General features: G+C 39.3%; 2 protein-coding genes and 1 long non-coding RNA gene across 3 annotated transcripts; 2 read left to right on the forward strand and 1 right to left on the reverse strand.

Annotated features, from left to right (window-relative positions):
* Positions 1 to 413: 413 nt before the first annotated feature.
* Positions 414 to 72,078, reverse strand: xylt1 (xylosyltransferase I). The gene is made up of 11 exons (XM_084114526.1): positions 71,592 to 72,078; positions 34,813 to 35,335; positions 30,254 to 30,426; positions 26,987 to 27,189; positions 20,037 to 20,117; positions 19,702 to 19,918; positions 18,664 to 18,840; positions 16,201 to 16,466; positions 13,481 to 13,676; positions 9,144 to 9,477; positions 414 to 5,779 (listed from the first exon to the last, which is right to left on the reverse strand). Exons 1-11 carry the CDS (start codon positions 72,051 to 72,053, stop codon positions 5,457 to 5,459), a joined length of 2,955 nt encoding a protein of 984 aa, XP_083970652.1. The 5' UTR covers positions 72,054 to 72,078; the 3' UTR covers positions 414 to 5,456.
* On the forward strand, positions 24,092 to 26,682 carry LOC311083193. The gene is made up of 3 exons (XR_014606229.1): positions 24,092 to 24,901; positions 25,701 to 25,737; positions 26,196 to 26,682. It is a non-coding gene; the product is annotated as an uncharacterized lncRNA (long non-coding RNA).
* Positions 60,853 to 63,283, forward strand: LOC311083188 (E3 SUMO-protein ligase ZBED1-like). Its single transcript, XM_084114533.1, has 2 exons — positions 60,853 to 62,343; positions 62,416 to 63,283. The coding sequence occupies exons 1-2, from the start codon at positions 61,081 to 61,083 to the stop codon at positions 62,938 to 62,940; spliced, it is 1,788 nt and encodes a 595-aa protein (XP_083970659.1). The 5' UTR covers positions 60,853 to 61,080; the 3' UTR covers positions 62,941 to 63,283.
* Positions 72,079 to 143,459: the final 71,381 nt, after the last annotated feature.

Here is a 143,459-nt window from a genome sequence, read left to right on the forward strand (position 1 = left end):
ATCAGCGACCGACAGACTAAAAAGGGGCAGCTGTGTTTCCACGCTGCAGGTGAGACAGGTGTGTGCCGTATGTAGTGGCTAATTAGCCCTCCTTTTCCTATTCAGTAAGTCGGTGGAAGTAGCACAAGATCGATGCGCTAAAAGTGGCTCTTTGATCCTGGATAGAGGGATGCAGGGAGTCCTGAAATCAGCCCCAGGGGACCACACACATCTTTAGGGACAGAGAGAGAGAGCACCAGATTCTCATCTCCACCCTCGTGTCTTGTAACGGCGTAAAAGAGCAGCGCTCCGCATGTCAGCTGCTTTATCTACTGCTAATGTGACTGTCTTTAGAAGTAGGAGCCTCACACAGATGGTTCTCCTGCTGTGTGTTATTGATGTGATATTCAAGCATCATATCTGATGAGGAGAAATAAGATGACAGAGGAGGTTTTTTTTTTATTCAAAAATTCAGAATGAAGAAAAGAACAGCAAAACCGAAAGAACATTGATACAGAAGGCATTTACAACAGCAGTTTTTTGGTTTTGTGGAGAAATGAAAGACACAGAGACGACATGTTCAATGCTTACAGAAACAAAGGTTGGGAACAACAGCTAAGGCACAGAGGTCCCCTCCGACTGAAGAGTTTAAATAAATTGTGCAACAGTTGCTCAACAAAACATTCCAGCACAGAGAACGGCAAATCTGGCATGAGATTCTCTGAAAGGCAAAAATGTTCATTAAGAGCCGAACCACACACTCAGACTAGTACAGCCCTTCACAAACCCTTTCACATGAACGTTTTGATGGTCTACAGCGCCACTCAACACACCAACACCTGACCCACTTTGACGCTTCTTTTTAAAAACAACGTTATTTACAATACTTTATGAACATCGTTCCAATATAAAATACTTTACATTGTCATTCCTACCAAAATAGTTATAGTACAGAAGAGATGTCTGAGTGATGTAGTAATAAATATCATTTTAATGTGAATGTTAGAATATACATTTCAAATTGTAAGTAATGTGAAAGAAAGAGGTATGTTGCTGTATTTGTGAGGTTAGATCCATCCATTACAGTGATATTAACGGGATAAAAATGAAACTTCTGTCATTATTTACAGATATTTTGTCTTTTTTTTGTCCGTACAATGGAAGTCAATGGGGTCCAATGTTGTTTCTAACCCCATTGACTTTCGTTGCATGGAGAAAAACAATATTTTTCAAAATATCTTCTTTTCTGCTCCATAGTATGACATGAGGGTGAGAAAATCATGACAGGATTAAATTTTGGCCTTTAAAGGTGAAGTGTCTAATTTATGTAGCAACAAACAAATGCAAATATTATTTTGCGTGTTTGCTGACCGATCAGTGTAAGAGCGATTCGAGAGCGACCGGCTGGCTTAATCTGCGCAGCTTCTCCGATGACGTGTTTCATGTTTATTCTGACACCTTCAGTTACCCTTATGCTCACAAATCCATGTTTTTATAACAGCAAAAAAAAAAAAAAATGTAATCTGACGGCATGCCTCCGTTTTTAACTCCTCTACTGCAAGCGACAACTCTCGTTTGTCGGTTAAAGTCGAACACAACCTATTGTCTAAGGCCATGTCCCATCTCGCAATGTTCTGAAACAAGTAGCCCAGCCCCAAATGGTCCCAAACAGCCCCTTGTTTCCCATCAATGGTCTCTACGATCAACTTAGGCTTACGGTGCTTTTGGGAAACGCAGCCCAGAGCAGTTCTAGAAAAGCCAGTGTTTGCACTCATTGGGAAGCGTTTGCACACTAAACTGGAATAGTTGAAAGTATTTTAAAATTGGAATAAAACAAAACACTTCACCTTTAAAAGTAAAATGGTTCTTAACATTAATATTCAACTATCCAGTGGCTGAATCCTCACATGTCAACAAGCCAAGATTCTAAGTCAGAAGTCAGTGAGATGTATGTGAATAGATAATTTCATTTAATTTCTCTTTTAAGAATATCAAATTATTTGCACTTTCACACGTACAGTACGGATGTAACACCACTTAGACAAGCATTAGACGCTCTATTAAAAAATTTAAATAACAATGCATTCCAATTTCGCACCCCGCTGGGAACATATGAATGACAAGAGTGCTTTATTGAAAATTTAAGGTCGCATCCACCTTTGGATCACATGACAGCAATGACATTTCACTGTTTGCGCAGCCTTGGTGGGACGCCACCTCTCTCAGGACCAGATAACAATCAGATTGCATACAAAGTGATGGCTAGGCCAGGGTCCCAGAGTCCCAGAGGAGACGCGTTCCTCAAATGAGAGAGCGCAACAAGCCACAATAGCCCAGTTTAAATATGGAGTCGTACATTTGCAATGTAGAAACATAAAAGGTTTGTAAAAACTGAGAAAATGTTGGTCCAATGCAAACTGTAGAGTCCAGCAAGCTTGCAATCTTCCTCACTAAAAATACATCTCAGTCAGATCTGAGAGGCCACCCTATCATTATTATGGATGCGAGTAATCCGGACGGCCCGATCTGGAAAATGTGACATCCAAATGGCGCACGTGCAGAAGAAAGCGGTTGAGGCATCCTCCAAGCTACTGAGCCCAGGAACTTTGTTGAAACTGCTCTGATGCTATACCAGCCAGTCCAACCGACGTCCGTTTTTGTTCGTTTGAGCAATATATGGCAAAATACCAAACACTGGCTCATATAAAAAGACTAGAATAAAGAAAATGAGAAGCAGAATGACTGGAATCTCAGTTCTTGAGGTCAATCCAGTTAGTTTCCTGCTCAAAGTTTATGACACAGATGAACAGATGGACCTCAGGTGGAGGGGCGGAAAGGTCTTTACCAACGACCGTACTGGTACCGCATCTTGTGTTTATAGTTGTAATGTGGTTGGGATGATAGCCTTTGTAAATAAAGGCAGCTTGTTTACAAAAGGTATTGAATGAGCTGCAAAAACAGCATATAGACATTAGTCATTGACTAAAAAAATATCTATTTCATTTATATAAACATGAATAAATAGCCAACTTACAACCCTCAGCTAACCAGTACCTTTGTTCAGGGGAAAGGAAAAAAAAACAATTATAAAACAATAAAAAGATGAAGAAATTACATATTTTGTCGTGGTGTGCCAGCACAGCTGGCACCTTCCATTTCAAGTTTCAAGAGCCTGAAGGGGAAACAGCATACAGACAGAACGACGCTTCAGACACTTCGCAAGCTACTCTAGACTCTCTCACTTCAAAAATTGTGGCCTGGTATCATGCAAGTTTCTGTCGCTCCGCAGAATCCTATCCCAAAGTGATTCTCCCAACTGAAAGAACCTTCAGTGAGTACTCTATTTGATGCCCGATTAGAAATATTAGTATACAGACAGAAACACAATTGCTTTATGATGTATGTTCTGTTTGCTAGACGGCAACTAATGTCTTTTAATTTACACTACCGTTGATAAGTTTGGGGTAATTATTTTGTTTTTGAAATAAATCAATACTTTTATTCAGCAAAGACACATTAAATTGATTAAAAGTGAGAGTAAAGACATCTCTAATGCTTGTAAAGATTTCTATTACAAATAAATGCTGTTCTTTTGATCTTTCGATTCATTAAAATAACCCTGAATTTTGTTTTTCAAGTTTTCCACAAAAATATCAGAAATGTTTCTTGAACAGAAAATCATCATATTAGAATGATTTCTGAAGGATCATGTGACACTGAACACTGGAGTGAAAACTCAACTTTGACATCACAGGAATAAATTTCATTTAAAATATATTCAAAAAGTATACATTTAAATGGTTACTTTCAATGATTCAATAGTTATTTTTAATCTGTAATAATATTTCACAATATTTCCTTTTTTGTTGTTGTTGTTGCAAAAGAGACTTCTTTCAACAAAGTAACACTAAATCAACCCCAAACTTTTGAATGGTAGTGTATATTGCGTAACACATTATATATCCAAAGCTGCAAATGCTCAAATTAAACATTTCCTGTTCTGTTTTCAGTTAGCTTGCAAACTCTCAAGCATGCTAGCTCTGCATATCTCTGGCCTAGAGGCCTTCTAACATACTTCTGACTGATTAGCCTGCCAGCTTAACATAATGCTAACTGACCACCCTGCTAGCCTAGCAAACATGCAACCACCAATTATTTGTACTAATTTGTAGCTACCACTATGGGCTACTAGTATCATAGATATTCATATAAGGCTAGATGTCTTACGGCGGAGTCTCGAACGGCATCACCGGCGGCCATCTTGTCACAGGCAGGCTTTCTGGCGCGCTCTGTGGTACCTGATGTAAGGTGAGTGATCAGCACGAACACAAATACTCTTATCTCGCTGAAATCTTGACGGATTTACAAATCGGCTATAATTCCGATAAATATCTTATAATTATTCATATGTATGCAGTGTCATAACTACATCTCTGACATTTATAACAAACCAAACCGTATGAAAATCGGTAGAAAATTGAGCAAGTTATGGTTATTTAAAAAGTACATGCAGCATTAAAACACAATGTTACGAGTGAGCGAGCTGCCTGTGGCAAGATGGCCGCCACGTGCGGACGTCGACCTCCATTGGCCAGCAGCGCGCACGAGACATCTAGCCTTTATTATATGATATCTATGACTAGTATAACCAAAAAAAAAGACCATTTTGATTATACAGAAGAGGAAAACGCGGTACACTTTTGAACAGGCATTACAATCTGCTACCTCTCCGCCTCCAAAGGCAATAGGATTCTGTGGAGTTTGGCATCTAGCACGGCACTGGATCACCTCTTCTTGTCAAAAGCTCAATTTTTGTTCTCAACAGATGTTTTTCAACCGATAACTTATTAAAACCTAATAGGAGACTTTATTAAGGGAGTTTGAAGGCTTTAAATGCCTGTTTCACTGCATTTGATCCAGTGAAAAGCTTATAAAAAGGGACATATTTTTCTGAAAACGAAAAGAAACCAGCAATGTTGTGCTAAACAATTATATATGACCTGAAAAACTGGTTTTAATAAGGTATAGGTTGAAAAACACGTTCCATCATTCACGGTAGGTGCAAGTTTGTTTGATTTGAAATATAGAGGCTTACTATACAAACATCCCTTTTGGTCTTAGGTCCTTTCTGTGCTTAATATCCCAATCCCAGCATTCAGCCGTAACGCCTACACATAGGCATCACCTGCTGTGTCCAGTTGACAAAGATTCAATCACAGTAATTAAAATAAATAAAATATAGAGAAGCCTGACAGCACTCACATCACTAGAGCACTCAGAGTTTGAGATAGCCAGAGGGTGCACATTTTTAAAATAATCTTTAAAAACTTCCCAGCGTACACTTTCTTGGGCCGTGTCTTGCGTTTGAGAGAGGTCCGTTCTGCTCATATTCACACAAGCGATGCTGGAAAATAAATAATAGAAACAAAATGGCCTAAGAAAGGAAAGAAGGCGAGTCTTCAGGGCAGTGAATGCTGCTACCTGATTCGTCCATTGGTTTTAGGTGGGCCCAGCTGGGACTTTGGGTCCGGGCTGAGAGAGCTCCACACCGTTTCCCTGCAAGTCTGCATGACTGGACAGCCACTGGGGCCTGTTGAACACACGTCCACAGCTGACCACACGTCGCCCAGCAGACTGTCCACCCAGTGCTCCAGCTCAGACCCCGTAAGCTCTGCGTTGTGCTCGGCTGCCTCTACCTGACCCAAGTGGACCGGGATGTTGAGGATGGGGTTCAGGCCGTGGAAACTCTGCTCCATATAGCTGTTCTTGGCCGGCCCGTTGTGCGTTCTTAAAGCATCCTCTGTGAGAGAGAAGAAAAAGTTTTTTTCCATGAGTCACACAAGCACTTAATGCAAGCGAAGCAAAACTGGGATTATGACTGAATTTGCTGGAACGTTTTACATTTTTAGACATTAAAAATAAAGTACAGTCTTCCTGATTTCATTTTTTTGGGGGGAAAAAGGTGATGACTCGAGAACATTTTCTTTAGCTATGAGAGTTGTCGGGAATAAACAATGCTGTTTATCATGGGAGCAGTGAACTTTAAAGCTGATGTTTGTTAAGTTGGATAGGAGAAAGTATTTTAACATCCACATTAGCTTTGTTTTGTTTGTGCTTAGAATTATCTGTCATGTGTGGACGAGGTTGTTTTTGTGAGGGTAAAAATCTACTAAATACTAATAAAACCTAGCCTGGCTAACGTCAGACCTCGTCTCATTGAGACGTAGTCTGGGAACCACATGTTCATTTTCTCGTGTTTGAGGCGTGGTTTACGAATGCCCAGAGACGTTTATTGGGCGCTACGAATGTCTATCAAATGCGCCTGTACGTAGCTCATAGCCAATCGTTTCAGTTATACCAGATGACGTATGTAACAAAAGAGAATGCGCTGTTTGTTAGTTTTGTCGAGTATCCTCATAAGAGCCGTCTTAAATTAGTTAAATAAATAAACGTAAAGAGTTGTGAGAAAATGGGACGCATGTCAAATCTGCGACTTGTGCCGCAGCGCCAGGTCTTAAAGTGACAGCAGCCACTAATTCTCTCTATTATTAAAGTTAATCGAAGAACAAAGGTAACAGAGAAAATCACTCACTGCTCTTGACTAAAGAACTTTTGTAAATCCATATTTAATTTATAATGTATGCAGTGCAGACTGTTTGATAACTTTATTCAATTTATGAATATGTCACAGGGCACAGGTAAATATGACATGTATTATGGGTTTATGTCAGGACTGTTTTAAGTTCACTTAAATTAAAAGTTGTTAAATTTTTTGAAGCCTAATAAATTACACTGTAATGTTGAATGGCTATAATTAATGTTTAAAATTGGGGGAAAAAATTCATTCAGCTGTATTAGTTTCAGTGATACTGGCCTTCATTCATAAAAAGAACATTTTATTTTAAATGTTCAGAGAAGATCTAAATTGATCAAAAGTGAATTTTGAATTTTGCAGACTATTTCTAAGAAATATGAAAAAGATGATAACTCAAGGACATGATGCCTTGTGTTGTAACTTAACATCTATGGCTTAAAAGAGCAGTTTCAGTTTTAACATATTCAGTCTCTTTTTGAGGGATGAAATAACACTGTACAGCTGGGATTTTACAAAATCTCTATCAAAATTGCATACAAAAATCTATCATTTTTATTTAAATATTAAATACGGTACATCTTCACATATAAACTAGACCACAAGCTTGCGGTATATCAGCTACGGCTCATTTAGCTGTGAGGAAGGACACATTGGCCCTGGAGGTAAAGCTGCAAATTCCTCAGGCTCCTCACACTTCTCTCTCCAGCCGCCCTTCACAGATCGCCCTCTGTGTCTCTTCCTGACCCCTCTCTCCAGGTTCGCCCACCTCTCCCTTCCCAGTCCCTCTCCTCCCTTCTATAACATTCCATTTCACGCTCGCCAGGAAGTGTGTGGACAGGCAAGCGTCGTTGCTTACAACGTGCCGACCAAACTTGGCCGCATAAACACACTCCATAAACTTTTATTAGCTGAGGGTGCAGAAGCACGGCGAACGAAAAGACTCTGTGCCTGCCGTAGACATTAATCATAGGACAGTCTGGTAAATCATGTGCGTTTATAACCCGCCCATTCCCACGACACGCGCACGTCGAACCGCAATCACAACCTCTCCCTCATTAGGAGCGTTTTGAGGACAGATCTGCTGATGACCGCACACCATGCTTAGTATTTCTAAATGTCCCCTAATGGGCTAGAGATACCAATCGTGGCCCCTGCACAGTAATCTTTTTGAGTTTATTCCAATGAAAGGTGACCCGGTGTGGTGTATTACTCATTCGTGACTGTGAGCTGGGACTATTTATAGGCTACCAAGCGGCCCAGGCACATAGCTAGATGTGAAGGATAGAAAGTGCCTTTGAAAGCAGGGGGTGGGATGACCTGAAAGGTTGAGGCAGTTTAATATACAGTGTACCATAGTGTCAGACTATGGTCTTCAAAAAGAGCATGCAAAACGCTAGAGGATTAGTCATTACGTCTGGAGAAAGGAGCGTTTTTTTCATTCCGTTTTAAATATATACCAGCTTGCGAGAAAGCATAAATCAAAGCTTATCAAAGAGTATTTTGAACTGCATTTTCTCAAGTGATATGGTTTGCATATTGGAAAATGCAAAGGATTTCACATTTTTTCAGCTAGGAGTTGTCAGAAAAAAGAAAAAAGAGAAAGTATTTTAACATCCACATTAGCTTAGGGGCTGATTACACCTGGTCACTTTATGCATTTTCTCTGATCGGATTGCTATCGGATCATGAAAAGACCAAGTGTAAATGCCCTCTGAAATGCTTTCGAGACTTATTTAAATCCGATCACTCAAACCACTTCAGGAGGAGGTATGAGACGCATTCCGAACGAAACTGAACAATTATAGATGCATCTGATTCTTGAAGCCACATATGTAAATTTTACTTCTCCTAAAATGTAAAAAGGAAAAAAAAGGTGTGAGAGCGTGGTATACCGGCTCCCAGTAGCCAGATATGACAACACTACTACAACACGCATTGCCACAGATATGGCCCGCCGCAGAGGAGTAGCTGAGTATCTCTTCACAAGCCGACGTGCAAACTGCTGCAAATTAAACTGAAAGTGACACCAAATTATCTTACCAGTGTTGATGCTGCTTTTTTTCTCTTACTGAAATCTTTGAAATTAGCTGATGCATATCTGTTGCCTTCACTGAAGTGAACTCCATTGAATTTGCATATAGCACAGGAATTGAAGATCGGGTGTATAATTGTTTTGGGGAGACATTTATGTGGTCAAGTGTAAATGGAGTTTCAGTTTAAGTTTCAGTATTTTTGTTATGTGCTTTTGCTATTTTTATTAGTTCATTTTAAAAATATATGTTATTTAGCTTCATTTTAGTTCAAATAAAATGTTTAGTTCAAATAAAGTTTCCAAGATAATATTTTCAATTGTTGTTTTAGTTTTTGAAGTGGTTAAAATGGTTTCAAATGGTTAAAAAAAGGTTGTCTTCTTTTTTTGTAAAATGGTAAATGTTGTTTATCACCATGCTTTCAATTAAGCTATATAAATTCCATCAAATGCTGTACGGTTTATAATTCCGAAATATCTTCTACCTAACAAAAGAAAAGCTCTTACTTTGTGAATCAACGTATACAGTGTAACTCTCACCTTGGCGTATAGGCAGGTGTTTGTGGTGGGTAAGGGGAGTGATGAGAAAGCGTGTCTCTGCCACAGGACTCCAGTGATGCAGCACGCGTACGGTCCACATGCCGGGCCGCAGGGGCAGGTTCAGCGGAGGCCTGTAGTGTGTGAATTCAGCACTGGCGTCGATCAGGATATCGTAGGTGGCAGCGATGACATTGGTGGGGTCAATCCACACCACAGTCACAGTCACATTTGACCCTTTCCCCCATTTCTGCATTCCCACAGGCTCGTCCATGGGTCCCATCAATTTCCCAAAGTTCCGAAATATCCTTTCCTTAGCATCCCAGTCTGTTCCAATCTGATGTATGAGAGAAAAGACAAAGAACAGATATATGACATCTAGACTGATAAGAAAGTCAAGAGAAGTAGCCTAATGTACCCCAACAGTCCCATCAGTTAGACTCAAGTACCCCTTTATTGACACAAGCCAGATATGTGTTCCCATTCTCTCAAAAAATCTCATCAAAATGAATGCTAATAAAGTCACTTTTAAATAATTAATCAAACAATTTATATGGTGGGTGAACAACAGATCAAGTATATATAATCCCATACACTACTAATGTTTGGGGTCAGTAAGATTTTTTTTTTCCAATATTTTTGGAAGAAGTCTCTTATGCTCACCAAGGCTGCATTATTTTGATCAAAAATACAGTAAAAATAGTGTGAAATATTATTGATTTAAAATAACTGTTGTTTATATATATTTAAAGTGTAATTTATTCCTGTGATGCAAAGCTGAATTTTCAGCATCATTACTCCAGTCTTCTGCTGTCCTTCAGAAATCAATATGCTGATTTGCTGCTCAAGAAACATTTCTTATTCTCAATGTCGAAAAGAGTTTATCAAAGAAAAGTTCAAAAGAACAGCATTTATTTAAAAGAGAAATCTTTTGTAACATAAAACATGTCTTTAAATGTCACCATTTTATGCGTTTGCTAAAAAAAAGTATAAATTTTATTTAAGGCGAGACACTACAGGTGAATAGGGTAAAAATGTTAAATAATAGATATCACCATGAAACTTCCTCAGTTGATTACTTACACAAGTATATAAAAAAAATGTATTACAAGTTTTAGAAATGTGTGTTTAATTATGCAAATTAGGCATTATCTCATTAAATATGCACGATTTTGCATATATTTTCGGTAGATAGATCTGAACATATGATAAAGCCAGGTGCAAAATTCTTTTTTCATTTTGTTTACAAGTCAAGTCAAGTCGAGTCAAGTTTATTTACATAGCGCTTTTCACAATACAGATTGTATCAAAGCAGCTTCACAGTATTAAATTAAAACAATACATCAATGTTTGTTTCTAGTGGAAAACGTCCATGTTTGGTAATGCTGATCAATAGTATTGTTGATTGATTAATTAAATTAAATATCCCCAAATATCCCCAACTGAGCAAGCCAAAGGCAACAGTGGCAAGGAACCGAAAAACTCCATCAGGTGACCTAATGGAGAAAAAAACAAAAACAAAAAAAAAAACACACAAGATGAAAAAAAAAAAAAAACTCAAGGGATTTCAGGATATATGCTTTCATTACCTAGAAAATCAAAATATACTGTCCATAGCCTTAAAAAATTGATTTTAGCCATATTTTTTTTATTAAAATGTCACATAAATCAGGCCAGGAATGATTTATTAACAAATCCCTCTGAAAATATCTTCAGAATACTGCTAAGTGTATAACTGGAAAGTTTGGTGTACATAGGTGCTACATAGTTTGAGATGTTTCTACTGGAGAATGACAAAAAACTCATTTTGAGAAAACGGCAGTTAAAGATTTAAATAGCTCTAAATGAGAAATCGTCTTTAGCTTTAAATCCCCCTTTGGACATTCACGATTGGTTACTGATAGAAAGGAAATGCCCATATTTGGGTTACATAGCGTTGTGCAGGAGACTCAGAGCTTCACAATGATACCGGTCATGACAGACTTCAGTAAACAGACGGAGCTCGGCGTGTCGCGTTGTAATGCTAACTTCCTGGTAAATTCGGGAGAAACTTACTGCCGCAAGTAAACAAAATGTAATAAAATAAACATCTTAATGTATATTTTCAGCGTTTTCTTTACAGCAGCTTGAAAGAACACATATTAAAGGAGTAAACTAGCCCAAAATCTCAAAACTGACCACTGCATGAAAAATCGATGTTTTTGCCTGCCGTGTCTCGCCTTAAAAAGTTCTGTTTTCTTTAATAAGGAACTGAAAAATCATCTTTAATTGAAAAAAATATTTGATATTCTTATATAAATATATTACAATTGATTTGATATTATTATATATTATTTATTATATTGTTTTATTATATTTATCATAAAATGTTATGGTTTAAAACTGTTTTCAACATGTTTTCATAGGTTTAAGCTAAATCTTTCCAAGGACCCCCTGGAACCTGCCAGCATACTACCCCTTGGGGTCCATATACCCCTGGTTGGGAATCACTGATCTAGAGCAAAGTTGGAGAAGCAGACACACTAAAAGAGAAGACGAACGAGTAAGAGAATGAGAAAGAAGGCAAGTGAGAGAGGGTGAGAACAGAGTCCCAGGGGTCTGAGACAGTGTGTGTCGCTCTTGATGCAGAGATGTGTCAGTTCACCCCCTCCAGACACTGCACAGGCCTTCATTGGTATGGAAGCTGAACAAACTTTCTGTTTCCTTGAAATTCAGTCCCCTAAGAAACCAGAGTAACGGGATGCCTGAGCATGGTACCAGTGGCTCCCTAAGAGAGGCGCGCAGACGGATATACAGCCAAATGAATTGCACAAGATCCCATCGTAAGTAAACAGATGGCACCAATTGGGACCGCCAGTACCAGCTGAGATGAGCATAATTGCATCAAACGATCAGCAGTGCCCAGTTTAATGTTTCTCCCACTGTGTGGTAATTTGACTTGTGGGATGGGGGGGAGGTGGTGGCTTAAAGCCATTAAACGCTAGCTGCCTCCAGCCACTCTCAGAAACTACATCACTACAGAGGACGTGACCGACAGCAGGAGTCTCTTTACGGTTGACCAGCCCCACATCCCTCCCCGGCCGTGCCCGTACCTCAGTAAAACACGGCAAATCAATTTGATCATTCTGTTTGGAAGACGCCTGAGACCCAGCTGGACTTGGTTTAAGCACTTTACAGCTCTGCTGTCTTGTCTATGGGTGTCCCCCCAAAGGATGGATGATGGGTACTATAATGCTTTTAGGAAGTGATGTCAATGTCCAACTTTATGCTACACAGATGAATTTAGAAAGTTTCTTGCCATAAATGTGTATATATAATACATATGATATATATTTTGGGGTTGATAAGATTTTTTTATTGTTTTTGAAAGAAGTCTCTTATGCTCATCAAGGCTGCATTTATTTGATCAAACGTACTGTAAAAACAGTAATATTGTGAAATAATATTCCAACTTAAAATAAGAAGTTGTCTAATCCAATATATTTTAAAAAGTCATTCATTACTGCAATGGCAAAGCTGAGGTTTCAGCAGCCATAACTCAAAAATAAATAAAAACATATCTGAGAAATTGCATGCATCACAAAACAAATAATATTTCTTATATTGATTATTATTCACAATATTATAATTTAAATATATTTTAATTTAACATATAGTAAATTGAATGTACACCTTTGATTTAAATCATTTATGCCAGTTTCATCAGCGAAAGGAAGAGTATAATTTTTTCATTTCAACCGTACATTTAAAAAAAACATGTCAGCTAGTAATAGATCTTCATATCCTGTTTTAAGTCATCTATATGCATCTAACTCTAGTGTCTGGAACTGAACATGTACCCTTGGCTTCCAACAGATAAACTGAGGGCAGTTCAGCGTGAAGTCATTATTTTATCCCCATACTCGTGGCAGACAAATCACTGATTACGCCAAAGGGCAAGATGACAGGTATGGCGCTGCCTGACAGCTAAATCAATGAAAAACGTCTGAATTATTGGTTGTTTAACGGAGTATGTCAAGCGCAATGTGCAGCAGTGTAAGATTGCCAATAATATTCGGAGGTCAATATTCTTAGCAATGCATATATTCTGAGGGTAGTGTGGGGGCGATTCTGCACCTATAGACTGCCAGGACATTTTTACTGCAGTGAGCCAGAACGAAATAAGCATTGTCTTAAAACTTTTATTCATGAACAACAGCATGACGACAGTTAGTTCATAAATAAAAATGACCAACAGAGGACACATAAACGTGCTACCCAACAGCCGTTAGCTATTATAGTATACAAAAATGCTTCATCTCCACTGTGTGTGTATTGTGTAAGGCTGTGAGTTTACTAACCTCTGCAAACTGCAGTCGGTTAAAGGTATTGGGTGGATTGGTGAACTTGAAGAACTGTTTGGGCATGAGCCAGGTCTCCAGGGTTTCCAGTTTGCTTGTTGCCAGGTTGGTGGCGTGATGCCTGACCAGGTATCCCTGGAACTCATCAGACAGGAAGTAGATGTGGACAGACACAGGATGTCCCATGGCATAATACCTACAGGCAGAAAAGATGTCATTCTGAAATAATAATAATAATAATAATAATAATTCACAATCCTTACATGTAGGGTTCAAAATTGACTTTTTGCCACACCTGCAAAGTCATCTGCATTGAGTATTTTTTCAATAATATTTATTACTGGTCATGATATAAATGCAACTATTTTGCATCATAATTATTTGAAAATATATATTTTTGTCCCTAATGTATTTGTTTTGGTGGCTTAACATGACGAATGTTCCACATTATATATTCCCACATAAATTAATGTAACATAAAAAAATATTTTCCATTAAATTGATCAAAAGTAACAGCAAAGAGATTTATAATGTTAGCTGAGAAGGAAATAGCCACTCCAAACCAACAGAAAGCAAATTCTAGCCATATGCTGATGTTTTTTTAATGAAAGAAATTAATAATTTTATTCAGCAAGGACACATTACGCTGAACAAAAGTGACAGTAAAGACTTTTACAATGTTACGAAAGATTTCTATTTCAAATAAATGCCGTTCTTTTTTGCAATACAGGACTTTATTAAGACCAATTATTTGACTAGTAATTGTCTTTGATTTAAATTCAAGTTTCTTAGGGCTTCGTTAACGCCTAAAGCCTTTTAAAACCCTGAGAAAACTTCTGAGCAACAGAACCAATAATGTTGTATTCTGAGCAAAGCTTATTTGGGTTGTAGAGAGGCGAGTGAAGTGCTGGGCTGAGAGACACTGAGGCAGACAGACAGAAGGAGGAGCAGCAGGAGCTGATAGAGACGCAGGCGTTCACGCGGAGCGGATGGCTGCTCTCGCAGTGATCTCCACCCTGAGCTCCGTCGCCGTGCTCTCATCAGTATTCCAGCACAGGCTGGAGGTGCTCCATCCCAGCATCGCTTGCCTGACAAGCAGAACAGCAAATATTTACACCGGTGCGGCCGCCCTCCCCCCTCCCCCTCCGTCCGCTGTCACCGCAGGAGGAGGGCAGCACGCAGGGACTAACAGAGCAGCTATTCAAGCGGCCCACCTCAGCCTCTCACCGCTGATGTCACAGAGGCCTGCAAAAAAACAGAGCTCTCCCTCACTCAAGGATCCTAAACGCCACCACCCAACCCCCACGGCCAGCAACAACCTCCTCCTTGTGCCTGATGAGTCCCTCTGCAGGGTCCAAATACTGTGGCTCTCTTGTCAGAATGCACCAGCAGCGACGCCAGGCATTACTGCACTGATAAACACATAAACACAGCAGCCAGACTGACAAACACGGCCCCTTATCCTCTCTCGACTCTCTCTCTTCTCTATCTCAGTAATGACAGATGTTTGGACAGCTGAGGAACTTCAGATCTGCTGCAAGTGAGATCAAACATTCTGCGCTTCCCTCGGCAGACAGCACAAATGAGTGTGCACTTATTCAGCTTTCAGAATATCCAAAATGCCAATATACATTCGGTTTCAAACAAAACATAATTACAATGAAAAACATACACCAACAGAAACACAGACACACAAATGTTCAGAACAATTCACTTGAAAATGATGTCATCATTAGCAACATATACCATGTTATTATATATAACCAAGTTATAAGTCTAAGTTATTTAGAGCAGATTGGTGGGACGCCACCTAGAAAGGTTAATCTACGGTCGCAGTCAAAAAAGGAAAAAAAAATCATTAAACCAAAAATCTAAATGAATCTCTGAAATATTTCACAATCCATAAACTGGGGAAATATGAATGGAAATTTTAGTGGCTTTTAATGCAGTAAAACAGTAATAAATAAAATACATTTTCTGTTAAAATAAAATGAACACTAAATTCATAGTCAAAATGTATCAAAACAGTACATTTATTGAAAATTTTATATACTTATTTAAATATAAATCAAATGTAGGCTGTGCACATGGTATTTGGAATCCTCCACTGGTATTTTGCAGTATTAATATTATCGATATAATTTTAAATGATTACAATTAAAAAAAAAATCTTGAATTGATTTTTTTTCTCTTTTTTTTTTTTACATCAAAGGTTGTGCATCTAATGAAACTCTAATTTTGGTGTAAATTTGGTGCTGTCAGGCCAGCCAAATGAGCCTCTTGAAATCTTTGAAAACCATGAATAAACTACTGAAGGTAAAATAAATTACAACCCAAACCACATTAAAAACAGGTTCACTTGAAATGAGGATAAACGGTTTATGTCGACTATAATTTGTGCAATGAATTATTGGTTGCCAAGCCCAAAATCATCAACATTCATTATGGTTTGATAACCAATTTTGGATGTGTTTGGTCATCTCATGATCTCCAAAGTAAAATGTGGGTTCAGAAGTAAACCCACTGATTTACGAAAATTTCAAGCTTAAAAAAAAAAAAAAGGTTAAAACAACTTTAATGTGGTTAAATCTTCTAAAAACAATACATTCAGATTATAGCTCTGTTGTTATTTTTTACAGAGAATCCAGACATTTTAGTTAACTAATTTTGTGCTACAGTTAAAAAACAAACAAGCAAAAAACAATGTACTGAGTACTGACCTGCAGCTGTTGTCATTGGTGTCGCCCTGTAATGAGTTGCCAGTTCGTGCCAGACCCAATCGGGCGAAGGCATGATAGTAAGTGAGATGTGCGTCGGACAGGCTGTGAATACCATCCTCTTCATCAAAAACATTCTCCCAGTAGGCCTTGAGACCCGGCATGCCCTGCGGCACACTTCCGAACAGGAAGACATCCAGCTGGTTTACTATCTCTTGATTTACACTGGCTTCAAACTTTCTTGCAAAGAATGTGGGCCTGGTGGTTTGCTGATGGAGACAAAGACAGAGAGAGAAAGAAAGAGAGCGTGAGTGTGAAGACAAAGGGACGCTGATAGACAAGACAGCCTGCTGAGACTTTAGAAACAGAACAGAGCGAAGAGACTGAAAAACGAAAAGCATGGCACACCATCCAGTATGATGTGCTAGAAGGGGGAAAAAGCTGAAAGAATCAGAGACAAATTCTCCAGAGATAATTGACACCAAAAATAAAAATCAAAGTGGCATATGTCTGGTATGAAACGGTGGTGTTGCTTATTATTCACACCCAACTTGGCTCCCCGCAGACTAACATGTGTAACTTAGACAGATAAGAAGAGGGACAACATCTGAAAAGAACCAAAGAGATCAAAAATCTTCATGCTTGAAATAGCTTTCAGGTGACAGCAGACCCCTGTCAGACATCTTTCAAACACAAACCTCGAAAGGAATGAAAATTCCCCAAAATGTAAGATTCTGTCATCATTTACTCATTTCCATGTTGTTTCAAACCTGTATGACTTTCTTTAATCCATGCAACACTAAAGGAAAAATTCAGAAGTATCGGATCAGTAGACTGGTAATTGTATACCAACTGATGTATTGGAAAGAGCCGATTCAAAAGAATGATGCATAAACAATTCATTCATGCAACTTGTGAACCATTTTTTTTTTTTAAATTGCATTGTAGTGATCGATACTTCCGTGTTCCACAAAAGAAAGACTTTTTTTTTGACGAATTTTCATTTTTTGGGGTGAACTATCCCTTTAAATAGTATTCAGTAATTTTGTTCTTTTTAAACAGTTAAAGAAGGCAAAAATGTGAGGAAATTTAATAAAAGTGATTTGAAGAGGCAAGTCCGGGAAGCTCTTTCATATGGTTTGGGCCTTTATAGGGTGAGGGGTGAGAAATTGCTCGGATAAAAAACTGAACTGTCATGACACATTTCAAGCCTCCCTTCTTCTCCCATTGTCCTTTTTCTTCAGAGCTGTCTGTGAGAAAGGAGGTATTGTCACAGGATAATTACTCAACACTCACTATGGGTATGCCTTCAGTAATAATGACCCGCTAAACGCTCACAGGCCCTTCCCCCAGCACAGGCCTGAATGAGTTAACCGCACACTCTGTGAAAGACTCCATTATATAGAGGAGTTGTGGCTGCAAACATTTAGCAATGCTCGAAATACTGCGCTGATGGTCCTGGGTTTTCAGCCCTCATTCACAACAACGAAACACTATTTATAAATAAAACCAAAATAATGTGTTAAAATAAAATGGTACTTAAACACATGAACATCAAGATTCACCATTATGGATGTTGACGTTCCAAAAAAATGTGGAAAAAAAAGTGAGCAAAAGCTGCCTGGTGTGGCACATGGTGATGATGTCATGGTTTGGCACACGAGTGCACAGTAGGAAGTTTATGAGGAAACGGCCTGCCGAATAGACCGCTGTATCGTTTAATGTGAAACCATACCATGCAAGAGAGAGAAAACTAAAAAGGGGAGAAAATGCAAAGTTGCAGTTCTATTGCGGCAGAATGGAAAAAATAAAGCACAGCCAGCTATGGGAAAATCACCAGGCTGGGAATGACACGTTTAAAACTCATTTCAACTGGGCCTGTAGCTCCAGTTACAGTAGGGAGAGCGAGTCATCGAGGTCGGGCATGACTATGTTAGGATTGACTCTGTACTGGAGGCTAATGAGAGACTTCCAGACCAAAGGTAGGGGGGAGAGAAGGGAATTGGCTGCTGCGGTCAAGCTCCACGGCCTCATTCCACATACTAGACTCACTACCAGAATCCTTTTGATGAGAGACTGCCTTGCAATTGATCCCTCCTCGTCCTTTTCTGCCGGGCAGAGTTAATTACAGATCCCCTGTGTAGGCACGAGTTAGCAAGGCTTTCCTTTAGTTGAGTCTCATTGGATTTCTAATCACAATTGAAATCGCTACTGACTGGAGAGCTTGTCTCACACTATTAGGTGTTTGTTTAAGGTAAATTAAAGGCCTATTGTGCTTATTCAGACTAAATAGGACGCGGCGTAGGTCTCCTTCAGGCGTGAGGTCAGCGCTGTCACTGAAAAGGCTTTAAAAGAGTTTAACTAATGATCAGGTTCATTGAACTGTTCCTGTTAGCGCCAGCTGCACTGATACCGTTGGACAACGAGAGGACTGAGAGTATCGTGGGAAGGATACAAGGTGCTCACCTGGAAACGGGGCAGGTCGGAGGGCTTGAAGTCGTTCGGCGAGCAGCCGCACCAGTCAACGATGTGCTTGTATTGACACTTGCAGCCCAGCTTTCGATTCCAGTTAGTGATGCGAAGGTTGTTGTCCACCATGCTCTCGCAGTGCGGACTGTTCTCCAGAACTGTGTGGAAGAACGACTGCGAAGACAGAATGGGAATAGGGGAGGAGGATGATAAATAGGAAGGGATGGTAAGAGGTGAAGAGAAAGAGAAGAAAACAGATGACTAAGAGGTTGAAACAGAATAATGACATCTGATAAAATGAAGATGGATGTCTAACAGAATAGCCCTGTCAGGAGGTCTAGTGTGTTAAATGTCTACATCAGTAAAAAAGGGCCAATTGCCTTCTCAAGCCACAATATCCAATATCTCAGTGGTGAATAACTAGACCTAGACAGAGTGAAGAATCCAATTTCACCATGGCACAGCAAAAAGCCCTTCATTAAAACTAACACACTGACAGTCATTTTAAATGAGCAAATACACAATGCAAATGAGCAAATAAAACTATGCAAATTCATTCTCGCTTTATGGAAATTTACACAATTTATCATCGTAAACTTCAACTTTGGCGAATAAGTGAGAAAAATTAATGGAATTTATGTAGAAAAAATTAATGTAGAAGAATCTTTGTAATATAATGTGCAATGCAAAAGTCATTTTCTTGATCATTATTAGTCTGTTTTTTTATCAAAAATATCTAAACAGCCTTAAAACAAACACATTTAATTTACAAGCAGTTTTGTCTAAGATAAGACTTGTTTTCAGAGAATATATAATATTATATCATGAATATATAGCAATATTAAACCTAACCCGTACATTTATTTAGAATTACGTTTAAAACAAGAAACAACAAGAATAAACAATCCAATATATTATCGAAATAGATCTATGTTATTCAAGTAAATTGACGCTGTTTAAAGAAATTTTTTTTTTTTGAAAAACAATAGTTTTTACTTCTTTAACATGATTTTGGAGCGTAATTTGGTATCTCACCTCCGCAGGTAGTAGCGTGTATGCGTAGAAACGCTTCATGTTGGTCACAAGGTCGTCTTGAGAGTTGATGACGTACTCCACGAACATTCGGTTGAGCAGAAACCAGTCAGAGCCTCCATCCACGGATATGCCTTCTGGAATTTTCCTGTCTCCAAGCCGCCACATATGGGTGTCACACTCGAAGAAAAGCCGGTCCAAACCTTGTTTTCTGATGAATCTGTTGGCGATGATTATCAACAATGCAAATTACAAATTTATTTTTATCGGTTATAAAGGGCACCCTTCTGAGCCTCGGGCACCGTAAGCCATCAGCAGTATCACACATCAGCACTCACCGAGCGTTATCTCTCCCGTGAGACTTGATGAAATTCATATCTCTGTATTTGGACAGGAAGGCCACCAGCTGATCATTGGTCCTGAGGAGAGATCGAAATAGTGTTGGAAGGGAAAACCGAAAACTAGTGAAAGAGAGAAAAAGTAACAGAGAGTCTGCTAATCAGGCTAATGAGCCACAGTGTAAATGAGCGTGGAGCATGAGGGATTCTGGGCGAGTCCAAGCTCACATACAGAGCCAGTTTCAGCCCCAAATGCCAGCTGCCCCGTTTCACTGCCTGTCACAATGCATTGCCTGAACGTTTGTAGTCATTTTTCCCCATACACATCGCTCTCTCTTGTTTGTTTTTTCACTGCAGGCTTCTGGTAGAGGGGAAATGACTTCACACTGAAGATAAAAAGAATAATGAAAACTTTATTTATTGCTACAATACTAGGGACGGTGGAATTTGTAAAATGCCTTGCTCGAAGGAACAGCGGCTCTTGGCTCTCATTTTTGGGGATCAAACCAGCAACTTTTTGGTTACTATCCTTGGCTGTGATGTGAACAAGAATCAACAATCCTATATCAACATGCAAATATGAAAATGTTAAAGGTGCCAAACCATTACATCTTGTTTTTAAATTCTTATAAATCTTATGATTCACTTCTTAAAAAGCTTAGAAATACTAAAAACAGACAGCAGACCTCAGGTTGAAATGATCCTCGAAAAGTTACTTTAAGTGGATGGATCTGAATTAATTGCGAAAATAGGTGAAGAGCATTGTTCAAAAAAAGGTAACAAACATTTCTTCACAACCAAACAGTAATAAATAGCTGAGGTGAATTTGTTGATGTTTGCATGTGAATTTTAGCTCAGTAAACACTCTGTCACTCTATCATCACTTGCATGATGTCGTCAACATGCCTACAGCTGCACACGTCAATCATATACGACTTCATCTCGCAAGTTTCATTTCAATAGCTTAAGGCGATATATCATCCACCGTTCGTTATAAGACCACATTAAATGTTTAACTGGTAAAAAGATGAACATGCACAAATGCACCCTGACCTGCATTGTCTTTCCTATGGCTTGACTGTTTGAAAAATGTCAGCATGAGAAACCCAGTGTGGCATTTGAAATGAAACCATGCTCCAGTGTTTATTGCATGTACAGCTGACAGTCACTCAGGTTATTAGAGTGCTGTATTCTGTAACCGATCTGAAATCTGACTGCAGTGCCTTCAAAACGGTGCAATAATAATGAGCATCAGTTCAAGTGGGAGAGAGGAGGAGAAAGAGAGAGACGGAGAGGATGTTTACGCTTTATTTTTGAGGTCTCTTCACGGTATGCAAATTTTCTGTAGGCATGGAATACTCCGATGACCTTCTACAATTGCGCAGTATGCAACCAGATCAAACCATGAAGAATATTGTATCCTGTAATGCAATGAGCCCAACTAAATCTTAATAGTGATGAATGAACTGGAAATGAATGATATCTTTTTTGAATCCTTTTTCAAATCAGACTACCAAAAATAAGGATATTTTTGCACAAAGCAGATGTCATGTGGCAACAATGTACTAGCAATTTGAATTTGCATGCTGCATATCATGCATAATAATATAATATGACCAATCACATAAGAGTATACAAATAAATGCAAGAAAGACCAATCACAATACAGCACGCAAATTAGTTAGACAGGAATCGTGAACATTCTGAAAATGAAAGTCAAATTGAAGACTTTAATGTTAAAATTGTCGTACCATTCAATTTCACTTTTAAAAAATTTGTATAAACCTTGTAATTCATGTTAAAGGGGTCACCGGATGCCCATTTCCCACAAGTTAGTTTGATTCTTTAGGGTCTTCGTGTAAAGTTTGTAACATACTTTGGTTAAAATTCCTCAATGGTTGTGTAAAACAACACCCTTTTTACCTCCTCAAAAACAGCTCTGTTCACAGCGACCCGTTTCGGTGCATGTTTCTTTAAATGATAATGAGCAACTGCTCACCCCACCCCTCTCTTTCATGGAGACATGTAAAGTGCTACCATGGCAAAGGCTGAGGGAGGAAATATGCTAATAAGAGACAGTCCGTCAGTGGTCGTGGGCGGAGCAGGAGCAATATGACATCATATTAAAACACCATATAAAAGTGAATTTTGCATCTGATGACCCCTTTAACATTTGTATTTACATGTTCAGTTGTGGCCTAATGGTTAAAGAGTTCAGTACCGGCAGGAAATGTAGGTGGAGGGGGTGAATGAATACTGTCTCTTCCACTCATTCCCACAACTGAGGTGCCCTTGAGCAAGGCATCTAACCCCCAATCGCTCCCCGGGCGCCACAGCATAAAATGGCTGCCCACTGCTCCGGGTGTGTGTGTGTTCACTACTCACTTGCTGTGTGTGTGCACTTGGATGGGTGAAATGCAGAGCATAAATTCCGAGTATGGGACACCATACTTTGCTACACATCATTTCACTTCATTCATTTTCAACAACTGAATTCTGAATTAAACATGCAACTTAATGAGTTCATGTGGCAACAAGGTTGCACTGTACAGTTTGATAGTTTATTGCATAAAGTATACTATTTTTTTATATAGTAGCCTGTACACGGTATATATGGTGCAGTATGGAGTAAGCAGTAGTATTCCATTCTGAACATTGTCAGAGACATGCAGGCTGGGATTGAATTCAAAAAAGCATACTAGGGCTGGGAAGTATATTGAATTTGTACCATATATCGATATATTTTTATAAATGATATAGAATGAGGAAATACCGTTTATACGGATATACAGTAGTTTGATATTACGGCGCATTTGAAAAATAGAGGACACTGAGTGAGCTTCTGCAGAGAAAGTGCATAAAAACAATTAATCCTAAACATGAGACATGCTTTATATTTAGAGCTTCGAAATAACAGATATGGTTAACGCGGCTTACCCTGTCAGGTGCTCTGACAAATACTTGTTCTGTTTAATGCGTTTGAGATGTGTTTTCCACAGTGCAGAACTTCCATTTCACAGGTATATTCTCCATTTGTTAATGTTAGAAAGACAAGCAAAAATGTTAATTTTGCTGTCAGTGAGTCTCTGCTAAACTTCACAGACTTCAGTGAACAAGCCCCGCTGTGCACATGCGCGCCAAACAGACAGAGCGCAATAGAATAGGAACGCAAGAATTCTGACTAAAATGTACATTTTGCTAAAATATTTGTTGTTGGACATTAAATGTGAAGTCTATTTTTATGACAGCAGTACCTGTAAAGTGACTATAATATAGACCTAATATAATCAGTCTATGCTTTTGTTTTTATTCATTTTCATTTTTTAGCTAATTTAACTTCTGCTTTAAAAAGCATTATTTTTGTTTTTAGACTGTAATGTTGTTGTTACAATGTTAGAATGTAATGTGATAAACATTGTTTGTATTGGGCAAGATGTGAAATATTTTTTTTTTTTAAATAAATACTGAATTTATTTTCATCTAAATAGAAAAAGTCAAATAAATAAATAAATAAATAAATAAATAAATAAATAAATATATATAAATATATATATATATATATATATATATATATATATATATATATATATATATATATATATTTACACACATGTACACCGAGACATGATTTTTTGGCCATATCACCCAGCCCTATAGCATACTAATCTTATAATATCATACTAATCTTACTATTGCTGCAGTATATATGCATGGGATACCACAATGTGATGCTCAGCATTTCATTTCTAGTGTGATGAATGAACCAGAGGTAATATCAATATCAATATTTTTAGTTTAGCTTTTTCTTGTCTAATTATTTGATTGAACTGAAAAATGTTAATCATTTTTAAATAAAACTGGATAAAAAAAATCATTTTTTTTTTCAAGATGAAGAATCGTACATTTTGATTTATAATTGAATAATACCAAATGTTGAACTTTTTATTTAAATCCAGTACATACTGCATAGTATTTAGTAAGCTAGTTATCCATTCCGAACAGTCTGCAGAGCTGCTCCGTTCCAGAAGAGGGCATCATGGAGCCCATGTGACCACATGGGAAGAGGAGAACAACACAATCCAGACTCATTGTTTTCTCCTTTTCTCTCTTCATGAAAAGGCTATAAATACAGCTGCGCTGACTTAAAAACAGGGCCGGAGGAAAAGAGCAAGATGGTGCGGATAAATGTAAGAAAAGAGCCTAGCGCTCCCAACAAAGGCTCTGTGTAACAGAGCCCACCGCCTCTGGCGTCCAGCCTCGCCTATAGAGGAGAAAGCTTTTTGTCAGCCCCTTTCACAGGCATCCATGCAGAAGGATGGACATCAGGAGGGAATTAGAGGGGAAAATAAGTTGCTAAGTCACCAGACACAGGTACCACATGTCCCTCGGCACAGCAGTCACGACATGTGGACAAAACGTTCTGCGAAAGGGCTGTGCACAGGTCTTTAGGAAGGCCAGCACTGAAGATGTCCCCCCAGGACCTCTAACACGCGTTGTCATACGCAATTAGTCGGTAATGGGAGCAGCCGCTATGAAGCCGAGCGAAGTCTGCAGTGTCAGCAAACACACTGTGGCTCTAGACTGGAAGTCAAGCGTGTATTCGAACATTGTCTGTGGCTTTGTCTCTGTCTCTCACCTTACTTCCTGTCTCACACTCGCTTTCTCTGTTAAAGCCATTGTGGCAAGAATGAGAAAAAAAAAACATTGAATGTCTGGATGATAACCCCTTCATGTCTCTCTGGCCAAACTGAGATGAGGTCTAATGGACTCCAAACAGGCTTCGTCCTCTTGATCTGTCAGTCTGTACTCAGTCCTGTCCACTCCGAGGTGATCTTTAACCAACAGCAATAGGATGAAACAGTTGGGTAAATCCCATTTATTTTCACAGTAGGGGAACTGATTTTTAACAATAACTTGTAAACCTTTAAAGACAGACCTACTGTAAGCTTCGAGGTTGTTAATCGATGGTATATGCTTTTGTTGGAGCCATCAGCTTGCATGATTTCAACTTCTTTTTTAAATAATCATGTTCAACAGCAGAATTCCTGGTGAAAACCTACAGAGAAATCTTCACCAATCATAGAATCGCGACATGTAAATCACACACGTACATTTAGCGCCCGTCTTCTCCCATAAAACGCTGCAAGTGATGTAGAGTTAGTTTCCCTATGCTCTTAAACTACTCAAATATTTGTATGCATAATATTCATATTTTGCAATAAACAAAATATAGTTGGATATAAATATCTAAACATCCTTAAAATAAGAACAATGAAGCCAACTTGGGAGGAAAAATTGCGTAAGAAAATAGGACTTGTTTTCAAATAATTAAATTTAATTAAAATGTACTTTAAAAGTTAAGCTTAAAAAGTTAAGCAGAAATCTAAGAATTCAGCAGGAATGCTAAAATTCTGTTAATCTTTTCTAATATACTAAAAAGTAAAACACTAAAAACTCAAATCAATGTAATTACCAAAAACTAAAATGAATTATTTTAGGTATCATAAGATTCTAAAGTCCAATAATGTAAAAAAATAAATAAAAAAAGGTTTTCATATTTTGGAATAAACATAAAATATATTGATCCTCTCTTTATAATAAACATCTTTAAATCAATAGTTTTATATTTACCATAATTTTTATTTCTATTATGTCATTTGCCAGGCATGATGGGATTGCAGTTCCTTCTCTCATTAAAGCAGTTAAGTACACAGTCTTGTACCTTTGCCATTTTGTTCGATTTTCAAATACTTTCTTGCTTCAAATTAAAGTTTTGTAATGTTGTATATATATACATTGTATATACATTACGACTCTTCTTAGTGCACTTCTTATCTTTTGTTGAAGTTATTTTCCTCACAGCTTCCTCTCTGCTGACCCCTGTTTCTGTTATGTTATGTTATTGGACTGAGAAATAACTCTCCATCACCACAATCGGAGGAGCCGGATCGGACTCCTTAATGGACCGATTTGTCCTCATGTTTTAGAGAAATGGTGTTTGTGCACAGTATAATACAAATGATAGCAACTACATCACTGCACGCAACACACACACACACACACACACTGACAGGCTACTTATAGCATGCACCTGATCCCGACTCAGCGTTGGAGATGAAAAGAATCATTTTATTTTTCTTTGATGTTCCGCTTTTAAAGGGGCTTTGGCTCACAGCTAACTTCCCTCTCCGGACTGGAGGTGTGGCATGCGACGGAGTGATAGAGAGGCAGGATTAACCTTGAACGGCTATGCGGGACAGGCCAGAATTCATCACACGGCCGTATCGATCTCTAACACCCTGATTTCTGAGGGCTGCAGAAAATGACATGGCTGTAGTATTGATTGTAGCCGGGGGAGTAGCTGGGTTACTCAACCTCTCATCTTGCTCTCATTATGGACTGAAGAGTTATGCACACTAATGGCATTTATCATGGTGATAATTCAAATCTTCAGACACAGTTCGGCTTACAGATAGAAATGCCACATTGAGTTACAGGTAATGTGATGAGATCCTGAAATACTGGAGTCTTTTATTTTACCCTTCCTCAAATATTTGGGTTAGACTTCAAGTTCCTTGGTTTGCTTTGGTGTTGTGGCTCCGTCATTAAATTGAGCTAATTCTGAATAAAAAAGTACAATCTCCACAATATGCTGCAATGTAATCCCTGAACAGTTCTATGAACCATCAAGCTTGTTGACACCAGATCAAACAGCTAATGGTGATCTCAATTACCCATAATCCCCTGCTAAACTAAATTGTGACATTGCTTGGAACTAATCTCCCAACAGCACACAGCTAGATGCTAGTCAGGTGTTAATTCAATTGTTCTGTGGCAACCAATAAACTCGACTCGTTCCTGAGAGAAAACAATGACAAACCAAGCAATGCAAGTGATATCAACAGAATAATCAGTAAAAAGTAGAGTAATGAGAGAGAATGATTACTCACCTGATTGGGTAATCAGCAGCGCTCAGGTTGATGAAGAAATCCCAGGACCAATCTCGCATGGCCAGCAGGTCCTTCATGCTCTTCAGATACATGGTGAGCAGGCTGGCACCGCCCCATATCGTAGACATGCGCCACGATGTGACCCGGACGTTGGGATACTGGTGAGTCAGAGCCACCATCTGCCTGTGCAGGTAGTTAGATCGCTGCAGGGTGAAAAAAGACAGGCTCTGGGTAATTTGGAGCCTGAGAACTTTATCTGGGATCAGTCAGTCAAACGTGACCAGAGTTATCATGAGATAAACAAAGTCTGACCTTGTGGGGGAAAACTGATTAAATAAAGTGAATGAAGGCTTTTCAAACAGTCAGGTGGCACAGAGTTTCATGTACCTTGTGTACACCTACACATTTTCTTAATATATTTGTCCTGTTCATGTTAAAGGGGACCTATTATGCCCCTCTTCACAAGAATTAAAATAAGTCTCTGATGTCCCCAGAGTGTGTATGTGAAGTTTTAGCTCAAAATACCAAACAGATCATTTTTTACAGCATGTTTAAATTGTCACTTTTTTTGGCTCCGAAAAATGCACCGTTTTAATGTGTGCCCTTTAAATGCAAATGAGCTGCTGCTGCACGGCACAGGGGGCGGAGCCTCACGAGCTCACGCTCGGTGTCAGAACAATATCACCTCACGGAATGATGATATTATCGAAACAGAAACTCTCAGTAACGGTGTTCATTTCGACCCGGAGTCGGACAATAATGCCTACAGAGTCAGAGAATATATGCTGTATGGAGACGGAACAGGTATAGTTTAGTTTAATTACGGTTATAACGTATTTGTCATTGCTTGTATCCACTATTAATACAAGCCTGCTGTAGCGGGCAGACCCCGTCCGAATGATGGCCAAAAATATACTGATGAGTTTAATAAAGTTTATTGTACATCACACAAAAGATGAAGCGTCAGTTTTACTCCAGAAAATCAAGTAAGAGCTGAGTAAACACAGTATAAGAAGTGCGTAAGTACATAAACGAATTTCGGTAGAGTTGAGGGAGCATTTTCTTCGAAAACAAAATGAATCCACCTCGTCTTCAGCGGCTGGCTCAGATTTCGGGAGTAAACAGAGAGAGTTATGTGAATTAATACATCCAGCCTAGGGCTGGGCGATATATCGCATGACATTGTTATGCGCATCTCGTCAGTAAAGCCGGTTCCTTGATTAGTAGTAAATCGCCATCACCTGCTTTCAGACGGAGCGGCATTTACTACACAGAGCCGTAGTTCACTGACAAGCTGAGCCATATCACATTAATTATCGCAGTGATACGTCCGCAATAATTAATGCGATATGGCTCAGCTTGTCAGTGAACTACGGCTCTGTGTAGTAAATGCCGCTCCGTCCGGCACAACACCTTCAACGCTTGGGAGACATGTCAGTGCAGAAATGGCGGATGTGTACAACTCGCTGTGAACTCGATAAGGGCGGGTCTATGTTAAAACCGCAGTGTCTGTCAACATTCGTGGGCGGGGTCTGTGGCTGTTGTGACGTCACACCAGCCCCATGGCTGAAAACAGGTCGTTGGGAGACACTGTAGGGTGTCTTTTATCACTATAGGGTGGTTGTGTACACACACTGCCAACACACATTTATGTCCAAACACCATGCAAAAGTAAAATTTGCATAATAGGTCCCCCTTTAATATCTAAACATCCTAAAAAAAAGATACATTTTCTTGAGAAACAAAAATTGCACAATATATTAGATATTGTTTTCAAAGAATTAAATTTAATTAAATGTACTTTTCTTACCTTATTGACAAAAAGTCAAGCATAAATTAAGAAAAATTAGCAGGGATGCACCGATATTAAAATTTTGTCCAATAGCCAAGGATTATTTTCATGTTATGGCCAATAACCGATGCAATACTACTTTGTCTAAGCTTTCCTGTAGCTCAAACAGTAGAGCGTTGGCACTTGCAATGCCGAGGTCATGGGTTTGTTTCCCAGGGAAAGCAAGAACTGATAAGAATGTAAAATGCGTGCCCTGCAATGTAAGTCGCTTTGGATAAAAGCGTCTGCCAAATGCATAAATGTAAATGTCTAAGTAAATTAAAAATAAAACACTAAAAACTTAAATCAGCCATTTTAAATGCTACAAGTGAATTTAGGCATCACAGGAATATAATGTACAATATGAAAAATGAATAATCATTTTGAGATTTGCTAAAGATTACACAGTGTTATAAAATTATTAGTGTTTTTAAATATTAATCTTAAGTAAGAGTTAGATGACAGCAAAGGAAACCTAAACAATTAATGTACAATTAAATATCGACCGATATACATCCAATATTGAATAATACATTTTCTAATATATACCCAATATTGTGTATCCCTAAACTTTTAGTGAAGATTATGCTGAAAATATATATTTATCTAATCTAACACAATTTTACTTCTCAAGTACACATATCTTGTTTTAAGGATGTTTAGATATTTTACTAGAAAACAAGACAAAAATCCTAAACAAGTGATTTTTTGTAGTATAGTGCTTGTGGCAAACTTGTGAGTGTGAAGCACTACGTTGGTCTTGAGATATACACATCACAGTCTTTGATTCCCTGTGTTTTCCGTGTTACATCACCCCACCTTTAACTCCTCTTTTCCTCTGCTCGTTTTATGGAGCCATAAAGCTTGTCTCCACGATGATGGACTGATTGAAAAGCAGCTCTTTATCCTGCTCTTTCGAAATTACAAGACAGCGTTCTCACCCTACGCAGTCCTGCCATAAATTCAAGTGGCTTATTAAGTGTATTTTTGTATGTGTAATTAAGGGAGGGAGTTGCAGCATTATGTGTGAGTGTGAACAAACAGCCTTTCATGTTCACACTCTATCACTTGCCAAGCTGAAAGAGTAAATGGTGTGAAAGACACTGAAGTATGGCTCTTTAATAATCCTCCATCACACTTTTGAAACAGCGTACTGAATGAATGGAGTGGTTTAGAGACCACTGTTTACCCAGCATCCTCCTCTCTTCCATCCCCCACTATTGCTCTCAGAGACGATTGCCCAACAACCAACTAGTTAATTAGGGAGTTTGAATAGTTTATTTATATATTATATATACATTTATATATTTATATATAAATAAATATATATATATTTGTTAACACCTTTACAACTCCTCTGAACATGCTGTTCAATCTTTTTAGAATATTCTCACCATTATACAAATATAAAAATTGGATGCGTGTTGAAGACATACCTGGTCCACATGAATGTAGTAGAAATGAGATGTGTGGTATATGGCCTTGAAGAGACGCTGCACCTGGCGAGAGGCACGTCCATGGACCACCAACATGAAGGCTATCCGCACCGGTACCACAGGCACAGTCTCCATCGAGTCCTCCTCCCATTGCACATTCACATTCACTTTGCCTGCGCAAGCACACACACACACATTAGCCAAAATGGACTCTAGACTAAATTAGCCGTGTCTAGACATAACGCATATTTAGGCTGTCAGTTGTCAGAAATTAATTTAAGGGCAATAACTGCACCCGGTATTTGATTTTCAGGGGCGTTTTCACTTTTATGAGGGCATGATGTTTTCTAACTATTCACAAATACAAATAAAAATCTGATTAGTTTGGCAAAAACTGTACTTTATTAATTTTATTGATGTACACTAATGTTTTTTATAAAAATTAATACTTTTATTTGTCAAGGATACATTAAATTAATCAAAAGTGACAGTAAAGATATTCATAATGTTACAAAAGACTTATCTTTCAAATAATTGCTTTTCTTTTAAATTTGCATACTGTACATACGTCACTTGCCCGTGCGTGTCGTGTCATATCCGTAAATAGAGAAAAGTTGCTCTTTCTACTTTGACGCATGTGTGAGTGGCATAGGTTAGTTGTCACAATGAGCAATAAAGGTTGACATGGAGCAGCTAAATCTCGAACCTCCGGGGAATCACTCGTAAAAAAAAAAAAAAAAAAAACTGAACAGAGGAGAGTCTGTTCCTTTCCATCTAAACTGGTTATTTCTCTTAAGCCTAGTAGTGAATGTTTTATGAGCAGTAGGATAACCATATTCATCCACGCAGAGCCAAAGCACAACCAAAACAATGTTCTTCTGCAGAATGCATGCAGTTTTGTTTTTTAACTGCAAGAGTGCCAAAGTGTTACATAGTGAACCTTTAAAAAAAATCTTACCGACCCAAATGTTTGGATGGTAGTGTACATTTTTCATTTGAACAATTATGGCTGTCATAAAAAGTAGTTTTCACTGGTTTTTGTCAATATTGTCACTTGATTTCAATGTGATCACAAATTTTAGAGGTTAAAGGGAGCAAAAATAAAGCTAAAAAAAACATTTTAGCTGACAACTCATTCTGGAAGTCACCATCTTTGATATTTACTTTCACCAATATGGTTACAGTTATTACTCATGAATATTGTGGGAATAGAAAAGGGGCTTTGTTTAATATAAGATCAGGACAATTAAGGAGACAATCCTGTTAGTATACAGATGTCACTCTCAAAAACTGACTGTGTGATGCAGTCAATGAGAGTTTCACCTCAATGGTCCCAGATGAAACAGATGAGCCTCTGTAACACTTAAACCGAATTGAGGGCACCTCAATCCATCCGAGAACACTGCTATAGCGCCGGAATCCAGAACCGCAGCAATCCACCACATGATCACCTATTGGCCTATAAGTGTTTCACTGATACAATCTCCACAATAGCAGATATAAGACACCATCCCCGCCTTCCTTCAGACATATATTCAGTGCTCACAAATAGCTTGGCACAGACCACAAGGGCTGAGCCTCGGTCATTTGTGGCTTTCTAAAAATGCACACAGAATAAATACATGGCGGACTTCTCTCTCCATGTCATGGTATAGCCTGCCACTTCTAAAGAAGGGCAAGCTGAATTACTCATTACAGGCCACAAGGTTAATTTTAAAAGCTCATATGAAATTACACTGAAGGCACTATGTTTTGGCATAAGGCCATTCTGACAGAAGACATCGGCCATGAGGGGGTAATGACTATAATCTGAGATCTGAGGATGTCGTTACTGTCCCAAACGGCACCGGTCTCCCAGACCCAGTGAGGGAGCAGGAGAAGGCACCGCTCCTGGGCCTCAGGGAGGACCTGGCTGACCCTGGATGGGTGGAGGCTGGGACAGGCATGAATGTCCTTTATTAAAGGCAATTACACCATCTTAAGTGTCCAGTGTCCTCTGTCTTTATGGGGTGTGGACTGGCCTGTTCATCATCTGTCCCTGTGCTTCATTTTGTTTCCTACTTGTTCTCAGTGAAACACTGGCCCTTCTATCAGAGTATGTGAACGTCTAGGAATAGAAGTGGAGTTGTGTGATTTCGCCTGAAGCGGTGAGCATTTTTAAAATCGGAGCATCTGTGTTGCTTCTCGCGCCAAGATCTTTCCGATAACGCTCCATCACGAGCATGACATGATAACGGCCCAGAATGCAAGAATTTGCTGCAAGTTAAAAACAGTGTTAATAGATTTAACAGAGACAAACACTTACCAATACCAAAAGTTTGGGTTTGGTCAGAGTTTTTACTTTTTTGAAAGAAGTCTCTCAAGCTTGCATTTATTTGATCAAAATACAGTAAAAACAGTAGGCTAATATTGTAAAATTACTACAATTTAAAATAAATGTTTTCTAATTTACTATACTGAAAAATTAAATTTGATTTGTCTTCAGTGTCACATGATCCTTCATAAATAATTCTAATATGCTGATTTGCTGCTCAAGAAACATTTCTTATTATTATCAATGTTAAAAACAGTGCTGCCTAATGTATTTGTGGAAACAGTGAATTTTAAAAGAACAGCATTTATTTGAAATAGAAATCTTTTGTAATGTTATAAATGTCTTTAATGTAATTTGATCAGTCCAATGCATCCTTGCTGAATAAATGAATTCATTTAAATAAAAAAAGTTTTACTGACCCTAAACTTTTGAACAGTAGTGCTTTTTTTAGAGGATTTTTTTTATTTATTTTTACATAAGCTAAGCATATAAATCTCAGAGTACAGTGGAGCAGAACAAATATACAGTACAAAGAGTATAAAGAGTAGATGGGACCCTAAAGAAAAAAGAATAGAATGGATGTGCTACTTCAGTTTTGTACAATCATATAGTTTTCTACAGAGACTAATTTCATAATACCACTGTCAGATTTTAGAAAAGTAATCTTAACAAAGAGCTTTGGAAATTTCTATATTTCTCCATTCAAGTAAAAAGCAGCCAAAAAGGGCCACTGAGTTTAGAAACTTTGGTAGTATTCTCAGTTCAGTAAATCTATTCTTCAGATTTCTCTCAACAGTTAACAAGAGAAAATGTTAAAAATGCACAGATTCCTTGTGGGCCTTCATGACCGACAGCCTGGACCACATTTGAAACTCGTTCATCTGACGATATCTATTAAAAACCTGATGTTAGCTTCAAACTTGCGTTGCTTCTGTGCTAATTGCCAACACTGATGCAAACCACTCACTTGTTCGCTCACTCATTCGTCTGTTACCGCATAATGCAATTACTGTTTATAAATACATTAAAACACCATCCGTGTGGCTTGGTCGGTCTACTGTACTTGCTGGAAATAGAAGCGCTCCTGCCCTGCCCCACCCCCTAAAAACCTCTGCATGTCCCAGACTCCCATGTCTCTGTGGTGATGTCCCTGTCATATCTGTCAAAACCCATTCTGGTTTCCGGAAGTTTCTTTAGGCAGAGGCTCTGAGCCCTGAGAAGATCTGTCACTGTTCTATTTGAACACATCCATAGCCCTGATTTGTGTGCAGAAGACTGAGCACTGCATAATTGCATGAATATGTTTTCTGTAGTCAGCTATGGGAGATGGAGAGGGAAAAAAGACACCGTGCAGCAATTACATCCGTCTAACCTCGTGCGGAAATCCAGAATCTCATTTCCAGCCTGTCTCTGATTGTAATTACAAGTGCCGTGAATGTCTGTTACCAGCCCTGTGACTCTTAATACACTACTTCCATAAACCTCCAAAGACAGGATGGCAATTCATTCAGGAAAACCATCATTATTTTGAGCATTATTTATCTTAAATTCCCATAAACTCCAGCTAATGTTTCACTTCATGCGAGTGCAGGTTGATGATTTTAATTAGTACTCATCCCAAAAGAAAACGTCATGACAATGAGTTAAAGAGTATATACGCACAGTTTTCTGTCCTGTGGTGATGTAATTCCTTTTTAAACAGGAAGTTTGGACAGTAAATATCAAATGGCTCATCCCCTTGAAAAAAGGCTTTCGTAACATCACAGCAATGAACCATTTGCTATTGCTGGTCAGTTGCAGAGGGGAGGGGTGGGACATTCTTTTTCTAGAGAGCATCTGAAACTACAGTATGTAGTGTAGGATGTTGTGTAGAATGAGTAATCAATATTTTGGTCCATTTTCCTGGAAAAGAAAGACTTTTAAATGCATATATCCGAAAGTCGCGATGAAATGGAAGTAGCGACAGACCTACAGAGTGTAACGGATTTTAAAAAGTAGGGTGGGAACTTGCATCTCTCTGTTGTTGATTGGATTTTGAGATGTGGGCGGAAAGGACTAAAGGACTGGATAAGTCCGGCATTCGTCACCAGAGAGAAGTCTGTTATTTTGATCGTAAGAATTATGACATTTTGATTAAACGTTACATAAAAAACCCTAATAAACATGGACTAAAAGCCTCAAAATTCCTATTTTGATTTTTTTTAGGTCTTTAACATGGAGTATGAAGTGTAAAGTGTCAACTCACCCTCTAAGGGGCAATAACGGGTGACCTTCTCGGGCATGAGCTGGCGTTCTTTGTGGCGGCAGTAAACCTCCACTATCTGCTGCCGGCACTCCTTGGTCTTGGCGCGAGAAAGGGCGGAGATTGCCTCTTTGCCGCTGATCTCGCATTTGGGCGGCTGGTCGTATTTGAGGTCTGCAGTGGGCGTGGCCGATCGCTTGGCCTGCTGGAGGTGGTGCCGGTGCTGCTGGGTTTGCTGAGGACGAAGGGTGGGATTGGCCCTCCGGTGAAGCTCGGTGCGCGTCTGATTGTAGCCCCCTTTGTTCTGTGCATACTGAATGACCTCATTAGAGTTCTTGCTCAGGCTTTGCTGCGCATGCGCCTTCTCCAGAAGGCCTTGTTTGTGCTTGCTGGGCGCATGTCTCTGTGTCTGCGACCGTGCCCCGAAATTACTGTTGTCTATGTTCTCAAAGTCTTTGGGAACGGAGTTCTCGTTGTTGCTGTCCACGCGGACTTTCTCCTTGGGCCGGTGCGAGTAGTAGCCTTCCTGAAAGATGAAGACAAAACAGCTGAAATCAGTTACTGCTACCAACAGAACATCATTGTCATGCCAGATTAAACCAACAGGTTTTATACTTTATTTACTTTCATAAGTCATCAAGTATATGATTTGTTTTTTTTGGTTAAACACTGTAACGGGCAAATAAAAATACAATTGTTACATTAAAACAGGCACACAAAATATCATGGAGACCTAGAGGAGGCATCACTACCACATATCAACTACATAGTACACCTTAGCAACTCCTTATCAACATGCTAACAGCCTCTCGAACACCTTAGCAACAGCATACCAATGACCTGGCAACCGCCCACAGCACTACTCAGTTTACATTTCAGAAAGCATTTACTTCTTGTGTGCTGTAAAAGCCTGTGTATTTACATGTGTAAGGTATATGAGGAGTTACAGTGAGGAAAATAAGTATTTGAACACCCTGCTATTTTGCAAGTTCTCCCACTTAGAAATCATGGAGGGGTCTGAAATTGTCATCGTAGGTGCATGTCCACTGTGAGAGACATAATCTAAAAAAAAAATCCAGAAATCACAATGTATGATTTTTTAACTATTTATTTGTATGATACAGCTGCAAATAAGTATTTGAACACCTGAGAAAATCAATGTTAATATTTGGTACAGTAGCCTTTGTTTGCAATTACAGAGGTCAAACGTTTCCTGTAGTTTTTCACCAGGTTTGCACACACTGCAGGAGGGATTCTGGCCCACTCCTCCACACAGATCTTCTCTAGATCAGTCAGGTTTCTGGGCTGTCGCTGAGAAACACGGAGTTTGAGCTCCCTCCAAAGATTCTCTATTGGGTTTAGGTCTGGAGACTGGCTAGGCCACGCCAGAACCTTGATATGCTTCTTACAGAGCCACTCCTTGGTTATCCTGGCTGTGTGCTTCGGGTCATTGTCATGTTGGAAGACCCAGCCTCGACCCATCTTCAATGCTCTAACTGAGGGAAGGAGGTTGTTCCCCAAAATCTCGCAATACATGGCCCCGGTCATCCTCTCCTTAATACAGTGCAGTCGCCCTGTCCCATGTGCAGAAAAACACCCCCAAAGCATGATGCTACCACCCCCATGCTTCACAGTAGGGATGGTGTTCTTGGGATGGTACTCATCATTCTTCTTCCTCCAAACACGTTTAGTGGAATTATGACCAAAAAGTTCTATTTTGGTCTCATCTGACCACATGACTTTCTCCCATGACTCCTCTGGATCATCCAAATGGTCATTGGCAAACTTAAGACGGGCCTTGACATGTGCTGGTTTAAGCAGGGGAACCTTCCGTGCCATGCATGATTTCAAACCATGACGTCTTAGTGTATTACCAACAGTAACCTTGGAAACGGTGGTCCCAGCTCTTTTCAGGTCATTGGCCAGCTCCTCCCGTGTAGTTCTGGGCTGATTTCTCACCTTTCTTAGGATCATTGAGACCCCACGAGGTGAGATCTTGCATGGAGCCCCAGTCCGAGGGAGACTGACAGTCATGTTTAGCTTCTTCCATTTTCTAATGATTGCTCCAACAGTGGACCTTTTTTCACCAAGCTGCTTGGCAATTTCCCCGTAGCCCTTTCCAGCCTTGTGGAGGTGTACAATTTTGTCTCTAGTGTCTTTGGACAGCTCTTTGGTCTTGGCCATGTTAGTAGTTGGATTATTACTGATTGTATGGGGTGGACAGGTGTCTTTATGCAGCTAACAACCTCAAACAGGTGCATCTAATTTACGATAATAAATGGAGTGGAGGTGGACATTGTAAAGGCAGACTAACAGGTCTTTGAGGGTCAGAATTCTAGCTGATAGACAGGTGTTCAAATACTTATTTGCAGCTGTATCATACAAATAAATAGTTAAAAAATCATATATTGTGATTTCTGGATTTTTTTTTTTAGATTATGTCTCTCACAGTGGACATGCACCTACGATGACAATTTCAGACCCCTCCATGATTTCCAAGTGGGAGAACTTGCAAAATAGCAGGGTGTTCAAATACTAATTTTCCTCACTGTATTTGGCAACAGTAAAAATAAGAGCATGTAACCTTATCTGCCTTTAACCACACAGTAATTCACAGGGAGCATGACTTCGAATGGGTAATATTTGATATTTTGCCGTTTCCTGCAAATGTCACTGTTGATGAAATATTTCACAGGCAACGGTGTGTGCAACAGGAAGGAGGTTAAAGCCATGCCGAGTGCTGATCTGATTGCAGGAGACGTCTCAGTAGCTGTGAAAGCTTTAGGAGAGGATATGATCTCTGACATGACAGGATGACTATCTATCTACATGGTGTTTTGCAAATAAATGCACTATTTTCTTTATCACTTTATCTCTTTATATATTTTGGTGATCATATTAGCAATCCATTTGCCCATTTCAGCTCGAACATACAAGTTACCCAACTCAGTCTTATACTGAAAATAAAGATGTTGATTATTAATTCATATTAAAGTTCACACAACAACGGCTATACATAAACACAATACACTACCATTGAAAAGTTTCTGGTCAGAATTATGATTTTTACTCTGCAAGCATGCATTAAACTGATCAAACATGCGATTAGTTCTTTTAACTCCAAGGTGGAACTACATAACGGTCAATACATCATATTGAGTGTTTGGATATCTCAGCCTTATATAATTTGTGGCAACAACCATTTCGACATTACAATCACTTGTAACATTCTCACTAACTTCCCCACGCATTGCGTCTCCCGACTTCTCAAACCGTTCCTATGTCCCTGTCAACTGCTCTTACTTTTCCTCCTTGACTCATTTTGTTCACTGATTACATCGCCGGTCTTAAAGAATACAGGAAACAGTAGACAGCAAAAAACATTAATAGGAGGAAATGGAGACAAACAAACAGAGAAAATCAAAGAGAAGGAGATGTGGACAGGAAGTAAGACTAGGCACTGCTGCAACTCTCATTTCCTTACTGTTATGGTGCAATTTGTCTACAGAACATTTATTAATGCTTGTTGGTGAGCTCTGAGAGTGTATTATTTGCGAGGGAAAACTTTCGAAGACAAATCCCTGTCGCGTCACCCGCACTTTGGCCCTCTAAAGGCAGCCGTTTAGAGCCGACTCCACTCCTGTCTGCTACTCCTCCTCCTCTTTCAGGAGCTTTCAGGAGGAAATTACAGTGCCCCGGATTAATAGCCTGAGCAACCACAGGAGGTAAGTTAGGCTGCTGGAGAGAAGACTATCGATCGCTTGCAAAAATCTGTCATTTCCCAAGGTGCTCTGGGAGCCCTGCTCTGCACCGCTGAGCACCTTGGCAGTCGCAGACCTTCTGTATTCTCTCTCAAGGGGAGGAGGCTCCCCTCTCTCTTGCATCATCCATCAGAGGAAAGGTGGGAGTCTCACACTCGTTTATCAAGCACACTTTTATCTGGCTCTTTTTCTGCCTCTCTGATGGCGAAGAACATCACGGGCCACACACACACAAACACTAGAACTGGGCGGTACGTCGGTGTATACCGTAGATATGTGTCAACCGGCAGAGATTCTGCTATATCGTCAAAACTAACGCACGATTAAAAAAATCTAAGAAGAAAACTGAAAAGCACAGTCTACTGTACAGATGAGCACTTCTTGTGTACACAGCTGGATTGATGACAATAAGAGCAATTTTGTTTTAGTTTCTGGTGTAACTGTGGATATGTATGATTGCTGATATAAATTACATAAAATATAAGAGAGAAGACATCCCTGCAGTCATTGGCATAGCAGTGAGGAACGCTGCAAGAATGGAATGCTGCTTTGCCTGTTCTCTCAATGCCTCACATCAGAGACTGTTTGACAACTATAGCTATAATGTAACTGTACACCTTAATGGTTTAAATGAATGAATAAGGTTTGAGGGAGAGTGCACACATGAAAGTTTAAACCAAACAACACTCCCTTAATCTGTCCTGATTGTCTTCTGACTTCACAGGCCAGCAGCTAATACGTGGATATGGTGGGAATAATAAATTATTATTTATGAAAAACGCTCTGATCCAGGCTGACTCCATCTCTTGGGGTGGGGTGAAACACATGAATCCTGTCAGGAACTTAATTTCTTAAAGAATATTAATGAATTAATGATATAAAGAAAAAATAATAGGAAAAAGTAACCTCTTTACAATATTTTCATGACAATCATGACAATTTCAATGACATTTATACAATTGCTGGCTAGATATTTGACCTGGACATGTTTGTGTGAGATACATCTCAAGTCACCTTTACATAGTGCTTTATACAATACAGATGGTTTCAAAGCAGCTTCACACTAATAAACAGAAAAAATAATATGACTCAAGGGTCATTAAACCTGTCACTTTTTATTTAAGATACAGTAGAATTTAAGCAATAAATGCATTCATTTTTTAACAATAAATTGGAAAAGCCACAGGGCCTTTGAATATTGTTGTGGACAATGAGGCATCCTGGAGTCAAAAAGATTGAGAACCACAGCTCTAACCTCAAGTATGAACAATAATATTGATGCTCTTCTTTTAGCATGCACCACCACTCAACACTGAACTGAACAACACTGAACAACAGCTGAAATGCATCATTTTCCTGTTATCACTGTAAAGCTGCTTTGAACAAATCTGTATGGCCTGACTAATAATCAAAGATCAATTATAAAAAAAATGTCGTCCATAACTCCTACAAGTCATGTGGTAGTAGCACTAGCACCCGAGTGCAGGAGATGAGTCGCCTGGATATATACGAGTGAATCGCATCTCAGCAGGAGCTTGTTGGACTAACAGCAATGGGACTGAATGGAAACACTGTTAGTCAACTATTAGAAGAGTCATAAATACTTCAGTCCTCTGTGAAGCTGAAGCAAAAGGACATACATGACTCAGCTTAAGGCTTACAGAAGAGGAAAAATGCAAGGGGAACGGATGTGTGCGTGTAGACATGAAATGCAATGAAACTATGCGACTATGACTCAAGACAATGGGTCAGGAACTAAAGCATCACTTTTCATGAATAATCTCATAGCCTCTGACCTTACATAACATCTCACCTATATTTGCTAATTTGCTAATGCAATAAACTTGCTTAGATGATAAGGCTTTTGTACAGGGAAACGCAGGCCGCAAATCCGAAAGTCACTTCCAATCACTACTCATGCTATTTCTGACCATATCTAACACCTTACAGTTTGCTTCTCCCAGCAGAAGGTCAGCAAAGTTTGCCTCACCCTGTGCCCCAGGGCTGCAGGGGTCACCTTCCTAGAGGCTGCCCTCTCCCTGACCTCCCTTCCTGGGTGGCTGCGCAGGGTCAGTGCAGGATGAGTCACAGAAAGCTCCAGCAGGATAGGGGGGAGTGGGGTGGGGGGTGGGGGACAGTCACATGTGCAGACTAGACACAGAAGGTGAGCTTGCGAGCCAGTTATAGCACGCGGGACGGGCGCTGAAACCCAACTCTGACCTTTCCTACACCACAGTGAGCAGCTCCATCAATCACGGTGACTGTCTACAAGCTACTCAATCAAACTGAACCAATGGCAGCGATCCACATCGAATCCTCATTCACAGAGTGTGTGTCTGAATCTTAATAAAAACAGCCACAGTCGACCTGCTCGTAAAGGTCAAACTGTGGACAAGTACAAAAGAACACTAGGGCTATGTTTGGCGTACTGCATACTGCATATTATATACTTAAGACTAGTAGGAGTAAGCTGTTGTTGGCAGTATTATCAAATAATGAGTCAAGAAAGAGGTTCTGAGAATCAGGGCTGAAATTAGTCACACGGAAATGGAGGTTCAAATCAGGCACATGAAATACAGAAGGTCATTATGAGGGTAGTGAGCCATTCAGAACTGATTTGGAAATCATTTAAGTTCCAAAATTTTAAATTAATTTGATTTAAGGTAGCAAATAGGATGCAGAATAATAAGAATAAAAATTCACAAAAAAAAAACAAAACAAGAAAAATTCATATAACTACAATTAATGCATTTGAAAGATAAGAAAGGTTTGTCAAGAAAAACTTTGAATGATATCTTGACAAACACTTATTATCTAACATTTTTTTTTCTTCCAAAAGTTGTATAGCCTTGATGTTTACTCATTTTATATATACTTTATATTTAATAAAAAGTAGAACAGGTTGGAAGAACACTTCTATTCCCAGAATGCCATTACTTGTTGAATTTTAAATATAATTTATGATTTTAAAAAATGTAATTCAATAAATTTAGCTTCCTTAAATTCCACTTCATATTCATGTTCCAATTCAACGAGCTATTTTTTTTTGCCCAAATCTGCATATTGTGCACAGTATTCAAGCTATTTACCACAGAATCTATAATGCTATTCCAAACAAAGCTAAGCACAAGATGTTGGTCAATGGCATCATCCAAAATGTCTACCATACTCTCAGGGCGTTTATATCTTGCTGCCATCACCTTGTGCTTTCATCCTGGAGATGGAGGCTGAGCTAAACCGAACTGAATTAAAATTGATTCGAATATTAGGCAGACTGACTGAGAATTGCCTGTGGGCTTTCATCACCTCTGCAAACAGAACAGTTGTTCCTAACAATGAGGCAGACACAGAGGACAGGCAGAGAGAAACAACTTGATGCATAACCTGGTCTTTCTTTCAAACAGCAAAAACCACAGAGGAAGTCTTTTATTGTTTGTCAAGCTAAACATGCATGCAGTCTAACACACATGCATGCACCCACACTTACGAAAACATAACCAGTACAGTACAGTATTCGAATACCTCTGCCTTCTTTCTCTCACACACTGTTTTGCTCTGAGCAGTGTTCCTGTCCTGTGTGATTCAGTGTAATGAAGGGGCTGGTCCCGTAGCCATTCTTGCTCACAGCTCTGAGTGGGCTACTGGGAAAAATAGTGAAAAGCGCTTCCACTAGAGATGACAGATAAGCCCAGCTCAGCCCCCCAGGCGGAGAAGAGCAGGTCTGCATGAGACACTCAGCGGACTGTCAGTGCTACAACACCTTCTTCTACAAGGCCAACATGAGTCAAAGAGATGCCGCAAAACCAGAACAAGGATATATTACATTAGAGAAGACGGAGACCAAGCAGACAAGACAGAAAGAAAATGTTTAGAAGAAGAGAAAAAGATAGAGTAAAGGCAATAGGAGAAAAAAAAGATAGCGAAGGTGGGAAATGGCCATAAGAGGAAGAGAACTTCATCTGTGGTTCATGGTTAATTAAGACTTAAGAAACGTGCAGGCAAAAAAAAAAATATATATATATATATATGTGCAAAATGTTTAACTTCCACAATCTGACATTTTTCAGAGTGAAACAGTGAGACCAAGCAGACAATTTATCTGCTCAGCTATCTTTACTCACTGATCGGTCTAAACAGCGCTGTGATATCCAGTGCGGGAAAAAGTTTCAAGAACTACAATTCATAGCGAACAGAGGCCGTTACATACTAGAATAAGGCCACATCAAACGTGAGTTTGTTAAAATAGTGCCCATCTATATTTTTCTCTATTTGTTAACATTATTCAATTACCCATATTTCAAAGGAAGAGCAAGTTATTACAGTTGAATTAAAGGACAAAACGTTGCTATTTGGAAAAATGTGCACGATCAAACGATCACAATATGACCAGGAACACTCTATGACAGTTTCCATCGCATTTCCACAAATTAAAGTCTGTAATTTAGAATCACTTAGTTACTTTCCACTATGCACACCCAAAAAAACCTGAGATAAACCCATTTAGAATCCTGACAAACATTCATGATGGATGGGAAATGTAACCGGCTCAAACGGTCTTTGATAACTCACTACGCAACATGATCACGGGGACTTCAAAAGATGACTCCTCTGCATGGCAACTTCAATGTTTATGAAGCTTCTGAACTTGAAAGCACACAGCTTTCTTTTCCAGCACGCAAGGATAGAGGCCATCATCAGTCCTTGATCACAGCCTGCCACAACATGACTGATCGTTTGTACACAGACATAACACAAATCTACCTAACTATAACGAAAAATCACAGAAAAGCACCCTGACCTACTTCTTACTATGCATGCTGTATTTACTCCACTAATTGTTAAAAATTAACCTTATTTGATGGTTCATTATGATAAAGCGCTAGAAATGGCTCATTTTGAGATAGAGAAATTATGTTTGGTGCTTTATTACAGACATTAGCCTAATATGTTTAGTTTATGAATAAAACCATAATAACTATTCAAAAGCATTGCATCTGCTTTTAGCTTTGATACATGCTAACAGACTTAACAGAACTAATACAAGGGCACAAGCTCTAATTGTTCAAGCATTAATGACAGTGCCTCAAGCATGAAGATTTCATTTGAACCTCTATCTGGTCTATGATTTGTGCACTAAGCTGGTAAGCTGTGCTGGACTAAGCTCAGAATCATCAGTTTTGGATTCTCCGTGAAAAGTGCTGAGATTCATCCTAAAGCCTTTGCTTGAGGCGCTTTGTGGTGTTTTTCCTATTGAACACAGCCCCAAGCTTGCTGAGCACCTGTTGGCATGAGGCCTGATTGGCATCATCCTCTTCCCGCTGAAGTGCAGGGCCCACAGCTCTCACCAGTGCAAATGAGCAAACATTAAGCCAGGCTTAGCCTGCTGCTTTAAGGTTTAAGGCCAAGGCTTTTGTATCAAGTGGTCAACAGTAATCCATTATGGTAGGGATTTCTGGCACTGTCTCAGAAAATGCTTTCCTAAGTCTGAGGGATACAGAGTCATGCAGCTCAACTAGTGAAAGCTGGCCATTTTAAGAAGGTTTCCAGTTGCCAGCACCACATCTCATCAGTCTTGCACATTCAGTTTTTCTTTATCAGGGTTGGGCAAAATTCAAAAGTAAAGAAATGGCTCCATTTGAACTGAATAGAACTGGCACATCTCACAGGAAGTTGGGATGGTTCACTCAAAAATAATTTACTCACCCTCGTGTCATTGCAAACCTGAATGCTTTTCTTTCTTTCTTTTGCGTAACACAGAAGAACATGTTCTGAAGAAGCGCACTGATGACAATGTATGGACAAAAAACAATAAGACATATTTCAAAATATCTTTTGAAAGAAAGAAAGTTATACAGGTGACATAAGGGCAGTGACATAACTAAAATTTAGTTCACATTTAGGAATTGAATTTGAATTTAAGTCGTTCTCAATTCAGTTCTGAATGGCGTACAACCCTAGGGCCAGTTACATGAAACATTCTTAAGAATAATATTCTTCTTAACTGCTTTTCTCTTCTTATTTTCTAACCTAAGAATAAAGTTCACAATATTTTACATTTCCAAAAACTGTTATTTTCGTCTTTAAAAAAGGAAAAAAAGAAAGATAATATTTGTAAACTTGAAAATTAGCCCATGATTTACTCACCTTCAAGTCATCCTAAGTGTATATGACATTCTTCTTTCAGATGAATACAATCTGAATTATATAAAAAAAATGTCCTGGCTCTTCCAAGCTTTATAATGGCAGTGAATGGCCGTTTCTGTTTTGAAGTCCATAAGAGTGCATCTATCCATGATAAAAGAGCTCCACACGGGAGCTCCGGGGGGTTAACAAGGCCTTCAGAAGCGAAGCAATGAGTTAGCGTCCATTGACTTCAATGGGGCTGCTGTGAACAGTTTTTTTCAGTGCTTCGAAACTAGACAGTCATTGGATAAATGCTGCGATTATGTCCCGCCCACGGATACACAGCGTCTCTAGGGGTGAATGGAGGAGTGGGCTGGCCTGGACTCCGGGCTTCTGCGTGATGATTGGAGGGTCTGTCGAAAGACTGCATCTCATTTTGATTGACAGTGATTTTGTACTATAAAAAGTCGCTGGCGCTGAAGCTATTCGAGCTCAATCCCATCGCGGATTTTGCAAGTGTAGTCAAAAGACAAACTGCTGCAACCTATTTCTTGGTATTTGCTTGGCGAAATTGCTAGCCAATTTTCATCATACATTTCACACAATTATACACTACATTCCTTGTTTCAGTTTAACCTAATTCCCACATTTCCTCCGTCGAGTTTAATATCTTTTTATTAGATCGTTTGTTCATTCATTCATTAATGACTCAGCTTTATAAACTGTTCTCATTAGTGGCAGCAATTGGAGCTACATCTGCAGGTGTAGAAAGGAGCTTCTCCTGTTTAAAGCGGCTCAAGTCCTACACCGTAACACAATGGGCCAAGGCCGTTTAAGCAGCCTAGCTCTGCTGGCCATTGAGAGGACACTGGTCAAGTCACTGGAAAAGAAGCCTAGTTGGTTCGACAGGGTCACAGAGCATTTTCTTGAAAATGAACATAGGGCAGAATTTACTTATAAATAAATGGATATTTTTTATGATGTAGGCCGAAAATGAGCTTCCCCTCTTTGAAAGACCAGCAGCCGCCACTGGTCATGGTGTAGCGTAAATATCAGCAGTACGTCGCAATATTCGTATAAGTTGCGCTTTAGACTTACATGGAATCCGTATGTTCGTTATGCCAGAAACTAGTTATTTACTTTATAAAGTTTTAAATATGGATATTTTTCTTACACAAACACATCGCTTCGCTTCTGAAGGCCTTTATTAACCCCTCAGAGCCGTTTGGAGCTCTTTTATGATGGATAGATGCTCTTTTATGGACTTCAAAACAGAAACAGCCATTCACTGCCATTATAAAGCTTGGAAGAGCCAGGACATTTTTTTTATATAAAGAAGAATGTCATATACACCTAGGATGACTTCAGGGTGATTAAATCATGGGCCAATTTTCATTTTGGGGTTAACTATCCCTTTAAGAAGTTTACAAATATTTTACAAATATTTTCTCCTGATCCGTTTCAAAGAACAACATCACATTACACGCATGTTCAATTAAACCCGTTGCATCAAAACAAACAACCACCTTTCCGTCGACAGGAAACCTTCGTTAATGAGGGGGGTAAAGCCTTATAGGCAGAGTGTTTAAAGAGGCATACAAATGAGGCAGCGTAGCAATTAGACAGAATCCACAATGGATGCGGCCACTCTCGGCTAAGGATTTCTTAATGAATGCTCAAGGTGCTGCTTGTGAGACAGATTGCTCGATATGTGGCCTCCTCGCATAAGAAGTGGTCTGGGACTTGGGCCCCAATGCCTTTACATAACCACTCCTTTCAGCCAGGAAGCGTGGGAGAACTAGAGCTTTGTGTGGGCGACAGGACCGCGGGGCGTACGTGTAAAAAGCAGGTCTGTGTAGGAAGACCCACTGCTTGTTCAGTTCGCTTGTGTAAACAGGCTAAAACCCACCGTGTTCAGAAATACCTTTCCACGAACCAGGACCGAGAACAGCCCCACCCTGGCTCGGTTCCTTTGGTTCTCTCAGCCACACGCACCACCAACAGCACACTGAAACGAGGTGTATTTTGGGCTAATCTCTTCTCTGATTGCTAATACTAAGTTATATGAATGGAACAACCCAGATTTGGACATAATGACAGCAGCAAGGTCAGTGCAAAAGGCGGTTTTACAGGCCTGTTATTTGGGAGGCATCAACCAACAGAGAACTAAAACATCCAGGCTGCTATCTGTGGTCCATGTGAAGGAATAAGAACATCAAACAGACTCGCAAAAGTGGACCGGCAGAACTCGTCTTGAGTCAGTCTACCCCCTGCTTTGCTTTTATAGCAAATGCCGGTGCCATGCTAACACCCCTAAACTCTGCAGATGTAGAGTTTGGCTCGATTAGGTTATACACACATGGGACTTGACGGATGGCTTCTCTGCCTGTACGGTCCAGTCGTGCACAAGCATACAGAGTATCAATACACCATCTGTAATAGAAAACCCGAAGCATTGGACCGTTAATTGGCATACCATTCCATCCTTGCCATCCCGATTTCAAAGGCTCTGGCCAACGGCACAACTCAGCAGGTCTCAATTTGACTTTTTGGTAATGCATTAGCACCCGGATCCACAATGAAAGGGCACTTTTGTCTGAAAACAACAATCAAACTTCATTAATTTACATAGTTAGCAAATGAATAAAATATATATTAGTTGGTAACAGCAATCCAGTCATTTTCTTTAATAGTTACTAATCTGTAGAAAGCCAGCATGTGGGAAACTACAGTACCTTGTAAAATCTAATTACACAACAATTGCAGTCATTGTGTTGATTACATAAAAAGTATGTTTCTATACAAATCATTCAAACAAACCATTTCCTAATTATCCCCCATTAAGAGTTACTTTATAAAACCGTGCAATGATACAAAACAAGCAAACAAACAGTAAAAAATAACCAAACTGAAAGCCATATTATAATTAGAATCTTTTGCAGTGATCCAAAAGGGAACAGAAGGTACATCCAAATTTCTCTGCTACAAGTCACTGTAGGCCTATATCTAAAAATATTTAAATGACAATTATAGACTAGATGTGAGGAGGAAACCAATTTAGAACAACATTGGCAGAACACGCGATTCATCATTTATCTGAGTGTAATGCAGGGCGGATGCCAGTACGAGAAAATCAATGGCAAGAACAGTGATGCAACAGTCCTGTTCAGAATCGGGGTGCCCTTTCACGGACAGCAGAACACTGCAACTGCATCCAGTGCCAGCAGACGCTCGAAAAAATGCTTTCCTTCTGTTCATGACTCAGTACTTTTGCTGCTCTCTCTGCTCTGCTGCTACTGCAAAACAAAACATGCTGTTTGAATATTCACACATATTTCTCCACACACCTTTCAATCCGATTGAGAGTTCTGAGGTCTGTTGTTTGTCTGAAACAAAGACATTTTTCTTTTTTGGTTACAGAGCACAATAAATCTGAAAAGAAAAAGAAAAAAGAAGCCCTGTACTGATCACCTCTCCTCTCCATCTCCATTAAGAGATCTCATTTACATCCATCCATCACGGCGCAATTCCAACATCTCATATCCAGTTCTGATAATAACCCATGTCTGTTGTCCATGCATTAATGTGCCCCTCAGATTGGAAACCAAATAACAATATTATCCACATCTGACGTCCCAGATCTGCATTTAATCCAAGCTCAGCCTGGCATTTGCTTAATTTATCTCTTTCAGGTCTCAGCAGTTTAATTCTCAGTATTCCCTCATGAAGCCAACTACCTCTTGGCATTCTGTCCTTGTAAGTAAGAATATGTTCTTGTGACCCCTACCTGATTTAAAAAAAAATGTTAAAGAAGTCTCTTATGCTCATTAAGGCTATTTTTGTTTGATCAAAAATACAAAAAAAAAATTTACATTGTGCAATATTATTACAGTTTATAATAACTGTTTTCTATTTGAATATATTTTAAAAAACAATTTCTGTGATGCAAAGCTGAATTTTCAGCATCATTACTCCTGTCTTCAATGTCACATGATCCTTCAGAAATCAGTCTAATATGATGATTTGATGCTCAGAAAACATTTTTTATTACAAAAAGTGATCTAATTGAACAGTACCAATGTATGACCTGTAATTTACGCACTGTTTCAAGAACATGGCCCAACCTGGCACCCAAGTTTTGTTCGTTCTAACTTCACTACTCTTTACATAGGCCAATCTGTTCTGCCCAGTCAGAGATGTATAATAGTAGAAGGTAGCTGCAGGCTCCGATATAAACCTGCCTACCACTTGCCCACGCGCAACCAACTTTTCAACACTCTACACGTACAGCTAACCCTGATCTCTAACACCTTCGGCCTGAGACCGGCTTAACCATGCACTGTTATATGCATATGCAAATGTTTTGCAAGCTAGTATCCCCACCTGGCATCTTAACTAGCAAGACTTTATAAAAAAAAATCTTAAGTGATTTTCAGAGTATATTTTTAGGGCAATGTATGTTATACTTTTTACAAGTATAAAATGTATTAATTTTATTTGTTAATTCATTTTAGTATCTTAATATCGCCCTTTATCAGTTATCACTTATAACATGAAAATAATTATCACCAGAATATTAATATGAGTTCATCCCTAGTCCCTTCAGACACTTTTATTTAAGAACTGTTTACAAAGAGCTCTTCAATTTGACTGAGCAGTAAAATGAGAGGAGAGGCTGTGCAAAAATGCTGAGATGTACTGTAGGGAACTGCGCTATCTTTAAGCCCTTAATTTGAAACAATGATGGGACATGGAGTGGAGAACCCCACTTCAAAGACTCATGTGCCTATTAAAACATGAAAAGAATCTAATAAAAGGAGGGAAAGGCCTCACAAAAATTGGAAGAAGAGATTAGAACAACTCTTCACATGACACAGTCAGAGGGACTGCCAGGCTATGAGGGGGGAAAGCCACACTTACTTCTCACAGTAAGTGAGTGAGTGAGAGAGAGAGAGAGAGAGAGAGAGAGAGAGAGAGAGAGAGAGAGAGAGAGAGAGAGAATGCAGAGGTGACGAATGACTGTGAAGAATTTGAGCAGAAAATGGATTCTCAGATTGGGGCTGAGCCTAACCCCTTGGCCTAAAAATCTGGCTTTTCCTGAGCTCTTTTGACACCTCTTCCACATGCTGCCAGTCTACTTCCATCCTAACACAGGCCAGTGTCATGTCAGCATCATATCAGGAGAGTTTTCATTATGTTTGTTTGTGTGTGATGGTTCCTACCATTGATCCTGTTACACCTGAAGTTCTCTGTCTCTCCCTACAACCTGTAGACACAGATGTAGAATTCCCTGCCTGGCTGGGAGCTGTTATGAAGTATTGATTTCCTTTACAGTATGTGGCTGTGGTCAGGGCTATGTACTGACTGTGGTTGCATTGTACATCACTGTGCTTGTGGGAGAAAATAAAAAAGAACACTGAGGTTTATGGATGAGTTTGACACTGTGACTACAGATGCAATCCCACAATGCACTTTTCTCCTGGCACAAAAAAAAAGCAGCAGGGTGGACATGTACCATGGAAATACCATGGTATGACTGAAGTACCTTGGATGGCATATACATATGGTAATTGTTCAGTACCATTATGTTGTTTCTAATAGAGAAATGATAATACAGAACAGTGGTGGGAAAAATACTATTTAATCACATTGAATGCAAAACTCCCTAGAAGTTAGAAACATGCATATAACATGCATTTGTTGCAAGAAAGGAGACATGAACAATTAGAAATAAAAATATAAAATTATTCACCAAAATATACGTAGATTTAATTATTTATTTTCATTCTTACTGTATAAATAAATAAATAAATAATAATATAAATACATTTTTTTTTTTTTACAATTCAAGAGAAAATAAAAAGACAAATGCAACTACAAAAAGCATTTTCCTCACTAGTTGTATGGGACTATTTTATATGCTGTAAAATAAATTTGATTTTAAAATGTCTGTAATATTCTAGATAGACGTAAATAAACAGATTCCCTAACATTTATAAAATTATTCATAAAATTATTTGTAGATTTGTATTTTTTTACAGTTAAAATGCATTTTTCTCAGTTGTACTATTTTTAATAATATAAAATGTCTATAATATTCTAGACAAAATGCTATTTTGTAAAAAAATTGATATATATATATATATATATATATATATATATATATATATATATATATATATATATATATATATATATACACACAATCAAATGTACATTCAAAATACTGCCAATCTGAGAGAAAATAAAAATGCACTATTTCATATGTCATAAAAAAATCTGGATAAAGTAATACATTATTTTAAATTGAAATTGAACTAAAAACAACTGTAATAATCTAGAAAAAAAAAACTGCTTCTGAAAAAAAAGCAACTAACCCACTTGCATGGGATCATCATATGCATCTGCAAGGGACCTTGGCATTAAAATTAGTGATGCACCACTTCACCTGCACAAACAAATTAGCCAAAAATGTTATGTGCTATCTACAAAATTCTGGTAACAATATTACACATGATATTTTTGAGTAGTTTTTAAGGCTTGTTTTGAAAAATGCATCAAATTAAACATTAACAGATGTTTCACTTCACTCAAAAACACATAAAATAACTTAATTTCAATATTTACTCTTCATTTCCAGCCATATGCAAAGCATGCTGGGAACTAACAATCACCGCCAAATGGTGTCCCTACTATAATAATTGAACTAATTCTCTTAAAATAAATATGTAGCCTTCTTTCCTTCATTTTATCAGCTTAATAGGTTCCTCAATTCAAGACTCAAAACTGCTTAAGTTTCCTTAAAAAAGAGGAAAATGTATCTCTTTGTTTTATTTGTGAAATGTTCTCAGTATTTTCTATACAACACTAAACCACAATTTCCTTAAAACATACACACTATTTTTAATTACCACCTTTTTTTTAAATGAAAATTACAAGATCCACGATTCATTTTTTACAGAAGATTTTTTCTTAAGCAAAATTATTTGTTGTTTATTTGCTCTATTAACAGGAAAACTGGCCAAAAATGTTTATATATATGTGTGTGTGTGTGTGTGTGTGTGTTATTTGAAATTAGAGGCAAGCACTGCGTTTTAATCACTATCCAAACAAAGATAGCACACGTAGCATGAGCAGTTGTTTTTCATTTGAATTAGGCTAGATTGTATAATATCAAGATTTAAAGCAAATACAGAACTGTCTGACTTTAGATTTTGTGAAATTACACTACATAAGACACACCTGCACAAAACAAAAACAGCAGACACTGAATGAAAATGCAAATTCACTTTCTGACAGTAGGTGGCACTTCTGGAACAGCAGCGGTTGTTCGGTACTGCTGTACACAAAGCAGCTGCACTTATAAACACTATTTTATATGGAGGTAAGAGGAAAAGAAAATGCCATTGAAACTTTTCTGAAGACAGTCATTTCCCTTCAGAAATACATTCATATAAACCCCTACCCCCAATTCAATATTTATATTTTTCTTCCAATATATCGAGCATCGCTAACAATGAACTTGCTGCGCCTGGGACAGTATTCGTTCTGCTGGTGCGTCTATGTTTTCTTCTTTGCGTCCATTTTTAACGTGTCTCTGCCCCGTGTTAACATCCTGTTTACAGACTTCATATATTTCCACATAAATTACATTTTGGGAAATGACTGCAATGCAGTTTGTGTGCAAGTCCGGAATAGAGATCGGCCAAAATAAATCTGATTGCCGATTGTGCGTTTGAAGCAAAAACCGTGAGGTTCCGATTTATGGGCGGTTGACTGGTGCATTAAGAGGCAGGACAGAGGACCTGTAACAGACAAAGAGACTCTCTTGGGCAAAACTGGTCTGCGATAGGCGGTAAAGACTTTAAGTGGTGCAGCTGGAGGAGTGTGTGACCGCCATCATCAGATTATCTCTAGGGCTGTGGCCTTTTCTCTTGGCCAGAATCAGCATCCCTTCAGACCCTATGGGATCAGTTAGCCAGCGCAGTGCTATTCATCAGACAACTAAATCCTTCCCATTACAAAATTAGAGAGAGAAATAGGATGAGCAATATAGGCAGAGACAGAATTAGAATGTGTGTGAGAGAGAGAAGAGAGCGAGAACCGGGGGGGAAAAGAATGATTAGGGAACTTTAAGGCAGCCATAGACTTTAATTACACTAACTATGGTGTTTGGAGGGGAAGTGTTTTAATACCTCCATAAACTGCCCTAAAATGCGTCGCAGACCATTCTGACACAGACTGCGGGCACAGTGGCAGGCTAGCACAATCCTTCCACGTTGCCTGTGTGTTGAAGAGCAATAACAGCGGGCTGAGGTAGATTAGCAACAAGACTTACACACTCGGTGACGTCTTTTATGAGCAACGCTGCCTTAATGTCATGGAGGCTGTAACTAACACTTACACTAAATCAACCTAAATAGAAACTTAAATGGCAAAGCGACTGAAAACTAATGTCAGAGAAAAAGGACGCAAAGATATGCAAATAACAGCTCTCAGGATAATTATGGTCATTTATTTGCCCCCTCCTATTGGCTCAAGGGTGTATTACAGACGCAAAGCTTGACTCTTTGAGCCAGTGCTTTGGCAGCCTTTCAGTCACCATTACTCAGTGGTGTGTCTCAACTGGATCTTTTCAGCGAGTTCAAAATCATCTGGGAGGCACTTGCACTCACTCATGTAGTATGTAACATGCATATCAGCATGTGCATGATGTTTCATGGTGGTACTTAATTAATCGTTAAAAGATTAACGATCGCGGTCTCGATTCAAACACCCATGCGATCTCATTCCTAATTGACAATGATTCAGCTGTCTAATAAACCTTTGACAAGTACAACCACAGTGGAACATTCAAATCTGATCCAGAGACAGCAGTTGTCGTGTACAGGTATGAAATAGCTTCACAAACAGTTTTTTTTTAACCACAAAGTATCGTAATTTCTGTCTTACAAATATTCAAATTATTGGATATAATATATAATCATATACTGTGATAAAAGTTTATATTTCAGATATAAACACTATAATGTCTATGGTAGCAATCAAAATGTCAAAATCACCTTTTGAAAAGAAACTTGATAAAGATTGTATCAAATACATTGTTACACCAGTAGGTGGCGACAAGTGACTTAATGTATTTGTCATTGAATCATTCATTCAAGAGATTCATTCAAAAAGGCTGACTCATCCAGTGATGAAGCAATTGTGAGTCTTTGAGTGAGTCGTTGAATAATTTATTCAAATGACAAAAAAAAAAAAAAAAAATCTTTTCGTTTCTCATTAAACGTCATTTAAAGGTGGGGTATGTGATTCTCTTTTTTGTCCATTTTTTCAAAATCACTTGAAATCCTATTCCTAACTCACTTACAGCCACTGAGTTAGAAGCACTGAAATGAAAATTAAGCAATTTAATCATCTGTGGAACGGGCAGGACTTGAAAAACTCCAGCCAATCATTTCCAAGACCACCTAGAATCATTGGACAGTGAGTTACCAAAACTAAAATAAAATAAATTAAATTAAACATAAATTTAAATTTAACTATAAATTGTACTAAAATAACACTGAATGCAAGTTGCTGAATAAAAGTGCCTGCAAAATGAATAAATGTACTGTAAATGAAATGAAAAGTACTTAGCCAGGGTCCGAAATTAACACCCGCCAAGCATCAAATGCGGGTAGATTTTCAGTTTGGCGAGTAAATCTCAAAAGGCTATCCGCCACACTGGCAGGTGAATGTTCATACCAAAATATGAAATATTCAGCGCGCTCTTCTGCCTCTTAACACTCTCATCTGTTGACGCCGCTGAGGAAAAAGGATATGTGAAGCTCCCGCCACTGGAAGAAGCAGTCGCCACCCATTTGTGTCCTCCCACTGCTGGCAGTTGGAGAGCAAAGGAGAGCAAAGGCCGCGCACCCATCTAAGCCGTGCAGAACGGCTTCAGCACTCGCGGATCGTGCATACTCCGCCGCTGGCCAGGCTGCTTCTGCTTTACACACCATGGCCGTTCTTTTCTCGAGAAAAGGAGTTTTCTCATAGCGTTTGCAACGCAATACTCGTTCCCTTATCTCTCAGGGAACCGAGGTTACGTAAGTAACCGTGTACGTTCTGCCTTCCCTTCCACATGAGTCAGGTAACAAAACTGACAAAAAATGTTTTTATTTCACCCCAATGATAGTAATATTTCATATATTTCTCTCATTTTGATCAATATATAGATTTTTTTTATTATACATTTAAAATTTTGCTCTGGACAATTTTTTTGTTTGTATTCAACATAATACCTTATTATCTCAATTAAATGTACTGAAATGAATGTATACGTGACAAAAAAAGGCTGTTTATTATCTTGGCCGGTAAAAAATATGCTTGGCTGGTGGATTTTTTCATCTACCAGTCCCCGTGGCAGGTGAGCCAAAAAGTTAATTTCGGACCCTGACTTTAGCAATTAGACTAGCCTAATGCTTTTTGTTTAATGGATGATACAACTTGGAAAAAAATGTCCTAGAGACTTAAACTGATGGAGAGACCTAAGCCACATCTCAGAAAAGACTCTTTTGGCTAGCAAGCAACCACCTAGCATCCACAAAGAAACGTCCTTAAAAAAAGGGCCCTGGCAACCACTCACAGCAAGCGACACATGGGTGAACACTAAAACTCCAGCTTAAAATTGTAATTGACCATTAACTGACACCTCTCAGTTCAGAGGCATCATCCATCCACTCTAAACTATGGAGAAAGAGGACACAAGCAAAGTCAGAATAAACCAATTCCCTCACTTCATTAGTATTCTTTTCATTCGGCTATTCAACCTTTTCAGGTTGTGGATTTGGCCTTAAATGGATACCCCATTTCTCTTCTTTAGAGTTTCTGAAAGGGCACCCCAAAGTGAAAAAGTCGAACTGAGAGCTGTGCTTTAGTGACTGGTCTGTCCATGTACACCAGACATTTGGCATTAAGCGATTCTTTCTCTCCAGCTTAAAGCGAAAAAGCACAGACCGTGTGGTAGGGTGATTCATAATCAGATGATTCACCTGTCCACCGAATCACACTCAAAAAAAAAAAAAAAAAAAAAACTGTCTCCCGAGAGGCGGACACCTTACCGGGCTACCAAACACGTTATACTACTCACAGCCAGACCTTTGACTAAATGGCAAAAGGTCTGGTCTACATTTCCGCCCACTTAGAAAGGATAAGTTATATTCTATTCTATTTGGTCTAAATTGGTTAAAAAAAATGTTTATGTTTATGAAAGAAGTTTCTTATGCACAGCAAGGTTGCATTTATTTGATTAGTGAAAGATACATTCATAAAATTTTATACAATCAGATTACTTCTAGCCAGGCTAAGAAAGTGCTTTCCAGGTTTGTCTGCCATATGCATAGGATAGTCTGAAAAAGGACTGCGAGCAGTCCGGTGGTATCAGTGGTCTGGACAAACAATGAGTTTAATAAAGATACTCTAGCAACACAAAGTATTGTCAAACCCTCTGGGATTGCTGAGGATTACGCTAGGGATTTGAGTAGATGCCGGATTAAGGGATTTTTTATTTATTTTTTTTAAAAGGAGAAAATACACATAAATTGCAGTTTTCTCTTTGAACATGGAGCCTGCACTTAATCACTCCCAGAGACTAAGCCTGGATGCTCAAGACGCTTCTCTGGTTAGCCTGCGACCGCATCTTCCAGTCGCTCTTCAACAGTGGGCTTGGGGGGCTCTAGTTCCGTCAGAAATCCCTCCTGCTTGCACCAACAACGATCAGAGATGCCCAGACCAGCTGTTCAGAGGGATTCACAGGGGGTACGTCTAAAAGAGTGCGAACAGGACCCTCTGTTCTGCCAGGATGAGTCGGGGGGATCTAACCGTGGGTGGCAGAGGGAGTTTATTAGCATTCAGAGGCTCAGTGGGAATTCACACCAGCGTGTGATATACTCGCATTCTCTCGCTTGCCGCTAAAAAAGAGAGCAGAAGAGTCACATGATCGGGGCTTTGAAAGAGCCTGCGTCTTGGTCACATGTAGCCGACATGATTCACAAGCCCCAGCAGGCATTGCCTAGAATTATGCCCTTCCAGCGCACTTTAATTAGGTCTCTGTTGCGGGACGCATATTGTATAATGGGTGAAATGGCATTTGTGGCTTGAAAAAGGTGGAGATTTGGGAGCACCCGATGGCTTGTAGACAAAGCTATTTGTGATATTCTCCTCGTTTACCACAATAAATTCATCACTGACATTCACAGACATCCAACAAACGATTCTCTGTTGAATACAGAAATGACTAGAGGATCATTAGCTTTGGCGTCTATGGCATCTACAAAACCAAAATGAGATATGAGAGGTCTTGGAAAACACAGTCAAACGGGGCCTTGAAAATTCACATCGTGATTTAAATTCCCTGAATTTCACACGCAAGCATAAAACAACACCAGGCCTTATTCCCAGGATGCCTCTCGCTATCTGCATAAGACAAAAACAAACAAACACAAAAACTAGTTTAAGATGCTTACCAATGGGATTTTTGTCTTTCCCTTTGGGATTATGGATTTTAAGTATTTGTTATTGCATCTGCTAAAATCCGTGGCTGATATTAGATATTAGACCGTGTGTAATGAGGTTGTTGTAGAGTAGCGTGATTATCTGATGCTGGGTGGATTATGGTGGCTGCTTGATGCCGACGGGTACACGGACGAGCTGGTTTGGCCCACATTCAGCGCAGGAATGCAGTGGACACAATATACACAGCGAAGAGAAACAGACTGTGAGACCAACTCAGAGAGTAGACAGGAAAGAGAGAGACGGACAGACATCACAGACATAACAGACTCAGAGACCTTATGTACTGAGTCCCTTCAACCTGTTTAGCTAAAGAAGATCTACTCTATTTGAGTGTGTGTGTGTGTGTGTGTGTGTGTGTGTGGCATATGTTTCAATGCCATGTGTGTGAATATTGTGGGAGTGTTACGGAGGGAGTGTGGTAGTGTGGGGGAAATAGAGACAGGCTGAGAGAAATGGGAAAGAGAGAGAGAGACAATGAGAGAGAAACAGACACAAAGAGAGAGAGAGAGAGAGATTCAGAGTAATTCATCATATTACAAAACACTGTGACCAGTGATATTGACTGGTTATAAATCTAAAATAATTCTTAAAGAAATTGACAAATATAAAACATGACCACGATAAATAGGCCTGTCGCGATAGTCAATAAATCAATTAATCGCACGATAAAAAAAAATGAACTCGATAATTTTTCCGGCCGCGATAATTCCATTTGCATGCTTGTTTGTTTTCCTCGTCTCTCTCTCTCTCTCTCTCTCTCTACCAAAGAGACTGGATGACCACTCTCAGTTCCTTAGTGAACTCTCTTGTCAGTTGCATGGTCTTTTTTGGGGAGGCGGCGCCGCAGCGCTTGTCAGTCACATGGTCTTTGTATGGGAAAGCGCCGGCGGGACTGCTAGCGGCGACTGCCGGGAGAGAGAAAAGACGCTAGTTGTGAGTTGGAGGGGAAAAAAAAGAAAAAGATGGAATTGGTTTCAAAGTCAAACGCGACAGCGAGCTCGATCTCATGAAAATGCGTATACCACGAATGTTATTTCTCGTGCCATTTCTACGCCAAAAATAGTTTTTGCGTGCATATGATACGCACTTTATGGCGTGTAATACGCACGCACTCCTCACCCCTAATCCTAACCAAGTATTTTCAGTGCATAGCATATACACGCAATAAAGTGCGTCTCTGTCTTTCCAACAGTAAATTACACAATCACTCGGGCGTTTAGTCGACAAAATAACAGGAGGACAGTGCAAAATGCTGTGGTATCCTTTTGAGGCTTTTTTTTATTTGTTTACAAAGGTCCTAACCGGCAGTTTTGCCTGTTATGGAATGTATCACTATTTATGTCTGAGGCTGAGCCTAATGTTTAATATTTTTTGAAGTGCAATTTTGTTTACATCCATTTTATTTATTGTTTTTGGTATTTATTCAAGTGAATTTTTTTGTTAACAGACACTGAGAGTCCATTGCTTTTATTGTTTTTGGTTGTTTTGTTAATTTTTTGTGGATATTTAAAATGTTTTTCCGTTTTCAATGTTTAATATTCTTAAGAAATAAAAGTTTATATTTTTGAAAAGGTGTACCTGCATTATTATGCCATTATCATTATATTAGATGAAAATGGTCTCGAACGACAATATTATCGTTTATCGCAATAATTTCTTGGACAATTTATCGTCCAGCAAAATTTGTTATCGTGACAGGCCTAACGATAAATCTGAATTTGATCTCCACATCATACGCTGAATTGAACTGTAAAAGACAGAAAGACAAAGAAGGGATGCATAGATTCTGTCCGATACCAATAAGTCAGTAATTACTACATGTTATAGCTGATCCTGATAAATGGCCAATATTAAAATTCTATTATATTTTGCATAATTAAATAAATACAAATATATAGCCTATATATATATATATATATATATATATATATATATATATATAGCTGTCATATATATATAAAACTAAAATCACAACATGTAAATTTAGGCAGTACTATAATGTACAGTGTGAAAAATGTATATTCAATTTGAGATGTTATTAAATTACCTTTAAGTGAGTGTTACATTAATGTAAAAATGGAGGAAATTGCTGTTTTCAATAAATTAATCGATCAATAAAACTAACACAAAAACGGTTTACCACAAAACAGTAAAATGTAAAAAATACAAAAGATGAATTCTTGATAAAGCAAAATAATGCATGCATTGGAAGTTAATGTGGCAACTGAGACTAAATGTGAAAGCGACCGTGAGTAGAGTAGTCCATTATTTATTATGCCAATAAAGCACACAGACAGAGAGAGAGACACAAGAGTCTGGATGGTGGAGGTAAAGCAGCCAGTGAACGCCAGAGCTTGTTTTCTTTCGGCAGTCACTGACTGAGCTGTAACACAAGCCTCATTCATGTGACCAACACACGGTTACATAGTCATACTGACACACCTTCACACTCACAGTTACACACCCTGACCAACGCTTTCCACTGCTCACAGGGAACGTATTCACATGAATACACAATCCCTCTCTTCATCTACAGCGCCAACCGCTCGCCCTGACGACTCCTGCTTAACCAGTCTTCTCCAATAGTCAATTTAACACTAAAAATATTAAACTCTAACACATACAGCATTAGTGCGCTTACTGATGTTTTTGTATATTGGTGTATTTAAGCAGTTAAGCAGTATTCATGTGCACAAGATGCACAATATCTCAGTTCCATATTGGTTATTGGCCAATATTATAGATTTTTAAAATGTATTAGTATCAGTCGATATTGCATATTTGTGCATGGCCATTTCCCTTATATTTACATTCAGATCACCTGGATCATCTAATACTAATCTATCATCTAAAGTTAATCTTTAAAAAACTATTTTACAATAATAATTTAATAAAGCCATGGTCACACGACTTTTGAGCACATCAAATGTTTTACAGACACTGCAACGGTTAGAAAATGGCATCACACTCTGCGGCTGCGGCATCTTTTTTTAAAACATAATCCAACAATCAAAAATATAAAAATATGCAATCTTCTCCACTGTACTGCAATGCTGCAAACATACAGATTTAAAGTTTGCGTTTTCAGCTAAAAGGTCACGCTGTGGAGTATAAATCTTATATTGGTCACACGTCTTCACGTGACATGAATTCGCAGGTCAGTAACACAGCGAAATGAATAACTTTTTCGTTTGTGCTTGCGCTTCCTGTCTCATTCATGCGTATGAATTGAAGTCAATGGAACGAAAAGTGCAGTGTGACCGTTCCTTAACACTATTAAATGTAATCTTTAGCACATCTCCAAATGAATAATACCCATATTTCATACTGTACATTATAATGTTGCAATGCCTAAACATTAGTATATCATGATTGATTTTAGTTTTCAGTGTTTTATTTTTAATTCAGACAAAAATGTCCAGAATTTTAACCCTCTGGGGTCTAAGGGTTTTTTGGGGTCCTTGAGATGTTCTGACATGCCCTGACGTGTGTGCTTTTTTCAGTTGCTTATGAACATATTAATGGCAAAGGTGTAATTACACTCTATTTAGCACAAACAGGGCTGTCATAATATGTGAGCAACATGTATGTTCATTAGGGATGCTCATATTGACCGTTTAACCGTTAACCGAAAGTAAAAATTTTGACCGATTAATACTATCAGTTAAACGGTTTAAAACGTTTTTTTTTAAGGTTCTTTTTTTTTTTTTTTTTTTGCTGCATGGTTTAAAAATAAAATAGCCTACTATATAGCTTATATTTATTAACTCACGGAGCGCGTCGGCACCATACAGTCTATGGTCGGCACGCGCAACCACACACGTGACACATGCCTGCAGAAATTTTTTTTCCGAGCAAGGGAAGCAAAATGAAGCGAGCGAAAAGAAGCACTGTGTGGGATCATTTTAACAGAAAGAGCGACGAAGTTACCTGTAAATTATGCGGCGCCGTTTTAAAATACAGCAGTAGCACAAGTACGATGCAGTACCATCTACGAAGCAAACACCCACAAGCTTCGAGTGATGAAGGGCAACAAACTTTGCCCTCCATGTTATCAGGGAGAAGATGCGATGCACGGCGATCTGAGGAGATAACGCAGAGAATCTGTTCAATGGTAGTAAAAGACACTTTGCCCATAAGTGTTGTCTGTGGTGAAGGTTTTCAAGAGCTACTGGGCTATATTGAGCCCAATTACGAAATCCCATCAAGATGCACTATTACCCGTAGAATTGAGGCCCGTTTTGAGGAGCGAAAAAAATCGCTTAAATCACAACTCGAAAGCACAAAGTTTGTGGCCCTTACGACTGACTGCTGGACGGCACTCACAACGGAGAGCTATATAACAATAACGTGCCACTATATCGACGAGGACTGGCAAGTTAATACAGCTGTCCTTTTAACACAGAGTATGCCAAGCAGACACACAGCTGAGAACCTCGCAGCTAAACTAATTAATGCGGTGGAGACATGGGGACTTGATGGGAAAGTGTCTGCATGTGTTCATGACAATGCACGCAACATCGTGGCTGCAAACTCTCCAGAACGGGTGAACTGGGACTCGGTTCCCTGTTTTGCTCATACATTACAGCTCGCTGTAAATGATGGATTTAATGTGTTCGTGCATCGGGTCATCGTTGCAGCTGGGCGCCTGGTTAGGCATTTTAACCACAGCACCCCTGCATCCAAGGCACTGGAAGATAAACAATCACAAATGAAACTTCCGAAACACCAGCTCATTCAGTCTTGTAAAACAAGATGGAACTCGGTGTGTGACATGTTCGGAAGACTTCTCGAACAAAGGTGGGCTGTTACAGCTGTTCTGTCTGACCGAACAGTTACAAGGCTGCAAGATGCCAGAACCCTGGAGATACGAGACGAACACTGGCAAATAATGGAGGAGATTGCGCCCGTGTTGGAAACTTTAAAATGTGCAACCACCATAATGTCATCAGAAAAGAACGTTTCAATTTCCAATATTTACCCCATCACCTTTAGCCTGCTGAATACACACCTGATTAGAGCCGAGGATGACGGCCACAGAGTGACGGAGTTCAAGGCAAAGGTTCGGCAGTCCTTAAGTGGCCGCATGGAGGTAGTATTATTATTATTATTTTTATTATTGTCGTTGTTTTGCATTAATAAGGAGGTTATATGTTTGTCACAGGTTGACAAGGATGATCTGGTGGCCAAACCTGCGCTGATCGCCTCTGTCCTGGACCCACGCCACAAACATCTCCCTTTTTTTGCACAAACGGAGAAAGAAGCCGCAAAAGCAAAACTTATTGAAATGTGTGCTGCTTTGGAAATGGCCAATGCGGAAGGAGATGAGAAAGCGGTGTCTGCTACCCAAGCTGGAGATGAAGACCACAGCCAAAGCAACGCCATGATGATGCTCCTGGGAGGTGACTACAGCACCCCTCGTCAAGCCACTGATTATCCAGAAGCAGAGGTTGACATCTACATGAGAGACGATCCTCCTTCTCTGGATATTAATCCTCTTGACTGGTGGAAAGCAAATGAAAGGCGCTTCCCGAAGCTGGCCACTCTAGCGAGACGTTACCTGTGTATTCCCGGTACATCTGTCCCATCGGAGAGGGTGTTTTCTGCCGCGGGTCTAACTGTCAACAGGCTGCGCTCCAGACTGACCCCACATCATGTTGATATGTTGCTTTTTTTAAATAAAAATTAGACAAGGTGTTGAGGTAGGGCTGCTATTTTTATTTAACGAAAAATCTTAGTCTAACGAAAAAAATTGCCGGTTTTTGAAAGCTTCGTTCAAACGGATTCAGTGTTTTCTTTTTGTCATCTTAATTTGTTAATTATTTAAGTTTAAAAAATATATTTAGTGTAGGCCTATTTTTTATTTTTTTATTTGTATTATTTTATTCTATTTTTCTCTCACTGTCAGAAATGCTGCAGGTGCGTGGAAATTTAAACTGAATCCAGGTTATGTTGTTGATCTGTTCTGTATGCTGCTGTTTGCACTTTGCACGTTAAAATAAAAATTGTTTGTATTTTTTTAAAGGATCACAGATAGGCTACGCGTCAATTTTATTTGTATTTAATGCCAATTCAATATTATGATCTTATCAGTTAACGGTTAATAATCGATTAACGAGCGGCGGTTGTCGGTCGGGAAAATTAATCGAAATGAGCATCCCTAATGTTCATGTTTGTATTTTTGAGAGAATAATGTTTATGCATGGTTATTGGAAAAAATAAAAAATAAAGTTTCTGAAATAAGGCCACAAAACACATACTAAATATGTGTCAATAAGACTTTTGGATGTTGTCACCTAGAGTTTTTTCTTCAAAATGATGTGAAAATCACCCTCCCTAATCATTCACATAAAACAATACATTAATTTAAATTTTGCAAAACACTTTCTGTTCGGAAAGGCAATATGCGAGTGGGGCGTCAACGATCCAACACCATCATGCATATTTAGTGGTTCGCACCTGAGGAGACAATGGGGCCCGCATACTTAATGAGCCATTCATTCAGGTGTGTCACTGAGCCACAAGAAAGAATGCAAGAGCAATATGTATATATATATATTCTACCAAATTGGTTCACAGTTGGAAGCATCTCATTTTTTTATTTTTTTATTTTTCACAAATTGTGCTTGCAAATTGTATAATATCCAAGGAAAACATGTCTAGTAATTGTGCAGTTAATTCTCATATTTTCAGTTTTGGAATATGTATCCTCTCCCCAAATTTGTCACTAATAAAACACAATAAAAATTATTTAAAGAAAAGGCTTATATTTACCTTTTAATAGTTTGTTTACATCTACCTTGTAAATATATTCTTTTATTAAAAAGGTTACAATTACAACAACAATTCAAGTGTAATCTTTCTTTGTAAAAACTAAAGTATACATTTTATCATACATATTTCAAAGTTAAGGATTTTATTGATTATTTGATTACTTTATTTTTGACAAAACATACTATATTTAACATATGAGCAAAAATTGGCAAACAAAAGCTTATTTGAGGTGGCAGATATTTTACAGTAAAAATGTATAGCCTAATCTATCCAAAACTAGTCAACGAAATGTTGTCTTTCATATGTCTGTAACATAGGTCTTTCGTTTATATAAGAAATATAAATGTTAATTTGCATTATTCGGATCATTCATTCACACACAGAAACGCGATTCAAATTTAAACTGTCTTTTTGCGAGTTGTGATAAACAGCGCGCATCTCTGCCGTTCATTCATTCATTCACACACACACAGAAATGCGATTCACTTGAGAATGAAAAAAACTTATTACAGTATTCCATCCGTTGCTCCTCGAAATACCAGCACTTCTGAGGTACATTTTCCATTATTATTATTACGATATCATTATTCCTCACAGCACCACGAGACGGTGTAAACTAGTACAATGATCTGAATAAACTTGATGTGTTTTCTCGAGCTGATATGGGGGCGTTCACAGTTTGCATGGATGCCTCAGTCATTTGCGTTTGAATAGCGCGCTCTCCGTGGGCGGGGTCACATTAAAAATAATTAGCTGAGATGAGAACGACTGACATCTCTCTCTTTTCATACAGATTACATAAACAGAGAATATTTGTTTTTTATAAAAAATACTTCATTTAAAAGAAGAGAATTCAAGCTTCATGCCTGTGTGTCTGTATGCCTGTTTGACTGAGTATTCGCTGAGTTATGGTTCATTTTCGGACGCGTTTCAGAATTGACTTCACTGACAGAGAGAAAGCAGAACTCACATCATGTTTATTTTTCTTTATTTGGCAAAAAGCAAAACACTTTGCTTTTATTGTGAGTATACACAAAAATAATACACACTTAACAGGATCGATTGATGTATGAAACCTGTTTGTAAAATCAAAGTCAACAGAGTATTTCGAGTCTCAATTCAACTGATAAGGAAAAAAGCGAGCAGATCACGCCGGTGTGATTGCCGACCTCAGAGGGTTAATATCGGCCATAGCATGAAAATAATTATTGGCTTCAGAAAGAATTCTAATATTGGTTCATCCCTAATATTCTGCATATAATGCATCTAATCAAGAGCGCACACGTCTCATAAAAGACCTCACACAAACGACACTCCATTACCCCGCCCATTACTTACAAGTGTCCTTAGGCCCCGCCCCCTCTTATTTCCACACAAAGAGTGATAACAAGGTGCCAACAATGACAGGGGTGAGATGGAATTAAGGGCCTGTAGCAGCGTACTTAGCCAAGTATGAATAGCGCCCGACCACAGTTATGTTAATGGTAGCATTACGGTGCACCAATTTGCTGTTTTTCCAATATCTGTGACAGGCCACTATTGTGCTGTCAAGCTTACATAACAATTAACTCACTTTTTATGGACATGTTTACAAAGGACATAAAGCACTCCTAGCAAAATATTCTACCCTAACACAATAGACATTCAGCCACTTGAAAGCATTTTCACAACGATGGCTGCGCCAGGAAAAGTAAGTCTTTATCACGGCGCTCAGTGTAAACTATAAAATCAGCCCGAGCGCTTGCTTTCTTTTTAGTAGATGAAGTCATTGGCGAGGCAATGGGACCGAGCCCGCTCGTTAAGAGAGCACATCATGGAATTGTTTCTGATAACCATCAGCTTAACACAGAGAAACAAATCAATAGGTGTTGGCTCGGTTCATTACGTAACAGTCAGAGAGAGATGAAAGTGCTCTGTTTGGTCTTTTCTGCACTTCTGGAACGAAGGTAACCTCATGAAAACAAATCTGACTTCGCCTCTAGCCTTTGAAAGCCATGCAAAAACAACCTGGCCCAATGTTACTGATTCGCCGTCATCAATCTTTACAAGGTCTGAGATATACTCCCCTCTCTGTTTAAGAGCTAATGGAGAGGAGGAAATGCTAACAGGGCAGCTGTCCAACTGAAGCTGGGGCAAACGAGCACCCTGGGGCAACTTTTGATGATCAAGCAAAACAACGACCAGCCTGGATCAAATGTTGAGTATGAGAGAGAGAGAGAGAGAGAGAGAGAGAGAGAGAGAGAGAGAGAGAGAGAAAGAGAGAGAGGCAACAGAGACAGAGAGATGGCCTGTAAGCACTCAGGCATACTGACGGAGTGTGAGTCAGCACTGCACGGCGAGGAGAGGATGAACAACTCAATAACAGGAAAAGACTGAGAGAAAGACAATGTATCTACAACAGTTTCGGCTAAGAAAATTAGTTGCGTGACTGGGAATGACATAGTGTTTATTTTGTGTGATTACACGATGGACTGTGCAGCAGAGGTTGTGTAACAAACAATCATTAGCCTATCTGTCTTTCTGATGGATTGAGTTGTAACATTTCTGTCACTGACTATTTTTAATCCATCACGTTTGTTTTAATTTCCCGAATTCCCGTGATTTGAGCATGTGCATGTGAAATCAATTAATGGCCAATATTCAATGAATCTTTTCAATAATTAACTGTTACAATTTAACTCAAGGTAGCAGGTTAACACGTATGGTATGTTGTTTGTCCTTTAACACAGTGGTGCTCAACCAAGGGGTCCGGGGCCCACTAGGGGGCCTGAGCCAACTTGCAAGGGATGCAAAAAACACTATAAAAATAACATATTAAATGCATAACTTGTAAATACAAATATATATATTTTTTTTTACTTTTTATTGTTTTTATTGAAGAACATACAGTTCCAGACATTGTGTCATTGTGAAATTTTAAATGTCAGAAAGCACAGAAACTCTCATGTACACACACAAGCTTGTCTTTATGATATGAGGGTGCAAGTGAGGACGACTACGAGGACTAGGTTTTATTATTCCAAAGCTTTGTCTGCCTAGTCAACACTCTTTGGATCCCTGCTAAAGGAAAGATCCCTCCAAATGCTACAGTGAGTGAGAAAGAGCCACACAGGTGTGTGTGTGTGTGTATGTGTGTGTGTGTGTGTGTGTGTGTGTGTGTGTGTGTGTGTGTTTGTGTGGGCAATTATTTCACGCTTGGTCCCCAGAGCCCCTCCCTCTGGGATCCCACCACTAATTCAGGTGGCGAGCGACGAGCACATTAATATTCAGCACACATGCTGAGCACGACATACGAGATTGATCACCATCAAACCAGACGCCCCTCACATCAGGAACCCAAGCAGTGTTTGAGCATGTGGGACCGGCTGACCTGAGGAGAATCAGAACATGCAGTAACAAGACAAATGTGGCGTTCAGCTCACCTGGTGCGCAGCGGCAACTGGCTAATGAGAGCATGTTAAAGCAAATGAAGGAAGTACCGTTTATTGCTGCATTAACACAGGCCCCAAAACACGCCAAACACATGTGGAATTAACTTAATCACCAGCATCACAGCCCTTCACTGGCATGTTCTCCTCAGCACTAAATCTGCCTTCAGAAATGTTTCAGTTAGTGAGGTTGACTAATTTATCTAGAATTTTTTTATTTTAATAGAGAAAGAGGAATAGACTATATACATAAAACATGGATTAGAAATTAAAATATAAAAATACAATAGCAAGGTTTCCTCAAGACAGATTAATCAATTTATCATTGAGCCAACCCTCTGACTAGGGTTGAAAATATCTAGATATGAAAATATCTAGTTTAGCAAATCAATTAGTCTAATAGTTAAATTAATTTTAATCTAGCCACATCTGAAGTTCCATTTGGGCTGGGAAATTCTTTGCTTAGGTAGTACAAAAGCATGTAAAGTATCCCCAAAAAGTTGCAACTAAAATGGACCAAATGAGCCAATTTTGCCATTTACAGAAAATCCCACATTTATCTGAGGTTTAATCAACTTCCCATTGTGCACGGCCAACATCCCCATTTCCACAAGCAACGGAACTTCCAGTTTTGGTTTCAGGAAGGAATTCACACACAGTGCACAAACCATACAAGAAATCCAGTGCTGAATACCCAAATAACATGCAAATGGTGAGGTCAATGTAGGACCAGACGAAGTCTGTGGAAATTGTGCAGAATAGATTTAAACATAGTCAAGAATGTTAATCAGAGTCGAATGAGTCAAAATAAGACCATGAAAAAAAAAAGAAAAGGGAGATGATCGCATTTTTTTCTGCAATTCAGCAGCGTTTTTGGTGGGCGCAGATTGTGTGTGTGTTTGGGTTAATGTCATGTTTAAGAAGGCAGCACAGTGTCCCACAAAAGGTGAGAGGTCATCTGTCTCTCACACCTCTTTAATCAAAAAGGCTGAAGAGCAGACAATATGTGCCGGCAGAGTTGTGACTGTGGTATTAAAGAGCAGTCGGGATAAAGTGCAGAACAAAAAGGGATAGTCACTCCCCTGTCTATTCTGCTCTCTTTGAGTCAACAGAGGCCAGGTAGAGTGTAGCACTACACCGAAACACCCGGACAACCAAGACTCATGCTGCTTTTTAGACAGACACAAACACATTACATGATGATGCAAACTCTGAATCAACATGCACAAATGCAAATTTTCTATATCCTAATCATTTGTTAATGTAGACTACTCATTACTTCAATGAGCTCACTGTTTCTGCCTTGTATATATACATTGTCTAAATGAATACATTGTTAGCTAAGCTAACTGCATGATTATACATTTCTGAAATACATTACTTGACACAGTCACCTCTGATAACAGATCACTCTAAATTGTAATGTAGACACATGCATTTTCTGTAAAGCTGCTTTGAAACGTGAATTGTGAAAAGAGCTACACAAATAAATGTGAATAGAAAACTAAACTCTAATCATATGTACCGGCGAAGCCAGAACAGACAGATTACCTGAAATCACTCGAAACAACAAATTAGCCATGAGGAAATCCAACAGTTATGTGACTTCACGATGAAGATTAATTTCGGACAAAAGCAGACTGATAGGTATCTAATTCTCGTCTGTGGGATTGAGAGCCTTCAGGGGGTTCGGATGCATCTTCTGAAACGCTCTCGGGTTTCTAACACTCGTTCCAGACTTCCCACCTCGCTGATTCCATGCCGTCTCAGGACGAGGATCGAGATAAACAGCTGAAACAATCGCACGGCTACCAGCTCCCACTTTAATCCTCTGCCAATCCTGTTTGCCAGAATAAACAGCCCACCGAGGCCACAAACAAATCCGAGAGCAGAACAGATATAGAAGGGCTGAGCGTGTACACAAGAGCACGGACGAAAAGGTGACCGCCGCTGGGGTCACGCCGCACTCTATTATTATTGCACGAAGGAATCGAGCGGTATAGGGCGCCTCATGCAGCAGAGTCAGATCCAAGCAGGATGATGGCTCTACAGGGAGCATTTCAGAGCAGACGACACCGAAAGACGGACACACTTCACACCGCCGAGCCAGGATGGCACCGAGCCACTCTGCTGACATGCACACATTTACTGGACATTAACACTCCTGCCAAACTGCGACATCTTGAAGGCAAAACTGTCTGAGAAGCAAGTCCTGCTGAGAATTGGGCATCCGAAGGTGCCGTCGATTAGTGCTGGAGGGATTATAACGTGCACTTTAGACTGCAGGATTAAATACGACCACAGAAGAATAGAATTATCACATTAGACACAGATAGAGCAACAAGTCTGTGGGGATATTAGCGAGAGACTAAATGAGATGGAACGTCGCTCCAGGCTCGCTGTAGTTTACATTACACCTGGATTAGAAAGCTAAATTAACACCTCTGCAATTAAAACATTGTTGCCAAATGGCGATGGTAGTGTTAGCCCGCAGTGACAATCTGTTCCAGCCTTCACATTTTTACATTATTCAGATTTACATGAACACAATTAGGATGATATTTCTTCAGTGAGGAAAAAGCTGTTCAAACACAGCTATTGATGACAGAAAGATTTCTAATTAGATTAGGCAAACCTATGTCTGGGAGCATTATGTTAATGTGATGCTACATGATAATTAGCACCAATTAATTGTAAAAAATGATGCAGACTGATGAAGGAGTGTAGCGCTTTTACTGAGGTGCGGCGTTTAATGTATTCTGTGCGAATGAATTACAAACACTTTCATGTTTTATACACCTTGGCTGTGTCTCAAAACTGAGCAAGCTGCCTACCTAGGAGGCATTCCTGCATGTGCATCATACATTTTGTAGAACTTAACATGCATCAATTCCCAAAAATGCTTTGTGATATATAGCCAACTAGGTTTTAAGACAGTCATAGAGGTGGATACATATAGTCCGGTTTTGCTCTAAAGTGCTGTGCAAATTTGCAATGAAAAACATTTCTGGTTTGAACTAAAGAGCTATTTTTAACTGATCTGACCATACTCTCGCTGATGTTCCCTAATGTAGTCGGGTCACTGTCCTCAACGCAAGGCATGGAGGGTCTGTCAGCAAAGCTGCAGGCAACGACTCAGAGCAGGAGCATCATGTCCAGACAGATCAGCCAACATTTCAAGGCACAAACTGAATGGAGGATGTTACGAATCCACAAAATCAATGGTAAAATATGTGGATTTTAAACTGCCGCAAGTGACCTTTTTTTGAGGTGTCAGTGAGGACAACAATGTTAATGCTTAATATATATATATTAGACATATATATTACAATTTAAGAATAGATTATAGTATTTATTATTATTATAATTTTTAATTAGTAATATTTAGTAAATAAAACCAACTGAGCCTAAACGCAAAGGGGTTCAAGGTAAAAAATTACATAGCCTATTTTTAAGACATGTTGAATACTAGGTCGACGTTTCGGAAGAATGACCAGTCAGGTTATCAGTCATTTATGTTATCACAGAGTTCATTTATGTTACCACATGAAACACATTTTAATTTACCTGACAAAACATTTATATAGTTTTTATTGTAAGAGTGAATGATATGGGGATAAGAAATAGAGGGCATTTTATTACAAAATTGAAGTATATTTACACTATATCCATAGGTGATGGAACCGGATTAGGCTATTTATATCATAAATCATTTCAATCTTCATACAGGAGATCACTCCCAGCACATATCACCAACAATGTGACATGAAGATGATCTGAAAGCAACGCATAAGAGCTGAACTGCCTATTCCTCCGACATACACAATTACAATAGCAACAACTTAATGTGAGTTTTAACGGACAGCGATCCGTCACACAAGATGCTAAAGTGTCCAACACAACTGCATCTTACGCGCCGCGCGCGACGGTCACATTCTCAGCTGCGGTGTATATAGTCATGACAACAAAGGGCTACATTTCAGCACATCACTAACAAATCATCCAGCCACCGTTCGTGTAAACATAAACACCCAGAAACGTTGGGTCTGGGGATCATTTCCGAGAGAGAACGGGCCCTTTATGACGGCGGACCGTGAGGAATGAATGGTGCGCGATGAACGGGGAAATTCCGCCTTACCGGCTGCTGCTGCTGCTGTTTTTGTCGAATGGACGCTTTCCCAAGCGGCGGCTGGTGATGCCTCCTCTGGAAGCCGCTCTTCGGGTTCTCGCTGTAGGCTTTGTTGATGCCGAATCGGTCCCTCTTCTCTCTGCCGTTGTCTTTTCGGTCTTCTCCCGTGTCCAGACTGCTGAAGTTCCACACGATGAGCGTTTGGACCAGCAGCACTGTCAGCGCGGCTATTAACGCGGACCGCGATCGGCGAGCCAGCTTACGGGCGCACAGACTGCCGAACATCTTCACCCTGAAGCGGCGAGGTGCCACTGCCGTGCGCCGACAGTCCGCTTTGTGGCTCAGCGTCGCGAAAGGAGCGTGGAGAGGGAGAGAGGGAGAAAGGGAGAGAGGGGGCGGTTGGCAAGGGCTCCGCTGGAGGAGAGAGAGAGAGCGCGCGCGGTTGAAACGCGTCCCCTCGCGGTGACACATGTAAACTACACGGGGGGCATTCCATGTTCTTCTTATCAGTTTCAATAAACGTTTTATCAGAGAAACTGTCTAAATTGTTGTGTTCGTTAATCTAAACATTTTAATTTATTTTGAGATATATCTGTGCTTTTAAAAAAGCAACAGGTTTGACGGGAAGAGGGTTGACAGTTTTGCAGTTCATTACCATCCATGTGCTCAAGGCAAGGTCATGACTCTACAAAGTGTTTATTTAAAAGAGAATTTATACATTTATTCCTTTATGTATATATATGTTTTTCTTCTCACCCAGGTGAATCACAGGAAATGGCAGACAAAACAAGACCCTATCCACAATAGGCTACTTTTGTTTTTCAAATATATCAAAAGGCTGTGAAACTGTTTGTCATGTACAGTATATTTTTACTATTTTCTTTCCAGTTTAAGTATTTTTTTTATGTTCTGCAATAACTTCTCACCACATATAATTGATGTCATGTTGTGTTGAAAAAAAAAAAAAATTTAATGCGGATATTTCTACAAATATCTGGATGGTTATTATATTTAATTTGTGCCACTTGAAGTGTTTTTAATAAAATATGTCTACAAAAACCTAAATAGAGGAAATAAAAATGCTTGCTTCCATTTGCATTTTTGTTTCAAATAAAAAGTGCAATTGTTAATATAGCAAAGACATGAGTGACAGGCATCCTCATGAAGAAAGAAGAAACATTTACTGATTTTTGCTGAACTGGATTTTTGGATTTACTGGATTTTTGTAGATGTGTTAAGAAAAATGCTTATAATAGCATAAGGGCATATTTGTGGAATGACCCATGTGACGTCGAAAAACCTTGCTGGCTCAAGAATAAATCTTTTGTGAGACTTCTTAAAATGTAAATAGAAATAGATCTATAAAAATACCCAAACCACAAAAACTGTAAGTGTCTGTGTAAAAAATCAGTTTCAAAACTGTTAGCTTCCCCTTTTTGGTCAGTCATTTCACATTGTTGTGTGTGCAGTTATGAGCGAGAATAGCCTCATGGGTGAAGGTGAATGGCAACATCATCTTTCAACCAGCCTTTATTATTGTTCACCCGATCAATGGCTGCTAATTGATAGTGTTAACCTGTCAGATTTAGAAAAAGAGAGATAACCCTGGAGAACCATCAAGATGATTTCTAATACAATGGACCCAGGTGAAGCATCGCCTACAGTTTTTTAATCAAGACTGAGGCCATCTTTCATCCCGCATAGCACGGCACTGGCTCGCACGACAACGAGACTCGGTTTCCATGGGAATACCCTCAGTGTCCCTCTTCCTTTCCTCTGGAAGTTTGGGAGAGAGAGATATCTGAGAATGCGATTCTGCTTAGACATCTCAGAGCTACGTGAGCACTGCTGTTTGTTCACAGCATTCTTGACATCATTAAAGTTGAATCAGCTACCCCGATGTGGCTGCTCTATAATTCACAGCTCTCTCATTGAGATGGAGATCACAAGGCTTTGATGAATTTGAAAGAAAGCACAGGGCACAGTCACACTTCATTCCCCTCGCAGAATGGCTGTGGAACCTGCAGAAAGTCCCCCGGGCAGCAGATGCTGAGGTGTGCAGTTACGAGGGGCTACGCATGGCGACATTCACTGTCAGTATATGTGCGAGTGGGTCGTTAGATCTAGCAGAAGGGGAATAGGAGTAAGATGCCAGGGAACTCTTGCCCTTGGGCAGACGTTCTCTCCATATGCCTCCTCTGCAAGAACTCCTCATGGTCTCCAAACCAATCTTCTCTGCTCCAGGGTTCATGCCTCTACAGAATGAGATGGTAACAGTTTGCATGGCTTTTTTTTCATTAAATATCATTAAGTTGACATGGCTAAAATCTGCCATCATTGTAACATTTAGCTATTTAGATTAAGTATACCTTTCAAAAGTCTGGGGTCGGTATAAGATTTTTTTGATATTTTTGAAATAAATAAAATATCTTATGCTCACCAAGGCTGCATTTATTTGATCAAAATTACAGTCAGAACAGTAATATTGTGAAATATTATTTCAATTTAAAGACACTGGATCAGTGTCACCTGATCCTTCTGAAATCCTTCTGATAATAGGCTACTGATTTGATGTTTAAGAAACATATTTCTTATTATAATCAATGTTGAAAACATTTGTGTTGCTTAATATTTTTGTGGAAACCATAATATATTTTTTAGGATTCTTTGATGAGTAAAACGTTTAAAAGCACATCATTTATTTGAAATAGAAATCTTTTGGAACAATTTATTTATTTATTAAAAAAAATTATTTGTCCTAACTTTTAAACAGTATTGTATCTTTAAAATGTCCTACGTTTTATCAACTTAAAGTTCTATGCATATCGTTCTAATTATTTACATTTTTCTACGGGAAATGCACGTCATGGCAAGGAAATTTTGTGCTATCTAACTGTATTGACAAAAACATATGAATATTCATCATATAAGATAAAAACATGAAGCACGAAATACCTTAAAATGACACTCACACAGGCCTTAAAACACCCATTTTCTCCGCTCCATGGTCCAAAAAATGAGGTACACGTGATGATGTCAGCAGTTTGCAAAGGGTTTTTTTTCATTAACTTTTTTATTTCAAGTAAATAAAAAGACATTTAAGTAAATATCTTGAATGAACTTTACCATGACTTCAATTTTACCAACAATTTAAAAAGATTTATTAAGGATCAATTTAAAAGGAAATTTATTTACATTCCCTTTATTTACATGGTTTTAAACTGTTATAAAAAAAGTATGTTTCATTAAAGGCAGGGTAGGCAGGTTTTTTCTAAAAAACTTTTTCCCAAATTTGTTTAAACTGTCTTTCTATACCAATACATAATTAAAATGTAAGTACTCTGAAAAGGAGAGTATAAAAATTGAGTGTCTGTAGTCCTCTCAGGGCGCAATAAACACAGCTACTTATTTCCATTCGGAACGAATGAAATGATTGGCTGGGTGACTGTCACTCTCCCTCGCTACCATGGCTACCACCCCTGCCGCTACAGGAGCTGCCCACATGCGCTAACCCGTTTGACTCGAGGAGGCGAAGAGGCACGGAAAGAGGCACGGAAGCTAGGAAGAATTACAATTATGGCAGAGAAAGAGCAGTCAAAATTCCCAGTACCTGCATATACAGTCACTACATGCGCTGCGCTCCTCTCCGCTCGGCGCTGGTAAACGCGTCCTCCAGCTGAGCGGTCGGCATCGCACGTTCATGTGTTTTGGGGGCGTGGCTTTGGAAGGAGCCCAGAAGGGAGAGGCTGGGAGTGAATGGAATAAGTAGCTGTGTTTACTGCAGCCCTGAGAGGACTACAGACACTCAATTTTTATACTCTCTTTTTCAGAGTACTTACATTTTAATTATGTATTGGTATATAAAGACAGTTTAAACAAATTTGGGAAAAAGCTTTTTTAGAAAAAACCTGCCTACCCTGCCTTTAAATGTCATGGAGAACTGACCACACCACAAGAATATTTGTTACAAGACAAAACTGAAATACTTTGAAATGACACACAGACATCAAGACTTAATACAGGCTACATGAAATATGAAAAGAATAACAGTTACTTGATCATTTTGAGTAGAATAATAAACTCATTTTGACACAAGACAAGAAGTTACAAAATTTGACAGCAAGATCAAAAACATAGTAAATGAAACCAGCAAACTGTTAAACAATGCATCATATGAATTATTCCTACCGGGATTGAATTTTCTTTTCAGTGTACAGTAGTATAGCCTATATACTGTAGATATATATATATCTAAAAGATTAATTAAACTCATCTGCTATGCATTTTGGTTTGACTTAAAAAATTGGAGTATATCTTAATAGAAAAGCAGCATTTAGATGCTGTACTTGTGTTCCTGAAAGTGTACATTAATAGAACGTATACACACAAAATACAATAATCAAGTATATGTGATTATTTTTGCATATTTACTTGATCTAAGAACCTTTTTTACAGTGTAGGAATCCTGCCTCTTTCTCTTTGTCCGCCTTTCTGTCGATGGTGACAAACAAGTCCTCCTTGTATTGACAGGCTGATCCGCTGAGCCTGTTGCGTTGTAAAGCACATCTGTTTCAGTTTCACCAGCGGTTACCGAAGCATCTCCTAAATTCTCTGTACTTTGAGGGCTGCAGTCCGCTGACAGTTAGCTCACATCCTCAGACCTCCACTTCATTCACTCTCTTAAGACCGTGGAGAGCATTCGAACCGGTCATGGCGATAAGAGCGCAGCTGTGAATAAAAACATGGATCAGTGAATCCCTCCCTGAAAAAGACATCAGTAGTTATGCATGCAAAATCATTTAATTTTCACCATCCTTATCAAAAAGATTCAAGAGCGGCTAGATAATGGAAATCTCCAAGCGAGCACTGTACTGGTTCTTCATTCTCACTGTTTTCTTGTTTCTATCTCTTCGTCATTTCAAGTATGAAATCTTTGAATCCTCCCACTATGGTTTAGCCTCAGCTGACTCATTCACAGTTGTAATTCCATACATCAGATCCACCGCTGAGCCACATCAGGCCGAGCCGAGGCAAATGACGCATTATCAGGTTGAACCTCTGACCCTTTGCACAGTCCCGAGAGAAAGAAACAGTGACACACTCATCACAGTCAACCATGAAACACTCAAGCATTCCTAGGCACGACGTTTACTCACGACTGGAGTTAAATTGCTGTATTATGTGGATGCGAGAGGAAATTAAGAGTCTTGTGGGAAAAGGCCTATTGCAGCCCGTTCGGCCCGTTGTTTTCGTACTTTCCTCTAATGCAGGCCGTGATTTATGGCATCGCTCATTGAAAGTGGGAGATTGAAGTCATAGAGCGCTTCTCATCAGGGCCCCGCCACTGACCTTGACCTCAGACACCGCCGGGCTCTCATCTGTCACAGCACTCGCATCCGTCAGTATCCAGGCATGCTGATACGGATCCTGTGCTTACAGACAGGGCTCTTTTTTTGTCCCCATTTATCGATTCGCTGAATAATTTATCATTGTTAATTTTCCCTGACAAATTGTTTCCTCTCTTGCTCACGTTTCCTGTGACGACTCGTTCATTCTGTTTTTGTTTGCGTTTAGTATGACATTGTGGGTTATGAGGTAGTGATTCTTTTGGCACCTGGAGAGATGCTTTTGTATTACAGTTTTTCTCAATCGCTTTGGCTTATTTTTAAAAAAAACAGTTTTAATAGTCTCAACGTTGAACATCAAAGTGCAATTGTCACAACTTCAAATTAACCTACAAGTGAGCTGTACTGGTGAAATAAAATAAGTGTAAGGTTTTTTTTTGAGCTTTATTTTTTCAAGTAACAAAAATGTGTGTTTTAAAAAAAATTGTTTTAGTTAAAGGCACAGTATGTAATTTTCATTGCTAGATGCCACATATTCAAAACAATGACAAAGGCATAGCTTGATGACACTATGGAATGATGGGAGTTGTCGTCTTCACCCCCACTGCAAATGGAAATCAATCCGACTCACAAATTATGTTCATGGAAGAGGTAATGAAATAAATATTTATCACATCATTTTATTTAATTCTAATGAATTAGCCGCAAGTAACGTAATGTTAAACGCTAAATTACTAATCATACATGTCACTTTTTTTGTCGAATTAAATGGTAATGCAGCGCAGTTTTACGTGTTTAAAACAATCATACTGAAAGTACATTTGAACGTACCCACAGCATTTGCAAAAAGGCTGACTTACTATTTATAACAAATACTTAAAGTACCCCCTGTGGTGAAAATCAAGTTTTTAATGTTGTTCATGTCTATCTGGTGTTTTTAATATGCTTTAAGACAAACCATGTGTAAATTAATAAGTCAACACCATTGCCTTAAAACTGTAGTGAAAAAAAGACGGTCGCCAGTGTCACAAACTATCCTGTAACCATTCACGTCAACGTGCGGGCGGGCTTTAGCATATCATTAACAGGTTATCGCGTAGGGTAGAGTGGGGGAAAATAATAAAAAATTATGATAGTGGGAAGCAATGCTCCAAGTGGCTAGGGGGTGTTTTACCCCCACAGACTTGGTTTGAAAAAAAAATGTCATTCTAAAATTGTTTTTTTTTACAAAATATTTTCCTTAAATAACATGTACTCCCTAACTACAAGTGCTACTATTCTCATATCATAGGCCTATATAACTGTGATGTTCTGCAAAACACTTACTGTTGAAAATTAGATCAAGGTGAAATCCATTTTCTCTAAGGGACGTTGCCAGTGTAAGCTTAACAGTAAATACTTCTACATCACTCTTGTCAATATAGTCCATATCAACAACGAAAATGTATCTTGATTTTATCTAGTGGTTATTTTGGGAAAAAACCCACTTTACCCTATATGTTTCTGTTGATATGAAAAATTGTGTACATTTAGCAGCAATATAGCAGGTGAAGTATATGATGTGTATTATGATGTTATGATGAGGAACATGCCTTTCTCCACTGACGTTCTGAGTTGTTCAAAGTGTTTCTAAGGATGCTGATTGTTAGAAGGCAGACTGATTGACTCTGAGATGGAGAACGGGAACATGGTTTGTGTAACATTAGCAACACATTAGCTGTTTGATAATGTAGTCAAGCAAAAGGCTAATCATATTAATTACAGTTATGTGTCCGACGTTGTAAATAGCGATGCATAAAACGCATTACCATTCTGATACATCGATTCAATAATTGAGCCGAAGCGATTGAAAAAAACTATAAATTGCATACTATGGCAGTGAAGGTCAGGTCTGTTAGATGTGTCTATCTATCGCTCAGTCTCCTTCCATTGTAAGCCACCTGTGCCTCCTCATGCTTCTCTGACCTTCCACAGCTGCCACAGCACCTTGGGGCAACGCCCCTCATGCTCCACAGGGGGCTCAAGTCGTGACAAGGCCATTCATTTCCCACGATGCACCTGCAGCCCTCCTGCACACCCTGCCCGGAACCTTGTTAGAGCAATAAAAATAGTAGCATGGAACAGAATGGATGCCGAATAGGATAGGGACAAAAACCTACCACACCAGCCAAGATATTCTCATAGGACTGCCACAGTTCAGCAAAGCAGGTTAGACCAATTAAACAAGCGTCAGCTGCTTTCGCTGATTAGCATTCACACCTCACACTGTGAGAGAGAGAGAGAGAGAGAGAGAGAGAGAGAGATTATTTCATATGGAACATGTTTCATATGGAGCTGCTTCTTAGGCTCAAACATAAGCTAATTTATTGAGCCAGTTAAGCAAAGCAGCCAGGGATAGATAGCGGGACGGAGAGCGAGTATTATGTGGCGATGTTATGGCTTGTTGCACAAAGTTTAATCACGGTTGGACGTCCCCGCACACATTCATCTGTGGGATTACACCTCTGACAGGAAGACGATGCTTCACATACTGATAAGAGTTTGCTTTTGTTTTTCCCCCCGTCGTCATCACAGCTCTGTTGCTCTTCACTGCACCCGGTCGTCTAATTCTCCCCAGGCAGAGGTCATTACGTTTCCTGTCTAAGCGTGAGTATTTGGGCTACACAGATCGATGGTCTTGGTAAATGCCAGTTGAGACTGTGTGTTGGGTCCATTTCGAGACTAGTCAATTGCGACATGTGCAGGATTTAGGTGGCCAGATTTACAGGACATGCTCGACAGAGGTGATTGTGGAAGGGAGATCAATGTCTCCAATGGCTCGCCTTTGTCACTCGGGGAGCATTTGCAGTTCACAGGAGGGGCAAGAGGATCTTTGTTGTGTGGGTTACTCTCAGTGTCTTCTGTAAAGCAGTGAATCTCACAAAACCCACTAGGAAGACGTCCCACACTGAGAATAAGGGGAAGTTATAATATAAAATATAGAAATATAAAAAGAAAGAAAGAAACGTAAACCGTACCAAGAGGATTTGGGAGAATTTTGTCACAATCCAAATAAAGCATTTTAAAATAGTAAATTAAACATAAAGCAGTAATTGCCTTTAACGTATGTTGATTTAAAAAAATAGAAAGGTTTTAAATTGCAGTATTATACTGAGAATCATCTACAACAATTTGACAACAATGAGAATGTAATATTTAATTTGTAATAATTGTTTAATAATAATTACATTTGGCAATATTTCAACACAATACATATAAAGTAAATAAGGGCTTTACCGTCTGTGGGATTTTAAAAATTCTCTATTCCTTTCTTTGAAAAAAAAAAAATTCATCATGAGTGTCTCATGTAGTAAGTTAAATCCAGTAAATTATTATTATTTCTTTTTTTTTACTGAATGCTCTATTAGTTACCATGAAGGGTTAACAACCAAGAATTATTCAACTCAGACAATTCAGTGCCAAGCGAACAACGCGTAGCTGAATCACAGATCTCCCGCAGTTCAAAGTACAAGAAGACAAAGAATGCTAAATCTTTTATTCCACTTTAAATCTGACACATCAGAGGGGAGTTTGGGGAATTGCCTGTTCCATTATGTGGTTAGTCTAAATAATGCAAAAGTGGATGTCTCTCTATCTCAGTCTCTCTCTCTTTCAGCTGAAAAGAGAAACAGCAGAGGAAGCCCCAGGCAGTTTGAGATCTGGATTGGAGGAAGCAAGTGTTGCAGCCTATAAAATTCCTCCTTCACCGTTGTGCAACCATAGTCTGACAGGTATATGCATGATCTTCACCTTCTCTGTTTTTGACCCCCTGTGAGGCTCTCTTGGACTCTTTCTGTTTTCCTTCTCATTCTCGCTCCTTCAAGGTCTGTAGAAAAGAGCTCTGTTCCAAACTAGCAAGATGCCAGCATAATAAGGCGTTCACATGACACAAAGACTAATTCAAATTAAAGGCATGTTAATTTGGACACTTTCAGGCCCAAGACAGCATCACATATATCCTACAATGCGTTGAGATGAGCTCATCTCTGTAAAAACAAAACAAAAAATCCCAAGATTGGAACAAGAAATGTGTAAATTTTAGAAAGTTTATAAACAAACATGCTCATTGGAAAACCGTGCCTGTGACAACATTTCTGCAAAATTATATTACGTTACTTCAGGTTTCGCGACAATTTCATAGTGAAATGTCCAGTGAAGGCCACTAAAAGTGCATGCAGTCTTATTCGAAACTGAATAATCAGCCAACGTTTTAGTATGTTGTGTCCGGTGAGTGGTGCACTGTCATTTTGGCTTGCTTCTAGAAGTCTTTGAGCTGTTTTATGGTGGGTTGTGTTTCACGGGACTCATGTTCCCCATTCTACACAAGTGCTCCACATCGCAAGTGCAATGCTGTATCAGGTGAGCTACTGAGCAAGCTTACGACATCAGAAAAGCCATATGGAGTTGGTTATGTGATGAAAATGTCAAAATGTATTAGTTTACAAATCATTCATTATGGTAAATGGCACTATGGCACTATGGATTTTTTAGGGCATAAAGTATTGTGCAAGGAACTACAATAAATAAATAAATAAATAAAACATTTATGAGAAATATGAATAAAGATTGTTTGTGTTTTACTGCCACAAATTATAATTTCAGTTAATTGTATGTAGGCCTTCCAATGAGCCAATGTGTTTAGAGTAATTAAAAAGTAGCTATGTTATACTTATTTCATACAGTTTTCTATGCTTATTTGAGTTTGGTGCCATTAGCTTAGCCACATGCTAAAATCATACTCAAATAAAAATCAACTGGAAGCTGCATCTCCCATAAAGATTGCTATTTGTGTGGTGCTCACGGTTGTTACACTGTATGTAGAATGTTTCAAATCAATCCCTTATGAGGTGTTATGATGATTAGGATGCTGTCTTAGATGGTAGCAGCATATGTAGGCAGTAGGCAGCTCACTTGCGTTTAGAGAAGCAATAGAAATACCAGCCTCTGCAATGATGTAAACTTGTATTAAGTGTCCTGATTTAGATATAGAAATATTCAAGCACTTAGCTGGTTAAGCGGCTCCTCAACATCTGTTAGGGTGATTCAGAATGGCCCTGTGGGGTCTGCACAGTGGGTCCGGTTTGTGCTTATTTGTAAAGGCCACATATTTTCTGTCCTATGTAAAACTGTTTAATTTGCTTATTATGCAGTGTGTCTAGAGCTATGTCGCATTAAGATCAGTGAATAAAGCTCCACAAAGAACAATCTTAAGTTGCTCACGGCAACGCTCGTTCCTGCCCGGGGCAGCTGCTTTGTCCAATCTGCTTCAGCACTGAGACACTGTTCAATGAAAGGCTGCTCCTAGAATCCCAACATCCTCAGCAGGACCAACAGCATGCATAAGAATAAGATAAGGCATGTCCTCCGGCCTAATAGAGGAGAGAGAGCGCACGCTGACAGAGTGTTTACATGTAATGCGAGTTTGATTACTCCACCGGAAAATGCATTATCAAAAAGGGCTGAAAGTCAATTTATAATTTGTGATCGCATAGATACAATTTATGTGTTGTGTCAGTGTGTGGAATGCCATGTATTATGGCTTATCAGATAGCAAAATTGGTGGAAAAGAAAGAAAAGGGTTTATAAGTGTGTTGTAGTGGAGACCGTCATGCAGGCCTAATTGGTTATGTAGAACATCCATCAGCGGTCAGCATTTTATATCGGGTGGAAATGCTTTCAATTTATCATCGAACCAAAAGCTCTCTGGTTTTTGTGTGTTTAACAGACACAAATCAACAAGGCTCTGGTCACAATTCTAAATAGCATTTGTATGATCAAAGGACTTCTAGTGAAAGCAAAGACTTTCATTTCACAAATCAGCTATACCTAAATATATTTTCTATTTATGTAGCATTATTTCCATGCCCCATAAAACCTTTCCTTTACACGTCCCTGGAGGAACTGGCGTTATATTTGAGTCACTTTCTCTTGTTCCTATGGTTGCAACAACCATTATAACTGTGGGACCCCACTTTTAGGAGATAATCATTAAATTTGAAAGAGTTTTTTAATTGCCTATGCTCACCTACCAACATCCAAGGAGAGGGTCCTTTGCATGAAAAAGTTTAAAAAGCCCCACTCTAACTGATTTGCTGAAAGGTGGATGTTGGTAGGTGAGTGCAGGCCATTAAAAAACTCTTTAAATATAATGATTATCTAATATGAGGAGTGACTTGCAAGGGACCTTCGTCCTAAAAATTATAAAGGCAGCTATATTCTTCCTAAGATAAACAAGGTCTCTGAATATATTTTTAAAAAATCACAATAATCTATATATTTAGAAACTAGAATGAAAAATGAACAACACAAAAATGAACAACACATATATACTGTATAGATAGATAGATAGATAGATAGATAGATAGATAGATAGATAGATAGATAGATAGATAGATAGATAGATAGATAGATAGGTAGATAGGTAGATGTGTGTTTTGTTTGTTTGGACTGCCTACCTGTGTTTTGACCTGTTGCCTGTACATTGGATTATGTGTCTGGATTGCCCCATTATTAAAAGCTGCATTTGGATCTCAACCTTCTTGTCTCAGAGCAGTTCGTAACAGTATCCTTCACTGCCTTTGATATCCCATAATCCTGTGCTTTCCATTCTGTGACAGTTGAGCTACAAAATAAAAATGGCGTCTGAAAGTTGAGGTTGGTGGTCAGTTTGTGTGTAAATGTGTGTTTTCCACTTCTGATGTAATTTGTTTTGAGAAATTACTATTTTAGTAATTAAATATGTGCTTGCTTATAGCCAAAGCTCACGCTATATAGTGCTGTATCTCATTAAACAGTTATGCTGCCTCAGAAGTCTGTACGAAATCAGTTTTGTGAGGTACCTTTGTACGCAAACGCTGCCTGCAAAGTTCCTAGGGACAGGTGTTGCAAATTAGCCTTGGCTATAAACACTATGATAGTGACATGGGATTGCTTCGAGAAGATAATCTATGCTCACTGTATCTGTCCTGACCAAATAAATTATAAGGTCATTGCCTGATAAGGCAGTGAGGCAACAAGTCAGCTGCCTAAGTTTTTGGACGCAGCCCTTGTCTGGTCTTGAATGTGGAAAAAGACTCCTTACCTACTCTAAGTAAGCCTTGTTTATCTACTGTGTCAATTCCCATGTGTTTCTCTCTCCAACGATCTCCTTCGTCTTTGTGCCTGAAACCTGTGGATTAAAGATTACCTTTATACTCACTGTGTTGTCAAGAGGTGTGCACTTCGACTAGGTCCTCTTCCATCATCTTCCATTCACTACTTGCAATGAAAAGAAATGCAAGTTATCCACCAGCATTCACTCAGTAGTTCTACCAGAAAGACTCGGGAGATAAAATGATATAACAAGAGTAAATTTATTAATAGCTCAGCAAGCATACATTTTATAAAGTCTTTGGCGTAGGCCCCGTCCTTAGCAAGCAATGTGAGGGTAACGGAATCTGCAAATCCCGCCTGAAGATGAAGGCAGGGGCGCAGCCAACCCCCTGGAGGTAAAGGAAGGGACCATCCTGGTGGTGGTGGGGAGGATGGAGGGAAATAACCATCTTGGAGATGGTTGGGGAGGATGGAGGTAATTGGCACCGTCAGTATCTGCGAACTCAGACGGATGTAAGTACCATTCTTTTATACTGAGAGTGTTAACACATGATTGGTTAGAAGTGAGTTAATTCATGACGCGCTGATTGAGTCTTCCTGGCAGAACTTAACGCTAGGCTTACATTTTCTGTGCCATTTACTCACATGAACTGTGCCATTCATCCATCTGTTCAATAAACAACTGTTTGGATTGTTTATCTGTCTTCGAGTCTGGTTTATCCTGACAAAGACTTGGTGAGCATAAGAGACTTCTTTCAAAAACATTAATAAATCTTACCGACATTAACATTTGGACAGTATGGTATAAAAATCTTTTTTCTCTTTCTCAATTTTTCCATGGACCCACTGACATCTCTTACAGTCTGAAAAGCCTTGACATTTTTTTCAAAAAATAAAATAAAAAACCCCAGTATAATAAATTTTACATTCACGGTTCATGCCACAATATTTCAGGCCTAAATTCTTAACTTTACAAAATGTTAGCATGACTGGCGTTTCTAGAAACTAGAAATTCACTTGTTCACGCGCCCCTGATTGTTGCCATTGTAAAAAGTGAATGTTGTTGGAAAAGTGTCCCCATGACAACAGGTAAATGCTTGCATGTGATATCTAATGACACAAATTTACCATTCTGCTTTTTGTATTCTGTGACAGGGTCAGGTGTTCATGCCCTCAGCACAGCTTATGAACTCATTTGACTGTCAGTACAGCCATTAGAGTACAAGGTATGTGGCAGAGATCCTGTGAGCTCGACTAAGATAAAATTCATTCCAGTCCTGATATATATTTAGGTCTACCAAGGTCCCCGTGTCCTTAGTCTAATGCCACTAGATATCCCCCAGCCCAGCTGTCTGAGCAGATTAATATTGTTATCTGTACAGATTTCCTCCAGCTAGTCCATGACTACACACCGTGGAGAAGAGTTCAAAACAGCTAGGCAGCTCCTGCCACAGACGCTCCTACAATCTAAGCCGCCATTCAGTGCAGAGGTATCAAGCCAGCGTCCTAGTAAGACCTGATGCTGTTTTTGTGGGAATGCGTCTCGGCAGGTTATTTTCAGTTTAGGAGGTGCATTGAGTTAAATACAAAAACAGCATTCCATTACAGGCAAAAGTACCTGGGTGAAACAAAGTGTCCTCAATGGACACAAAGAGAGACAAAAAGAAAAGTAGCAAGGGGAAGTAGTATGCGGTGGAGGGATAGACAAAAGGCACAAATAGACAACAAACACAACAAGCCTGCAAACTTAGCGCTTTGGTTATTAGTAACTTGACCGATTTTTTAAATCCAATTTCTAAGCAATTTCAGTTAATTTAAAAACAGGATCGGTTCCCAAGAGTAACTGAAGGTCAAGGGCCCAATGGTAATTGGGTAATCCAACAATTCTGAGGTTCATGGACTCTAGTTCCAGGGGTTGAACTTTAGCCATGGACTGACAGTCCAGACCTTCATCCTCCATCATCACCCGCAACAGGGTCTCTACAGTCATATACATTTATTGGTCAAAATAAAAAATGTATTGTTACGCAAACAATGTTCCTATCAAACAAAAATGTTCCTAACCCTGACCCTTACCACCTACAGAAATACTCTAAAATCAGTCTATTGTTATTTCCCCCCATTTCAACAGGTTACAGTACAGCTATAATCTTTTAAGTTGCTCCATGATGGAAAAGCAGAACAGTTGCACTTTAAGAGTTTAGAATCCCATGGGAAGTTCTTGATTTTTTATGGCATATTGCAGCATTTACAGCATTTAGATCACAGTAATAGCAAACCACAACCATTAAATAATCCAATCAATTCCCCATGGACAAAATCAAGTCCTTCTCTACATTCTTTTCTTGTTTGAGAAGTGTTTCACTTGGATCTATGTCAGAAAAGTCTATTGCAGTTTCCATTTCATGCTGACTTTAAAGACGTACTGCATCAGGCACAGCTCACTCATCCCATCTCTCCATCCGTACTCGCTCAACCTGCTTTACAGATGTTAATGCTTTTGTTATGGAGGAGAGACAAAAGAATGAGTGTGAATGAGAGAGAGAATAGAGGGTGGTTTCACAAACATGGCCCCCACAGACTGGCAAAGGCAGCAGCAATAATAGAGCACATCATTGTTATTGTACTGATCAGATCATTGAATTATATTCAGCCAAAGGACAGAACGGCCCAGCAGGGGAGATCCTACTATCATCTGGACCCTATTGTTTCAGAATTACCATTTAATAGAAAAAGTTTCCAGGCTTCACCAACTTTATTTGCCATTCCTGCTGTCCCAGCACTGCTTTCACTGAAGGAGCTCAGAGGAGGGTCTGGACCTCTTCAAATCCACTCAAATGTGAGTGGACACATTGGATGCTCTGGAAAGCTGGGGAAAATTTAGAACGAGCACACATAATTAGATACATAATATGCCCATTGTTTGGTCATTCATGCATGACTAATTTTTCATTGTATGGATTTAAAAACAGTGGTATTGTTTATCCAATTGCATGTGAAATCAGTCATAAACAACCAATGCACATTATAAACAATCCATATAAATGTGTTATTTACATTATACACTACCATTTCAAAGTTTGGGGTGGGTAAGATTTTTTATTGCCAGCAATTATCACCCTGTTGCCCAATGCCCATTGAAGCTAAGCAGGGATATGGTTCAAGTCTCACCTCTCAGGTAGGTCCTTCAGGGTCTCGTGGAGAGGTGAAGTGTCTGAGTCGCAACATCTAGCTATGGGGGTGCCTCAGGGCTCAGTACTTGGACCACTTCTCTTCTCCATCTACATGTCATCACTAGGATCTGTCATTGAGAAACATGGTTTTTCCTATCACTGCTATGCTGATGACACACAACTCTAGCTCCGACGATAGCTGCTTGCATCTCAGCCCGCCTGACAGACATTTCTTGCTGGACCACCACCTTCAACTAAACCTTGCAAAGACAGAGCTGTTTGTAGTTTCTGTCAACCCAACATTTCATCACAACTTACACTCAGCTAGGTTCGTCAAACATAATTCCATCCAGGACAGCCAGGAACCTCAGAGTTGTGATTTATGATCAGTTGAACTTCACAGACCACATTGCTAGAACTGACTGGTCCTGCAGATTTACCTTATACAACATTAGGAAGATCAGGCCCTTCCCATCGGAGAATGCTACACTACTCATTGACAATCTCTTGTTCTATCCAGACTGTACTATTGCAATTCTCTCTTGGCAGGTCTTCCAGCATGTACTGTCAAACCTCTGTAACTGATCCAGAATGCTGCAGCAAGAGAGGTCTTTAACAAGCAGAAGAGAGTGCACGTCACACCTCTCCTCATAAAATTGCACTGGTTGCCAATTGGTCGCTTACATCAAATTCAAGGCACTGATGTTTGCCTACAGAACAACCACTGGCCCGGCACCCCTATACCTAAACTCATTACTCCAGAGCTATGTGCCCTCCAGATGCTTGCGTTCTATAGGTGAACGGCGCCTCAAAGAGGCACAAAATCACTTTCACAGACCTTCACCTGGACTGTTCCCTGCTGCAGAGACTTTAGCCATTTTCAAGAATCGGCTGAAGACGCATTTTTCTGCAACACTTGACCCATTAATACTAAAATGTACTATCTAAAAATAATAATAATAATTGCTACGTGTACTGTGCTGGACTAACTGGAGACTGGTTACAGCACTTGCATATTGTTGCCCTATTGTTAGTTTGATTGCTTGTTTTGCTCTTCACATTTGTAAGCCGCTTTGGATAAAAGTGTCTGCTAAATGATTAAATGTAAATGTAATGTAAACCTGTTCGGTACATATGAGACCTACTAGGTTTTTGCTAGAAGAGGTGTTAGTGACCTGGCCAGATTTGTTCATTGGCCTCTATCCATCACTATGGCATCCTAATCATCCCCATATAAATACTGATTGGCTTCATCACTCTGTCTCCTCTCCACCAATAAGCTGGTGTCTGGTAGGCGTTCTGGAGCAATATGGCTGCAGTTTCATCATCCAGGTGTATGCTGCACATTAGTGGTGGTTGAGGAGATCCCCCTTCCATATGTAAAGCGCTTAGAATGCTGAGAAAAGCACTGTATAAATGTAACAAATTATTATTATTATTGTTTTTGAAAAAAGACAATGCTCAGTTAGGCTGCATTAATTTGATCAGAAATACAGTAAAACTGGTAATGTTGTGAAATATTATTTCAATTTAAAATAACTGTTTTCTATTTTTGAATATATTTTAAAATGTAATATAAAATAAATATGCTAAAGCTGAATTTTCAGCAGCCATTTACAAAGTAAAACCAAAATCTATCCAAATACAGGGACTAATAAAACTGTTTAAGTACCCCCTAGGATGGGAATGACTGCTCTAAATGACCAATGGCACTCGCCATTTATAGGTACTGCACTGAAGGGAAGTAAAAATCCCACGGGCCTCATCAATACACATTTAGACCTTTTATACCTCTCATGAGAAAGAAAAACTATTCTGGTGCAGCTAGTTAAGGTGCCAGGGTTACATTAAACAGTCAAAGGAACACTAAAATCTCTTCATTATACTTCAGTATCAACATCATTTGCCAGGTTTTCACAGAGATGTGAAAAGTAGGTGGTCATTCTCCTTTCTGCTCACATAAAACCATCTAATTACAGAGGCTATAATTGTGGCCTTTTAACATGATCACAAACAATGTGGCCAAGTGCGGAAACAAAGGTCCAGCCGATCTCTGTCAGTCATGGTTTCACTCGCCTGTAGCTGCAGATCAGCAGGCTTGCAATTGGCTGTCATGGCAACTGACTTCTGACAGTACCGTACAGAGACAGACACAGCAGTCTCAAAGTCATTTGACACACATGAGGTCTCCGGCCTTACAGACGCTTAATTGAATTCATTTGCCCCCTGAGATGGTGTTCAACCAATAGTGCTACTTTTACCTAACACGATCTACACTTTAGATGCATGATATGATACAGTGTGAAAGCATGATGTGACACGATTCAGAAAATGCCAGATGTGAACCCACATGACAGAAAAATCAACAGTGAGACCTTTTTATTATCTTAGTAGTTTATCCTAGACAGCAATTCATTTAAATAGAGAGCATTTTTTTTTGCAACCTGCAATCTAATGCGTGTCTCTTCTAGAACAGGAGTTTCTTTAATGCCAAGGATCCTCAAATATGATTCACAGCTAAAAATTCAGACCTAAAAATGATGTGTTTCTAAATATAATAATTGGCTTTTATATTGTTTATACTGTATATTCCCAATATACACAAGTTGACAGTATATCTAAGATTAACACATATAATTCATTTTTCTTCATGAAACTGTATGCAGATTTGTTTTGTTTTTTTCGGCTTACTTTTTAAAAGAGAGTAAAATAATCACACTTATTTCTGACCAGTATTTAGAGGTTTTCCAGTAGCAGAATGAATAGTAATAATATAAAATATGTTGAATGTAAAACAAAACAAATTTCAAAAAACAAAACAATTATTGTTTTTTAAACTTATTTAATTAATATCTTAAGTGCACCCATTTACTTTGACAGCCCAGAAAGTCCCCTTGGAGTCCTTTCTTTGGAAAACCCATGCTATAGACTAGAGTATCTTCATTTAAAAAATGGTTCAGATTTATCCAGACACCTTTTATTCAAAGATTTGAAAACATAACCGAGAGCTCCATGTCCCCCTGAAAGACAATCTTTGAGCATTCCTCTGGGGATACACAAATACATTAAATGCACAATTACATGCACATAGAAGAGCTTTTTGAGTACATCAGATCTTGTGCATTTTATTAGGAGAAAGCAGAGCTTTCACCTAGATTCAATGAGCATGGCAGTATAAAAGGTCTTCACAGTGCTGTAGATTCTGTGGCCACATTAAGAGCAGAACGAATTGTGTTTGTGAGGAACGGCCTATCATGATGCCATGCCGGGTGACACATGGAGGCCAAAGACATGAAGGCTCCTTAGAAGTTCAGTGACAGATTACCAGCTAACACCTCGAGAATGTTTAATCAAGCCTGGCCTATCAGTGTCTGTGCATTGTGTGTGTTTGTGTGTACTTGTGTAATATTAAGACAGCTGGAGGCAGACATTTAGAAACATCAATGGAGCCTCCCTTAAGCTCACAAAGATGGTGAGCTACCTCGGTGAGGCCTCAAAGGCTACAAGAGTCTTGCTGAGAGCTGGGAATATAGAGAATCACATTTTCACCACACTGCCGGTTTTAACTTTTGGTTTGTAAATTTTTCTTTGGCTGTAAACGAAAAAGAATATCCTCTAACCACATTTCACTTCCAGGACAGAGAGTTACGGAGCATAATAGCAACACTGCTAACATTTTACAGCATAGTGAAAAGTAGCTCAGCCTTTTCTAAAGCAGTGTTACTTTTAAACTAACACTTGCATTACTTTTCAGGTAGCACTCGAAGCAAATTAGCATAAAAAAATGATATGTCTACGTTTAATCTCCTTTACAACCAAGTGAACTGATGCAATAATCAAATAAGTAATAATCTGATAAATGTTATCTGATAAATGTCTTTTTTGTTCCAATATAAATATATATATGTATATATATATATATATATATATGTAGCCTATATATATATATATATATATATATATATATATATATATATATGTATTATGTCAAGCTATTAAAAAAATTAACTAGATTAATCACGTTTTTTTCTGTCATTAATCGCAATTAAAAACAAATATTTGATATAAGTTTTGTGTTTTAATATTTTATAATGTAATAATTTCACAGTAAATCTCCAAATTAATGTAAACAACATAAAGACAGTATATTTTAAATACTTTGAATATTTAAATACTTAAAATATATTTTTTATGAATGAAGGCCAATATCACAGATACTAATACAGCTACTGATGTCTCAATGAAATTGATTTTATTTTTCAATTTTAAACATTAATTGTAGCCATTCAACATTACAGTGTGATTGAAAGCTATTATTATTATTTTTTTACATTTATTAGGCTTCAAAAAATATAACAACTTTTAATTTAAGTGAACTTAAAACAATCCTCCCATAAACCATTATAAATGTCATATTTACCTGTGCCCTGTGAAATATTCATACATTGAATAAAGTTATCAAACAGTCTGCACTGCATAAACTATAAATGAAATATAGATTAATCCTTAATAAAGCTACAAAAGTTTGTCTGATTAATATTAATTACAGAGAGAATTAGTGGCTGCTGTCACTTTAAGATCTGCCCCTGCTGCATATCTGTCACAGATCACCCTAGTCACTATCCTCTTCATTACACTTCCCAGCATCCATCCTGGTCCCCAGCTGCAGGTCATTCCCTATCATTCACAGCTGCACCTCATCATCACTCTCATCACTGCCTCTACTTATACACTCTCTTCACCCCAGCTCTTTGTCCGACCTCATTCTTGCTATGTGGACTATTCCCTGTCTAGGATAAACTACTCGTCTTCCTTCCCTCCCTCCCTTCCTCTGTGTCTCTGGACTCACCCTTTGGGCTCCATTACACTGCTCACCTCATCCCTGCATCTTGTTTATCAATAAACTCACTATTCACCACCCTTCTTCCTCTCCTGTGTCTACTTGTCGTAACAACATCTCACACACATCCCATTTTCTCTTGAAAATGGGACGTGTGTGAGAGTTAAAGGCCCACTGAAGTGTCTTGAAACATGCAGCGTTATTCAATTTGTTGACGTAATTTCCATTGAAACACTGCCCCAGATGTGTCGAAGCCAGACAACAGAGCTGCGCTCATTGTTTTCTCTGCAGTGAAGAGGGGCACCGGGCTCGAGGATGTCTCTGGAAGAAAAGATTGCAGGGAAACAGGAAATGACCACTGCCAAGGGATGACCAGTGACCGAACCCCCTATGTCCCAAAGCCCTGAGGACCCCATTTTGGGGATCGAACCTGACTCTGTAAAGCGTAAACCCGAAAAAGCATCTCCCTGCTGTAAAAACCAGACCCTTAATAACAAATTAATATATCAGGGTGTTGACAGACCATTGCCGTCTGGAACTAAGAAAAAAACTACTGTTAAATTGATAGGGAAGAAAGCGCTGGCCCAGTGTAATCTCAATGACCTTGCGGTGACCGCACTGCTTGATACAGGGGCTCAAGTAAGCATGATTAATCGAAGTTGTAAAGACAAATACTTATCGACTGTAGAAGTAAGGCCTCTTGTGGAGCTCATTGGAATGAAAGATAAGTTAGAAGTGCCTTCGATGAGAGGAGATCTAATACCCTTTGATGGGTGGGCTGTCATTACTGTCAATTTACAAGGGAACAACAACCCTGATATCTCAATTAATGTTCCTTTTCTGGTGAGCCAAATCCCAATCAAGAGGCCGTTGCTTGACGGAAAAGCTAATTCAGGGCCAACCAGAGCGTTTAGTTCCTACCTTAGTTTCATTGCTCTCCAGCACAATGGCAGTATCATGTGAGACCCTGGTTAGTTTTGTACAGACTCCCGAGCACAGCGGACAGTGGGGGCAGGTGAGAATAAACTGAGACAACGCTTTGATACTAGCAGGTCAAGTAGCATGGGTAAAGTGCAGAGTGCCACCCAAAATGGACCAGTCTGGGACAGAAGCCCTGTTTGAGACAGATGAGGACAATGTGCAGTTGGAGCAGCTGGATATAGGTGAAGGCCTTTTGGAAATCCAGAGCTCAAGAAGCCCATATGTTGCGGTCCCTATCGGTAACCACTCTACATGCAACATTACCCTACCTCGCAACACAATCCTAGGGTACATCCACCTTGTTGAAACGGTGTTGGAAGCGGACAGGTCCAGGGAGACAAAGGCCTGTGGGAAGGTTCATGGTGCATCGGTGGCCGCAGTGGATGAAAGCTCAACATTGTGGCATCTACCTGTCGATCTCAGTCATCTGAGTGAGGATCAGCAAGCAGTGGTAAGGCAAATGCTGCACGAGGAGTCTGCATCCTTTGCCCGGGATGGAAATGATGTTGGCTGCATCCCGAGCCTCCAAATGTCCATCAACATACCAGGACAACATTCCTATTCCTCAATACCCAAGCCTTTGTTCAAAGAAGTCAACGACTATATCCAAGACCTTCTGGCAAAAGGATGGATTGTAAAAAAGTCTTCTTACTCCACCCCAGTAGTCTGTGTTAGAAAAAAAGGATGGCTCACTGCACTTGAGCATAGATTATCACCTCCTCAATAGGAAGACCATACCAGACAGGCACCCTTTGCCGCGGATTCAAGACCCGATTGACACCCTGGGGTATTCATGGTTTAGTATCCTCGACCAGGGAAAAGCTTACCACCAGGGTTTCATACATGTAGGAGTAATCCAAAAATTCTTAGGCGCCACAGAGTAAAACTTAGGCCTGAGAAGGGTGAACTCCTCTGCCAGGAAGTCCGGTAAGTAGGTTGCCTAGTGTAAGGATCAAACAGGTCAATTTAGCTCAAAGGGAATTATTAATTAATTTATAGGGAATTCGAAAGAATCACTTATTACGGCCGAGCAAATGACTAGTCCAGCGTTCGTTTGAACTATCAGCTCTGTAGCGGATATAAATATCCAGACTATAGTAAAAACACTATTTATTAGCAAGGTAACTTAGATCAGCAGTTTAAAACATTAAATTCGTAAGCACATAACACAAGAACACTTTTCTTTCAAATACAGACAAGACTTTATTGATTATTCTAACACAAACACATGCACACACACATTCATACGAGTTGCAGAAAGAAAGAAAGTGAGGAAAGAATAATTTTTATGAGTGAGATGATGAAATCCCAAGTTTCTATATGCATTTATAAGACATGACCTGAACAAACCATCAATCATTAATTTAACACTTCTGTCATTTCTTAGGCTGGGTTATTACATTTTCTATCAAAGCACCAGTTCAGCTAAGAGTGTGGAGGCTAATTGCTTGTCTTTGCTTTCCTTTGGGGATTCCCTTTGTCTGTGCAAAAGGAGTTTTCTCGGGTTTGTGTATTGGCTGGTGGTCTCCTTGTGTTTGGATAGATGTCTTGGGCGGCCAATCATGTGGCGTGTTGGCGGATGAATGGAAAGTCTTTGAAGTTGGAAGCGGGCTTTGCAGTTGAATCGTTGTCCGAAACTTTACAGCAAAACTTAACTTAGAACTGAGACTCTCAACTGAAAATAAAATAAACTAATTAAGAGAAAGAAAAGTGAGACGAGAGTAGTTAGATGGCTTGAATGAAGCTGTTTAACCCATGTTCTTCTGATCTTGATTTGGGTTCTTTCATCTGCTCGTCTGTCTAGTTACTCCATCATGACTTCTCCATGGCTACTCTAAGTATCTTCTAATGCTTTGTTTCTTGTCCTAAGATTTTAAACTCAAATGTTTGTCCAGCCTCCTGGATGAGTTCTGACCAATTAGACACTGTCTTTATTTGAGAGGTGCCATTTTCTTCCACTCTCATAATTAATCATGCCTTATCTGTGATCTCAGCTCTAGCAGAGTGCAGAGAGAACAGTTTAGACATGATTCTTTTTATAAGAATACAAAACATTTTACACCAATTTCAATCAAGCCAACTTCTGAATTATGAACATACGATCGTACTGATAGGAAACAAGAAACACTTTCATTCAACCATCCAATTGCATGACTTATATGTGATCTAAGCATAATAGTAACATAAATAGGTTGTAGACATGATATAGAATTATGTAGTTGAATGATGTTTGATTATTAGTCCGTCAAGAATTGTTTTGGGATGATTTTATGTATTTTGATATGTCAAGTCTCAGTCTCTGTGGTTTTAAAGGGGTAGTTGATTATGATATCACTTTTTTAACTTTAGTTAGTGTGTAATGTTGCTGTTTGAGTGTAAACAACATCTGCAAAGTTACAATGCTCAAAGTTCAAAGCAAAGGGAGATATTTGCTTTTAAATAAATCACTTTTTAAGGACTATAACAAACGGCTGGTTGGGACTACACAACATTCCTCCCGGGTAAGTGACATCACCAACCCTAAAATTTACATAAACCCTTCAGGGGGGCGCCCTGAACACAATTTATAGATTATCAAGACAGAATATGCTAATCAATGATTAGAAGATAACCACACATAAGCTACATAAATTCATCAACCATTCAGAAACGTCCTGTTGCATTCTACATGTTGTCACTTCTTCTAGAGTCTCGTCTCCATCATTGTCTGAATCCGGTTTGAACATAAAAGGCTAAATGTTTTTGAAATTTTCAGTGCATGTCTGTGTGAGTGCAGCTGTTGAAGCTCCGCCCTCTGTGCCGGGAGCAGCAGCTCATTTGCATTTTAAGGAACAGACACATAACGGTGCGTTTTTGCTCACCCTCAAAAATTTACAATTTTAACATGCTATATATAAAAATATCTGTGGGGTATTTTGAGCTAAAACTTCACATACACACTCTGGGGACATCAAAGACTTATTTTACATCTTGTGAAAAGGGCATTATACCACCCCTTTAAAGTCCCTGTAAAGTCCAAATTAAGTATGTGTTCTGAGTTTGTCACACCACAGAAAAATGTGTTATTAGCCACCCAGCCAAATTTGAATGATAAAAAAAGCCGGCAAGTACATAAAATAAGCTATCAAAATCTTGAAAAAATGAGCAGTAGTCTCTGCTCTCAAACGCTGGGGGCGTGTCCGCTGGCTGCGCTGAATCCACGCCCACTCGCGGGAAAGCTACCGTCGCCACACTCAACTGTCACCGCCACAGCCGGAATGGATGCTCCTAGCAGCTTAATTTGTTTTACAAAGCCATACATGTTCGAGCCTGGACTACCTACTATAATTATAACATAAGCACACAAGGCAACTTACACTCATTGGTGTGCACGCACTGCCGACGATGGCATCAGCTGTCGGCGCGACGGGAGGATGATCGCCGAGGCGGGAGATAGTCAGTTCGGCCCCATTCACCAGTAACAGTGGATTATCAGTGAATCCCAGTTGTCTCCGACGAAAGTTTATAAAACTATCCCGTGTAAAATGATCACTACAGAGGCGGGTTTTGGCGGTGATCCTCGACTCTCCATCAAGGTGGCTCTTCACAAAATTAATCCACCTCTTGTTGATATGATAGTTTTTCGGAAATTTAAATAAGGACACCGATCTGTTTTGTACGTGATCGCATCCAGGTAATACGCATTTCCGTGACGAAGGCATAGCTAGCTAGCAAACTGTAGGATGTAGTAACTAATAGTACTGACAGTAACTCGCGATCGGCAAACTGATGTGAATGTGCTATATTGTTAGGGGAGGGGCCAGCGTCAGGGGCTCCAGTGCGTCATCAAGTAGGGGCGTATCCAGGAGCTCAGGGGCTCCAGTGCGTCATCGAGCCCCCGTTTTAGCCCCGCCCAAAAAATCCGGAACACAGCAATGGTGAAAAACTGTTTAACGGTCTAACTCCACAATTCAGTACTTCACAGTTCACAGTCTTTGTAATATGATTTAGCAATACATTTCTAACATTTATAATGTGTTTAGAATTTTTTTTTAGAATTGCCTTTACAGGGACTTTAAGAGATTTCAACCCTGGAGTCATTCAGAGGTCCTTAACCCTTTTAAACCGGCTGTGTTGTTACCGACACATACCAGCAAGCTGTATTAATTTTACCGTAACTCTTCAACCGTTTGCACTATCAAAACCATTCAAATTGTCCCTGACAGTAGACAACACGCGCTTTTTACGGTAATTTCATGCTTTCCGTCAGCAAATGACAGCAGCTTTCTGGCAGAGCGGGAAGGAAGGATTTGAACAGAGAGATACGAAGCACGGCAGGTTAGAGTGTTTTGGATTGCATGAAATAAAAAAAGAAACCAACAAATACATGGTGAATGAAGTGGTAGACAGCAGAAAAGGGGATTGGAATGATTTTTAATGAAACTTAGGAGGTGGATGGCCGTTACTCTTTCACATATCTTAGCATGTGGTGTGTGCATGTGTATGTGTGGGTGCCTATGTATGCATGCATTTGTATATGTGTGTGCGTGTATGAAAAAAAGTGTCCTAAATGAAAACTGTGCAACCCAATGTCACAAAGATGACTTGTATATATGTATTATAGTTCATTTTTCAACTTTAAAGTGTTCGTTTTTTTCGTTCGTGATTTTTCTGGGGTTTTTTCTTAATAAAAATCAGTAAATTTATTCTCGTTTTTTATTATTTTTGTCTAGTTAAATTCTATTTACAAACTCACCCCACACAGTAATTGTCAATAACTGTAATTTGTTGAAAGCTAATTTTTTCTGAAAAAAATAACACCTTGCACATGAAGATAGAACATTGTTTTAGAATTTTACCGTCAAAAAAATCTAAATATGTGAAAAACACCTATTTTACCTTCAGGTTCTAAAGGGTTAAGAAGAACCTCTGCTGTTATCTTGGTGGGTCCCAAGCTGTGCCATCTCTGAACCAATCAGTCTGTTCCAAACTATCTAACATGACAACGTTCTTCCTTTAGCTGGGCTCATCTCTATGAAACTTACAAGGCCATAAAGTTCTTAGCTGGGGGTTTTCATTGGTTAGCTCAGACTGACTGGAGTCCACTCCATTTATGGCCCTAGATTAGACTGTTGATTTGTGTGTGGAATTATGTTTGAACGAATCATCTGGATGATTCAGTTGTATTTGGTTCACCCTCAAATCTTACATCTAGTGTCGGCCAAAGGAGTGAGAATAGATCCTAATGATCTTGAAGCAGTGATGTCACTCAAGAGTCACAGACCCCAGACAGTGGGAGAGGTGCGGAGACTCCTTGGATTCCTTGGATACTAACACCCATTCATACAATACTTTTTATGTGTGGCCAAACCAATATATGAACTACTCAAGATTCAGACAGGGGCAACTATGCATCAGTACAGTCAAAGGAAGAGAAAGGATCACCAAATGCCCTCTCGAACGCCAGTGTAATGGACCAGTAAGCACCAGAAATCCCTGGACCTGCTGATTGACTTGCTAGTAAATCCCCCGGTCTTGGCTTACCCGGACTTCAACCTCCTATTTATGCTACACACTGATGCATCAGAAGGATGTGGCTTGGATTGCGGCACTCGGTATGGCTCACGGAGACATGGAAGTATAACTTCCAGCTGACCAATGGAACTTGTCTGCATTGACTATCTGCACCTGGAGCAAAGTCAGGGAGGATATGAGTATATACTAGTGGTCGTTGATCATTTCACACGATTCGCTCAAGCTTACCCTATGAGAAACAAGTCCAGACGGACAGCGGCTGAGCGGTTGTTTAATGACTACATCCCTCGTTTTGGCTACCCAGGGAAGCTACTTCATGACCAGGGCAAACAGTTTGAAAATGAGCTTTTACGAAATCTCAAACAACTGGCTGAAGTGCATAACTCGAGAACATCTCCATATCACCCTCAAGGGAACCCAGCTGAGAGATTCAACCGGACTCTCCTGCAGATGCTCCGAACGATGGCTGAGAAAGAAAAAGCAAAGTGGAAAGATCACCTGCCACAGATTTTACATGCCTACAATTGCACCCGTCATGAGTCAACTGGGTATTCCCCATTCTACATGCTGTATGGACGGCATCCTCGTCTTCCTATTGATTTGATATTCGGGCTGGTTGAAGAAGACGAGGGGCAAACCTCCAGAGGATTTGCTGAACAGTGGGCTAGAAGAATGGGTGAGGCATAACAAATAGCAAGTGAGAACAGCAAACAGGCGAGTGCACAAGGCTAAGCCCAGTATGACTTTAAAGTCAAAGGTGTACAGCTTAGACCTGGAGACAAGGTACTAGTCAGAAACCTCAGTGTGGAGGTCTGGGAAAACTGAGACCTTCCTGGGGAAAACCATCTATCTGGAAACCATACTACATCGAAACCTGCTGTTGTTCTTAAATGACTTGCCTGTGGAAACTCCGTCGGATCCTGGGAAACCTGTGAAGCAGAAGCAAAACAGACAAAAGGACAGAGAGACACAGAGAAAGGAGTTTACTTACCAAGGAGGAGAAAAGGCTGATTTGGATGAGGATGACTCTGGAGAGTATTGGCTGAGGATTCCTTCAAGTTAGGCCGAGCCTAGAAGAGTGAATACTTACCTGCCAAGTCCAGAACCAAGTCAGGATAATTCTCTGGTGGAAGTGGTGCCACCAGCACCTGCAGTTGGAGAGCAAGATCAAATACAAGTGTCACTACAGGAGGGAAATACCCAAAGCAGTTGTCAGTCACTGGATGAACCTGTTCACTGCTCCATATCCTCACCAAGGAGTGAAGAAGACGGTGCAATTGAGAGTCTTTGGATGAATGATGCAAGGGACTATCCAGTGGAAGAAGATCCGGTTATACTAAGATCAGCACAAGAGAGAAAACCAAAGAGCGTATTCACATATGAGACACTGGGTCAACCCTCAATACAACCCCAGACCACACTCAACAGTGTAGCAGCTTATACACTACCATACTTACCTGTGTGGACAACACCTTATCCTGTAACACATTCCTTTCAGATTACACCTTACACTGACATAAACACATTTGCACCTTTCAAATATACAATGCCAGTATATTGAGCAAAAGACGTGATGTTTTGAAAAATGAGTATTGAATTGAAGTTTCGTAACTGGAGCCTATTTCATTTTGTCGAGGAGGATGTGACACCCTAAAGTATGTACACATTTTGTGATTCTGGAAGAAAACATTTATTTTCCTTATGTTAATTGTAACAGAGAAGTGATGTGGGACTTAGGTATAAGTCATGTTAAAACTGTCTGAATATAGATCATTGTCTATTGCTGATTGAGATCAGGACTCTTATAATGAAAATGAACTGAGGACTTGTATAGAGGAGCAGTGTTTAGCCGTCACCCTTACATTTGCTGGGGATTATGTGCGACGCTGACACGTTTTCTCCTGTCTCCTCAATTTTACCTGTTTTTATTTTTTTTATTTAATTTTACCTCGACTTTCACAACAACTAAACAATATGCACACGAGTCATGTAATTCCTATGTGTATGTTCATGTTGCAAATATTTTGTGTATAAATGTTTTGGCTTGTGAAGATATTGAATATGAGTAGATTGTCCTCCCACGCTGTGACATGATGTGCTTGTGAAATGCATTTAATTTGATTCACATATGCTCCAGTTACCAGGTTATTGTGTTCATTATTCATTATTTATATTAAAATTTTGATGTATGTATAACTGTTATGTTATGTATGTATAAACAGCCAAATGTTTCAAACAGGTATTCCAGTTTCCTTCTATTGCTAGTTATTTAATGCTGTTCTATTTCCTTTCCTTCTATTTACAGGGGGAAATGAATGTTAATGTAACATAATGGCAGTTCTGATTATAAAATCAGTAACAAGAATGTTAAATGTCTATGGTTTACATATATTTCTCAGGACCAGGTTCTTAAGCTTTACATGTTCAATCATGTGTGATGATTTTATATGCATAAAATACATTTTGACTTGTCTGAGCAGATTTAAAGGAGCAATGTGAAAAGCTCAAATGTATCAGTTTCTGTAGGAAAAAAGGAAAAATGTAAATGTGAAATGTGCATTGTTTTGACAATAGAGGAAAAGAAAGAAAAATTGTGCAATAATAAGAAAAAAAGAAAAATATATTATTGATGAAGCTTTATTGGAAAACAATGTGAAAAACACATTGAAGAAACAGTTGCTGGCGATTATGTGCAACACTGACATGTTTGCTCCTGTCTCCTCAATTATTCCTGTTTTTACAGGGACTTTCTAATCTGTAAACACGGCCTTCTGCACTGGGCCTGCAACATGTGTACTGTGGTGGTTCGCCTGTCACTAACGTGAAACCAGACTTCATTTGCCCCAATGGAAAGCATATTTATTTACACTGTCTGAATCATTCCCTATCCCCTATAGAGTGCACTATGTGACGATTTTAGCTGTAGCTCCAGCGTCTACTTATAATGTAGGGTGCGGGATGCTTCAGATTCTAGCAGATTCTAGCATTTGATTGGACAGAAAATCAAGCCCAAAACATCACCCCTCCATCACCATGCTCAAAAGTTGGTATGAGGTGTTTGTGGTGATATGCAGTGTTTGGTTTTCGCCAAACGTGATGCTGTGCATTATGGCCAAACATCTTCACTTTCGTCTTGTCTGTCCAAAGGACTTTGTTCCAGTAGTCTTGTGGTTTGTTCAGATATAACTTTGCAAACCTAAGTCGTGCTAACATGTTCTTTTTAGAGAGACCCTTCCAAACAAGTCATACTTGTTCAGTCTTTTTCTAATTGTACTGTAATGAAATCTGATATATAACATGTTAGCCGAGGCCTGTAGAGTCTTACGTGTAGCTCTTTTGTTTTTTGCAGTTTCTCTTAATAGTGCATGGTCTGACCTTGGGTTGAATTTGCTGGGATGTACATTTCTAGGAAGATTGGCAACTGTCTTGAATGTTTTCCACTTGTGAATAATCTTCCTCACTGTAGAATGATGGACTTCAAATTGTTTGGAAATTGACTTGTAACCCATTAGATTGATGGGCAGCAACAATTGCTTCTCTAAGATCATTGCGCTCCAGACCAGCAAACTGACTAAACTTCTGCTTGGTCACACTTGCTGGTGATCAATTAATCAAAGGCATTTGATTAGCAGCGCCCGACTGCTACTTACTCTCTTAATTCCTATGGAAGCACAAACTGGACTTTATTTATAATCCGTAACAATGAGGAGATATCAGAGGAAACGAAGGAGATATAGCAAACCAAACATTAATCATTAACAAGAACCGACAAGGGACTGAACATAACAGAGTATAAATACAAGGCGAACATCATGAAAGACAAGTGCAAATCATAAAAAACACAGAAACAAATGAGAACATAATCAGTAACCTAGAAAAACCGAAACTAAACAGAGAAAGGAAACAGGAACTAGGGGAAACAAACAAAGGACAATGGGGAAGCTGGACTGGAGGAGCCCGGCGGAGGCAGACTGACGACTGACTGAGGCTAAGCCGGAGGAATGAGATACCCCGGAGGAGTCCTAGGGCTGATGGACCACGGTGGAGCCAAGGGAGTGCAGAGCCGGGGCAGAAATGACGGGCTGACAGACCGAGGTGGAAACATGGGCCTGATGGCCTCAGGCAAAGCCGGGGAATCTATAATACCATGCTGAGCTGAGGATCGGGAAGGTGGAGTCGGAGAGTTGCACTGAGCTAGAGGAAGGGGCGGAGCCAAAGAGCTGAATGACACCAGCGGAGACAGCGGATCCAGGGGACTTGACGGAGTCAGCAGAGGAGATGGAACCAATTAGTCAGGCAGGAATATCAGAGGAGGAAGATTTCCGGAGTATCCAAACAACCGGACAGGAATGGTGGAAAATCAGTAGATTTGAGGGTAGGGATTAGGAAGGGAATTGGATCTGTGGACCACAGGTCTATTAGGCAGTGGTCCACTCCTGGCTCTGTGATGGACTGGGCAGCATACGCTTGCACCGGGACGACCCAGGTGGTAGGCTCTCGCTTTGGGCAGACGCAGTTGCTGCCTCAGGCTCCATGGTAGGAGTTGGCTCTAGTGCTTGGTCCGTGGCGGGCTTGGGCTCAAGGACTGTGGCATGTGTGGGGTGACGGGCTTCTCCTCCTCTGCCTCATAGACGGTGAGAGGAAAAAAAATGCTGTGCAGTAGCACCCACTTCAAATATTCAACTAAAGCTCTTGGCTCGAGGAAGAGGAGGAGACGCACTGCTGGTAAGTCCATCTGTGACGTCCCAGGGTGTTCTAATATAATTTATTGTGAGAAAAGGCTTGCGTGCCCTGTGTTGTGCTCTGTTTCTCTCTCTCACTCAGGTTAATTACCATCAGCTACAATTCGTTGTGAGCATGCCTGAGACTGAGCAGGAGTATAAATGGTGCACTCAGGAAAGCCTATCCTGAGGAACACTTCTCCCCAGCCTTAGACTGGAAATTGTCTGTGTGTGTGCATTCTAAGTGAGAACCAGTGCTTACCTTTGAGTTAGGAGTGGGACCTATGCTCATTTGCTGTGTGCCAACAAACTGTTACTTAGTTGGCTTACCAGTTTATTCTTTTGAGGGTAACTGGAAGGTATCGTATTATTCTAGTGTTGACTTTTTACCTGTGGGTAACCAAAAGGTATTGCAAAAGTAGGCATTAACTTACTTAAAAGGTATTGTATCACTTCTTATTAGCTCTGCTTACTTGCTTATGGTTATCTGGGAAATGTAGGGAGAGGGTTTTTATTTTTATTTTGTGTATATTTTTCTCCTGTTTTTGGTTAGAGAGGAAGCTCAGGGAAGTTTGTGTTTTTGATTTTCATCTTTGTTTTTGTGCAGGGTAGGTAGCTCCCTTAAACCTTAGTTAGCTTCTGTTCTGTTTATTATTTTAGGCCATACTCTCTCCTGAAGATTTATTCCCATCTTTTGTTAAGCTTTTTGATATACAAAGGAAATAAATACTTTTCCTTTTCCTTAAAGTTGTGTTATGTTTTCACTCTGAGACTGAGGCTGAAGTGTGTTCTCCGCGTATTTTTACGTCTCTACGTCACTTTTTATTATCATGTTTTCTTTTCCTTTGTTACCTCCCCTCCTGACCCCCAGACAAGGAGGGGAACGAAACACCATCTTAAATCTTTTTTTGTCTTTCTCACATTTTGGTTAGTCCTTCTGTAACGTGTTGGCTTGCTGCATGCACGAACTGGACTTTATTTATAATCTATAACAATCAGGAGATATCAGAGGAAACGTAGGAGATATAGCAAACCAAACATTAATCATTAACAAGACCCAACAAGGGACTGAACATAATGGAGTATAAATACAAGGCGAACAAAATGAAAGAGAGGTGCAAATCTTACGTAACCACAGAAACAAACAAGAACATAATCAGTAACCCAGAAAGCCGAAAACAAACAGAGCAGGGAACTATAGCAAATAACAGGAACTAAGGGAAACAAAACAGAATATCAAAATAAACATAGGTACATTTATTAAATTACAGTAATTAATTACTTAGTAATGCATTACAGCCAATACTGTATAGATAGATAGATAGATAGATAGATAGATAGATAGATAGATAGATAGATAGATACTGGCCCGATTCCAATTGTAAAAAAAGCTATATATATATATATTTATAATTAAAAATGTGTTAAATTGGCTAGGTTCAGTTTAGTTTGCTTGTAGGTAACAACTTTGCCAAAAGTACCTTATTTTTACTATAACAAATTTAAAATATTAATAAATTGTAACTTAGGAAGCTAGAGGTTCAAAGTAGCTTCCACATCATTTCTAGGACCCCAGACCTGGCGGTGAAAGAGAGGCACATGGTATTTATGAGACGGGGTGTTTATGTACCAGAGGTTTAAAATAACTGAGGCACTTCAGCAGGGTAGAGCATTAGAGCAGAAAAACATACCAATGTTTACCATCCTCAACTTCCAACTTTTCTCATTGCCTCTGTTTTTCAGGGGTCTATTTGTGCAGTATATGGACCAATGCCTTTTCCTGTTTGTCTTTACCAACTTTAAATGAGAAGCAGTGAAAAGCTAAGTTTGGGAATAGCACACACACACACACACACACACACACACACACACACACACACACACACACACACACACATAGTTCAATATATCCATACACTAAAGGTTTGGAGGGTTATGGGCTGAGAAAAAGGCTAGATTAGATGCTTCTCCAAAGTCCTTTCAGACTGACTGCCTTGAAGGTCAGAGCGAGTTGGGGGAGCAGTCTAGATCAGACACCTCAAATGGCAATTGCTCTGCCAACTTTCAGGGCGATTGAACAGCTCTTTCTGTGAAATGAACTATACTTTCTCTTTCTCTTGACCTCTTTGTCTCTTTTGATCTTTTCTATTTTTTGCCTCTCCCCATCTATTCGTTCACTGTAATCATCAAATTCACACATTTTATGTGACGCCAGTCTTGGTTTCGAGTTTGCACAGGTGTCAGTCTAACATCATGTGCTTTCTGCTGAAACGCCACCGAAATGTACATCTCAGACTGGTTCTATATAATAAGAAACCAAAATGTCTAAAAACGGAGTGTGAAAAATCATTTCTTCTCAGTTCCTCCCTCTCTATCCACTTTATTGACCAGAAAGATTCAGTTCATGAGGGAGTCATAATGAGGACCTCGGCTTGGTGGATCAAAGTAGAAACCCTTGAGGCTTTTCTCAAAAAAAACCTACCATCAATCAACGGGGACGATACCAATTTGAGCTTTGATAGGCACCAGAGAGTTACTTTAAGATGATCTGAAAATGTAAAAATGCTAAAATCAGTGACATTTACAGATGCATGTGTTAATTCATTAAACCGCTGCTTTTTATTGAGTGAGAAACCTTTGATTTCTATTAATAAAGCAAGGAAAGCAGAATCACGTTCATTGGGATGAAAGTTATTGCAGCTGTAGCTGTTATCAGATGTGAGGTTTGTGAGTCCTCCGTGCACGTGCAACAGCAACCGTACAAACACGGCAGGGTGGGATAAACGGAAACACCTGGACCTCGTTACCTATCAACGAAGGGGTTAAGGTAAGCAAAAATGACTTTGAGACACAGCGTTGTGTCTAGATGGTAAATCTCATTGAGTAAAACTATTCAAATGTGGGATAAATGTGGGATGTGAGATATTACAACTTAAAATCTCTGACTTCTGACTATAAACATCCTGCTTTGTCTGCCGCTTGGAAGATGGCGCTTAAGTGTCTGTTCACCAGGCTATAAGTGCTTTTCACCAGGGTTCATTCAAAATTCAGAATTGAAGAAGTGTGAGTTCGAAACAATTTGGCCATGCATCACAGGAAGTTGAACTGGAATGACAGGAAGAGGAATCTATCTCGATCTATTCGTCCGTCCTGCTATCTATCCTGTCCCCATATGAATTGCAATTATGTTTATCTCAAATTAAACACAATAACTGAATTGGAATTTTAAAATTAATTTAATAAATTCAATTTATCAAAGAATTGAAACTCTAATTCCCATAATGGATCCAATTGTTTTTCAAAGAGCATTATCTCTGAAGTTGTCAATTCAAGTCTACAGCATCTACAGAATCAGAATGTTTTAAAATGAATATGTGCTACTGGGAAGGATTATCTTGGTCTTCCATTACATTTTTTCAAAACAGGCCCTCAGAGATGAGGCGAAAAGGTGAGTAGCTCTGAAAGTATATCGCTCGTGTTTGTGCGGTATTGGCTCTACAGGCTCCAATTTACACACACCCCCAGCTGGTTTATTGTCGACCTTGTCTTTCAATATGGCCTCTGCAGCTGAATTTATAGAGCATTATAAAATCATACAAACAGAAAGCGGGGGAGCAAGAGTAAGAGAAAAAAGCCACGGATGAGTGTCCTCACTGAGTTCACAGAAAACAAGGCCAATGCCCTCCTCCTTTAACAGAGCTGGAATGAGAAGAGGGCATTTCATAACAGATGAAAGCCAAAATAAATATTGTGATCTCATTGGGCTGTGAAAAGACTGTCTGGGACCAATAAGAGGCCATCGCTGAGACAAGGGTTGGGTTCTTCTTTCCAGCCAACAAGACCCACCCAAACATGTCTGATGTCTAGCAACAGAAGCCAGTGAGTTTAGCGGGTTAGTATGACCCTGTTAACCCCTGGTAGATGCTGTAACCAGTGCTCAAAGTGTCGCAATACCAGCACTTCTATATTTTAATCTGTAGCGTACCGGCACTTCTCACATGTTGCCGGTACTCTGACTGCCCCGCCCCCGGAATGTGATTTCAGCCGAGGGGGAAGGAACGCGATTTCAACCCTTGGGAGTACTGGCTTTCCACTTCGAGCACTGGCTGTAACTACATAATCTCAAAGGTCCTACAGCAGCCAAACAACTGCAATTGAGATTAATGGGAATGCTAACAGATTTTATACCTCTTTGACAGAAGAAACCCAATGTCCCATTACAGGTTTGCATCGAAGGGGTGATTCATGAACTTGAGCAATGCGTTTAATCCCAGGTTAGTCCATAAGGGTTGTTCCTGAAATGAATGTTGTGGATAAACATCAGAACATGATCATAATCATTAGTCTGCCCAATCAGAAGTACTGTTACCTGTGCATTTTGATGCTGGGTCAGGATGTTTGAATCTAATTTGGTTCTCCATGTACATTCTTTCTTGTCATTTTTACATGGGTGGAAGAAATGTATTTATAATGAGAACAGAGAACAATGTATATTTAAATAAGTAACATTAAGTGCTGTAAAGGTAAATATTTAACTCTAGACTGAAATGTACGAAGAAAAAAAAGAATATAGCCCTATTTTACCTGGAGCTACACATATTTTAAGTAGTAGTGGAATTGGCCTAGAATAAGGCTTATCCTCTGCTACCCACAATCAATCACAGCGGCTTACACTGCCATAAAACCCACCTAAAGTCTTTTGTCTTTTATTATTATTATTTTGCTTTTTATTTATTTTTCCTGCAACATACAGCCTTCCACAGCTGTGTGCACAGATTTCCAAAGAATTAAAATAATGCCATTTGAAACATTCCACACATTACTTGCCCCTTGAATGTTTGTTAATTAAACAGTTTGACTGGGCTTTCACTACATTTAAAACGTTTTTTCATGTTTAAATATATTCTGCTGATTTCTCAAAATCAGAGCAGAAAATGCAAAAGCCTAAAAGTAAAAACATATAAGACATCAGCTTTAAAATGTTTCAGTGTATTCAGTATTGTAACTGAATAGAGGGCTTGGGGTGTATATGCATAAATTGAACATGTTTGCCAACCTTCCTATGCTAATTTGACCCAGGGGATGAAGTAAAGGGATTTTTTAAAAAAAGCATTAAGAAAGAGTGTGAGAAAGAGAGAGAAGTATTTTTTTCTTTTATTAATTTGTTGTTTTACACTATTATCAGGTTTATTATAATCAACTATAATAAACTAAAACGACAACCATAAAAAAAATAGTTATTTGAATAAAATAAACATGAACTGAAATAAAATGAAATAAACAAACTTATTTTATTTCAACTAGTTGTCAAGGCAACATTTCTCATTTTCATTTAGTTCAATATGATGTACCAAAATAACTAAAACTGAAAAAAAATGAATAAAACTACTTTAAACCTTTATAGACATTAAAAAATAATAAAAATGACAAACACACAAAACTACTAAAACTTAAACTAAATTTAAATGAAAATAGAAAATTTAAAAATAAAAACCATTTAAAATAATAATACAATCTATAATAGTACACATTTGAATATAAAATATTTGTCATGTCACTAAAGACACGAAAAAAACTCAAAAAATTAGAATATCGTGCAAAAGTTCATTTATTTGAACTTATATAGACTCATTACATGCAAAGTTAGATATTTTAAGCCTTTATTTGTTATTATTTTGATGATTATGGCTTACAGCTTATGAAAATTCAAAATCTCAGAAATTTTGAAAATTTTCATAAGCTGTAAGCCATAATCATCAAAATTATAACAAATAAAGGCTTGAAATATCTCACTTTGCATGTAATGAGTCTATAATACATTAATTTCACCTTTTAAGTTGAATTACTGAAATAAATGAACTTTTGCACGATATTCTAATTTTTCGAGTTTCACCTGTATATATCCTTGTCAAAAATGCTAATCAGTGTTCTTAACACAGTGTTCTCAAATCTTTGCCAAAAACCCCCCCTAAATATATGTGCAATAGGAACTGCCTGCAATGGCTTTCTAAAAGAATGGGGCCAAAACCCGAAATCGTGCACAGAGAGCGGGCCTGAGCGAGTGAGAGAAGAGATGTGAAATATGTGCCTAATAAGAGGTGAAGGTGGCACGTTGCACACCAGCTGCCAGGGCACTGACGCGGCACAAATAACTGCAGGGGAAAGTCAAATAAACGGATAGAGTCATCGCCCAGAGCACAGGAGAGCAGAGAGTGAGATGGGTGTGGATGCTACAGACCAGAGCTGCAGTCCTCTCAGGTTAGAGGTCACATTAATGCTCTCTGACAACACATTCCCTTCGGTATCAGCCTGTTTGTACAGTCAGTCACGCCAGGAATGTCAGAAGAACAGGTAGAACAGAGGGAGCCCTGCTGGAAAAGGCAGCTTTATCTTTGTTAGCATGAGCTCATCCACCATCCAAATGCAGTGATGGACATTAGCGTAAATATTACGTTGTGCGTCAAGTTCAAGTGTTACTCTTTTGGCGTAAATCGATGCGTACGGCCGTCTACCGGAAGCTAGTTATTTTAGTCGATAAAGTTTTAAATATGGATATTTTTCTGACACGAACGCATCGCTTCACTTCAGAAGACCTTTATTAACCCCCTGAGCTGCGTGAAGCACTTTTATCATGAATAGATGAGCTTTAATGGACTTCCAAAGTCATACGGCCATTCACTCCCATTATCAAGATTGGAAGAGCCAAGGTATTTTTTAATATAACTCCGATTGTATTCGTCTGAAAGAAGCATGTCATATACACTTAGGATGGCTTCAGGGTGAGTAAATCATGGGCTAATTTTCATTTTTGGGTGAACTATAGCTTTAAGTCATTTTGCAAGTGAGGTATCAGCATTCACTGGTCCCATTAAGACAAGGATTAGCACTTTTTGGTGATTTAAAGGTGTAGTTTTACTCTGAGAGGACAGTGGCGCCTGCCATCCATCCCATGAGGCTCCACCGAGGTGAATTAGAGAAAAAGGCACAAGGCAGAAGAGACACTATGGGCACAGGGTCAGTTAAAAATTGCTCAGACGTGTAAGAGGCTGGGACGTTCATGAACAGACTGCATTGATTTAGGTTAGCATTCTGTCACAGTAGCACACAGACTCAACCCACCTACAGGTGTTTGTCAGTGTGACTTCTCTTGCTAGAGAGTAATGGCCCTTTTTTTCTACCCACAAGCCGCACATACCAACAGACACAAGCAAAAACAAAAGCCTACACACACCAATGACATACTCCAATAGAGCCGGAGTTAGATGGATGACTTGTACAGTCCTACTCTGACAATCTGGTAGGGAAAATAAGGAGATGTGATGTATGAATATGAGCGAAGTATTTTGTGAATGCGTAAGTGTGTGTGCATTTGTGTCTGCTCGTGCAGCGTCAGTGAGCACTGCCGTCACAGATTCTTCGGCTGGCAGAACACCACCATTGCGTGAGCTGCCATCGGTGCTCTGACTCAACCTCGTCATGAGGAGAGAGAGAGAAAACAAACTTCAGGCCATCTGCAAGCCCGTCAGGAGGCCAGCAGGTCCCCATGAAGCCATTTACACACTGCTGGAGCTCCAGCCTGGGCTGGCACTCACCGCTAATACTGCCCCGATACCAGTGCCATCTTGGTGGGTGGGGTCGGCTGTTGCTTTAGTTGATTTCTGATCATTATGCATTCATTTCTGTGGAATCTATCCCAGACTTCGAGGTGACCTACTGGATATAAATAAGCTAGACCTAAAGAGAAAAACAAGAGTTCAGTGAATTTCAATACCTCTTTTTTGGTCAAACAACATCAAGCAATACTAATGCATTAACCCCCCAGTTTCACAGACAAGGCGTAAGATAATCCCAGACTAAAATGCATGTTTGAGCTGTTTTAACTGAAAGCAAATGTCAGAGCCATTGTTTTGACTCAAGATGCACACAGTAATGTTTTTTGTAAGACAAATTTATAAAAGCTACTTAAATGTCCTAATTAAACTAAGGCCTAATCCTGGCTTAATCTAAGCCCTGTCTATGAAACCAGGCTTATATTTGATAATTATTCAGTGAAAACAGTTGTAGTTATTTCAGAAGTTTTATTTAATTGAATACTTGAGACTACAAGCACCATGTATTCAATTTTTAATTTTGTTCTTTAGTTCCACAGCTGAGGACAGCAAAAGCACCTTTAGTGATAAGTCGAGATTTTGAAACCATTAGTAAGGCCCTGCCAGAGGATCTCAAGCAGCAATCAGGCGCGTAGGAAGTTAGCAGATCACAGATATAGGCAGGAGCCTGACCATTGAAGGCTTTAAAAACAAGCAGTAAAATCTTAAAATCAATTCTAAAACTCACAGGTAACCAGTGAAGGGCTGCAAGGATTGGTGTAATATGGTCACTTCTCTTAATGTGTGTTAAAAGCCTGGCTGCAGCGTTTTGAATCAGCTGCAATCTTTTGCTGCAGGGTGCCCATTAAAAAGTGATAGAGGACACCTAGTAAAGGAGTTCTGGTGAAACTGACTGTTTACCGTTCGAAATTAATAAATAAATGCGCTGGCTACATCAGCTGTGAGTAACCATAGCAACAGGCAGTAAACTGAAGGGTTCTACAGCTGAGCGGACTATATCTCCGGAAACCAAGTTATTGTTTGTAAAAACTTTAGATTTCGATTGTAAAACTAATTAAAATATAAACTAATGTTTTAAAAATGTGTTATTTGGCAAGTGACCATGGTATAAGCGTGTTAATGCCCTTCGAGGTGTCCATTGTCAGGTATTAATGGAATTCGGCAGAGGCAACTGAGGCCTCCGCTGCGTGTCGGACGGTTCACGCCTCGCCGTCGTCCATTAATACCTGACAATGGACACCTCGTCGGGCATTAACCCTTACTTAGTTGTCTCAGTTGTGCAAAGCAAGACTGCACCATTTTAGTCACCTGAGCATCGAAGGACAATTCCGAATCAAAGATGACACCTAGGTTGCAGGACTCTTTTCAAACATTATTGTATAAGAGACCCAGACTAGAGGAGAGATTATTAATGCTACTAGTACTGGGGCTGCATGGGGTAATTATAAGTACCTCTGATTTGGAGTCATTCAGAAAGTTTTTCGACATCCAATTTTTAATCTCGGTGAAGCAGGACATGATGCAGGCTGCATCTGTGGTACCAAGCTTTATTGGGACATCCAATTGCGTGTCATCTTCATAGCAGTAAAAATCAATGTCATGATGTATAATTTGACCCAGGGGTAGCATGTAAATGGTAAACAGAAAGGGACCCAAAATAGATCCTTGGGGGACCTCACAAAATAGAGGAGCACGAGAGGAGGAGGCATCTCCAAGCACTCCAGAGAAGGACCTGTTCGACAAATAGAGAGCCTAAGTCCCTCCCCTCCGCTTCCGGCTCATGGGACCTTATTTCGGAAAAAATATGTATGGTAGTCAATGGCGAGAGACAACTTATCTTTTTATTACGTCTGAACTGTGCCCTGAACTAAACATATGATGTTTGTCAATTTAAAAGATAATTATGAAAGTCAAGAAAGTCGCAGTTTGTCATAAAACAGAAGAGTAACATTTAGTTTTATGTGAAAATCGCTCAATGAACTACATCTCTCGTCTCGCACTATGTACGTCACCAACATGGCTGTCACCGTTGCTCATATTTGTGCAGACTGTTACAAAACACTCAGGCATGACGGTGTAACGTTACGATTATAACGCAAGACTGTAGAAAAAATGACAGACGTTAGCTTCAGTAAAGTTAGCTTCATTCATTGAGAGAAAAGGTATGACGTCACATGTGCGCCTTTTGGGTTTGTAGTCTCTGTAATTACTTATTTTCACAGTCTTATACCTCAACAGTTTTATATCAAACTGCGACTTTCTTGACTTTAAAATGTATCTTTTAAATTGACAAACATCATATGTGTAATTCAGGGCACAATTCAAACGAGATCAAAATATTTGTTGTCTCTCGCCATTGACTACCATACAATATTTTTCCGAAATAAGGTCCCATGGTGGTCCAACGGAAGGGGAGGGACTTAGGCTCTCTATAGGAGGTAAACCAATCCAGAGCCACATCACTGATATCAACATCTTCAGATGGTTAATTAAGATATTATGGTTTACTGTGTCAAAGGCTGAGCTGAGGTCAAGGATAATTAAAATGGAGTACAAACCAGTGTCAGCTGCAAGCAGTAGATCATTGGTGACCTTGACCAATATTGTGAATGTGAAATATTATTAAATATTATTAGAATTCAACTGTTATTCCTGTGATGAATTTTCATCATAATTACTCCAGTCTTCAGTGTCACGTGATCCTTCAGAAATCAGTCTAATATGACGATTTGCTGCTCAAGAAACATTTATTATTATTATCAATGTTGAAAACAATTATGCTGCTTAATGATTTTGTGGGAACCGTGATTTTCTTTTTTCTTTTTTTTGATAAATAGAAGAATTTTTTGATAAATAGAAAGTTAAATATAACAGCATTTATTTGATGCTGCTTTAAGATTTAATATCTTTTGTAACATTGTAAAAGTCTATACTGTCACTTTTGATCAATTCAGTGTGTCCATGCTAAATAAAAGAAGTAATAATCTTAATAAAAAAAAATCTTTCTGAACAAAAGTGTATATTTGTTTTATAATTTCCCTGGTTTTATTTTGAATACTGAATATTTTGTATCATAATTCAGTATTTAATTACACAATGCAATAAAAATGCCCTGCAAATTGTTGTGAGCTGGGTTAAACTAATCATCACATAAAGTACTATTAGTACTTGTCTGATACTACTAAAACATGAGCTTAAGGAACAGCAGCACCCCAATATTACAAACTATTAACAGACAACACCATTCGGCTACAAGGCTAGGATTTGCTTTCTGTGGGTTTGGAGTGGCTATTTCTTGCTCAGGTGCAGCATTGCCATGGTTACCGTGGTGCATTTCATAGGAGACAGCAGGCAAAGATTACAGGAACGCGAGGAGGAGAATTTCTGGAGGGGACTAAAGGCAAGAGACTGAGACAAACAGAAACAAATTAGAACATGCATGCCAGTTATACTAAAATGTGACTATAAACGTGTGACTTCACATGCACATTAAAGCAGACACATCACCCCACCTACATGACCCCCCCCCCCCTCCCCCCACTCACCCCAAACACACACACACACACACACACACACACACATACACATCTATGCTGATGTATAGGCCTGAGTGCTGAACTGTAAAGTCTAGCACATGATCTACTGCAGCATCTGTGCTAACCTCCTCACCGACCGGCGCTCCATCACTCAGCCCAGATGAGGAGTTATAGAAGATGGCTCTGTCTCCCTGCCCAGCCCTGTGGTCGGAGCTACAGATAAGATGAGAGGCACTCCAGAGAGTCATACAATAACAGCAGAGAGGACAAGAGGAAAATTGTGAGTGCTGATCGCTGCCCTGGGCTCCTCTGCTGGCAACGCGGCCACTTTCATCTGATTCCAGGAGAAATGACAGCCATTTGGAGTCTCATCACCCTAGCAAGCAATCTCATTTCCCCCATACAAACACAAAAAGAGGGAGAAATCCGTAAAGAATGCAAAGATTTCAGCCCGTCGAGAGTGATCAATTTACCTCAAGTAGCTCAGTGAAACCAGAGTAAGAGCTTCAGGGTAAAATTATTCACATCCTCTCACATCCCTATTTCAAAAGGATGTTTCTGAAAAGGCATCAGAGATGCAAAACATTTCATTAAGATTCTGGGAGGGGATAAACACAAAAATCCTATGCCCATCAAGGTAATTCATAAGGAGTAAAAAGGAAAAATATATTGTTAACACAGAAATAAGGGGGGGCGTTCTTCTCAGCAATGCCATAGAAGAACCATTTCTGGTTCCTCAAATAACCTTTCAGTCAACCATGTAACTCTTAGTGTAAATTAACAATCTAAAGAACAATAATCTAAATTAATAATCTAAAGAACCTTTTTCCACTATAAAGAACCTTTTGTGCAATGGAAAGGCTCTGGGGAAGTTAAAGGTTCTTCATGGAACCATCAATGTCAATTAAGAACCTTTATTTTTAAGAGATGAGCTTGTTTCCGTGACGGAATATAAAAATAAAATTTTGACTTTTTTCTCAAATTTGCAAGTTTTTTTCCCCCATAATCGCCAGTTACTTAGTGGTGAATTTACATCTCGCATTTCTGACGTTTTCTCAGATTTCTCAGAGTTAATGTCGCAATTTTTACTTTTTTCCCTTCGCATTGTTTTTTGTTTGTTTTCAATACAGAAAAAAAATAATAAAAAAAGGTAATTGCGAGTTTTTTCTCACAATTGCGAGTTAACATCTCACAATTCTGACTTTTTCCCTAGAACTGCACATTTATATCTCGCAATTCTGTGTATATCTCACAAATTCTGACTTTTTAATCAGAAGATATGAGTAAAAATGAAAGAATTGAGATTCAGAACTGTGAGATAAAAAGTCGCAATTACTTTTTTTTATTCCATGGCAGAAAAAGGCTTCCATATTGAAGTGAATATGTCCCTCACCTCCAAAAGATATGAACCACAGAGCAATTGTAAAAGTCCTCGTCCATTTGCAGCACCTGACACGCAGTGAGGAGCAGACAGTGATGATTTTAGCACGAGAAGGGAACTCACCATACACCTGCCAGATACGAACTAGCGCTTTCCACTGAGAGGCCTAATCCACCATCATGAAGAGTGACATGAACACTGGTGTGGGGTTGAATTGATGGATGGGGAGCCTCCTCACTGCGAAAGCCATCCACGTTGAGCCTGATTGCACTGGATGAAAGTACAGAACCTGCAACGGCGCACTTCATCACCTGGGCCAACATGTCTCCAAAAGCACAACCAGCCCAGACACCTTTCTTGTGAGCAGAGAGGCCATCTCATAACAGATCCCCGGCAGTGTGATGCTGCGGGCCTTTAAAAGCGGGGATTAAAGTAAGAAATAGCAGCAGAGAGACTTTATTAACTGTATCTCACTGAGACAGCGTGCATATAATGTCTTGATGACACCTACATCTTATTATAGGGTCACGCTAGTGTTGCGATTAATTCCAAATATATCACAGCGGCCACATGAAATTGTACATAAAGATATTTTAGTATAGGCCGAATTGTAGCCAGAGTCTTAGCCCTAAGCTTAAATACAGCCATGGAAATAATGAATTAAGGTGCTATCGGCGTCCCAATCCTTTCTACGCTTTAATTCAGTTTGATTAAAGCAGATGGATTTTATGAGCTCATCAGTAACTTAAATTAATTTACGATGTAATTCAATCAGCTGTTGTTTCAAATATCTGATTAAAACCGATTTAGCAAGAGCCCTTGGTTACATCATGGAAATTGAGTTGAGAAAGTGTAAAGTCAGAAATAAAGTAGTAGAAGATTATCAATCAGAAACATTACCATAATATAATAATTCAATTCAAAACATGATTTAAAAACACAGGTCATAATTAGGAATCACTTTTCTATGACAAAAAATAAAAAAGGGCCAAATGTAAATGCAGCAATATGGTGTGAAAACATGAAAAAAGTGCAATGTTAAAATCCTCAGTATGTGGGTGTTTCTTCGACTTCAGCTACTTTTTATCCCATGGGCTGTTTTTTTTATTAAAACAACACATTTTTTATTTTATTTTTGTTAGATAAAGGTCATATTAAATAAGCCTTGGAGATTATTTATGTTTAATTAAAACAATTTTATTGTTTTATCCTTGTCCCATGCAGACTGTCAGTGAAAATGTATATGAATATGAATATAAAATATGAATCATTCTCTTTAAAACCATGATTATCTAAACAAAGAGTTAAATACTATGTGTCATGATTCTCGTAGAAGCAGAGACGGTAGTCGGATCTAAATGCAGCAGTAGACTTTAATTGACTCAGAACAGGATAGACTCAGAACAGGATAAACTCAGAACAGGATAAACTCAGAACGGGAAACAGGTACATGCACACGAAACCAACATACAAATATAGCTGCAAGCAGCCATTACCGGGGCCAAGCAGAATAAGACGACAAGACATGCCAACATTGCTGAAAGTGTCAGATCAACTGCAACAATGAGCAATTAAAGACATTTAAAGAAGATTTTAGGCAAAATGCCTGAAAAATCATATAAACAGTAATTAAAAATATGATTTAATGGATTATCACTTTTGACCAACTGCAGTTTTGCAGTCACAAAACTGATGTGATGTGGTCAGAGTGAAGTGACAATAAGACATACAAAGTTTGGTGTCAATATGTCAAGGCATTGCAGAGATAAAGCCTTAATTAGTGCTATTAGCATCATGCCTCAACTTTGCTGCTGCGGTATACAAAAACAGTTTTGTCAATCGACACGAAATCCATAACTTTTAGTCGGCACGGTCTGGAGATGATACGATTCGATTTTGGTGAAAATCGGACAAACGGTCTAGGAGGAGTTCGAAAAAGTAGGTTTTGAATGAAAATCAAGATGGCGGACAGGAAGTTCGGCCAAATAAGGAAAACTTGGTATCTATGTTCTCGGCTTGACCCAAGGAATCTACTAAGACCAGTGACATTTCAATAGGCAGATTTATTCAAAAGTTATTAGCATTTTTAGACATTTTGTTATAACTTTTGACCAAAAGGTGGCGCTGTTTCGAAATATGTTGGGTACTTTCAGGGGATGGTGTTGATGGCACATTCTGAGTTTCATTAAATTACACCAATGCATTTGTTTAGTATAGCATTTTATTTCACAAAACTGTATTGAAGTCAATGGGAATTTCATGTTTTGTTCTATTATAGCGCCACCAAGAGGCTCAGTCCCACCATTTTTTTTATGTGTCCTCAGAGTGAGCCCATACATATGTGTGTCAATTTTGGTGAAAATATCTCAATTCGCTTCTGAGTTATAGACATTTATATGAAAAAACACGTAAAAAATGACTGACACATGACTTTGATTGGAATTTACTACCCCTAAACATCAATATTTTCGCATTTGGGCATTGACGTATAGCTATCGACCTATGTTTCCAAACTTCTGACGGTGGTTTCGTCTCGATCGGACTAGCGGTTTCGAAAATATAGCCAAATGTTTTTTAAGCGCTAAATCACAACGCTACACAAACCGTAAGGCAAAACCTAGCATGTTTGGTATCGTGAGACTCGGCAACGATTCAGGAGTCTAATGAGATGAGTTTCGTGAAAATAAGTCGATCACACCCAAAGTTATAAGCATTTGAAAAAAAAAATTCACCAAACTTCTCACGCTCCTTCAAGACATCGTGCTGATGACCCATACCAAGTTTCGTAACAATTCATTCATGCGTTCTTAAAATACAGCATTTTAGCACAAAATTCAAAATGGCCGACAGTCAAAATGGCCGATATGGTCAAATTGGATATCAGTCTAACGAGACCAATTTTATGATTTTTGGACAAACTGTTCAGAAGTTATAAGCAAAAATAGCCATTTTTCATATCTCCGGACCAGTAGGTGGCGCTGCGCCGAAACGCAGCATGTTGCCTCAGGTCATGCTTGTGAGTACATGTACCAAGTTTGGTCTGAATATGATAAACCGTTGCGGAGATACAGCCTTACGACTGTTTTTGCTAGTGCTACGTAAAATGTATTCGTGCGTTTATTGAAAACGGTTTGACGAATCAATTTGAATTCCATAACTTTTGGTCAGCACTACCTGAAGATAATCTGGTTCAATTTTTGTGCAAATCGGACAAACCGCCTAGGACGAGTTCGAAAAAGTAGGTTTTTTAAAAAATTCTAAATGGCGGCCATATTTTTATGACAGAAAATGACGTCATAGGATGCAATCGAATCGGCATGAGCTCAGGAATCAGAGGAAAAAAGAATTTTGTTGATTGGCCGAACGGTTCAAAAGTTATTAGCAAAACAAAAGTGAAATTTTGGACAGGTGGTGGCGCTAGAGGGAATGACTTAGAAACACCAAAATTGGTGTATTTAAAGTTGGGACTGTCCTCTATCAGAATGTCAAACCAAAACAACTTTCCCGCAATCGGTTCTATGGGCTGCCATAGACTCCCATGGCGGAAGAATAATAATAATAAGAAATGGAACAGATACAATAGGTGCCTCCGCACCTTCGGTGCTTGGCCCCTAATAACTGACCAGGAACAAGAGAGCACACAGGGTTTAAATACACAGAGGGGATCAGGGAACGAGACACAGCTGGGGCAAATGAGAACAACGAGAGGGACCATACAAACTAACAAGACAACACACCTGAAACAAGGGAACTAATGATATGGCAAGCTAGGGATAATTGAATACAATAAGCACCAGCAAAATCAAGGAGACTGAATGAAATAAAACAAAGTCCAAACACAAACAAAAACATGACAAAAACAGAACCTGGTTGTCACATAATTCCCCCCTTCCGGAAGGCATGACCTTACGCCGTTCAAGACCAAGACGATAACCTGGGAGGGGGGGGGGGGGGGGGGGGGGGGGGGCGTCCTGAAGTCCCAGACAGAGTAGCTAGAGACCATGGATTCCAGGACGACATCGGAGCGGGTGGCCACGGCGGGGCAGGTCGTGCGGGTGGCCACGGCGGGGCACCCTTGGACGGGAACCAGGGTGGAGCAGACTCAGACGGGGACCAAGGCGTATGAAGCACAGAACTGGACGGGACCAGCAGCATAGAAAGTTCAGGCGACACAAGAAATTTAGGCGACACAGGAAGCTCAGACGTGTAAAGCCGTGCAAGGGTCCATGTAGGCGCCGCCTCCATGGCCCTCTCAGGGTGCCTACAGGGTGCAGGCAGGGCGAGACGCAGAGGCGGGGCCAGCAGGGCGAGGCGCAGAGGAACGCCCTCCGGAGCCAATCGAGCCAAGCAAACTGGGCAGGGCTGGACTCAGACAACTGGGCAGAGCAGACTCGATGAGCAGAATCAGCAGGACCCTCTTGAAGCGCTGGCTCAACGAGACTCATTTGTAGCGCTAGTTCGGCGGGATCCTCTCGCAGCGTTGGTTCAGCAAACCTCTCATGAAGCGCTGGTTCGACGGAGAACATGTGTAAAGCTGAATCAATGGGACTCACGTGAAGCGCTGACTCGGCGGAGCACGTGAGAAGCACTGGTTCAATGAAGTCCACGTGAAGCACTTGTACCTCCTCCGCTAAGCCCACTGAAAACGACGAACCGCTCATGGAAAGAGCCCACTCGATATACTGAATCAGAGTCCCGTTAGGCTCAGGCATCGACAAGTAGAGGGGCTCGGACAGTCCTCCACGGAAAAACAGCATCAAACAGACCTCATCCAGAGGAGTCTGATAAGCCAGTTCCAGAAAGTCTGTCACGTAGTCCTCGATGAGTCGATTCCCCTGACGGAGACGCATGATCTCTGCTACAGGATGCATAACGGGGTCCTGGGAACTACCTGCTAGATCCTTTGTGGTGGTCAGTTATTCTGTCATGATCCTCGTAGAAGCAGAGACGGTAGTCGGATCTAAATGCAGCAGTAGACTAATTGACTCAGAACGGGATAGACTCAGAACGGGATAAACTCAGAACGGGAAACAGGTACATGCACACGAAACCTACATACAAACTAACAAGACAACACACCTGAAACAAGGGAACTAATGATTAAGCAAGCTAGGGATAAGCACCAGCAAAATCAAGGAGACTGAATGAAATAAAACAAAGTCCAAACACAAACAAAAACATGACAAAAACAGAACCTGGTTGTCACACTATGTGTATATTTATTTTTATATAAAAATAAAATAAATAATAATAATAATAAAATAATTATTTGCACCACAACAAACCATTTTTCCCACCCAACAGATAGTGTACTTGCTTATCAGGGAGAAAACATTATTAGTGAAGAACATTCTTAAGATGAAATCAAAGTAAAATATTACTCATGAACAGAACATAATATTTCACCTTTTTATATTGCATTTCATGTAATTTTGTCAAACTATGAAAAAGTATGAACATGTTATTTAATTAAGTGTATTTAGGACGTGAAATGTTACCTATAAAATTATCCTTCGCATTTAATAGATTTTTTTCCTAAATGTTACGAATGTAATTTCCACCACTGTCAATCCCTAGTGTAACTCCAAATCAAGTCCTCCCTCGAAATCGGGTCTCTGTTAGGACCCCAAGAGATCCCATTGACTCAAATTACTTTTATGTACTCTTTTTAGTGCCTGATTACAATTCCTACAAAATCATGTTATGATAAATGCTGTTTGAACTATGTAATGACCATTAATGACTGTATTAGTTATCTTATGTACAAGCATTACATACAGATACCTGAATTAGTCTGAAAGATTAAGGCGGACGCGCTAACAAGGATGCTAAAGACCGCAGCCTCTATAGCATCAGTTGCTAGAGCGGTTCTTGAGACCAGGGGAGTGAGGTTTACCTGTACAGCTCTTTACTAGCTGGCCTCCATTACACAGACATGCTATTAAAATCCAGATATTCAAAAGCAAATACTGTCATTTTCTATATGGGTGCCTATAGTATAGATGTTAGAGTAGCATATATACATTTACCTGACTCATAGTAGACATGCAGTGGGACTTGGCATCTTCTGCCTTCAATAGCTTCTATTCAACACTTCCAAGCCCAATGAGACAAATAGTAAGAGCTCAAAAGCATCTCAATGAGATTTGAATTGAGCGAATGAGGAATGAAAAAGCCCCAGAAATTACTTTTCATTTTATCAGTGATTTCAGAAGTATGAATTAGCTCTATTGAACAAGAGCTTTCACACGGGGGAACTTTCTGAGGCGTGAGAGTTTTGCAAGATTACAAAACGGAGCTCATGAGGGACATAAATGGCTTCGGGTTATCAATATAATGAATTTAGAGACTTTAGCACCTCCTTTTGATGTGCTTAAAGAAATCTTGGTCGAAGATTAGATATATATCAGTTAGATATATATGTGTGTGTTTTAGGTTTCCCGTTTATATGGGATGCAATATCCTACAACACTGGCAATTTTACTCATCTCTCCCAGTAACTTTCAAACCTGAGGGTTCAGAATTATACATTCAAGTCAGACCACATCAGAGGCCGTTGGGTTGTAGTCTCTATGTGAATTCAGTGCCTAGCCTCACATAAAAAAATTACACACACACACACGCGCACATACACACACACATACACATACACACTCTCCTGGCCTTGCAGAGTAAACAGGAGGAGGTCAGTCAGGGATCGGATTGCCTCAGGCTGCAGTCGAATTCTCATGTTGACAACTTGGTATCATCTAACTGAGTTTGACTTCTGTCTTTCGCGTGGCATATTACTAATGGATATGGGGCGTAAAATTACCACCTCCCATCTGGGACACTGGCAAGCAACAACAAAAGCCGGTGTCCCAACGTCCTCCACCAACCAACTACCGGAGACACGTAGAAGCTAATTAGCAGATCAACCCACAGCTCATCTATCATGTATGAGGGGAGGGAAGGTGAAGGAATGTTGAAAAGTAGGAAAATCCTGTGTTTGCAGTTTTCCGCCCCAGTTTGAGCAGAGGCGCACAAGGAAGGAATTGTTGATGCTTTGTTATCAATGCACAACAAAATTACAGCCAATAGAAACAACAGGTTACTGTTACAATAGAAACTCACAACCACACTGGATAATGACCAATATTAGCGCTTAAATCAGAATGATCAGTATTTGACAATATGGATATAGAGTATATTGATTGATTTTGGATATTTAATTATCAAAAAAAAAAAAAAAAAAGCCTATCTTTGCCTATTTGAAATTATTAAACGCTCACTCACAGTTATTCTTCAATAACACTGTCATCTCACAATGAATTACTGTCTTACCTTCAATTATAATGTTATGATGCTAAGTTCACTAATATTCAGTAATACATTTTAAAAATCCAAACAAAGTCTTGTTTATTTTATTTTAAAAAAATGATTGAATTTATCTTCATGTTAATTATTTATTAATTATTGATAATTATAATCATTATGTTCTATTCTATATGTTCTGTATCTATTTTTGGTTATCAGTAACATCAAAATAAATATCAGTTTATTGGTATCAGTCAGTTTATTTTAAATGAAACTGAAAAATTACACAACAATAAATATTAAAATCACTGACTGATTGATAAAATGACTAAATGTAAAAATGGCATGAAATGTAAATTCACCCCATCCGTTGTCTAAATGTTATTAATCTTATTGTGAAGGATTCATACATGCATAGGTTTCTCTTTTTTCTTTTTAATCTTTTTAATTAACCCAATCTTCCAGTGAAATAACAGGCTTCTCTCTGGTGACTTAAGCAGATTTCTAAAATCATTTAGTCTAGATAAAACCCGCTCCTTTATTATGCTTCCTTCACGTGCAATCGGAATAATTGTAAATATGAGTTTCCTAGTTAAAAATGCAACATGAACGTCGTATTTACCACTGGGAAGCTCTGGGATGATTTTGACACCCAAGTTCCCGAGTTGGGTGTGCCACATGGCGGAGGGGAGAACGATTGCTTCTGTGACTGGTATGCTTTATGAGTTTTTTCCACAACAGCTACATGGCCTTGTCTTGTCGTTAAAGTATAGTGTACGGTGGCCGAGAGAGCTCAACGCGCTGCAACTGAAGAAAACACTGCAAATAGAAAAACTACCGCAAATTAAGAAAACATCTTCATCAGTTTCACAACACATGTGTGCTCCAAATACTCACATCATCATCATCATCTTCTTCCGCTCATCCGGGGCCGGGTCGCGGGGCAGCAGTCTAAGCAGAGATGCCCAGACTTCCCTCTCCCCAGACACTTCCTCCAGCTCTTCCGGGTGGACACCTAGGCGTTCCCAGGCCAGCCGGGAGACATAATCCCTCCAGCGTGTCTTAGGTCTTCCTTGCGGTCTCCTCCCGGTGGGACGCACCCGGAACACCTTCCCAGGAAGGCGTCCAGGAGGCATCCGGAACAGATGCCCGAGCCACCTCAGCTGGCCCCTCTCGATGTGGAGGAGCAGCGGCTCTACTCCGAGCTCCTCCCGAGTGACCGAGCTCCTCCCGAGTGACCGAGCTCCTCACCCTATCTCTAAGGGATCGCCCAGCCACCCTGCAGAGAAAGCTCATTTCGGCCACCTGTATCCAGGATCTTGTCCTTTCAGTCATGACCCACAGCTCATGACCATAGGTGAGAGTAGGAACGTAGATTGACCGGTAAATCGACAGCTTCTGGCTGTGAACTCCTCTGTGAGCCGAGATTTTGTCTATCATCTATGGGTGGTAGGTCTTTTTCCGTTATAGCCCCTAATCTATGGAACTCTCTTCCCCTGGCTCTTAGGACAACAACCACGCTGCATGAATTTAAGTCTGAACTCAAAACCCATTTGTTTAAACAGTATTATCAGTCATGACATGTTTTTCTTAAACATTTTTCATAACTCTGTATTACAGTCATAATGTTTCCTTAGGTACCATTAGTCTTTTGCATCTGACCTTTACTTCAATTGCCCACTTTCTATGCTGTCTGTAAATAGTGTTGTTTTTTGTTTCTGTTTGTATTCCAAATGTAATGCGATATGCAACTGCAATCGCTCATTTCTTGGACTGGGCAAATGTCTATTGTCCATTTATGTATGAACTTATGTTTGTTCTTTACTGTTATTGTGAAGCGTCCTTGAGCTTGGGAAAGGCGCTATGTAAATTAAACATATTATTATTACTGCAGAAGCTGCACCGATTCGTCTGTCAATCTCCCGTTCCATCCTTCCCTCACTTGTGAACAAGACCCCAAGATACTTGAACTCCTCCACTTGAGGCAGGAACTCTCCACCAACCTGAAGTGGGCAAGCCACCCTTTTCCGACTGAGAAAAGGAAAATGGAAACCAAATACTCACAACACAACCAAATACAGAAACGCGCAGCAAATAGCACAGACCACAACGGAAATGTTTCCAGGGGACCCCAATAAGTGACGAACCTGGTCTACAAAGTCTACTTTTATTTTATTTTATAGGCAAAACATACAGAGATGACATGTTTATGACATACAACTTTGTATACAATATTCAAAATGTATTAAAAATATGTTCAATGTCATCAGAATACTAATGAGAAAAGAACAATGAGCTGAAAACTAAAGTAAATAAATAAAAAAGATAGAGAAAAAGAACATGAGGGATAGATGTTTATCTACACATCAGTTACATTGTACAACTTTTGTTATGTTATGTTTAAATAAGTTTCATAAGAAATGTTAGGTAATGCATGGTCCAAAGATGAGAAGGCAAGTTTTAAAGTTGAGAAACTCACACACACAGATATATAACGCATATTTATTTTAATTTTTTTTATAAAATATATATTTATTTGCAACAGTTATGTTAACAGCAATAATAAGATATTTCTGGTAATAACAGCTATTCAGCTGATGGACACGGTGCTGCGTTGTCATGGGAACATCCCAGGTGTTAATAATGAGGAAATTACGTTGACTTTCGTTGCTCCCTTCATCAAGTGCATTCCAAACATCTACATAATGGCACACTAGTGCCCTACTCACTCCTAAGTCCCACTTCAAGGGCTCTGGGGATGCTTACGAGCAATAAGCATGTCCCAGCCGGGTTCGTCACTTATTGGGGTCCCCTGGAAACGTTTCCGTTGTTCTTTGCAGCGTGTTTCTGTATCTGGTTGTGTTGTGAGTATTTGGAGCACACGTGTTGTGAAACTGATGAAGATCTTTTCTTAATTTGCAGGTGTTTTTCTATTTGCATGTGTTTTCTTCAGTTGCAGCGCGTTGACCTCTCTCGGCCACCATAATAGTGCATTTTTACATGAATAATCATTTGAAGCATATTGTATTTAAACACAGCGAAAATAGCATGTATTTGACCGAAATTCCAGAATTGCCAGCAAACTGACTATCTGATAGCACAGTAAATGTTAATTGTTATCCATGAATGGGATGCTAAATATAATTTTACCTTTAATAAGATTTCCCCAAAAAATAAGCAAGAATGAACCAGATTTCCTTCATGATTCCTGTTCTTTGTGACAACAAAGCACTTGAATGCTACGAGCTCATATCCACGACTTCAGAAGTGCGAAGTAGGAAATTTCCGATAGCATGTGAAGGCATTATTACAGCCAACTGCAAGCTTGCATTCAGATATGCCTCCATCCAATCAACAAATGATGGATAGAAACAAGTCCTGCCAAACATATATTCAGTCAATCAGTTACTTTCATTACATTGTGACTTTAATATCAGTGTATTCCTAATGGCAACAGAAGCCCAACAGTGTTGTGCCGAGTAGAAGAGCAGGGATTTATCTTCTTCATCCTGAAGTGACCTTTACTGCTCTGGAGGGGGATCTATTGATTGGCAGCGGCAAAACATTTTGCCAGTCCTCTGTAGTATTTTTCCACGGAGGCCAAAGTGCTAGAACAACAGCAGTGGTGGCTGATATTCATGGAGTCTGTTTTAATTGACATCTTACAAACACAACCTGACAGCTTTCTCACATGAGAGCAGAAGACAGCGGGTGTCCTCTCATCAGTCGCTTCCTCATGGCCTCGTCTGGCTGGTTTGATGCTGACTGAACGTGTGTGTGGGTGTGTATGTGTGCGTGCGCCTACCCGAACGTGCTTTTTTGAAAATCTTGTTTTGATCTCGGCATAAGTGAAATGTAAGCATAGATGGTACGGGGGCTGTTCTCCTTACACCGTGTCTTAACCAGTAGTGACATGATAAAACAACTACCGATTTGCTTCCATGTAAATCTGAGTTTGTGTCCTAACCAGCCATATGACATTTTCTTTCAAATTGCTTGGTTTTTAATTAACTCAATTAAAAAGGTGGGCGTAGCCCCGCCCACAGTGAAATTTCACTGGTCTAGAATCTGCAATAAATTAAACCAACATAAAATTCTAAATAAAATGAAAATTTACTGTATTTACTTTTATTTGAATATGTTCCTATTTTATTCATCATTTTGCTTTTTCAAAGAAAAAAAAGTGGCTTCATAATCTTTGACCAAATGTACTACTGTACAAACTTGCTCATCCTCTGAAATGACTTTCCTTTTCTGCTGACATCACTTAGCATTTGCGGGCTACTGGATAATGTCAGCATGAAACGGACGAGTGAAGCGGCTTCTCGAACAAGAAAAAATGTAGGGCGGGACTTGATTTTGTTCATCATTAATTTATTGGATCGTTGGAGCCAAATAATAGCCTGACGTCGCCATACTCAGATTCTAGTCAGAATGTGAGTCTGATACTGCTCCATTGAGCTGTGATTAAGGGGCGTGTTTCAACCGAACCAGGAAAAAAAATGCCTCTGCACTCAATTGGATAGACCTACAACCAATCAGAGCAACGGAGTAAGTGACGTATGTTTTTCATTCATGTTTCCGATCGCGGTTCTCTGTTCCTCTTTTAAAATTAATGCGCTGTCGATATCTTCTATAACAGACGCGATGGCGGAATCTACACATGGTGTTTTATAAACAAAGTTCAGGAGGAGCACGTTCAAATAATCAATCCAATCAACCGTCTACGGTCTACACTATCAGCATGAGAGGAAGCATATATTTATTCACTCTGTCAACTCACCTAACATTCCTTGACAGTTTTCAGCATCCCTCCACTCACTCTCGGCTTGTTCTTCCACAGCCAGGAATACGGGGGGGAGTAGGCCTACTTTGGGTTCGGGCCGAATACCGAGCCCGAGGCCTCTCCTCGGACAGCACGCCAAATATGCATTTATTCTATCTGACTTATTTGTAAGCGTGAACTCGTGAAATCTCAATTCTTCAGCGGCAGTCATTTGAGTTCAACCCAAGCGCTCGTTGATGACGTGGATGATTACGTTACCGTTGCTCATCTGTCCATCATCGTATAAAGCCCGTCCTGACAATTTGATTGGTCCAAACAATTTTTGTTCGGGCGTAATAGCTCCTCAACGGAACGAGTCCAGACCGAACTTCCCGACCAAAAAAATTTGTGGGCGGGGCTAAGTTCGGCTGGCATCCAGGATAGCCAAATAATATCAAGTCAATAGGCTTGTTCGACTTCATGCAGCTCTGCGCAGACCGATCGGCGGCTGACTTGAAGCAGTGCATGCCGTTTAGAAATTTTGTCCGACTTGATACAGCGCCGACGCCACGTGACTGTGACGTATGCCATCAAAGTACCTCGAGAGCAATTCGAGAGTAGCCGGAGAACTCAGCCAGCGCAGCTTCTCAAGAGCGGCTGCACTGGGCTGCAGGAGGGCTGATGACGACACAGATGTTCCATGATTGGCCGGATTCACCGCATGACAACGTGTGTTTCGTGTTTATTCGAACACCTTTAGTTCCTCTAAAGCTCACAAATCAGTTTATTATAACAGTAAACACTCTTTTCATGTCGTTGTCATGTTATATTGTGTCATGTTTATCAAATTAAAACTGCTTAAAAAACGTAGACTCCACTTCATTGATAGTAGCTTATGTTGAACTTTATTCTTGTTCAAACAGATGCTGTATGAAGCAGTAGGCTATAAAGTATTGAATGAAAATGTCTCTGAAACATCTGTGTATTATTTGGCAAATATTGCATTTATTTCACTGCAGCTGTGAATTCTCATTGAATATTACCAAAGTAAATGGGTGAGAATAGGTTATTCATCTCACATTCAACTTTAAACTTCAAATGTTCTGATTGGCTTTAATTGTGTCACAATGCGCAGCAGTTTTGTGTTCAATGTGGACAGACAAATTGCTTGTTGCTTGCACAGTGTTAGGCTAGTGTGTGCATGTTCATTATCAACAGCGTCAGGCCCATTGGGGTGCATCTGTCTGCTGTTATCTCTGTACTGCTGGGGCAGCAGAGCTCGATGAACCCTTCTGTTCTGGGAACAGGCACTGCAGATGCTCACATTCTGATTTCTGAACATCTGATGCTGGCAGGAGGACCACGGCCATCACATATCACAACACCCTCCCCCATAATGCCCTTATCATTGTGCCCTCACAACTGGCATGACGGCCCATGGGCAAGAAGCTGGAGGCAATGTCAGTTTAATTAGTGGGCCACTGGAGCCCTCGGTGTACAGAAATGTGAGGGAGTATCTCGCAGAGCCAAACTTCACAAGTGTCACCCAAGTAAGTCTCTGGGTGTACTAAACACCTTTACAAAAACCTCCCTATCACATATCCCTATCACTATTTCTCCCAAACTCTCTCCTGCATGATTTGAAGAAGGACATGATCCTGGATTAACATCCTTTGTTAGTCATGGAATAATCATAGACTTAACCCATAAGCCTAGGGATGGACTGGAACTTAAAAACAACCCACTATGCTCTACCTTTCTACCGTTTGGGATCAGTAAGACTTTTTTATATGATATTCATAATTTTATTCAAAAAGGACACATTACATGGATCAAAGGTGACAGTAAAAACTGTGAAGTGACAGTAATTTTTTTTTTTTTTAAGCTGTTCTTTTCAACTTTCTATTCATAAAAGAATCCTCAATTAAGCAGTTAAACGTTTTAAACAGTTATTTTAAACTTGTAATAATATATCACAATATTGCCTTTTTACTGTATTTTTGGTCAAATAAATACAGCCTTAGCAAATATAATAGACTTCTTTCAAAAAAAGTTGTGTTTATGAACAATTACGTGCAACAATGTGCATTAAAACACCGAAATGCACAGACTCTATTAAATGTGGCGGCACAAACCTGTGTATGTGTGTGTGTAGATCAATGTTTTGATTTCATTTGAGCAAAGCAATTGTGATGCTTACAGTATAGCAGACATGCTGTATGGATCAGTTTCACGCCGCCTTTAGTTTAGCTCTCATTGATATTCTTAGGCCCGGTTCCACAGACAGGGCTTTGATTAAGCCAGGATTAAGCTTAGTTCAATTAGGGCATTTAAGTAGCTTTTATACACGTGCTTTAGAAAAAAACATTACTGGTGCGCATCTTGAGACAAAACAATGGCAGTGGCATATTTTAAGATATGTCAGAGTAAGTTGCCCTTAGTTAAAACCGCTTAAACATGCATTTTAGTCTGGGACTAGTCTTAAGCCTTGTCTGTGAAACCAGGGGTTAAAGTTTTAGTTCACCCACAAATGAAAATTCTGTCATCATTAATCACCCTCATGTCATTCTAAACCCATAAGAGTTGCGTTCATCTTCGAAACACAAATGAAGATATTTTTAATTAAATCGGAGAGAGATATCTGTCCCTCCTTTAAAAGTCTATTCACCCAAAACTTCAAAACTTTCATACAGAGATTGTAAAATAAATTCATATGAACCGAGCGGTTTAATCCAAGTTTCTAAAGAGACACACGCTGTATGATGAACAGATTTAATTTAGGTTATAAACACTGACTGATCAGCGAACATACATACATACAGCACTCAAATATGGTAAACGGCAGCTCAACCGTCTTATGGGTTTGGAATGAAATGAGGGTGAGTAACTGATGAAGGAAATTTCATTTTTGACTGAACTCTTTAATATGGACATAAAACCTAAAATATTATTTTTAATATCTTTTATAGGTTTTTTTTCTGAATAAAGAAAGTTTTGGGGTACAGTATTTTGATGAAAGAAATTTAATTTTGGGGTGATCTATCCCTTTAAGCCTAAGCCTAATCCTAATACTGTAAGTGGTTGATAAGAATGTTGTTGGCCTAACCTCATATCTAAGCTTAACCCTATCCATATCTCCAGTCTTATCTGATTGGTTGATATGAATGTTGTTCCAGGACCAACAAAGATGTCCTACTTGGGTAAATCATGTTAAGCACGCTCTCATTCTCAGTCTCCCTCCACTCGTTCACTCAAACACCTCCCACAAACTGAATTAATATCCAGTCTGCATGCTTATTTACCTCCTCTGATCTTCCTCAACCTGTCTTTTGCAACCCGACACTTAAATTAATGAGAATATAAGAGTAAATACTGCTTGTACATTTATGTCCCAATGAGAGCTAGTGGGCGTATATATACATGTGTTCACAGACAGTTGATCAATGCTTTGTGTACAAGGGTTTGGATATCTCAGTGTGAATGAGTGTGTAGGTGTGTGTAAAATAACTCACGTTCACTTGGGATTCTACACCTGGTATCAATCACACACCACTGTGCTGATCCCAAGACACAACAGTGAGGCCTCCATCATCATCATCTGTCTGTTGCTGATGAAGAACGAGTGCAGGGGAAAAGCACGAGTCTAGGATGAAAGAGCAGCTGTGAGGATGATGGTTCTCAGGGATCGCACAAAATTAGTAAAGCTCATCTTATACTTTTTTCCTTTCTTTCACATGCTAAAAATACGGATGGAAAATACAGAGATGTGGAATAAAAGATTATTCTTTTTCTGTGGCCAAGGATACAATGCCTGTTTCCATCAGAAGTGAAAATCACGCACTGTCAAATTAATTAAAATGAATCAGTGTTGTCTTGTTGTCCAGTGCAAATATATAAACATACTTAAACTAAATACATTTACTTTAGAAGACATATTTTAAACAATAAAAATAAAAATTTTAATCATTTAATACATTTCAAAAAAAATAAATAAAAAATCGAAAATAATACATTTCAAATTGAAGTCCAATTTATTTATAATGCAGTTTAAAAACTACGGAGTAGACCAAAATGCCTTAATTAGTACAGAAAACAATTTTTGATTTCATGTTGATTGAAATCACATACTTAATTTGATGCCTAAAAAAGCTCTCCGTCATGTACAACAGGCCACTGGACAGCTCCCCAGATAAAACAAAAGGCAGATCTTTTTAGCCTTGCTCTCATTCACTCAAAGCAGTGATGAAGCGAAAGGCATCATTATGAATTCTCCATTGACTAACAGCTGCTGAGAGGCTCCTTCACATACAATAAATCAAGCCCTTAACATCATTCTTCACAGAGCACCGCACCAGCGCACTTCTCCCCTGAAATGATCACTGACATGTTAATATGCATATGTATAGCTCAATGATGCTACTGTCACTCCTGACCTTCATGCAGTGCAGAAAACAGCTTCCGTTTCCTCCCTTTGTTTTCCCCTACCTCATTACATGTCTACATCTATTCATCTCTGAACTCACAAGCATATTAGGCAAAACTTTACCACAGAGTCACAAAACACAGAAACTTCTTGAGAGCGGTATATATATATATATATGGCACAGCCAGGGTCAACCTTAATTACAGAGAGTGCAAGTTTTATGTGGCTAGTATTAATAAGTGCTTGCTTGCTCATATCCAGCCTAACCTCAAGCAACACATTTTTAATTGATGCTGTGGGACCATGTCGACACAGCACTCATGCTGCCTGAGAGAGTGTGAAATAAAAGACTCTTTCTTTGGGAGAAATCCATATCTTAGCACATCAACAACCTCACTGTGCCTACATAAGCATCGGTGGACATTTAAAAGGGATAGTTCACAAAAATGTTTCAATTTTGTTGTTTACACACCCTCATTCCAAACTTACTTTGTGTGTAAAATGTTTGTGTCCATATGATGAAAGTAATTGTACACTACAGTTCAAAAGATTTTCTTTCTTTTTTTTTGGATGAAGTCTCTTATGCTCACCAAGGCTGCATTTATTTGATAAAAAATACAGTAAAACAGTAATATTGTGAAATATTATTTCAATATAAAATTTTTATTTGAATATATGTGACCCTGGATCACAAAACCAGTCTTAAGTCGCACGGGTATATTTGTGGCAATAGCCAACAAAACATTGTATGGGTCAAAATGATCGATTTTTATTTTATGTCAAAAAACATCAGGATATTAAGTAAAGATCATGATCCATGAAGATATTTTGTAAATTTCCTACCGTAAATATATAAAAAAATGTATTTTTGTGAGTGGAGGCAGCACAATCGGCAATAGTAATGGACAACTTTAAAGGCGATTTTCTCAATATTTCGATTTTTCTGCACCCTCAGATTCCAGATTTTCAAATAGTTTTATCTAGGCCAAATATTGTCATATCCTAACAGAGATTATGTATTCAGCTTTCAGATGATGTATAAATCTCAATTAAAAAAAAAAATTACCCATAAGACTGATTTTGTGGTCCAGGGTCACATATTTTAAAGTGTAATTTATTCTTTGATGAAAACAAATATCAGTAGAACAGCATTTACTTAAAATGGAAATCTCTTCATTATAAATGTCTTTAAAGCATTCTTGCGGAAAAAATAAAATAAAAAATTCCTTAAATGAAATCTTACTGACCCCAAACTTGTATGGACAGAAAATGCTAAGACATGTTTCAAAATGTCTTCTTTTATGTTCCACAGAAGAAAGAAATGCTTACAGGTTTGGAACGACATGAGGGTGAGTAAACAAAGTCAGATATTCATTTTTGGGTGAGCTATCCCTTACCACCATGCATGTCATTTCACCCATGCCAGTTTAATAGATGACAAAACCATTGTAAACAGCAAAACATGTCAAAATGATCAGAGCTGTGTGTTGCACAGTAACCACATCTCAAACGGCTTGTTCTATTTTCATCCTGTAGTGATTTGACTGCGTCTTGTATGAGCGGTACTATCTTTCCCAGGCAAACGTCAGTTACAGCGACAGGAGGGTCAGCAGGGACAAAAAGGATCCAAGAACTCATTTGTTTCCAGAGCGCAGGGTTCTCCATTTCAGGCCTTTGGGGAATGTCGGAGGCACCTTGAAGCATCGGTGGAACAGATGTCCCTGCACAGAAGCAGCTGAGGACACAAAAACATAACGCAACTGACGTGTATCAGAATGTACTCCTGAAGGGGGTCTGCTATCGGGACATGAGTCAAACACACCCCTCCCTGTCGGACCACCCATTAAACTTTCATTTAAGAGATCAGAGCAGCTGTTCTGGCTGTATCCTTTGCATTTCTTGACATTTGTAATGGCATTACAGAGCTGCTCTTACATAAATGTCTCTGACAGACCTAATAGTAACTTACTTTCTAGCTCTGACATCATAGTGGGTCACAGCAGGGCACGGGGAGTGCGGTACGCAGCGTGCTGCAGCCTCTTCAGCGTGATGGATGATAAATCCATCCACTTGTCCAACAGAAAACACTCCTGCTATCCCAAGAGGAGCACATCCATAAAGATATCAGAGCCAAACTTGCCCACAAACATTCATCCATCATAAAGGAGTGGAGCCGGCGGCCAGACGTGTCTGAGAGCGGTTAGAGAGCTGATGTGCCCCAGTACTGACTCAATCACTGCCAGGGAACCCGGCTGTCATCAGTGACCTCGGGGTGTCTGACTGGATGACCCTTATGGTGATAGACAAATCGCTTGCTGCATAGAGGACCTTGGGACAATCTGACCTGGGACCACTGCTGGAAAAAATACTCCATGAGTAGGCTTTCAAAACAAAAATGATTTCTGCTCAGTTTACTTAGGCTAATTAAAATGAGGTGCAGCACAGTTCTTGATTTTTGCAATAAATTTGAAATAATAAATTACAAATACTTCATGAGCTTGCATCGGGACGACATTAAGGGGAATTTCATTCACGTACTGATTCAGGTAGAGTAATATTTGCTGTTCAAATACCCAGTTCATTCCAATAAAACATTCTAGTGATAAGAAGATCGGATCAATTTATTGACTCTCGCATTTAATCCCATTCAGCAAAATGTTTCTTTAAAAAAAGAAAAAGAAATCAAAAAGAAATCTTTATTCAAGTGATTTTGTTCATTTGAGCGGAGTTAACAGTATATATTCAATAGCCAAATTCCATGAACACATCACCATATGCAATCTTTGATCATATTTTGAATTAGGAAACCATTATAATGCAGCTAAAGATACATTATGAGAAACATAATTGATTTACTTCCTGAGTTTTCATTCATTTGTCACGTGACAGACACAATAAATACATTGTTCATGAACAACCCATCACTAGAATCTTCTTAGCTTAGCATCATTGTTATGTAGAGTGGAACTTCCAGATGACATTACACACTTCACAAGGCTGTTTCTTTATTTTTTGTTGTCCAAACAGAAATTAAGCATGGTAATGTGTGATATTACTAGCTAATAGTTAACTGATCATGATTCAGTTGAGCATTGGATTTGACATTTTAAATTTACTCAGTTCGGTTCTGTTTTCACTATACAAGGTGTCTGAATAGAGTTTGATGTTAAATAAAGCCATAATTAAATTAAGTTCAGCTCAAGAATTAGTTCTTGAGACATAGACACTAATACCTGGCAACATTACTGAGAGAAACTTCTGTGCTTGGAACAAAATACTTGAGCTTCAGTGTGAAGTGTAGGAGGCTATGCTAATTTTGCATGTAGCTGTTTAAAGATATAAAGCGCCACTAAATTTAGAAAAACCTTCCACAATCAAGCCAACCGACAATCACTGTGCAGAAACATACTCCTCCTCTGCCTATGCTAGGCTTACATGCTCTAATTACCATGAAGCTATTTGCAACCCCACGGTAAAGACAAACGTCCACGGCCGCAATCAGAATTAGACATTATTCATTGAAATCACTACCACCTTAATTATGACCGCACAAGCTGTGACATTTCTGAGATGATGATTGAAGGCTGTTGCCTCGATTACACCAACAGACTGACGGATGAAATCCATGCCAGGCAGTCCACTTAAAAAGTAGAGGAGTGTGTTTCGCATTCATATGACTAAGTTTATGTGTGGGAACGTTTCTGTCAGAGCCTGAGAGTAAAAGCTAAGTTTTTAATCTTTCCATCAACTTTCGTTTCAATCAGACTCAACAGTATTCTGAGTCAGCGGCGAAGCTTGCGGCTCTCAAATCATTCACTCTGCAACGCCGATGAAAAGGGCCGCAGGTCTCAGCAATCACCTGAGCCCCAGAGTCCTGTCAGCATCCGTCAGCCCCGCGACCGGCTGTGCTGCTGCGGAAACAAAGGCCTATGTGGGAGGCCGTCACTCTCCAAAGAGTCTGCAATCAGGAAAAACATAACTCTCAAACCCGCACTACTGGCCGCATAAGACTGTTGATGGCATTATAGCAATTGCAAGCTAGGATAATTTTAGGTCACGTTATTTCTGTTTTTGGTGGGACCCCGCTGGCCTGACATACCAAAAACACACATGGCACTGACATGGGTGAGAATTGAGAGTGGATTAATAGCATGGAATCAAGTTATTGCCAGGTTGAAAAATGCCATGGTCTGACTGAGCCTAAGAGAATAATGAGAGAACATAATTTTCAATTTGGTGGTACTATGGCACAGTGGTGGTCTCAGATGGTAAGACTATACTTTGAGATCCTGTATAGTGAGTGAGGTGTAAAAGTCTGAGATCGCATTGAAAATAGATGTCAATATTCAATTTAAATCTGGAAATACCAAAAGATTTAAATTTTCAAAAAATCATGTTTACACAAAATTCTGCTCTATTTCCAGTTGACTCATCAAATAAGCAAGTTTTTCAGAAGAACATTGTTTTGGTTGTGCTTCGGCTCTGCGTGACTGTGTGGATGAATATGGTTATCCTGCTCATAAAACATTCACTACTAGGCTTGAGAGAGATAACCAGTTTAGATGGAGAGGATCTCAAGCTGACGTTACTGTAGCTAATAAACACTAATAAACATTGTACTTCCTTGAAAATAAATTCCAGCACAGCGCTACAACAACCATAAAAAAATGACCCTTCACTATAGATAGAAACAGTGAACTCTGTTAGAGAGCCACATATGGCAAAATATCTGTTCAATAGAACACCTTACATACCTGTTGTGTAAAGGCCAATTTACTTTACTTGACAAAACCGCTATTTTCTCAGCTTTTCGCTCAAAATGTTGCTTTTTTTTATGAAACTTACCCATATTCAAGTGTTGATAAAAAAAAGAATGCATGTAGCTAGAAAACTAATTTTAAAAAGCGTTTGTGGCAGACTGCATAGTGTTCCAGTTTCCATGACAGCTGGCGAAATGCTCTCAGCTTACAGGCTAAATGTAAGCGGATGAGGGCCTGGGAGGAAGAAGGAAACGTGAAAATCGCACTCCAATCTTGACAAATAAATTAGCTTTAAAATGTATGAGGTGAGTGAGTGGAGATGTCGAGAATACATGCGAGCATTCTCTACTTTTGCTCCTCTTCAATTTGTCAATTTCATCTTGGAGATCAATTATAGCCTCCAAAAGTCATTGAAAAAAACAAGTATAAAAACCTACACATATAGTCTTTGAAGCACCCTCTCCATGTTCCTCCGGATTCAACCGTCTGTGTTCTTCTTCCCAGGCACATCCCATTGCAGGAGAAATTATGTCAGCAGAAATATAACAGTTTATCACCAGCGCAGGATGAAAGGATTGCTGCATGTCTGTTACCGTTCAGAGAAAACCAAAACAGAAAAGTAATCACTGGATGTGACAAAGAGGCCTGTGTTTCAGTCAAGGACATGATAGAGGAAATGTAAAAAACTTTTGGTAAAAATAAAGTGACGCCCACTGTGGTATCAGGAAACTTTCATAAAGCAGTGTGGAAAGTATGTAATTAATAATTTTCCACTTGTAAATACTTTTTTAATTAACTTAAATTTGGCACCAAGCACTACAGCTAAATTTAAATGTGATCTAATCCACCAATATTCAGGCATGGTTATGTCCTGTTAAGGTTCATAATAGTGAGGGCATCGAAATTATCTGAAAAGTCAGTGGACATATTATAAACCTTATCTGTATGAGTATTAATTGCCTTATGAGTGTCATAAAATTCTTATTTGCTGAAAGGCATGTAAGTGGGAGCTTTCTATATTAGGATTAAAAAATACAATGCAAATGTTAAAAGAAGTTAATTGTAACTTTATATTTCACCAAATTGTCTTTATATCTCACATGTGACTTAATCTCACTATTGTGACTTTATGTTTTAACATTTTTTTATTTTGAGATGGAAACAGGCTTCCATACAGATATGAGACTTGTAGAAAGTCCTGTATTCTTGCATAATCCTAAAATATTGAAATAAAAAAAGGACAGTATCATTGTTTTTAAAGCTAAAAAGCAAGAAATAATTTCAGAAATTCCTAGAAAATATCAGGCGGAAACATACCAATATTTTCCCCAACCCACAACCCCAAAGTTATATTTCACATCCCCAATCTTTAATGCACAAGTCTTTGTTCTCAACGATCTGCCTGCTTTGGTTTTCTAGCCTTCTTTAATCACATCTGAACCATGAAGAATCTTTAAAAGAAAGTTCAAGTAAATCCACCCAGAGAAGACCTCAGCCCACCACCAAACACCGGCACACAAGGGAAGTCTTTCCCCTTTTAAAGATTTTATAGATTTACTGTGGGCGAATCATAGCATAAGTTTCCATGGCCTCTAAAATGACAGTGTCCCACAGCGTGCTCTATACATCAGTCTCAAGAGATTCGGAGGAAGCGTGTGCAGCGTTCACAAACTTACAAGAACCCGCCACTGAAAGATTATGCAGTGAATCGCAGGCAGTAATCATATTATAACGAGATGAATGGCTACAATTTCTTTTCAATCAATTTCATTGCAGTCCCAGTTTGATCCAGTTGAAGGGTTGCGTTTGTGCCCTGCATAATTGAATTTATCCATATGTATTACTGTCGATTTAAGCCGATGCAGGTTATCTTGTGGCCTTAAGAAGTACAGATATCTATAGATATCGACAATACGGATGAATGACTACAGACATTTTTGGCCAACCCTATGACAGTACTATACGCACAAATGTGTCTTCATGCGCGCAGACAGCTCAGATTAACCTCATGTAGCTCACCTTTATGAGGGGTTTCCACAGACAACAGCGGGAGACTTGTTTTATCCAATTATACCTTTGCCTCAGCCTATATGCTTTGCCACTGACAACTACATGTTTGGTGGGCTAACAAGATCAAATTGAGGTGATGACCGCAAGGTCAGCTGTTAAAGCACTGATTTGAACACTATTCATTTACTGGAGATCCTAATGTGCTGTTGGAACTAAGTAGTTAAGTCATTCATAACTCAAATTAAACACCGAAATGTCTATAAAAGCTGGTAGTAAACCACTATAGAGATTCAAATATGCCATTTACACATTTGCTCTCAAATGCTTATGTATATCAAATCAACATAACAATCGCACACCACTGTAAAAAAAAAGAAAAAAGTGTGAAATTTAAGGTAAAAAAAATCGGCAGCTGTGGTTGCCAGAACTAGCAACATTTGAGGTTTTACAGACTGAATTTAAATTTATCATGTTTAAACTGATAGAATGTTAAAATACCTTTTGAAGAACTAAAATCTATTTTGTACCATTACTACCGTGACAACCACCAAAAAACACAGATGATAATTAGAAAGCCGCATGATGAATCAAACTTCACCAACAGCAGCTTTTGCCCATGTTAAATATTACATACAGAAGTTGCACACAGTGTCATGCACATAAACACAAAAGACTTTTTGGAAGTTTTTGAAAACGGTCTTAGTGTAAACAACAAAAACATGAATCTCTGAAGACGATGACTTCATGAACATGCGTATTACGTGTTCAGTCTATAGTGTTTCATCGCCATCTAATGGCCTGGCAGCAGAATACAGCATTTTTAATCGTTTTCGCGGATTCCGTGTGAATGGGGATCGTTTTGACAATGGACACATGTCTGTCCGCGGAAAACTCAAAGGAAAATCTTCTCAGTTTTAAGCATATCGCTGTTGTGTAAACAAACCCCAGACTCATGTTCTGATTACTACCACCTATTCTGCCATTTAAACCCTGTCCACTCAGTCATTCATTGCTAAGTCTTGTTTGTATCACTACAGCATTTCTGAGCGCCCTCTTGATTATCCGTTCCCTGGTTTTGACCCTGTTGCCTGTTTTCCGGATTTACCCTGTCTGCCTGAGTTCCTGCCCTGGTATATGTTTGGATTGTTTACCTGTGTTTTGACCTTTGCCTGTTTTTGGACTTTGATTGTGGATTACCCTTTCAATAAATACTGCGTTTGGATCCTCAACCCTTGTGTCTCGGAGCAGTTCATGACAGCAATAAACATTCATTTAACAACATGAGATGGAACTTTAAACCATAATGTACAAATCTGATTAGAAAAAACTAACAAGAAACAGTTATTTCAATGAAAAAACATTAAATGTGAGGTGTTCTGGCAATGTCAAATTTTATGTTTTTCATTGTATATTATAAGATTCTAAAAACTGCATTTTACTGTAACTAAATTTAACAGTATTTTACTGTAAAATTATGTGAAATGTCACACTAGATTTATTACAGTTTCATACAATAGTTCATAATTTATCTCACACATTACAGCCCCTGATAAAAGCTGTGTTTGGCAGAGAGTATCTAAAGGACAGTCAGACAAACAGACAGCATGTGTGCGTGTGGATGAGCCAGATGAAGATAAAGAGGCTTTAGAAACAAACAGCTCTGGGAGGGAAGCACACAAAGCAGGCATCAATATCAATGACGGGATCCTGAGGTGAGTTCAGTGCTGAAGAGAAATACAAGCGTGAATAGTGATGTGCTCCTGCTGCAAATTTATAACCGCATACACCTAATGCAGCGCGAACTTAATCTTGCGAACTGGACTTTTGTGACCATTTAAGGCAAATCACATGGCTTGAACACCCACACTACACTGGTTAATGTAGTTGTTGTATGGGATGCTAGTGTTGTCCCAACAATTGTTCATAAAGTGCAGCATGAGAAAAAGGAAGACTTAAGCAACTCGGGTTTGCTTTTTATGCATAAAGACATCATGCACGACTGAAATTCTTATAGAAATGCAATTGGGTTTTTTGCCATCGGCTTCACCTCACATCCCACAAATTACCTCCATCTCAAATCCCCTCCATCCAATTGTATCTCTATCTTCTATTGTCTCCAACACTAGAGTCAGCGCTATACACGGCTCAGGCTTTCCCTTCATTATTCCTCTGTCTCTAATTTACCAGAGGAGCTACATACAGTCTGATTTATACGCGAGCAAGAGCTACACTGAATTGTGCATGGCATAGTCTAGACTGAGCATTACACATAGCTGTATTGATTTCCATCTTTATGCAAATGCCTTTAAGCCCATATAAATGTTCCTGTGCTGTTTGTCAAACAGGCGCCAACCTCCTCCGGTGTATCCGATGTAGTTTACTTCTACAGATGGATCTCTCTACGTACACACACACACACACACACACACACACAGGCATTTAACTTTGACAATCAAGGGTAATGTATAGAGGTAGAACAGCCCTGATGCACAAGAGAGATGTAGTTCCTGTGAAAAACACCCATCAAGGTGCAACAGTGAGCTCTTTATTGAAGGCAATTAAGGCAGGGCACTGGCCAATTGTATGTGTCCCCTGCCATTAGACTAGCCCACTTTCTGCAGATTCGAACAGATGGGTCGCATTAACCCTGCATGGCTGGCAGTCACTGTCTATAACATCTTTTTAAAAAGGTCATGAGATCAAGGGCAATTTTGAGACTAAAACATTACTGGGCCAATGTGGTTTAATTGTTGGGGACAGTTCCCCACCTGGCCATGTCTGCTGCGCTGCTTTGTTACAGCTTGACAATCTCTGTAGCTGAATATTCATTCAGTCATTGTCATTCTGTGGCACAGGACATTAATTAGTCAGCATTTGTCAGAATATTGGCATTAATAATGCATTTTTAATGAGGAAATAAAAGGTCTCAGCTAAGATATATATATAAATAATATATAAATATATATCCCGGAGTGTTTGACATGGTAAGGGGTATGACAATGTCCCATTGGTGGAATAGATCTGCTACGCTGCTGCTGCTTTTACTGCTGCTGCTGCGGCAGAGCAAGTACGGGACTTGCTACTGCCAATACATACACAGACACACTGCTGTGAGCAAGTAAGACATGCTGCTGCTGTACAATATAGCACACATGAATTACTCGTAGCAGATCTACACAGGTGGAGCTGGGGAAGGTAGAGGGTTTCTGAAAGCGTGCTGCACTGCTAGCAAATGCTGCCCAAGTATTGAAGATTGAGCACGCAAGCTCATTGGCTACTGATACAACAGGAACCAATCAGCTGTGCCCTATAGAGAGTGATGAATGAAAGTAGGTTGAGTTAAGGACAGAACTTTGTGTATATATACAGTGAGGAAAATAAGTATTTGAACACCCTGCTATTTTGCAAGTTCTCCCACTTAGAAATCATGGAGGGGTCTGAAATTGTCATCGTAGGTGCATGTCCACTGTGAGAGACATAATCCAAAAAAAAAAAATCCAGAAATCACAATGTATGACTATTTATTTGTATGATACAGCTGCAAATAAGTATTTGAACACCTGAGAAAATCAATGTTAATATTTGGTACAGTAGCCTTTGTTTGCAATTACAGAGGTCAAACGTTTCCTGTAGTTTTTCACCAGGTTTGCACACACTGCAGGAGGGATTTTGGCCCACTCCTCCACACAGATCTTCTCTAGATCAGTCAGGTTTCTGGGCTGTCGCTGAGAAACACGGAGTTTGAGCTCCCTCCAAAGATTCTCTATTTGGTTTAGGTCTGGAGACTGGCTAGGCCACGCCAGAACCTTGATATGCTTCTTACAGAGCCACTCCTTGGTTATCCTGGCTGTGTGCTTCAGGTCATTGTCATGTTGGAAGACCCAGCCTCGACCCATCTTCAATGCTCTAACTGAGGGAAGGAGGTTGTTCCCCAAAATCTCGCAATACATGGCCCCGGTCATCCTCTCCTTAATACAGTGCAGTCGCCCTGTCCCATGTGCAGAAAAACACCCCCAAAGCATGATGCTACCACCCCCATGCTTCACAGTAGGGATGGTGTTCTTGGGATGGTACTCATCATTCTTCTTCCTCCAAACACGTTTAGTGGAATTATGACCAAAAAGTTCTATTTTGGTCTCATCTGACCACATGACTTTCTCCCATGACTCCTCTGGATCATCCAAATGGTCATTGGCAAACTTAAGACGGGCCTTGACATGTGCTGGTTTAAGCAGGGGAACCTTCCATGCCATGCATGATTTCAAACCATGATGTCTTAGTGTATTACCAACAGTAACCTTGGAAACGGTGGTCCCAGCTCTTTTCAGGTCATTGACCAGCTCCTCCCGTGTGGTTCTGGGCTGATTTCTCACCTTTCTTAGGATCATTGA

Source organism: Abramis brama, assembly GCF_963993115.1.
Source record: "Abramis brama genome assembly, chromosome: 1".
Taxonomy (NCBI): Eukaryota; Metazoa; Chordata; class Actinopteri; order Cypriniformes; family Leuciscidae; genus Abramis; species Abramis brama.

What these genes read in the sequence shown, in the direction of transcription:
- xylt1 (XM_084114526.1), bottom strand. Translation starts at nt 72,053, where the DNA reads ATGTGTCACCGCGAGGGGACGCGTTTCAACCGCGCGCGCTCTCTCTCT. An exon ending in CCGTTATTGCCCCTTAGAGG is followed by an intron (nt 30,427 to 34,812) that starts GTGAGTTGACAC and finishes GTGCTTGCGCAG; the next exon opens with GCAAAGTGAATGTGAATGTG. An exon ending in GCTGCTGATTACCCAATCAG is followed by an intron (nt 20,118 to 26,986) that starts GTGAGTAATCAT and finishes ATCTCTCCTCAG; the next exon opens with GACCAATGATCAGCTGGTGG.
- LOC311083188 (XM_084114533.1), top strand. Translation starts at nt 61,081, where the DNA reads ATGCCTGCAGAAATTTTTTTTCCGAGCAAGGGAAGCAAAATGAAGCGA. An exon ending in CCTTAAGTGGCCGCATGGAG is followed by an intron (nt 62,344 to 62,415) that starts GTAGTATTATTA and finishes TGTTTGTCACAG; the next exon opens with GTTGACAAGGATGATCTGGT.